The following is a 119,199-nucleotide window of genomic DNA, read 5'->3' on the forward strand; positions in this document are numbered from 1 at the left end:
ATTGATTTAGTAATGCACAACTCTTTTTAATGATCACAATACTGAATCTTCCTATTTGTAGGGATTAATGCAGCATATTAACAGCAATTTAAAGGCATTCAGTGACCAAGACCAAGATGAAGTGTTGTTCATCATTTCACCACACGGGGTCCCTGTTGTATTGGGGTGTTGCTGCATTACTGGCCTAAAGAAGAGGAAACTCACAGCCATCATTTATGTTGACAGCTGGTCTTGAAAGCACCCACTTTCAGAACTGGACTCTTATTGTTTAATCGCTTCGTTTACCAACAGCACTTTTTTTAAAAAGTCGCATTCGCTCATGATTTGAATTCTGACAAAAGTTAAGACAGTGTGTAAAATGTAAATATCACAAACAGAATGCAAGCGCCTGAAAATGCTGGATTTTACACTGTGTAGCATCCCCTCTTAACAACAGTCCATAAACATTTGGGAACTGAGGAAACCAGCTGCTGGGCTCATGGGAGAGGAATGTTGTCCCATTTTTGTCACATATATTTATTTTCTAGCTCCTCGGCTTTCTTTGTTGTATTTTTCATTTCACAATGCACCAAATGTGTTCACCCAAAAAAAGAAGCCTCATTTATTGAGATGACAACTCACACCCCCACTTCCACATACAGTGCACCACCACTGCCCACAAAAACCCCTTAAGTGCTGTCCCTTCAGCTCTGAGTGATATCACAACAGTTCCTATAACTCTTCTTTTTTGGCTCATTGTAAAATTGCAAAACGAGGAGTTTTACGGTAATGTTAAACCTAATGTTTTATTAATGCTTGCTTTAAACCACAGAACAAAGCACACATCTGTTACTGTTCTGACAGACTTGCGTTCAGAAAGAGTTTTTATGTTTTTTTGAGGCTGACTTAAGCCTAAGGTTTACTTAATTATTAATGGCTATGATGATATGATAGTAAATAAAAAGATAATGAAGCTGTAGGGCCTTTTCCCATCACCAAGAAAAAGAACATATATATAATTGCTGGATTGTATCTCTCTTTGAAGTGCGACACCCTCAGTCTCAATCTGCATCACTGTAGAAAAGATCTTGCACCTGTATGTGTAATAATTCAGAGCTTAGTTTTGTTTTCTTTGTTCTCATCAAAGTTGGCTTGAAATTTATTTTATTGTTCAAGCAGATGAATCATCTGAACAATCAAAATTTGAACAAGAAAACTTAAACCTGCCAAATCAACTGAGCTCACCTCTTTCAGTCACACATCACTGCATCCACTGTATCTGAGAGACAGAATGGATTTAATAAAAGGAACTGATGGATGTCTGGAGTTTTGATCTCCTCCACACCTGCTTCACGCCCTGGAGGACGGGGCTGTGGCCCCCCCACACCCTCTAGCAGATTATTACATGAAGGAACCTTTTAAAAAACAAAAAACAAGCGCGTCCATGCTCACAGGTGTACACACTGGTGATCACACCCACAAACTACACCCTTTTTGGCTCCTACCTCAAAGCACACTGTGTTCTGTTGATCTTATGTGCTGCACAATAATGTTTAACATTTAGTATTTACTGTCATATTCCCATATATCATTGTGATGTTGTTTATTCTATTACTCTTGTTCTCTTCTGCTTGCTTTCTTTTTTCTTTCTCAGCAGGTGATCCAGGTGATCGATATATGCATTTTTTTTTCTCTGCCCGTTCTGTTGGTTTTTGTCTTTTGCCCTTCTCCCCCGTCCCTCTTCTCAGCTGTTTCTCTTTCCCTCTTTCTTTCTCCCCTTCTTTCCCCCAGTCAAGTCTGTCCCGTATTCAGTAAGTGAAAATAAAATAAACAATAAAAGGTGAATCAAATGGACCATTACGGCAAGGCTGGGATGGTCAGTTTGGTAAAGTAAATCCGTTGGGCATCTTTCTTTGCCTTTAGACAACAATTCTGATGGCAAAAGAGCCAAACGGGACAGGCAAAAAAATAAAAAAATAAAAAATAAAAGGAACTGAACTTGCTATACTGGGAAAAGAGGAACTCACCAGTATGGTCTGACTAAAGATGTCTGATGTCTGAGTGATAAAAAAAAATGGAGTTAGTTACAGCTTGACTATCTGAGTTCAGCTAAATGTGTTTAATGTATAAAAATCCTGTCATGTTACTAATATATCATCATAAAATCCTGGTGCCAAACAAATTATATGCTTTCAGACTTGCACACACACTTGTATTCACCTTATTCTGATAACAGTGACATGTATTGCGGTTACTGTGATCACTATTATCAGCTCAAACAGTCCAGCATCGATCATCTTTGGTAATATCACCATCTCTTTTGGCTGTTCTGGGGGAGGACACGTGACAGTAAGACTTAAACTTCAGTCATTTCATGATCAATTTAAATACTAACTCACAGTGTTTTATTGCTATTTAATGACAAATTAAACTTATGTGAGTCTTGCCTCTGGAATTAAAACCCAGTGGTGGATCCACTGGTCACAAATCCAACTCTGGCTGCTCCAACCAGTGGTTGAAGCCCAGTAACTACTGTTATTCAAGCAAATCTTTTTGCAAAACCATTTCTATGGAGCCTTTGTCCTTATAAAGACATTCTTTTCTGGGACAGGAGATAGAGCAAGTTGTCCACCAGGCACCAAGCAGACAGTCGTCCAATCCCCAGCTTTCCCAGTGTACATGCGGAAGTGCTCTTGGGCAAGATTCAGAACCCCAAACTGAACTTCCTTCTATTGTCCAAAAACATTCATGTTAGGTAACTTGGTGATTCTAAATTGGCCGTGGATGTGAGGCAGATGAATTGCTTTAAGTGTAAGTATCAACTCAGTATTACATAATAACAGACATATTATATATGGGCCATCATGGTGTAGTCCTACTCCTACTAGGAGAAAAAAACCTACATATTAAATATTTTTAACGTAACTATAAAGTAACTATTCGGCAAAAAGAATTTAGCCAGGAAGGAAAAATGTAACAGAGCATAAATAAAAGTGTGTTCCACTCTGGTGTCAGTAATTGTTTCGGTCTGGCCACGCTTGTATAGATTGTCTGCCATTGAGTACAATTAATTTTGACAAGGCACTACTCAGGCAGGTTGCATATGATACTTCACTTAGCTTTAACAACCAGTTTAGTGGTTCCTTCAAATTCACCACTGGGAAAGATGACAATGCTGCAGGTGGACGACCCAGCATCTGCAATTTCCACAGTCTGCAAATTATCGATTGTCCTGCCAACTTCACCCTCTCGCTCAGTGGAGAATTGGGAATATTTACCACAAACTGGCTGTTAAAAATAATGACGAGGACCATATTTCCTTCTGTCCGCTCTGGTTGCAGGAGAGACCACTGAACCTGAGTAATTTTTGTATTGTTTGGTTCTTGGATAAATTGGCAGAGCAGGGTGACATTGTTCTCGGTGGATGCATTAACTTCAGGCAGGACTTAGAGTTGCTGTGTGTCCAGAACTGCCAAAAAAAATAAATGACAAGATGGCATACACTGCATTTTTGTTAATTTTATTATTTATTTAACATTTACTCTAGACAAATCACACACATTGAATGTTTGTTTTTTTTCTGCATTGAATGTTGTATCCTGAGCTGAGCTGTGGTTGTTTGATTTCCATTATTTCAAGCCAATTTAAACTGCATAAATCTGCTCTAATCCAGTTTTTAAAACTTTATAACCACAAGTCTTACGTGGAAGTAATGCAATGTAAATCAGTGGTAGGTAGGATGATCTGTTGTAAATTTTCGCCCTGCACAACGGGAAATGGACACAAAAAAAGAAAAGAAGATTCCTTACAACTCACACCTTGTTCTTGGTTTTGTTCAAAATTTGCAAAGAAGGTGTTTTTAGTACAATTCTGTTTAAATAAAAGATGAAAACATGAAGTTTGGCAGCATGAGACGGGACACACAAAAAGAAAAAGTGTTTGCTCGCTTCTCTTCCTCCAAACCAATCAGACCAAAAATAAAAAGTAATTTAAAAAAATAACACAACCAGGATGTATTATTTATTTTGGTAACTTTATTTGACAGCAGCAGAGACTGAGAACAGAACTGCTCGTTCACAGAGAACAAGCTTGAATTGAAAAACCTTGTTAAGCTGTTTTTAGTTTGTTTGTTTTTCAACTGAACTGGAAGTCACGATGTGCCACAACTAAAGCATGTACTCCTGTTTCCTGTTCTGCTGCCGGGTTTTGAGACTTGTACAGTGTTAGGGGTTTTGTGAGTAGAGAGGAAGGCTGGAGTGTTCCTGCATGACAGCAGCCTGATTGTGAAACCGTAAACTTGACTGGACTGTTACTCGAGGTTTTGTTCTTATGAATTAGGTGCCTGCTTATCTCCATATCATACAACATGTTCAAAAACCCAGGACTGTTTTCTGTAAGTGTGTAGGCAGGCTGTAGTAATAACAACAGTCCTCCTATATCTCTCCCAGTCATTTCTGTTGAACATTTGTGTAATGATCATGTCACAGTCCTGTCTGCAGGTGTTGCAGTATTTTGGGTTTTTTATTTTATTTTATTTTAACAGGGGAGAAAAAAAAGGGTGAAAATGTGGTTTGCAAACATACCATACTGGTCTATACCTTACGAACTGTCACCTTCTGGTTTTCAAACAGCATTTCCCCACAGTGTGAGTCTGTGGGTGTGATGTGAAAGTGTCTGCTCACTCGGTGTTGTCAGAGCTTGTATGAACAAAATCATTTTTTCTTGTTGTAAACTAGTTTGACAGCTCATTTGAATCTGTTGTGTGTGTTTTTAATACTGAAAGTCAGTTCTTGAGAAATCTGATTATCTTAACAATCTGTGCTGTGAACACAAAGCTGTTGTTTCTTTTCTTGTTGTTTTTTTCTCTGTGTAACGGTCTCTAGATTGGCTGTATAACTGAACTTTGTTGCTAAAAAAGAAAAAAAAGTTTTGACAGATCTGACAGGTGGTGATTTATTCTCTTCTTGAACTCTAGAGTTTTGTCTTGTCCGTGAGAAAGAGTGGAGGGAGTGCATTATTCAGTGCTGGACAGAAACTGCAAAGAGTACATTCATTTAAGTGTATGCGCTATTTACATTTTGCACTTGTGCTAGTACTTGAAATGTAAGTTCGTATCTCTACTGCACTATATCTGTCTGACAGTTACTGTTGGCGGTAAAAATTTTAAATAAGGTCGGTCTACAGAAGATTCAAATCTTATGCTAAAAAGCCTAAGGATGCATCAATACGATTTAAACCAGAAGCCTTGTGAAATACACACATTCCATACATTTTAAACTACTTAACTATCAAATAAAAGTATATAAAGTCCATATGTGTCCAAGTGAGCCAGTATGAATATATCCTATGTGTGTATGTATTAAGTGATGCATGTCTGATATGCGTATCTCTGCAGAACAGCTACCTTTACTATGATCCTTTGGGTAGTTTTTCTCAATAACATTGTTGTACCAGTACTATTATTTGTATTTGTAAAGTATCAAAGCACTTTGATATCAGCTTATCACTGAGCGAGGTTAAGGTTACCACCTAAAAAAAAATATGTAAAGTTTAAGTGTGGAAAACCTGAAATAAAAATCTATTATGTAGTAATTAAATTACATTTTGTAAAAAAAAAAAAATGAAAATATAAAGTACATATAAGGTCTTCAGTTTGGTCAAAATATTTAGTAAAACCAGCATCAGAAGGTGTTGTGTCACACAGGCATGTGAAAAAGAAAGTTTTCACTGGCCTCTATGCAGCGCTATGAAAAACTAACTACACCCTTAGTGTTTACATGAGAATTAACAGGGTAGGTCACAGCAAATTCACCCCAAGATCACACTCTGCAATGCTCAGAGATATTACATAAAACCAAAAACCCAAGAGCTACCTCTCAGACTCTACAGGCCTTAGTGGGCATTTTAAATGTTAAAGTTGATGACAGTACAATTAGAAAAAAGCTGAAGAAATATGGCTTGTTTTGAAGGGTTGCCAGGAGAAAGAACAGGACATAATCCCAAGCACAGCAGCAAATCTACAACAGAAGTGCTAAATAAAGAAAATAATAGAGGTGTTGCAATGGCCCGGTCAGAGTCCAGACCTCAACATGACTGATCTTAAGCTGTGCAGGGACCAATGTCTGCAAACCTCAATGAACAGAAGTAATGCTGTAAAGAATAACTTCAAAGAGAAAACAATTACTTGAGGTTCTTGCTGCTGAAAGTAGTTCTGCAAACTACTGAATCACTGGTTGTACTTTTTGTACTTTTAACAGGATATCATCCTATCAAAACTCTCTTTTTTCACGTTACTGTGTATTTATTGACGTTGAGGGCCTAAATGACTGAAAGAGTTGTTTGTTTCTAAAATCTGGCCCTTAACTAAATCACTTCATCCCTCTATTAGAATAAAAACATGACATCAGTGAGCTTTCTATTAAAAAAAGCAAAGACACGTACCACTGTGGGACTGTTTGAATATTTTTATTCCAAAAGAAGTCTGTGTGTCTATAGGTTTGAACAACAGGGCGGGCTCTGAAGAACATCATTTCACCTTCATCCCAACACCTCCCATCCTCCACCCACACACACACACACCACAGAGCCTCTCGTCTTCAATAGTAATAATAACAATTTCATCATAATAGTCATTAGTTTTAATAATCCATTTAGCACTAGTATAGAAATATGAAAAAATACCAAAGAAAACAACATAAAAGTAAACAAATGTTTGTTTCGTGGAGTGAATGTTCAGACATCCCATTGGATCTGTTTTGTGACCCTCCCTTCCCATTTAGATTAATACTAGCAATATTTTGGCTTTTTTTTTTTTTTGAATGTATTTTTTTAGAGCTTGTACCTTCCTCTCGCTTCTCCACAATAATGCACCGCAGCTTGTAAATGCTTTCAGCTGATGGTTTAAAGCTGTTTGTGGCCACTTGATGGCTGTGTGGTACTGTCACACATCAGGTTTCCGGAGCTTGTATGAACCATGGAAGTCATTAAAGAAACTCAGAAGACAACTTTGAAAACAACAAACAACCGGTGGGTTTACAGCCTTTAGACAACAAAGGAATCGGAGACGAAGGCGTAGCGGATGAGTGTGTTTTTGTTTGTGTGTGATGTAAAGATTTGTGAAAAAGGTTCGCTCCTGTCAGCATTCTGGACACAAAGGCAGAAGTAAACAGAGAGAGAGAGAGAGGCATCAAATCAAGCCTGCTTCTGCTGACAGCAATCATTCAACAAGAAACGGCATAATGTGTGCAAACAATGTTATCATTCGTTATCTGGAGCACAACAGTGTCAACAAACCTGCTTCCCCGCAAAATGCATAACATTATATAGCAATGCAGTGTTAGTCTAGACAACAATGCCTTCATTTTTCTGAGGGATTTGTAAAGGGTGAACTGGTGGCTTTGCACATTATCTTACACACTTAGCATTACTGCTGGTTATGGGATGCTGCAGTTGGGATTTGGAAGATAATAGGGGACACATCTTTACGTTGGAGAACGGCAATTCCAAACTACAGGCAAGAGGGAGACAAAAAAGAAAGATACTGATGCGGGCAGGGAGCGGGGACACTGTGTTTTCCAATAATTAGGAATCAGCTTCTAAAGCATTACATTCATAAACTCTGTCAGGAAATCAATCTGTGAAGAAACCCAATAACAAAACACAGACGCTGTCTTATACTGTAACCGTTGCATTTGCTAACTCTTACATCTTGAATGTTGGTGTTCCAGAAAGACTTTATTACAACTGTCACTGTAAGTACACTAACCACAACTAAGTGGGTGTATCGAACGCCCCTAGTCCACTAAGTAGAGAATCATTCAGCAGGGATTAATTTGGAAACTGACTGGGCAACAGGTTCAATGCACATCGAGTCAGTGACCTGTAGAAAATGCAAATGCTGCACATGATAATAATGGAACATTAACATTCTGAGTAATATGTCTGCATTAATCATGCAAACATAACATGAACTGTTCGGCAGAGGTATACATACGCTATACCGTGGCAGCGTGTAAAATTAATTACGCTTATATTTGATCTAAGGAGAACAACACGCCTGCTGCCTCTCTCGCATTCATGTAAATAATTGGATTTACTGCTGACATAAAGCTGGTCTGATTTTTTTTTTTTTCCATTAGACCACAACAGGCCGAGCACTACACTGCATCTGAGTGAATACGACGGCGGCAGTGCCCACAAACAGAGGAAGATGGAGGATTAGTAAACACGGAGTGCAGTCCCATTTTAAAAAGGCAACACAGCTGGGAACTGCAGTTTTTAGCAGATGTTGGAGAAAGAATAGTAAAGGCTATATTTACTGGGGGACTATTTTCAGGCACTGGTTGTTGCAGTCAGTATTTAACAGGGTCGATACAAAGGAACATGTCCCCTAGTTGAACTGCAATTTGTTGACAATTAAAAAATCCAGACTGATAACTGTTGTATGTAATGTATTTTGTGCCACAGTTGTTGAAGCTGGTCTAAAAAGGTCTTGTATGTTGAGCAAAAACTGAACAAGTTTTAAAGCAAAAGGGCAAAAACATGCAAACCCACCAGTATTTCTCCCTTTAGGCACACTTTGCTTGTACACTAGAGTCTGTTTTCATTGGAGTTTCACAAAACTGTAAGGCTATAACATTAACAACATAATTAAAACAGATTCGCTTCCCAGCCAGAGAGAAAAAACATTTCTTCTACATCTATTTATCAGCGCGTTTCCCTGCATTCGACCCCCTCCTGAATGGGTCCCCAGCCACTGAGGGGAGTAATTAGGTGATCAAAAGCTTGAGACGGTATTGACAAGGCTGGGTTGAGTCTATCATACTGGCAGGAGCCGCTGCTGTGGACGACCAAGATAGCCTGTCGAACAGAGAGATGGGAGGAAGCCGCATTTATAGTCTGCTGGCGCATTAACAAGCCCCTTAAAAGATGCCCAGAATTAACAGATCAGGACAGATCTATTAATGGAAGTAGTTCAGTGAGGGAATTCTTATTCAAATTCAGTAGTGTCCTTTTTTAACTCTCTGGCTCTTTCCACCTCCTCTTTTCCTGCTCGTCTCTATCTTGCCTCTCTGTCTCTGACTCGCCCAGTCTCTCTATCTTGTCTACATGGTGTGAACAGAGGTGAAAAAGAAGTAAGGGCTTGGCAAGCGTTACCCAGGATAACGAGGGACATTAATTTCACATTTCAAAGCCTCTTGCTCGCTCGCTCATTCGCTCCCTCTCTCTCCCTTTTTGTGTCTGTCTGAATATCTAACATTGGTAGAAAGAAGCTGTTGCTGGGTACACGGTTCTCCTCGTTTTGAGCAGTTACGGACAGACTTACAGGAAGCACAAATTTTACACACACACGCACACACAGTGTAAAGAAAGGCAGACCAACAGTTTTCTCTGCTACCGTTTGCATTACGTTGCCTTGAAGTTGTTTCATCCAGCTTCCCCGATCCCATCCAAAATGCAGCTATGGGGCACAGGGAGGGGCACAAAACTCTCGAACACAATTAGCTGTTGTCAAGTGTCTTGGTATGTTATAATCCACCATATTGTCACACGTAGTCTGTTATTTAACTCTGAAATTCCCACTTAGAACAATGGTAACAAAAAGACAACAGAAAAAAAACATCAGGAATAAATTCTCTGGAAGTCAGTTGCTGTTTTAAAACCACATACAGATACAGTATGTCCACCAGCAAGGCTTCATTTCAGTAAAGGGCTGGTTAGCTTCCAGTGAAGTGTCTGTGAAAGAAAACCAGGACCCTCAAATGAGAAGTGACACGAGAGGGGAGTAAGGAGACAAAAGGAGGCCAGCGGGCACTGACGCGTGGTCATGTGCATCTCCTCTCTCTTTTATCCAAACTGAACTGTTCTTCTTAGCCAAATGCAAACACTTAACCGATGACCACCTCTCTGTGTCTTCAGTTCTGAAGTGGATGAAGTCTTGGTCCCCCATGTTTCTTCTCGTTCTTGCTCCGTGTTGGCTGGCATTATCATGAGTTCAACTCCTTTTTCTTTTTTTTTCTTTTTTTTTTACTCCTTTGTTCCCTCATCTCAAACATTTCAGTTCTCGGATGAATCTGATCAGTGGAAACAGTGTTTTTTCTAAGCAGCGCAAATGTCCCTCACCCATATATCTCACCCCTCTACCTCACTCGCTTCATTCCTCAGTCCTGGTCCCCAAGAAGGTCTGAGGTGTTGCTGCTCTGCGGAGGTGGAATGGGTCGAGGGGTATGAGCTGGGGGGCTGTGATGTAGTCGCCTTGGGCTGGGCACGCCTCCACCCTCACTGTCTGTATTGGACGAGGATGGGGGTGGGGGTGGAGGTATCCGGGGCAGGGGGGCGGATGAAGGGGGTATTCTTGTTGACGCTGATCCTATACTGCTACCTGATCTCAGGCTCTGGATCCTTCGGCACTCCTGGCAGATCCTCACGTGGGTGCAGCTGCGCGCAGGCAGCATCACAGGGGTGGGGGCAGGTGGAGGTGGGGTGGTGTTGGCTCCAAGCGGATCATCTAGGATCCTTTGGGGCCCAGGGCCCAGATCTGGTTGCCCCGTTCCTCCGGCTCCCCCTCCAGCTCCACCTGTCAGGGGGCCAGCTCCGCTGTACAGCTTGCCGTTGCTGAGCCGCATCTCCCGGACCAGGCGCAGGGGCCGAGGGGCCCCCAGAGCAATGCGGGTAGGGTGACGCAAGGCTGCTGAGCTGCTCAGGGGCCGTCTGCGGCGCATTCGAGAGCTCTTTTTACAGGAGACGGCGTTTCGGAACTCTGTGATCATCTCCTGACAGACAGACACCTAAAGGACGTACGGAAGGAGGGAGGAAAGAAGAAAGACGGAAGGGAAGGAAGAGGAAAGGAGGCAAAGGCAGGGGAGGAGGTGCCATAGACACAAAGTAGGCAGGCAGCAGAACAAGACAAGTGGTAAGGCAGTACATAAATAGGAGAGCGGAGGGAGAACAAGAAAATTGAAAGGAAAAGCAAAACAAAAAGAACAAGCCGGCAACAAGGCAGAACAGACACAGTGGGCATGGTAAACAAAAAGGAGCAGGAGAAGCGAGGGCGCAGAGACCAACAAATGGAAAGATGGTTTGAAAATAAATGGAGAGGTCATAGGAAGGATGTGTGGATGGATAGAGATGGGAGAATATCCAAGAAGCAGAGAGAGTTATTACAATCGAAACACACGGAACAGCAAAATGTTTAGTTTATGGGCACTTCATTATGGCACCATGAACGGACAGGCAGGCCGGCACACTCAGGCGCACAAATACAGAAGCATTCACTCGTACAGCAACTGTGCACAGCCTCAAACACACACACACACACAAACACACACATAAACACATTCTAAACCAAACTTTCACATCCACCAATACTCATCATCATTCCAGCTGCATGACTACTGCGATACGCACACATGACTAACAAAATGCATCAACGTGTCCACTACAGGCCAACCACATTCTCAATGAAAGCATGATTTATAAAAAGTCATGTGCTCACATAAACAGAAACAGTACTCGTTATTGGAGAACACACACTGATGGTCGAATGACAGGAGGAGAGTGTGTGTGTGTGCATGGGTGTGTGTGTGTGTGTGTGGGTGTGTGCGTTTGAGAGAGAGAGAGACAGAGGGAGACGCACAATGACATGAGTGAGAAGCAATACACACAACAATGGAAACGAAGAATACCAGCGTACATGTGAGGCATGTAAAAGAAGATACATCATGACATTTAATGCCAGGGAAAAAAGTTCACACTACTTCTTTATGCAAGCAAATATTGGCATTTCTCAATATTGCTTATCCAACTATCATGTTTAGCTCACAAACACTTGCTGCCATACTGTTAAACACCGAACACTAAAAGGGCACAGTGAAATCAAAACAGGCAGAACATGCGATTAGATTCTCTAGCTGTCGTAAAATTCGAACGCTACAGCAGGTCAGAGCCACGTACTTAAACATTCCTCTCATCTCACATGCACAAAACACAGTGAACCTTGAATGTTACGGCACAAACAAACACATACAAATGGAGGCAAAAGCTGAAAAAGTAACCCATCCATTCTCTTTCTCACACACACACGAACACAACACAGGGACACACACCAAATAACATAATCAAAAGGGATGGCGGGATGCCATGGGAACCTACTGGGGTGTGTCTGTGGGGTCGGCGAGGGCAGGTATGGGGGCATACCTCATCAGTCTCTGCCGAGCGGCGTGTCGACCACACAAACTCCATAATGGCCACAAACACAGCGATAATGAGGCCACAGATCAGCACAACGAAGATGCCCCCAATGTTCTCCATGCCCAGACCTTGACAACAGGCCACAGGAGACAAAGATTAGCACATACGTGCGCAAATGCATCATAATGGGCAACTGTTTATTGTCAAAGGAGGTTTACAAGCACAGTGAAAAAAGACATAGTTGAAGGAGCACTTCTGGCAATTATGATTCATTGTCTCTTACTTAACTTATATAATTTTATTTATAAATGATTGAATAGATTTATGATTATATTCAACTATTCTGAATGTGTGCATACTGATATTCAGTTAGTGCACGTGATGAAGGATAATAGGAAAGTATTAATGTGCAGCTGCTCAAAATTGTGCATGCTAAATAGAAACGATTGTACATACGATCAAAAAACGAGACTAGGAAGGAAGATAAACCGACACCTGTTTGTCAGCTGTAGTCTGTGCTTTAATAAGCCCAGACATGAGTGAGTGTGTCAGCAAAGAGAGCTGAAATATTAAGCATGTTATGTAATACGACATTGTTTTTGATGTTTGTTACTGTTATTGTTAAAGCATCAAGGTTGTGTTTCATTTACTTTCATGTTAGATTGTTACAGCTGTGATACTCTAAGGGAAGTGAGCTGCAGGGTTGGAGTCTGAATGCTCGGAAAGCTCCCGGCCCAGACGGTGTGTCTCCTGCCACCCTCAGACACTGTGCAAACGAGCTGGCCCCAGTGTTTTCTGGCATCTTCAACTCCTCACTGCAGGCATGTCATGTGCCTGCCTGCTTCAAGTCCTCTACCATAATCCCTGTCCCCAAGAAACCTAGGATCACTGGACTAAATGACTACAGACCCGTGGCTCTGACATCTGTGGTCATGAAGTCATTTGAGCGCCTAGTTCTCTCCCATCTCAAGACCCTCACGGCCCCCCTCCTGGACCCCCTGCAGTTTGCATATAGAGCCAACAGGTCTGTAGACGACGCCATCAACATGGCCCTACACTTCATCCTGCAGCATCTGGACTCCCCAGGAACCAACGCCAGGATCCTGTTTGTGGACTTCAGCTCTGCCTTCAACACCATCCTTCCAGACCATCTCCGAGGCAAGCTTTCCCAGATGAATGTGCCTGATCCCATCTGCCGGTGGATCACTGACTTCCTGACGGACAGGAAGCAGCACGTGAGGCTGGGGAAGAATGTCTCGGACTCCCGGACCATCAGCACCGGCTCCCCTCAGGGCTGTGTTCTTTCTCCTCTGGTCTTCTCCCTGTACACCAACTGCTGCACCTCCACCCACCAGTCTGTCAAGCTAATCAAGTTCGCAGATGACACCACCGTCATTGGGCTCATCTCTGACGGGGATGAGTCTGCCTACAGGAGGGAGGTTGAACATCTGGTGTCCTGGTGCAGCCACAACAACCTGGTGCTGAATGCCCAGAAGACAGTGGAGATTATTGTGGACTTCAGGAAGCACACAGCTCCACTCCCCCCCATCATCCTGACTGACACCCCCATCACCTCTGTGGACTCATTCCGCTTCCTGGGTACCACCATCACCCAGGACCTGAAGTGGGAGCCCACCATCACCTCCGTCATCAAGAAAGCCCAGCAGAGGATGTACTTCCTGAGGCAGCTGAAGAAATTCAACCTGCCAACACGGACGATGATGCAATTCTACACTGCAATCATCGAGTCCATCCTCACCTCCTCCATCACCGTGTGGTACGCTGGAGCCACTATCAGGGACAAACAGAGACTGCAGCGTGTTGTGCGCTCTGCTGAGAAGGTGATTGGCTGCAGACTCCCATCTCTTCAGGACCTGTACACCTCCAGGACACTGCGGCGTGCAGCCCGGATCTCAGCTGACCCTTCTCACCCTGGACACAGTCTGTTTGACCTGCTCCCCTCAGGCAGGAGGCTCCGGTCCATTCGCACCAGAACCTCTCGCCACAAGAACAGTTTCTTCCTCTCTGCTGTTGGACACATGAACAATAACCATATGACTGTCCCCGCCACTAACTCATGACCCTACGCTGTGTCACTGCATCATTTCATGTCTGGCACTGATCACCACCTGCACTCATGTATATATCTTTCTACGTAGCACTCATAATTCTTATTCTCATGTATATATCTCATGTATATCTCATGCACATATCTTTCTTTCTACATAGCACTTTAATTCTTATTGTTTGCACTGAAGCACCGCAGCAATTTCCTAATGTTGTAAACCTCAACATCTGGCAATAAACCCATTCTGATTCTGATTCTGATGACCTGCCGTGTTGGTGAGAATGAAGTTTGGCTCAGTTTAAAAGTACAATGCTGTGAATTAAACTTTGAATTAAAAAAATTACAATTTTGAGCAAAAATGCAGATCATGATGCCATGGGCCTTTGCGCAAAAGGGACTAAAACATATCAAGGTTAGGTTACTTATCCATAATGGTATTGTACATGTACATCGCCAATAAAGGGCTATTCTATTCTATAATTGTTTTTTAGGTTAACTTAATAACATGAGGTTAGTAAAACATAACTCATTAACTGAAAACAATTAAGTTAATTTATAATAAAACACGGTGAAAAAGCTTGACTTTTAAAATCATTAACCTAAAAAAATGAGGCCAAAATTGCCTTGTTTTGCTATCAGTGCACTAATTGTTCATTTGCCTCAAGAGGCTTTGCCATCTGTACCACATACAGCACCAACTATTACAACTATCATTAGGCTCACTTTAGATAATGATGAAAAATAACTAAAGAAAACAGGAACAAAATAACAAAAAGACGTGCAATTTAAGTTGAATGTAGAGAAGAGAACAGTGTACGGCAAGGTTCAAGTACAAACACTGAGGGCAATAATGGGCAAAGACACAATTTTTCTACCTTTGCATTTGTACACCACCGCATTATTATTTCCCTCATTATTTCATGTTAAAAGAAGCCAACATAATATCTGACTTTGGCTCAAAGTGTTGAATTCGCATTAGATAGCTTTTCAATGTCATTTTAAATAGAGCCTGAAGAGCTGTCAGTGCAAGTAATGGAGGCCATCACTGGGCTGAACAAAGAAAAATAAACCTAGATAAAGAGCAAAAAGTTTAGGCGTGGCCGAATCAAAAATCTGATACATTCTTAAGAAGAATTAAGTCTGTCTTTTGGTGTTGGAGTGATCAGCTCTGCAACACCAGAGGGCCTGAAAACCCACAGAAGACAAATAAGATGGATAATGACAGATTTTTTTCCATGGTTAAGAAAAACATCTTCACAACATCTAACAAAGCCAAGAACACTCGCGAGGACGTAAGTGTATCTTTGTCAAAGTCTGCAATTACGAGGCGCCTTCATGAATGCAAATACAGAGCTTTTACAATAAGCTACAAACCAGTAGTTACACTCAAGAACAAGAAGGCCAGATTAGTATTTTCCACAGAACAAATAAAGAGTCTGTAGATATCTGGAAAAAAAATGTTTAAACGGGAAAACTTAGATTCACTTGTGCCAGAGTGAAAGGAAGAAAAATGTAGAGCAAAAAGAAAGAAAGAAAGATTCTGACAAATGCTGCAAAATTGATCGGGCAGTGCTTCACAAGTTAATGCTGAAAATACAACCCAAGAAATTCTCAAGGCAAAGAAATGGGTTTATTCTTCACTGGTCAAGTTGGTCACCTAATCTAAACCAAACAGAGCATTCTTTTATTAAATATAAAACACCCAAAGATAAGCAGCAAGTGAAAGTGACTGCCGCAGAGGCCTGGGAGAGTCCTTTAAAGGAGGAAATGCAGAATTTGATGACATCCATGGATTTCTGACAGTCAATGGCTTGAAGGATTTTCATCCAAGTATTAAAAACAGTCCCTGTATTTCAAATTATGTTAGTCCAATTAATTTTGAGGCTCTGAAAATGAGTGACTTTATATAAAATGTTGCTGTAATCTCTAAACTCATTAAATGTCTTGTTAAACCACATGAATTGAAGTTTAAAGTACGCACTTCAATCACATCTTGACAGTTTTATTTAAAATCCACTGTGGTGGTGTACAGAGGTTAAATAACACAAATCGACCTAACTATGTGATGGGAGAACTAATGGTGTGCACTTTAAACCTGCTGATAGTCGCAGGCTGCTTATTTTTATCTTCTATTTTTTTGCGCTATGCTAAACTAAGCTAAGCTAACCAGACTCTAGCTTGATGCTACTGTTCTTGTACAGATTTCTATTTCAGCTGTTGATTAAGTATCAGAAAACACCTTAATTGTCATAATATTCATAATGTAAGTTTTGCACAATTCATATTTTCTAATTGATAATCTGCTGGAAGTAAGTGGTCTAACAAAGATGCTACCATGCTGCGTTGTGGAAAGTACTAGACTTTCCATCTTCTACAGCTTGACCCACAGTAATAACCAAAAACTTAATGTGAGTGTAATCCTAAATCACTACTCAGTACTCTTTCATCTGAGTTTCAAATTTAAATTGCCTGGAATGAAGTGCTTGAGTGACAAACAGAATTATAGGGCCCTGAAGGGTTTGAGATAAACTGCACTGATAAAGTGTAACAATACTGAAATGCCTGAACTGAAGCTTTTTGTTAGCAAAATAATTTTTAAAAGAGATTTTCATCTGACATCAGTGGCATAAACGCAGAGATGTTTTCATCATCTCTGTCATTCATGCAGAAGCTTTGCCCACACATATACACACTCTTAATACACACATGTAAACAGATACACTGTCTCCAATAAAATTCACATTATGCACCACCTGAGACAAACAGAAGACATCTGGGAAAGTAGATTGTGCTAAGTACCCTTCGCAAGGACATTAGGTTAGGCATTAGCCATTAGCTGGACGGTAGCAGAGAGTGAGGAGACTATTACTGGGGACATTAGAGAGAAGGAGGCAACGGAGGCAGACAGCTGCGGTCGACTCACCCTTGGCACGGTGGTCCTCCTCTTTGGGACATTGGCCTCCCTCCCACCACCTCCTCTTTAGTATCTCCAGCCTGTTATTCTCCTGCAGCTGGAGGATGGCCAGTGTGATCTCATCTCTGAATGGAGATCCTGGAAAAAAACAAGAAGGCAGGATAAGAGCAAGTGGTGGGTAAGGTGCAGCATAAGAGACCAGACAGGGGAGAGATTTTTTTTTCAGAAAAAGGGGAAAAACATGAAATGATTAAGTGTTAAAGAGACTAAGCAGAAAAAGAGAATTGCCGCTGCAGCTTGGAGATGGCTAGAAGTGATCTTATGGTGAGAATAAAGAGAGGATTAGTGAGAGATAGACAGCAAGATAACAACTAGACGGACACAGTGGTTCAGCAGCTGGTTGAATAGCATACAAAGTATGTAGCAAACCAGATATGCTGGACCAGATTTAGAGGGTTTAAAGGTTCCGTCTGTGCAAATGACAAATATGTTTTCTTTAGCATACTGGTATTTAGCTGTGAAGATAATCAACAGGCAGCTTTTATTAGACAGGCCTTCTGCACATAAACAGTCTCTATAGAAAGTGTTGACAGTTGTTCAGTGATTATCATGCCTCCTTCGCTAAGTCACTGCTGGAGAACACCAACCTCCCGCCAGAAAAAAAACGATTTCAATCAGGACAACTAATGACTGCAGCAATATAAATTTGGCATCACCTCCCACCACTTTCCCATGCTTCTATGTGGATACACAGAAAGCTGGAGGCTGGGAGAGATGCAGCAAGACAACCCAGTAAAGCAGGTACAAGTTATAACGCACAGGACACGAAAAGGTAGAACAGAGGTTATGGTGGGTTGCCAAGCAGCTTGCTGATGAACAGCAACTGTAGACACCCTAATGAGATTTTAATAGCATATCCTTAAGGAGATCTGTCATCTAATTCCCAGCAAGAAATTATTCAAGTGTAAAAATATCTGCCTATTTCTTTAAATTTAAACAGCCTCTTACCTGGAGGTGAGTGGGATAATATGTTTGGTTTTTTTCCTCTTATGTCCCTTATTTCACGTCTGTGGTCTTTCCTTCTTTATTCTGTGTCTGCTTTTTCTCTCCATTCCTCCACAGCCTTGGTCAATAATAGACAGTGAGATATGGCTGACCTCTTCATAGGAACAGATTACTGTGATTCAGTGACAATCTCATCTAAGTGCTAAAAAGTGGCATCACGAGCGCTGGGCGTGAGTGGAAAAGCAATTAACTGTGTGCACGTTACTTCCATTTGAAATAGCTGCTAATCCCACAGATAAAAAATAAACCGACCACGTACAAGACAATTTTCAGGTCTAATCTCACAAATCACAGACAACTACATGTGTCTATTTAGCATAATTGATCTCATGCTTCTCACGCTGTCATTTAATGAGGTTTTTTTTTTCTTTTTGTCAAATAATTGTATAATTTTAGAAACGAGATAGCTCCTTGTCACTTATGATTAAGCAGCCTGGTCTCTGTTGTAGATGCTCAGTCACAGTATTTCGCTTTATGTGGTACACCTGTTCAACTGCTCATTAATGCAAACATCAAATTAGCTGATGACATGGATGCAACTCAAGTCACATGTCAGGTACATTAAAGGGGATTTGAAATGTTAACCTGTTGCTTTTTATCAGTTATATTTTAACTTGAACCACTCAGAATAATTAAAACTAAAAATCTGCATGCATAATTTTTTTAAATACTACATCATGTTATTCTTTTAGTTCACAAGCTGTGAAACAGCACTTTTAAAATGCGTCAGCAATGTCTGTAATTATCAAAAAGGGAACAGTGTTACATCTCTACTAGCTTCCCAGTTGCTTTTTCATAACTTTATAGATATATTTGGAGTCTTGGAGCAATTAAAAAAGTTATGAGATACATTTTTAAGACATTTCTCTGCGTACAGAAATATTTAAAGTAGGTAATACATTATCAGGTGCTGCATGACCTTTTTGTGATGCAGTATTTTTACCTAGTGGCATGCCAATGCCGTAACCCTTGGTGTCCAGCAGGCCTCCGATCTGTGTGAGATTACAGTTCAGGCCACGGTGATATTCGTTCATAGTGCTCTCCATCAGGAAAGCATACTTGGAGTTGACCACACGGGCGATGCCTTCCTCCGTGCTTTTCACAAATACGCTAGGCTGCTTGGAGTTCATGTAGTTCCACATCCGCTGGTAGGTCTGGTACCTTGAGTTCTGCAGAGGAAACAGGAACACAACAACGGCAATTCAGCAGTAATTACAGGTGAATATACAAGTTTCCCCGACAAGAAGGAATATGAAAGAGATGCATTAAAGATAAACGGGAAGGGAAGTACACACAGGAGAGAAAATCAGGTGTGAACAATGGCAAGCAGAGTAAAAATATCAATAGCAAACAGAGGGAAAAAGCAGCGCGGAGAGTGGAGGGAGAAAAAAGGAAAGTGAAGCAAAGCAACAGATTATTTGCTCACAGCGTAGCTGATGCATCATCTTTCATACAGATGGAAGTAAATCAGCACACAGGAGGTGGTTCAGCACTTAACAAAAAATGGCAAGGTCCAAAACAGGATTAAATGTACAATTACATGTAGTATCTCTTTGTATGGGAGAAGAAAGGAAAAGGGTATAGATGGTAGCATCTGTGTACAACAATGAGATTGTGTATGCGTGTGTGGATTAGGTATTGAGTGGGGTAATGTACTGTGGCAATGAAACTGGCTTATGTAGGCAAACACACTCCATTCTTTCTTATATCCGCCATTTGGACGAACACTAGTGACTGAAAAATAAACTCTAACTGGCATTTTGCCATTTACCAACATATAAACATACATTTTTTAAACACTCACCTACACACACTCCTCTATACTAACACACCCACACACAAATACAAGACCTACACACACACACACATGCGCACACCCACACTATGACAAACACAGATGTCAACACAGATGCCGGTAGCATTCTCATAAGCAAACACAGGCAGTCAGCCACTTAACACAAACACAAACAGCCATAAAGAAAACAAGAGAGAAACTCAGAGACAGAGTGGCAAATATGAGGATAATCGTTCACTCTGTTCTCAGCAATGAAGAGAGAAGCACTGCGGTCCATTACATGTAACACATAGAAAACTTTATGAACAACTATTTCCTGAATTGCTATCAGAGCGATTTAGGGAGTTAGTCAATCCAAACAGCTACACAAACAAATATTTAACACGGATAAAAGCACACATATAATTATTCCCAAATTCCGAACCCAAGCACAACCGGAGCCGCACCATAAAGAAGGTCATGGTGCTCCCGCCGTGGATCGTGCCATACTCGATGTTCGTCTGGTCGGCCAAATCGTCTGGAGACTCAATGGGAACCTCCATCCGCTGGACAGTCAGGAAGGCCGCCAAGTTGGCCGTGTAGGAGGAAATGATGATCAGGGTGAAAGCCCACCTGCAAGGTGGAAAAAGGCGAGGAAAAAGAGAGATGAAGGGAGAGATAAAGCACCACTGGAGTGGCAACAGTGATCCATCATGGTATTGATAAGCTGCAAAATTCATACATAATACACCAGTTATTTTGGCGAATATCAGTAGAGACACTTTGCTGGGTTTGAGTTAACCCAGCAAAGGAAACACCTGACACATCAGGACGTTTATCAAATTGAACATCTTAAAAAGTGTCACAGTAAAATAGCCCCACTTAATCATTTTCAAATGATAATACACTTCAGTGCAATGATTGTAGCTTCACATCTATTTTCCCATCACTTTAGATACTCCGCACTAATAACATTGAAAATGGGACTTCTTGCATGTCTACAAACTTTATTCAAAGAGAACATCATGTACTGACTATGCTTAACATCTTGCTCACCTCCCTGTAATCTAGCTGTTCCTGTCTTCCTTTATCTCCTCAGCTCTTAGTGGTTATTATTTCGTTCTCTTGTGCCTCTTCTCACATTCACTCTCACTATTGGAGTGCCGTCAGGCTAGTATTTCTGTGAGCTTAGTGAGCTTTTGTCAACCGTTTCCATAAAACTACGGGACTCAAACAGTTTTTTAATGACACATCCAGTAAAATGTTTTAAATGACATTAAAAAATGAACTATTCTCTTGCAGACATGGGCCTTAAAATTGTATTTACCATATTTTTTTTTTAAATATATACCGTATACTCAAAATAGTTAACAAGGAAAATCATGTATTGTTTGGAACCTGATTATCTGGTGATTATAAAGTATTAACATGTGTTTTTACTTTATAAAAATGGTTAGTAATGGATAAAATACTGATTTATTTTGCCTCACAGGAACCTTACTAAGGCATAATTTATTAGTTTAAACAACTCAACACCCCAAAGTCACATCAAGCATCAGACTCCTTGAAGCACAGGCTGAGGAGGAGGAGTGGCAGCAATCTGTCACTCTAGGTTATCAATCAACTAAAAATTAATTCAAAAGCTTTACTCCTAACCTTGCACACCTTAATTGGAAAATACAAGAAAACTGTTTTATTTGTAGTCATCCATCGTCCACTTGGCCCTCTTTATAGCATTCAGTTCTCATTTCTGTTAAAATAATTATAATGGGTGATCATTCATGTAGATGCTGAAAATGACAGCCTCAACATTGAATTTAATTTATTATTAGATTCAATTTTCTTCTCTCAAAATGTAAATGAGCTCACTCACTGTTTTAATCACACTCTGGCTTTTGTCCTGACTTATAGCATAGAAACTGAACATTGAGCAGTATCCCCTGAAAACCCTCCTTTTGTTTTAATAACACTTAATAACACTTAGTGCGTTAAATAATAATGGACTACAGAGCACTGGAAAACAAATTCAGTGCACTGCATGTCTTTTGGAAAGTGCTGTAACAAAATATAAAGAAGTGCTTTCTTCTTTGTTATCTTCTTTAATGCTTTGTAACAACACAATGCAGAACAGCTACCCAAAATTTACTCCCAGAGCTTAATTATCTTGTTAATATCCTCACTGTGTATGGCCCTGATTACTGTGGCTCCTCTGTAAAGAAACCAACAAATCAGAGATGCTTGACTCCCTGCTATAACCCACAAACATACGCTTTAAAACAGATAACTCAGCTAAAGAGCTCACTAATCTAGAAATTCTTCACTTTGCATGGAAACACAGTGTGTTGCTCTATAAAAAGCCCTCTGTAAAGCTATTTGTCACAGATTGAGTAAAACAGGAAAATTCCAACCCTTCTTTTAAGCACTGTAGCCAATACTATGGATATTTATTTAGACTTTTTCTCTTGTAACAATCCTTCTAAACAAACTTCAGTCATTTCGTCCTTTAAACCATCAACATCTCTGTCAGTCTTCATTCTTACAAGACTTTCAAAGAGGTCTTACCATTAATTAAAGCTACAATTCTAAATATGATTAATTTAGCTCTATCAATAGGCTACGTACTACAGTAATAGTAATTAAACCTCTACTTAAAAGCCACCACTTGATCCACCTGTCTTAGATAATTATAGACCAATCTTCAACGTTCCTCTTTTCAAAATCCTTGAAAGAATAGTTGTAAAACAGTTAACTGATCATCTGCAGAGGAATGGTTTATTTGAAGAGTTTCAGTCAAGATTCAGAATTCATCACAGCACAGAAACAGCATTAGTGAAAGTTACAAATGATATTCTTATAACAGTGGACTCATCTCTGTGCTCGTCAGTGCAGCATTTTATACTGTTGACCGCAAACTTTTATTACAGAGATCTGAGCCCACCTTTGCTATTATATACTCTTAGACATTGCTATTAGAAGATATAGCATATATTTGCATTGCTATTTAGATTAAGTCAGATAATACAAATCAAGTAGTTAAACTATAGGCATGTCTTAAAGACACAAAGGCGTGAATGATCTCCTAATTCCTGCATCTAAATTGCACTTAGCCCAAAAAATATTAGAAACATGTCTAACCAGATACTCAGGATGGCATTATCTTGGCTTCCAGTAACACTCATTTTTGACCATTTCTTTCCTTCAGGGCACATATTAAACAAACATGTAGGTCTTATCTGTTCATCTCTAAAATTAAAATATCCTGGCTAAGTGATGCTGAAGAATTATTCATCATTGTCATGTTTCTCAAGAAGTTCTCTAAAAATCCCCAGTTAATGCAAACCCCTTCAGTATGAGCACTAAGAGAGATCCGAAAAAAGTTTATAATTCTCCAATATCACCTTCTGTTCACTGGCTCCCTATTTAATTCAGAATTTAATTTAAAATCTCCCATCATAAAAGGCCCCATTATATCTTAAAGACCACATAATTTCATATTGTAACAGAGCACTTCGCTCTCAGACAGCTGGCTTTCTTGTGGTTCCTGGTTTTTAAAAGTAGAATGGGAGGCAAACCCTTCAGCTTTCAGGCCTCTCCTCTTTGGGACCAGTTCCCAGTTTGGATTCAGGAGACAGACACCCTCTCTAATTTGAAGATTAGACTTAAAATTTGCCTTTTGGCTAAAGGTTATAGTTAAGGCTGGATCAGGGCGCCCTGATCCATCCCTTGGTTATGGTGCAATAGGGTCAGACTGCTGCAGGACTTTCTGTGATGCACTGAGTATTTCTTCTCCATTTTCCATTTCTTTTCACTTCCCGTGTGTATTCAGCAATTCAAATTTGGTTTGCAATCTCTCCTAGTCTGTGTTTTTTCCTGTCTCCCTGTGTTCTCTTTCCCCTCAACCCCGAGCCATCGCGGCAGCCTTCCTGGGCCCAACTCTGCTAAAGGTTCCCTTCCCAATATCACAAAGTTCATGCTCACAGGGAGTCATTTGATTACTATGATCTTCTCCAAAGTACTGTATGGATTTTAACTTACAGTATAAAACCCCTTGAGATGTCTGATGTAGCGATTTGGTGATATACAAATTAACTTTAAATGATTTAAATATTGAACTTTACTAATATTGTATTATTTTCCTATTATCTTCACTGCTTCTACTGTTCAGTAGTTACTGTTTTGTGGTGGGGGTTTGTGTTTAGCAAAAACCCATGCAAGCATCAGCTATTCTGCTCGCTTAGTCTCTGTGGGTAACAACCCATTTTTATGCAGCCTTCTGGTGCAGCCAGTGTTCTAGGTTTTGGTGCTTGTCAGTGTTTTATAAATCAGATACGTTTTAAAAAGCTAAATCATCATCATAGCTATGATTGCTAATGGTTTCTAGATCGAATGATGGGAAAGGTAAATCCTGTTTTGTTCTCCACACAAACTACTGACCTATGCGCAACCAAATCCTATTCAAATATAATTGATAGCTTGCATTTGGCAACATGTAAAATATATTAGAACATCATACAGTACCTTTTACACAATTTCTCAAAAGTCTGATAAAAAAAGGCCAAAATCCCCTCAAGAAAAATACTCTTTGAATGCTGCTTTGAATAATAATCTGTGCCTGTGTTATAAAAAGAGAAAATCAATAAAGTAGCTGACTCCTTCTTCCTCACTCACTTCCACATCCAGCCGCGTCTTAAATTTATATTGTAGAAACGTTTCCCTTCAGCGGAGGAATCTGTAATCAGCCTACTAATGTCAACTCAGTATAAACAGCTTTCTAAACAGTGAAGGACAAACTTACGAGTGAAGAGACAATGAATGCAAGACATATTTCTGAGTAGGCGTGGACTTTATACTGGTTGACAAACACAAACAAATGCATTGTAATCATATTATAACTTACCACACTCCACTAACACATCTGGTGGATAAAGCTCTGGGCATTATTTCTGATCCCTGCTGCATGAAGCCTCCAACAGGGAACCACAAGCTGTTTCCCAGAGTGTACTGGTTTTCCAGCATGTCTCTGCGCTCACGAAGACATGGGTGAGGATTGTACCACTCGTAGGGGCTTAACCTGATGCGAAAAATAAAGGTAAAGTAAGGTGACCTCGAGGACAAGCTGCAACACAGTAATGTACCTCTGTCACATCACTCAAGTCATCTCCAATCAGTCACTCGACCTTTGTCAAAACTGTCTGCAGTAGGTTGCATAAGGTAAGAAATTTCAATATGTGACAGGTGACTTGTGTTCAACAAGATAAAAAATGATGGAGCTCTGATGTGAACTGCAGACAATCAGTACAGTGTGTGATGTAATGCACTGACCTTGCAGCCAGGAACAGCACACAGCTGACAGCCAGGTAGGCGAGCAACATGAAGAGCCAGACGGCTGGAGAGAAGGGATCGAGAAAGGAGAAATAACCGGGCTTCCGACCCTGGTGCATAGAAGAGAAGAAAGAAAAGTAGAAAGCTGTAGAAGCAGAGACAGATGGTGACTAATGGACATACAGGAAGCTACAATCTGTTAGAAAACAAGGTCTCAATGTCTCAGTTGTCAGGGAGAGTCCCCTTTGCACCACAGGAGGGCAGTGTCCTTCACTGCACTTTGATACTAAAGTCTGCAGTGCTAATGCTACAATCCATAAACACTCTGTTTCACAATGCCTGGTGCTGAAGCATACTTGGCTTAGATCCAAAGCCTCATTAGCAATGTAAAGCTGTTGCCCAGTTACAGCACACTGACTTATTGAGCAATATGAATTATACCTATAAATTTCAGTGTGGACTTAGTGGATGCAGCCTGCAGGATACTGCAGACATACAATCATCAGCTTCGAAGATAAGATTCCTTAAGCTTCATTTTAACAAGTGCAAGTTGTCGTTCTCTGTATGACCCAGTTGGCAATAAAGCAGTGAAGGTAAAAGAAATAAAATCCAGCACAAGATCTGTAGCGAGTATCAGCCAGTGTGTGCACAGGCCTAGATAACACCCTCACCAGTTGAACTCTGTACAAGATGCTGATCCCCAGGGTCATGAACGGCTTAGAAAAGTCGATAACTTTCTCTCTTTCTGATGTGATGGTGAAACCTGCCACGGCCAGGTCTGCTTTCTGGAAGATTTGTGAAGATAGATTTGTGGAAAGAGAGCGAGAGAGAGAGAAAGTGAATGAGAGGCAAGAAAAAAACAACAACAAATGGTCAGGTAGGAGTGCAAAATAGACGGACTAATGTAGCACTCTTCTTGTTCAAAATGTTTATTTGAATGATGAAAAATTAAAAGTTTGACTATGCACTTGAAAATACATTTGCAGAAACATACAGAAGTGCACTCTGCCTCACACCCATTACCCACCATAAAAATGAGGCTAATTGCGAGTAAGCACTGGGTGACTGGTCTTTCCACCTGTATAAAACCTTGCAGGTCTCTGGTTGCACTGCCTCCTCTCCATCTCTTCCATTAAAAGCTAATTGATGAACATGGACCGCTAATTAGAGCTGAGTGATCAGGCAGTGGGGAGGGCAGGGAGAGAGGAAGCGTGGAGAGCTGGGGGAGCACCAGTGTGGCATGCCCCACATGGGGACCACAGCCTGGTAATTGAAGTATACCGTATGGTAATTAAGCAGAGAGGGGCTCTCATTAGCCTGCCTCAACCAGAGTGTCTATCAGAGGCACACTAGGCCTGGACAGAAAGAAATGGGGGGGGGGGGGGGGGGGGGGGGGGGTATTACAGAGAGGAAAGATGGTGCAGACGATTTTTAGGCTATGTTACCACTCTCTTTTGGGGAATTATCAAGTCAGCTTTTGTCCTAGATAAGAGTCTTACTCCCCTCTGAGGGCAATTTGAAACATGGGAAGTTACAGCAGAGTTGTGGTTTGGGGCTACAGAGCAAGTGTGAGTGTGTGTGTCTGGTGTGGCAGTGTGTGCATACATAGTTGTCTGTTCATTATACGCCTCCTTTTGTAGGGAAACTGCTTAGAATATTAGTGCATGTGTCTGTGTTTGTGTGTGTGTAACACTTGGAGAGGGAGTGAGAGTACTCACCCTGTTGATTAGCTCTCCAACCATGCCAGTCCAAGAGCCGTTGGGCTCTGGGGCCCCATACAGGCCATCATCCACCAGCTTGATCTTGAAGGAGAATTTCAAGATGTCTGCCAGTTCCCTCAGCATGTCAACACAGAAGCCCTCATACTGGTCATTTCCCTGGAAGTCTTGGTAGTTGTCTTTACGCATCACATATGGGTTCTCCTGAACATGAGGGACACATGATGAGGTCTCAGTCCAAAACTATAAATATCTGCTTGATCAGAGATTATTTGCTAGATTAAAGCAATGGCTTGAAAGTTTGGGGGAATATGCTTATTTGCTCTCTGGCATGAAGACACACAAGAAAGGAAAAAAGTTAGAGTGTTAAGTCAGGATCACTACAGCCAAAGGGAGATTTATATTTCTATCTGCAGGATTTTATGTTTGATGACATAGCTCTGTTGTGGGCCATCCTTCATACACATATGTGGAACGTCAGAGGCCCGCAGAACAGCAGCAAGAACCTCAGCACAAAACAAAGCAGGCATCAAAGAAGAAAGATACAGCGCTGATTATGTCAGATATAGCATGAAAGAAAGAGAGGATTTGCTGAGGATTGGTCTGCAGGCTATAGTAGCTTCAATGGCGTGCCCTGAATGAAATAGCCAATTGGATGTGTAGGAGGGTGTCAGGTGAACAGTAGAGCCAAAGAGGGCCAGCACTGAGATCAGCTGATCTGCCTGGATCAGAGCTGAGTTCACTAAAATAAAAGACAGCTAAGCAAAAGGCCGGAAACACGATGAAACTCGCAATGAGTTTCACCTACAACTCATTCAAAGTTCACTTATATTGAGGTTTATGCAGAAAGATGACCACTGACAACATAATGTTAACTTATCTGCTATTTTGGTGTGACAATAATGGTGACAATGAAGGATCAAGTGAGTAAGCCCACAGTCACTTGGGCCTAGACCATATGGCAACCACCAGATGAGGGAAAATGAGTATTCCCTGATTCTCTTTGGCTCTCGGAGGAGGCGGACGCATCTTTCCCCCTCTCCCTCTCTTATCTTCCCAGCTGCTGATTCTATGTGTTTGTCTAATCTCGTCTAACTCTAACCTTCAAAGAGTTTCCCAGTCTTGTTCTCTAAAACCTAAAGAATTATGGATTTGATCAACTGGTCCCGTAACGGAATTGACACCCTGCTGGGCTTGGAAGAGCCCGATTGTCCTGCGGAGACATTTGCTGCCGGATACTCGATGGTCGGTTGCGTCGTGTGTCTGGCGACACTCTCGATGGAGGACAATGAACGACATCTACCAATTTGGAACCACAATAACAGAGTTCGGGCTGATTGAAGCTGGCTTGGATCTGCTTGGTCTTGCTTATCAAAGAACAGGAAGCGGCTACAGCTGTTCAAAATCCCATAAGGCTGGCCGACATGATAGACGATTGGCAGGGGTGTGAGTACTCAGACTGAGTTTTGAACGCAATATGGATAAGATCTTGGAGAAGAACAACGGGAATTGAGATAATTGGTGACCAGTAACGGACATTAGACCAACTGTAAAAATTGGATGCAGTTGTTCGCACTAAACTCAAACATTCACCATCTCCACTCATGCAGCCCCCCTGGCGCCAGCTGAAGGCCTGCCAAGGTTGAAGCTGACTGGAACAACAAATTCTTCCCATGATAAAAGGATTGTTGTCAGAACTCTTTGTACCTCCTTCAAGGCCACCTGGGTCCACTGGACACTGTTGACCTTGCTTAGCCGGACGTGGTGACACTTCCTCTCAGCTGAACACGGACAAAACATGTACACTGATACTGATACACCCACACTATCACCCTCCCTCCCCCGAATCCAACGCCTCCTCCCATGCTTACCCCCCATCCGATGTGGACACCGGATCAGCTGGAGGCGCAATAGAAGATTGCAGCGGTCCCAGATCAGCTGTACACACTGGAATACTCTTCCATGTTGCTTGTCTGTGTTTTATTGTGTTATGGTGTGTTGATACCTGTGGATTCCTGTATTATCCTTTTGTGTTACACATTTCGAGGTTTTTTTTCCCTTGCTACCTAGCCTGACCTGTCTCCCCAATGTGATGTTTGTGTATTGTATGTACGGTCGGCAAGGTCTGTCATCTCGGTTGTGGCAACTGCAACTGACAAATAAAGGCTATCTCATCATCTCATCTCATGTCATTTTCAAGTGGTTGCTAGAAGTTGCCAAATCACCAAACCCAGCTCTGGGGGGAAAAACAACTTGCATTCTGCTGCAGTTGTAGTTCGCATGGAAGTGACGGACGTCCTACAAACACAGTACAGCTACTCTCCAAGCTGTAGTGAAACTGAAAAGTGGATGCAAGCTGGAAATGGAGTAAAAGTTGTGCCCTTTGAAACACGCTAACTGCAGTGCTGAGGCAAAACTTATTACTTTGAAGGCAAGCCATCTCTATTTCTGGTTTGTGTCAGGCTTTATCAAGCTGTACTACCGCTTGGTGAGTACAGTACTAGCAAGTATGTGAAAAGCTACAGGCATCCATGGCAACCTGTTAAGAAACAAAGTAATCACTAGAAAGTTTTTGGTGCACCATCTTCTTTGCAACCAATTTCATCCAGCAAAAGCCAGAAACCTACAGGAACTACAGTACAGGCAACCAGTCTGGTAATACAGGTTTCCCTAGCAACCAGTAGTTTTCTCACATCCAGTATGGTGGCGTAATGTGTCCATGATGTCATGTGAGAAACCTCAATACTTATGCTATGCTATTCTGCGCTAACTGGCTTTATATTTACTCCACAGTCACGTATGGTATTGTGTTCTTCGCAACAAGCCAAATAACCATTTTTCCAGCGACATGGGAATGCCAGCACTTTTCTATTAGGGAATCACAGACAATTTTGTAAAAGCCTGAATTTGTGTCTTCAAAGATAACTCTGGCAGTCATTTCAAATTAAAGGCACTTAAAAGAGAAGACATTTAACATTGTAATCATTTTACTTATCAAAAGGTGCATTAATTAGTTTTTCCTAACTGAAAAGGCTAGAAAGCTTTTTTTAAAGAACAATACACAGATGCATCTTGGGAATTTTAGAGTTGTTGTTCTTGGAGCTTGCCCAGTGCTAAAAGTCAAGATATCTCAGCTTGAGCAGAATCAATTTAGACCATTTTTATCTCCCTCTTGTGAGTCCCCTACAGTTATGGAAGTCCAATACTAAATTGGTTTAAAAGACATAAATTGGATTGTGGAAGATAGCTACAGACATAGGTAAGGGTAGAAAAAACCATTCAGTAACCACTGTCTAGCCACGAAATGGATCGACGCAGAAAAACCAGGGTATCAAGGGAAGGCAGGCGGTGTTCTTGCAGATCTGAGCAGTGCGCCAAATGTATTGACATAAAAAAAAACAACAACAATTGTTTCATAAAGCTTGCATCATGTGTCTAAACCAGCCCAAACCCTCTAACACACAAACAACAGTGAATTTGTCTACATCTTGGGAGAATACAGCAAAATGACTTTTTCTTTACTGCTAAACATCTTCATATCTGACACAACCCAAGAAACAGAAACAAGATGTTTTCTTTCCCTTTCCTTTCCTTTTTTTGTTCTTTCTTGTTTTGTCCTAAAGCTCGAGCTGCTTCAGATGTTTTCCATGTTTATTTTTAATTTCCCCCATAAACGGCGTAATGTTCGCTGTTATGAAATTTGGCTTCAACAGTTACGCATCATCAACAATCAACAGACTGATTTAGAAAAGGCTAATTAGCTAACACAGTGTGCTATCACAGGATGTTAACAGTATTTTAGGATTCAGTGAATTTGAATCTATCTTTCTGGGTGTTTCTTTCACATCTCTACACCAACCTGTAGATATCAATCATATGTCCAAACCCTACAAGGAGACAGCTTATTGGGTTTGGACATAATCAGTAGACCAGGACTGTAGCAGTCTGGTTTTTAGTTACACATCTCCCTCGGTGATCTGTCAGTTTCTATGACAGTTACAGCGGCGACAGCAAAATTATCAGAAACAGACCACAACACAGCACGAGCTCCGGCACAGCCTGGGAAGCAACAAAAAAACAACTCTGATCTCACTAATGTGGAGCGTCAGAGAGCAGCCGTGACCTTACCAGTATGGTGGTGACAATGAGGGTCTTGTTTGCCAGCGTCTCTGAGACATTAATATCCAGACTGGTGGAGTTCATTGCCAGGGTGTTGTTTGAGTACCAGATACCGATCTAACATGAAGAAGAAGCGTGACAAAAAATAAGCTGTTATTGTTAGATAAATAATATACAGCAGCTGTTTTATTGTTAAAAACACCTTTTGCACGTTTCATGTTTTGGGACTTGGGCTCCGCACTGTTAGATTCTGCATATGCATAACGAGTTAATTGTTCCCCACGGAGCCGTATATGTACTCGCAGTACTATGCACCACTTTGGGAAAAAAAGCTCCTGTTTATAAGCAGAGCAATGAGCTGGGACAAGATGGCAAAGGCGGTAATGAAAGGCATTCATGATCAGAAGTTCCACTGTAATTTTTTTTTTCCCTTACGCACACCTTTTTTAAATTGCATAAATACTGTTCCCATATTTCCATTTTATGGAGACTGTAAAGTCACTTAGGTACATAAGTGTGTGATTATGACCTAACCAATCCGCTGGGTGGAAAAGCAGCTCGCAGAGGCATTTCTTCAGGAGATATTACTGTACATCTTTCAATAGGTCAAAGAAGAGGTAATGACTCCACAGACAGAATCACAGCTTTCCTGTGACACTCTTTATCCTGCCCTGACATTTAAGAGGAGTTTTTTTATCTGTGATCCACCGCTGCCTGCCTGGAGTGTGGGTGCCGCTGTGCAGAGAGAGGGGAGGAGCAGAGTTAAAATGTTCATTACCTCGAGTTAACACTCAACTAAGTAAAAGTCTACCTCTAAGTATATGTAGCAGGTGGCATTTTGTGTTAACATGGAAAACAGCTGGCCAAGTGCAGAGCCCAGGAAGACATTAAGAGGAGGTGAAAAAGAAGTGTTTCCTCCAGCCAATGAACTGCAGCGTAATTCCCCCTCAGTCGGAGGCTGCAGTGGTGTGTATACTTCATTTAGTGAATGCAGGTGGAATGCACTTAGATTTCCACCTGCCCTCACCTTTCCTTCTAGCTTACTCATGTGGACTGCATTGTCACAATAATGTACCAAAATGCTCCTGAACACCTCATTTGCTGCTGGGCCTGCCAACAGTTTGGTAGCATTGTCCAACTAGCCTAAACTAATCTGCTGTGGCCTGTGCTTGACTAGTTCAAGAGATCAAACTCGAAGCATGAGACTTTAAAAAGTTATTTTTATTATTATTACAAATTCAGCAATTAAAAAAAACACTATTGCTCAATTATATTCATTGTCAAGTAAACACAGTGTTTTTCCTGCTACACATTGCTGTGTATCATCCACAATACTCAGTGTTTGCTTTCCAATAACTATATCTACATACTGCCAGTCAAATAAAGTTAAAGCAGGGGCACATTAAATATATGTTTTCACTTTTAGCATTAATTAGTTTGTTCCCATATTCTGGCTTTAAATGCTGATTAGAGTGTGCTGCTAAATGGTGCCTTCACTTGTTCCTGTGATTTAGAGCCACCGTGCCGCCCCTTTGAGCGTGTCTCTGTTCGAGAGGACGGTTGTAGTTTGGTGCACACTGCTTGTCAGTGAATTCTAGTCTCTTTGAAGTTTTGTAATCTGTTGCTGCACCCTGGAGACCATGCCAATGGTGAACCTGTTTTCTCTGCTCATTGATATTCCTTCTACCACAGTTAAGGCTGCACTTTGTTTAGAAAAACTATTCTGTACTCTTGGTTTGTTTAGAGTAGGAAAGGGAGCACAGAATTCATTTTTTCTTCATTTTAACAAGACAAGTTAGGTAGGTTTGTTAAGAGTGTGCTTTTTGTTTTAATTGTTTTAATTGAGTGTCCCCCGAGTTCTCCACATGAGCTGTGCTTTATTTGCATTTCACTGTGAAAACTTAGCTCATTAAAATTGCTAACTTCGGTTCTACTCCTGTCCAACATGGCCGTACTGTGAAGGTACATTTCTGTTGAAAGGGAATGGGAGATGATATTGATTCATGGCCCAGCCTTTAATGTACTCAAACCTATCTGATTGTTAGACTACACCTACACCTCTGATCCATTTCTGTGAAAAAAGATGAGCACAAGATTTTCAAGGAACCATCATTGATCACATTAGTGTAGCTTATTGCAAGCTACAATCCAGCTCAGAGTTCAATTAAGGACAGAGTCCAAATCAAATACGGATTAAAACTAAGCCTAAAGCAAATCCAGTTCTATACGAGACAAAAACAAACACCAGAGCAGAGCTGCACACCTGTCTGCTGTGCACTGAGCTTAAGGCAAATATCAAACACAGATTTTTGCAAACCAATGTCAAGCTATTGTTTGTAAACATAAAAAGAAAATAAATGTGTCGTTTATGACACAGAGGTTTTATATTTTTAGATCAGAAAACAAATAATCGAGCAAATCTTTAGGAAAATAGCTCCCGTGCTTTAACACTCCACATTTGTAATCAGTGAAATGTAGATTTAATTCAAACTGAAACCACTGTTCAAACATGAGCCGCATCTCAGATAAAACGTATATCACAGAGTAAAGATATGGTTGCTATCAGTGGAGTTTGTGATGAAGCTGACCTCGTGTTAAACGCCGCTGCAGGCTTTCTGAAATGAGACAAGTGACCTGTAACTAACCCAGAACCTGAGGGCAATGTGACCTGGCTGCTGCATGATAGCAAGTGACTTCTGACCTCTTTGTGGCCTCCTCTGTGTTTCTCCAGGATCCGCAGGGTGTAGTTGGTCCTCTGACCTTTGCTGTTAAACTCCACTCGCCCTGTCAAACCATCGTACTCCACCTGGCAGGTAGACAGAGAGTGAGGTGAGGAAGTATGACAGAAGCATGAAGGAGAGAAGGAAAGGTAAGAAAAACAGAGAGTGGAGAACACAGAAAACATGAAAAGATGTGGAGAAATAAACTAAGCCAGCATTCTGCATAAAGCAAACATATTTCTTCTCACTAGCGGTCATGGTTAGACAGAAAGTATCACCAGTGATCAGGAGGAAAGAGAGGGAAAAAGACTAAGACAGGCAGAGAAAGCATCTGAGGCTGGACTAGACAAGGATGATCAGTTTTGGATCAACTAGGAGAAACTGACTGACGAGAGGCTCAGGCAGAGCAGCAGAGAGGGTCAAGAGCTCTCTAATAAGACTCAGACCTGCAGCTCACAGCTCAGCTCCCTCTCTTCAAAAGCCAGGTGCTGGCACAGTAAGCGAGAACTATGATGAATGGCGCAGCGCTGAAGATGGAGCACACCATGATGTTGACTAACAAAGACAGATGTCGGGCCGGTGGGGCGGGGGCAGTGAGAGATGAGACTCGAGCTGCCTTGACAACAGGTCGTCGATGAGAGAAACAGACGACCAGAGATGGGAGATGACAAAGAACAACAAAACACAGAGGTTACATGCAACATGAGATGAGGATGATACACATTTCAGCTGTACTCTTCTCATTTATCAATATTTCAGTTAAAAGAAAACTAAACAAAATGACGAGTCATGAATAATTATGAGTCTTTTCTGAACACATGCTGCTAATGCAATCCCTTCTCAAGTGGTAGCATCTTTGCTTTTCTCTGCTTTTAATCACTATGAAGAGGAGAAGCCATCATTTTTATCTGTCTGTTTCTTTTGTGTGTCTTTATGGTAAAATGTGATCTTGACGGTGTAGAAACTGCTGTGGCGTGTCTTTATACTACACCTATGTTTGGAGATTGAATAAGTCTATTTATTGGATTTTTCATTCAGTTTTTTTATATGCTACAAAGTACCAAGTTTTTGTAGCGAGTTTTTGGAGAATTTACATCTAATGTGTGTATGGAAGTGTGTTTGTATTAATGAATGCAAGACCGAGTGTTTGACTACGTGTCTGTATGCTACAACATTCATATTTATCTTTAATTCATGGTTTTTATTCGAACTGTGAAACACTTTGCAATGGTAAAAAGTGCTATAAAATAGCTATTATTGTCATTATTGTTTTTATTACTATCATCATTATTAATAATAGGCCTGAAAGACAGATAAAGTAGATGAGCATATTTTTTCCTTGGTTAAGAAAAGCAACTTCACAACATCAAACCAATCAAGACAACTCTTGAGGAAATAGCCGTGTCATTATCAAAGACAGAATCAAGAGAGACCTTTGTGAGGGTTTACAACAAGCTGCAAACTACTGGTTACACTCAAGAACAACAAGGCAAGATTGGAGAGAAAACATCTGAAAGAGTTTGGTTTGAAAACCATTCTACAGACTGATGAAACATGAAGAACTTGTTTCATCAGTATTGAAGAGAGAAACAGCTCATCATCTGAAGCATACGACATGAGCATGCATGGCTGCCATGGGAACCACATTATTGGTGTTTATCGATAATGTTACTGCAGATAGAAGTAGCAGGATGAATTCTGAAGTGTACAGGGCTACGCTCTCTGCTCAGATTCAGCCTAATGCTGCAAAACTGATCGAACGGTCCTTCACTGCGCAAATGGATAATGACCCGAAGCAAACTGCAAAAGCATCCCAAGAGTTTCCAAGGCAAAGAAATAGGATATTTGTGAGTAGCCAAGTCTCCAAATCTCGTGATCACAGGTCATCAGAGCAGTGTTTCAGTCACTGAAGGTAAAACCAAGTGCAGGGAGCCCCACAAACAAGCAGCAAGTGTAGGTGGCTCCAGATAAACCATGGCAGAGCATCCCGGGAGGGGAAACACAGCATTTGGTGATGTCCATGGGTTCCAGATATCTGGGAGTCAAAGGATTTTCAGCCATGTATTAAAAGCAATTCTCAAATTTGAAATTGTGTTATTTGATCCAATTATTTTTAAGCCTCTGAACAAGGGGAACTGTGTTTGACAGTGTCTGTAATTCCTAAACAATTAATGTGACATTTGTGTTAAGCCCTGTGAATTAAAGCTTAAAGTCTATACTTCAATCACATTTTAATTGTTTGAATTAAAATCCACTGTGGCGGTGTACAAAGACACAATCACAAGAATTGTGTTATTGTCCAAATACTTATCAAACTAACGGTTTGTTGTTGTTTTTCCCCGGGGAGTCTGTTTTTCTCTGTGTGTGTTCTCCAAATGTAGTCTTGGAGAACTCAGCTCTAGCAGAAAACATCATAAAGGAGGTTTTGAATAATTTGTCCAACACTGTAACCTAGTTACAGGCACAAAATGTGACAGGTGTGTGTCTGAGATCAAAATCCACATCGTGAGCAGCGAGTGGGGTGGATCATTAACGCGCTGATGGGAGCGGCAGATGGTCACAAAATGATATTTCGTTTTTGCTAACCAACATTCCCAAACATTAAGAGTCAGTTTAATTTCACATAAGGAAAATCCTCAATTTTTTATGGCTGGAAACAGCTCATAGTCTTTCCAATAATTAACTGGCTATAAAAATTATGGTAGGTTTATTTCCATCGACTCAGTACTCCAAGTGCGGTAACTGTTTCAAGCTCTAATTGAAGATGTCACCTGAGGCTTTGTAGAATAGCAATTTTAAAACAGTATTTTCTGTGTTTTCTCAAGTTTAACCTACTCTAAAAATAAATGCTAATTGCAGCAACACTAATCTTACTAGCGTTAATAAATAGGAGTCGCAGTTTACTCAAGGATGTTAAGAAAAGCGTGAATGTAAAAAGAAGATTAAACTGATGTTACATCTTGTTTCCTGCTTTGGACATATAGTAAATATGGAGCTTTACCATGCGCAGATAGTTCATAAGACTGGTCCCGTGTTGCCAGATCTGAGGTGAGGTGCAGCTGAGTGGCTTCACTCCAATTTCCTGACTGCGGTTCAGTTCCCTCACTGCCCCCACTACCACGTGCACAGCGTCAAACATCAACGCTGAAGAAAGCTGTGGAAGGTGGAGAGGGGAGGCGGGGGAAAAGTGAGATGGATAGAAACAAGAAGAGAGAAAGAGAAAAAAAGAGTTAACGGGAATTAGAGGTGCAGAGAGGATTGAAAGATTAACAAGGAATGGGGGGGGGGGAGAAGGCAGGAAAATAAGAAGAGGAGGGAAAAGATGTAGAGGTTCGAGTAAACCAATGGGGAGGAAACAAAGATGGATACATCAATACCCATTAAATACAAGCAAAAGACTAGCTGGAGTCGTTTAAGTGCTCCATGAATCAGTGTGAGGAATAAAGTAGCTGTTGTGTGGCATATAAACAAAGCATTAAAAATTAGCTCTAATAGCGTGCACGCATGAGTACTCATGGGCTCGAGATACTGACCGCAGGGCCGGGGTACGTTAGGTCACAGCCCTCCCTCCAAGACAGATTGAGGCTCCTGATGAACTCCAAATAGAAGGGATGGGTGGTGTTAAACATGGAGAAGCCGACAATGTTGGACTGCTCATCGACTATGTCATCCAGTCTCAGCAGGGGGAAGTCCTACAGAGGAAGAGGAGGAGGAGGAGTGGGGAGGGTGTTTGCAGGAAAAAGAGAAAATTGAGGTGTGTGACAGGGTGATGTTGACAGGCTATCAAATCTTAGCACAGAAGAAAAATACTGTGCAATAGAAGAGGGTGGTAAAGAAAAAAAGAGGCTACGGGGAGTGACAGCATCTAATCTCTGATGGAGAGCTAGAAGAAAAGCGGAGACTGAGATACAAGGAAAATAGAGGTTAATGGAACAGAGTTTTCTTTTCTTTTTTTCAAAGTAATATGCATACAAGTACATCTAAAAGCACAGGACCACATCCCGCACAGAGGGCAGAGAGAGGAAAGTGAAAAAATAAAAATCAGACGCGCAACATAAAATGGTACATTTATTCAAACGCTTGAAAAGGAGGGGAGCATATCAAGGAGAAGGATGAAAACACCGCAAGCTTCGGGAAGGTGGCGGGTGGCAGAAGAAAAAGGGCACATCACATCTGTCATCACCTCCACCCCAGACCCCCACTTTATTTTCTCTTTTCCTCCCACCATCCTCCTCTGCACATCCACATCTTCATACAGTAATTCGTTTTTCAAATGTCTCCCTCTTCTTTCTTCTTCGCCTCTCTCTTTTTTTCCCTCACCTCTCTGTACTTCCACCTATTGAGTACTTTCTTCCTGTTAACACCTTTGCTGGCTCATAAAGGGACAGAAAGAGGAGGAAAAGCAGGAGAGAGGAAGGAGGAAAAATGAAGGAAGAGAGGACAGAAGAAGGGAAGGGGAACAATTTGCGTACTCTTACCATTGTGGTGAGGATGTACTTATAAAATGCTGATGTCATCCCAAGCTCTGACGCCTGCGAGACAAAAAGAGAGAGGGAGAGGAAATAAGATCAAACAAGTGGAGAATGCGGAAACGGTAGAATAATGGAGGATATGGACGGATTGATAAAGGCAAAGAGGGGGCAAAGGAGGAGAGCTACTGGACAGGCAGAGAGGAAAGGAAGCAGTCGGGGTACAAAAGGGGAGAGGGTGTGAGGGAGAAAAGTGGGGAGGGGGTGGAGAGAGCATACGTTAATCACAGTTTTACATCATCAGGCTAACACTAGGACATTTCGCTGAGGGCGGGCAGCGGCTCAAATATACCCAGTAAAAACATCCCATACACATTCAAGCCATGACTCACTGTGCTGGCTATCGGCGTTACAAGCCGTACCATGAATCAGAACAAGCTTGGGTAACATCTGCACCACATCCCAGCAAAAGATGTTCTTTTGTCAAATACTTTCATAAGAATGTAAGTGATCGTTGCTGGCAGACACGCATAAATATTGTTCCCTATGCAGCTCTGGAGGGCAGAGAAGGTAAAAATAGATGTTAATTCAGTAACAACAACAAATGTGTAGCCTGTGGAGCTCCGAGCGAGTTGTTTTATTATTTTACAGATGGTGAGCTCCGCATGCCCTTCATGTGGGTACATAAAAGAGAGATATACGCGAACCCCCTTGAGACATACTGCTTGCACTGTATGCAAGAGTAGCTTCGACTCCTGAAAATGTGTAGGTGGCTCTGGGGAACGTATTGACGTTTGCGAACTCACCTTCTTGAGGATGAGATAGGAGACGGAAGCGTTGGCGTCAATGATGATCGTGGCCACTTTGTCGTCACGGATCTCCTTCAGCAGAGGCGTAGGGTCCAGGTTGTCATCTAGCATCCTGACTGACAGGGTCTCCCGGGAGATGAGAAAGCGGCGAACCAGTTCCTCCAATCTCAGCAGGCCTGAGGGAGAACGAAAACAGGGACGAGGCGCGCATCAGTGTCTGTATCAGTAGATACGACTCGTGTTTTTCAAAACGTAACCAATGCAGGACATTTGAAAATCTGATTTATCCTGGAATGGTCATATATTAGTGTCTCGTTGCAAAGCATGATTGATGGGTTGTCTAAATCCCCAGGAAATGAAATATCATTTAATATGAAGTCTGCCGCGTGTTCCCATTAACCATATCTCTCACTAGGACTTTTTTTTTTTAATCTATTGTAATTCCGACAAAAAAGATTTTTCTTATCAGCTCTGCCTTGTTTGTTTGTTTCCCTCTTAGTTAACAACCTACTTGACATACGGCATTTTACAGAAATATGGAGAAGAATTATGCGGCAAACAAGTGATTTGTTTTCGATGCTGATAAGTGCCACCGTGCTCTCGCGACACCTCAACTGTGACTCAAAGGTTGCATTTATTTTCCAATAAATCTATGACTCCAGATGAATCTGTCAGCTCAGGGTACGTCTGTTTACACCCAGGGATGTTCGGGACAATTGTTATGCAGAGGTTATTCCATCAATCCGGACGTGCATAAAAGATGCAGATATGCATTTTAACAAGTTATGGGGATTTGTGTTATTTTTCACCTCTATCTTCACTACATGTAGTTAGATTTTATATTTACGGTGTTGTGAAAAAAAATCTTTGCTTCCAAGGAGATAGACTATCTTGTAATCTGCTAACATGGTTTTCTTCAATAATTCTCCTGAAAGTCCTTTGAAGTTTTTCTTTGGACATTGGCTGCTTTGTCACTCGTTTTCAGTCTAGTCCTTGTATCTGGGAGCTTTCACATGAATGTTTTTTGTTACTTAACACACACCTATGAACCATTCAAACCATTCAAAAGACTTCTAACTCATGTCCAGATTAACAGACTCAACTTTTTGGGATTAGCAAAAACTAATCTTAAATTGTATCTTTAGGCACTTTGTTGGCAGCCTGACACAACAGCACAGAAAATCGTTCCCATTTGTCAGGTAAACCTATGAAACATGGCAAAGATAACATAGTTTGACAGGCATAAAATTGTATTTTTGTACCAACAGTTTGATTCTTAATGTCAGCATGGTGTGCAGTGTGTCCTCAAGAAAGATAAAGGAAGTGGAGGACTAAAAAAACATCTCAAGCTGATGAACAGTACCAGAGAGTCATATTGTTAAGAAATTTAAAAAAAAAATCCATCAAAGATCTGAACCAAGACCTGAGAGATGAAGCTGATCCATCCACTGTTCACTGAAGCCTCGTCAGAAATGCCGTCAGTGGACGGGTGGCTGTCAAGAAGCCATACTTAAAAAGGTTAAACAAGGCTGAGGTACAACAAATTACTCAGGAATGGACTGAATATCAGTGATAACAGGTCTTGTGGAGTGATTAATCCAAATTTGAATTTTTACCCAGACAGAAAAACACACAATGGCACGCTATCAGTCATGGACTGGCCTCCCCAGAGCCCACACCTCAACATTACTGAAGCAGTGTGAGGTCAGCTTGGAAGAGAGAAGAATAAAAGGTAGCCAACATCCAAAGAAGAACTTTGCATGTCCTCCAAGAAGCCTGCAGAATTATTCCTGAAGACTACTGAAAGAAATCATAAGCTTGAAAGTGGTCACACTAAATATTAACTTTAAGCTCTCTAGAATTGCACAAACTCAATTTTGCCTCATAGACTTTACGTTATCATGTACTTGCAAAGATATATGTGCAACATACATATGCATATACTCCTGAGAACAGAGGGAAAACAAACCTTCCCATTGAACCTTTAGGTGACTTAGGGGTAGGGTAGCTCAATAAGGTCAAAAGATACAACCCAAAGAGGACATAAATGAATAGGCTGGTTCTCGGGATGTATATGAGCAACATATGAATACATATGTTTGAGCAAATCTCTGCACCTATTTCCCATTTTCCTAGCAACATTAAGTAATGAGGGGTGACTCAAGACTTCTGCACAGTACTGTATGTTTTCCTCGATAATATTTTAACAAAACTGATAAATATTGATAAAGACCATAAATGGATTGATGCATTTAAATGCATCATACTACTGCAACCAGAAAAGAAATGCAGTTATCTGTATATAAATCTATATCGAAAGGATGCAAAACCGAAAGCCATTTGTGCAGTCTATGTTTCTGCAGCAGGAGGACATAACATAACTCATATACACACACACACACACACACACACACACACACACACACACACACACACACACACACACACACACACACACACACACACACACACACACACACACAACTTGGTTCTTGTGAGTCTGCCTCAATAGAAATTTATTTCTGTTCAAAGCCCTAATATTCCCAGACAGGTTTTAGGTATCCTCCAAAATTGATGGACGCCATCAACCAATCAACATGACAAATTTCCGAACATTTTATTAATAGAATAATAAATTCAGAAGGTCGTGCAGCCTCAGCAGAGTTATGTGCTCTTTGAGTGCTTTGTAATGCACTTTGCCTGCGTTGTCTCATCCTTCAGTTAATGCTTTTCGGATCTCTGCGTAATGTACACTATGCACTTTGAGTACAACAGCATGTGCTCGAAAAATGGAAAATCTTACACTCCAATAGCAAAACTGGACCTGCAATAATCATGAAAACCTATGGCAAAAAAAATTAAAGAAGATGGGCAGAAAGAGAAGCTGAAAGACTGGAATAAAGTACTTAAAACACTTCAAGCAAATTCCTCTTGAATATGAGTCCAACCAATGTCAAGACTCACTTGACAACATGGGTGGAATAAGCCTTTACTAGAAACTCAGCTCTGATGCCTCCTAATTGTAATTCCATAGTAAAGAACCCCTAGCTATGTAAATAAATGGTGGGGCAGGCATCTGTGGGACAAAGGGAAGGGAAGAGAAAGGAGCAGAGGAGGGAAGAGGTAGCACACAGAGCCCTTCAGCAGGAGAAAGCCTCTGTAAGCAGTGGGGTAATCACTGAACCAGGCCAAAACTTTAATTAGTTTGAGGAAGGAGGGGGAAGAAGAAAAAAAAATCAATGCACTTTACAGCTTCCTCTACTCCCCTCTCTCACTTTCCCTCGTTCACATATTCTCTCGCACAGAGAAGCTCTAACCTCTCTATCTCTCCTGTCTTAGCCCTGTGCTCTAGTTACTTCTCTCTGTCTTTATCCATCTTGCTCCAACACTGCCACCGTCTTCTGCTCCTTGTGCTCAGTCTCTCCCTCTCGCTGTCCTTAACCTCATCCATCTCATGAAAACTGCATAATGGAATTAGGCTCAGATAGCAAGTACTGACCCAGGCACAGCGAGAGAAGGATTCATCGGAAATGACCCAAAAATCTCTGACTCATTTAACAGAATATCTGGCTAAAAGACGGATAAATTAGATTAAAGCCATTAGGACGCTGTTGCAAAACTGACCCGATTCTAAATACACGCCTTAATTAGGATCTGCATCTATGGTGGGTGTAAGCAAAATGTGTGACTTTGCGCATTACTTACTTTGCTGCCAAAAAAATAAATAAAAAATAAAAGACAGAATTCACTTTACACTGGTGTAAACATGATGAATAAAACAAGTGGGCTGAGCAGTAAACATTGTCTGATGTTTAACCTCTGCAGCGCCACAGCAGAGCCGCCGCACACAAAAGCACACGCTGACATTCATACAAGTAACCCAAAAGTGTGTGTGTGTGCAGACACACACACACACACACACACAGTCCTGCGCTGCCACACATGTACAGACAAAGTGAACCAAACACTCAGAAAAATGACATCAAACACACACAAACAGTGTCACATACACACCCACACAGTTGTTCAGAGTGTGGAACAAGCCTGTTGAGTGGCAGTTAGCACCTATTCGGCAGCCATGGCAACCAGCTCCACGGCGATAGATAGCGCAGCCAAGTGGGTCAGAGTCTGTGAGTGCGATAACCTTGTAAAGATCACCTTCAAGCCATATATGTTACACAAAAATGCACTCTTCAGTTCCTCCACCAATAAAAGCTGTGCATTTTGACCCACACGGTAACTATCAGGCGATCTGCCGCCTCTAATTATTATGAGAGAAAAAGCCCGGTAAAAGACAAGGCTCTTATCTACCCATTCAACAGATGATCAAAACTGAAAAAGGTGTCTGATGCCATTTCAAAGCTCTCTTGGTTCAATGAAATGACAAGTCCACAAGGAATTCAGCTTACTTTCAGGAAACCAGGGGACCGCTGGCTAACTGCTGGAAAGATAATGAAAGCATCTCAGTGATTGAATCAATTTTTCATAATGTCAGAGCTTTTTGTTTGTCAAAACTACCCTTTTAACACTGCCGAGGGATGTGTTCAGACTTCAGTGGTCCCACTAATTCTTTATGTAAGTGCCCTTCTGTTCTTGGACGGTTTCGCGTGGCTGGTGTGAGGAGTCAAAAGCTGCAAAACAAATTATACCAACTCGTTTTTGCAGAGAAGTGGACAAAAAGTTTGGTGGAAAAATTAGGATTTGCAGAGAACGTAGGCATATTCTGTCATGTATTTAATAGGGGTGGAATGATTCAATTTATACACTGATCTCTGAGCCACATTTTTGCATCATATCCATAGACTGCATATAAAAGAAGGACAAAGACACAGTGATGACAACCATCCCGTTAGTGAAGTCTCGAGTATTTCTGCTGTCACCTGTTTTGGAAGCAGACACGACAAGCAGGGTGTGGATCTCTCGTGCAGTAGTGACTTGTCACTCACAATGTAAGCCCGCCCCAAAGCATTTTCTGAATCACCCTCCTTTGTGACTCTAATGAAGACCATAATTTATAACCTGATCATTGTGCTGTAATAAATGAGATTAGAAACTGGAGAAAGATCTCATTGAATTGTATCAAGTTGGGCTCCCGTTTGCCTTCAGAGCTGCCTTCATTCTTCATGGCACAGATTCAACAAGGTGCTGGAAACATTTCTCAGAGATTTTTATCCATATTAACATCATGACATCACACAGTTGCTGCTGATTTGTCAGCTGCACATCCATGATGTGAATCTCCCGTTCCACTACATGCCAGTAGGTGCTCTATCGGACTGAAGTCTCATGACTGTGGAGGCCATTTGACTGCAGTCATGCTGAAGAAACCAGTTGTTTCCAGTTTTGGTGAGCCCATGCAAAGTTTCCTGTTCTTACCTGATAGGAGTGACATCCAATGTGGTCTTCTGCTGCTGGAGCTTCAATGTTTCATGTCTTTCAGAGATGCTCTTCTGCATACCTTCCTCTCCGTGACCTCTGACATCAACAGGCATCTTCGCCCAGTACTGCTGTTCACTGGATATTTTCTCTTTTTTCAGATCATTCTCTGTAAACGCTGGAGATGACTGTGTAAGAAGACTCAAGTAGATTCTGATGCTCAGTTTGATCTCCAGCAGGACATCTTGACCATCTTTACATGTCTAAATGCACTGAGGTGCTCCCATGTGATTGGCTGAATAGATAATTACACTAACAATCGTTTAACAGGTGTAGTTAATAAAGTGCCTGCTAAGTTTATAGTATACAGCTCATATCCAGGAGGAGGACATTTTATCATGTTTGTATGAGTTATATATTAACAAAACTAACAGACTGAGTTTATGTTCTTATGATCTTTAAACATTTAGGCTTCTACCAGACTGCCACAGAACCTCCACACGGCTAACTAGCACAAACAACATAAGAACAGGACACGTGAGCCTTTTCTCAACCACTATTACCCATCATATATTTACAAACATGCTGTTTATACCAACAAGAAAACAACAGCTTCCTAAACCTTCAGTTTACTATAATGATGAAGCGATTCCTCCTCTTCTCTGCCACAACTGTCACTTATTCCTCCCGAGGTGTCTCTGTCACATAATCCTTCTGTTTTGTCTGCGTTTACATTCTTGCACTGAGCTGCTGCACTTAACTTTTTATGTCTACAGCAACGGGAAGGTTATCAGAAAAAGGGAAAACAGAAAAGCAAGAGACCGCGGGGGTTTCTTTTGTTATTTTTTTTAACCATTACACCTCTACTATTTAAAAAAAAAGTGTTTGTATCACAAAGTGTTTGAATACCACAATACTATTATTAATACTAGTCATCATCCTGCCAAGCGCTTTAATTCCTTAGGCTCTGGTTTGGGGAGTGCATTATAAATCAATAACACACTCTTTCAAAATGAAAATAAATAGGGCGAGTGGCTAAGCCCTGAATCCCCTGTGATGTTAAAGCTCTCTGAGTGCCAGGCAAAGTTAAATCAAATGTCCCCTAAGTTCCTCCAATACTGGAAAGCATTTTAAACAAGAATATTTATTATACTGGTTTGGCCTAACAACCCTCTGAGGTGGATAAGAGACAGTGTGCAAGAGCATGAGTAATAATTGGGAGGGCTGCAGCATGAGCCATGTTCTGAACTCTGACAACAGACAGAACTTCATGACCAGACTGTCAAAAATGAATGTCCAGCAGCGCCAAACAGTCATATCCGCCCAAACAGTGTAACAGTGAATCTGCCAACACTCCCACAGAGCAATTTGCACATACACACAAACATACACATACAGTACGTGAGGTAATCGGGCACGCAGCAACACTGCCGATGTATTTACACCCACCTAAATACAAACACAGCCACGCAGTCACACATAATAAACTGTTTAACTATACAACACGCAGCATGTACTTACACTCAGCCTTGGCGCAGACCAGGCTGGCTGAGGGGTAGCTGAATGAGCGCAAGATGGCTCCAATGGCCAGGCTCAGGTCCTCGTTGCTAGGGTACAGAGTAACAGACGCAAAGCGCAGGTACGGCAGGCGAGGAGTTTCCTCGGGTCCAATTTTTACATGAGGAATCTGATGAGAGGAGAGGAAACTAATAAGAAAGGCAAGAAAACACAGATCTGTGGTGATTAAGGATGATTCATTTGAGTAGCTAGAGGCTGAGAACGGAGATGAGAAAGGTGGGAAGGGCAGAAAACGGAGGGACCTACGCCAAAAAATGCATTTAATAAAAAGAAGTAAGAAAGCAGCACGAAGTAGTGGGTGAAGCTTAATTATATCAGAAGGAACAGAACAAGCAAGTCAACATTCATCAGACCTACATGAGCAGCAATGGTAGCAAACAGGACGGGAAAAGCTATGAGACATGTTTATCTTCCACGCTCACCTCCTTCTCCCCACATATGTGACTGACAGTAGAGCCAGAGGCGGGGCTGGAGGCGGGACCTATCACAGAGACAACGCCTTTGGGTAGAATCTGACACACTGAAAGGGAACAAAACAAAAAAGGAGATAAACAGTGAATAAGCAGACATACACCTTTTCTTCTGGTTTGTTTTGAAGGCAGTGCTGCGTTAGCATACTGAAGGGGCTGCAGTCAGGGGGAAAAGCGTGGAAATTTAAATGCAACCAAGAACTCAGAGGACGCATTACCGTTTCAGTTTAACCACTCGTTGTATTGTTGCAGCACAATCTGCCTCATTATAATCTGATTTATTTTTGAGGGAAATCCTCCAAGGACTACAACAGGGCAGCCCACAGGATGCCTGCTGCTATTATTCACTTGTTTAGATAGTCATTTTTAACGGCTTTAATGATTTTCAAGACAACTCTAGTGTACCCCTGGAATCAGAACAATACTAACAGACTGGTGGTCGGCTTCGATGAACAAACGCCAGTCTGCATTTTAATCCTGTTTGGAGGAGGACATTAGTGTGGGAGAAACAGCTTTACACATTTGTCTATTACATTAAGTATTCATGAAATTATCTGACGATTAACTCAAAGAGTTCTATGCTCAGGAATGGCTCAAGCAAACACTATTTCTGCAGTACAATCAAGCATACTGCTGGTTTCACTACTTCAAACCCCAACAGATGTCTTCACTATAACTGTGTATTTAGTGTATAATTCACATTCCTTTGACATATTGAATTTCAGTATCCATGTTTACATTTATATTGTCTATCGTGTGTGTGTTTCCTGTTACAGTTTTCTATCTACAATACACTAACTAGGTTCATATACATAAAACGTAAAGGGAAAAAAACAGTTTCACTTATGGACAGACCTGGAAGTATTACTGATCATAATTATCATCTGAATTCCCACCTAACAAAGACAAAAATAACTGAACTGGTTTAAAATCTGTTGAAATGTAAGGAAAATTTCCACTCTAGCTTCTCTACAGCTCACACAATCGATAAAGAATATGAACATACACAATCTGAAGCGTTCTGGCTTTTATTGTTTACCAATCATGTCTGAGTAAGCGTAGAGGACAAAAGATTGCCGCAAAGCAATCTTAAAGCCATCAACTATCATTTGGGGATTCTTTAACGTTCTTTAACGTTCCATTAAAAGCCACTTTCTGCTGCTTCCTTATTCACACATGGGGTCATCACAGCAGGTAGCTGCGCATCCTTGATTTGGCAGATTTTTACACCAGATGACTCTCCTGATACAACTCCCAAGGGATTTTTCTCTCCTCCCAAGATGAAACCATGGACCTTTCACCGTAAACCACTACACTATGGGATACAGCATTAGGAAAAAAATGACCACCACATATAAAAAGGAAGTCTCAAACTATCCGCTATCCTCACAGCGGGAATGGCAATCATTCCCTGAGACTACATAGGCAGACTAGCTGATGAGTTCCCAGAATGAGCCCAGATATCAAAGCAAAAGTGTAAAAAAAAGTTGCTATTTTATGCCTGCACATAAACCCCATAAAACATTAAAGTGGCGAGTGACCCACAAGAACAGTTGGCACAGCCATAAATAAAAACATGGCAGAAGAGAGTAAATGTGTTGCGGACACTAAAAAAAAGAAACGAATTTAATAAATATCAACTTTCTCGCTAACATTTAATTTCTAGTGTGGTATACACTTGTAACATTTACTTTGCATCCATACAAAGTTACCATGGTTAGTTGGAAGAGTTATTTATTAGCCGTAACCTTGACAACACCTCAGCCAAGGTAGTTATTTTCTTGGAATCGTGTATTTAAAATATTGTTTTTATAAAAATGACTGCATCTTATTTTAGCTTCTATTTGGTTTTCACATGCTGAGTTAAAAGCACATGAAGTCAAAGAACAGCTTGAGAATGGTTGTGTAATATATATAATTTCCTGGGAGCACATAAATGCAGGGTTCGCTAATCTGTTCGAGGTTTAAATGTCATTTTGAACATATAGCTCAATATATGGGAAACAAAGCCGAGATTTAGACTTATTTCCTAAACATTCCCTTTATAATCAAAACTTTGTGCTGAGCAGTGACCGTGACAGACAATGGTTAACGCCACAGGACATTTGGAGCTCTGCAGTTATTAAGTCAGCAAAGCTTTTTGACTTTTATGCACTCAACGATCCCGCCCTGTAACTTTACGTGGTGTGCTGCTTTGTGGCTCAGTTGCTGTGGTTCCTAAACATTTCCACTTTGCAACAGCTGATCCTGGAATATTTAGTGGGAAGAAATTTCCTAAATTGACTATTTGCAAAGGTAGCATCTTTACAATACCACATTTAGAACAATGCATTCTTTCACAAATGTTTGTAAAGGCAGAATACATGGTTAGGGCTTGATTTTATACACCTGTGGCAAAAAAAAACCCCACCTAAATTCAAAGATTAACAGGTTTAGCCCAATGCTTGTGTCCATATTGTGTAAGCAACACTGGGAATGCTATCCACTGAGAGGCTAAAAAATACCTACTGACAGATTTTTGTACTCTCTCTCTTAATCCCTGCTAAGCTCTTTTTTAATGACAATGTTTTTGTGAATCCATCTAAAAATTATTCACAGACACATCAAAAATGCCTGACTAAACTGTGATTATTTTCCTTTACTGTGTATTAGCTTGTTGTATTAATTGATTCCAATGTGCGAGCTTACAGTATATGCTCATATTGTGCCTGTGTGTGAATGTGCATAAGCGTCTGCAGAGAGGGTTTGTGTGTGCATGCATGTGTAAAGGCCTGTGTGGGTTGAGTGTGTGCATGCGCGCCTCAGTTGTAGCCGTAAGATGACGAGCTCTCTGATCCAGAGACCAAAAAATGCTTTGAGCAAACAAGCCTGTCAGAGTCTCCTGCCCATTGGTCAAGGACACACACATACACACACCCCTGCAACTCAAGCATGCACATATGTACACAACCCTTCTCAAGCACACACAGACATTTTGCCAGTAGCTTGTGGCAGGGTCGCTGACCGATTAGAATAGGAGCAGGGTTTCTATCTCTTCAGTGGTTGGATTCAGCAGTGCTTCCTTCTGTCTTTGCACACTCTCTATATCAATACAATTTTCATGAAGCAGCCTCTCTGCTGCGTTCTGTTTGCCTGTACTGCTGATCTGTATTAGTATTTGATGATTTGTTTTCATCATGGTCTGCACAGCACACAGCGCCAGCTGTTACTGGAGGGCACAGGTCCACTGTTTTTAATGAGACAGTCTTAGTGGCCCATTACTGGTCTCCAATGACATGTAAACTAATCAGCAAAATCCCTTACTGGCTCCTAATCGCATGAAAGTGCTGGTGTTTTATCACCCTATGTATCATTTGAGGTTATTGTTTTTAAAGAGGCAGCTTTTGAGAAAATGCAATCTTATGTATTTATAACTCTATAACAGCACATTTCTGAAGTGTTTTAGAATTAAAGTACTGCAATATTGCTGCTCCTGGTTCTTCTCTCTATTTGTCACTATTACTGTTAATATTAAAGACTACCAATAAAACCTTCTTGTATCCCCAGTTTTCACTCTCTGTGGGGCATTATGTCCCAGTGGACAATAGTGTTTGCTGGAATGTGATTCTGCCACAGTGGTCATTCTCACACCACTCACTGGTGTCTGTAGTGTCGTACTGGGAGTCTTTTTGCAGCTCATATATGTCCACCTCCACGCGGGCTCGAGCTGGACCCTCCATCACGCTGTTGATGTTCTCCCTGGCCAGGGCCAGCGCCAGCCGCTCCCCACGCCCACACACAGACTGGTCATCCAGGATTGCAGCTAGAGAGGGAGAGATAGGAGAAGTAGAGGAGAGGATGGATGAAGATGGAGGGCAGTGGAGAGTGGGAGAGTGAGTAGTGAGGAGGTGAGGAGAAAGCTAAAAACATAACAAGGCGTAAAGCTGGAAGACGAGTTAACAATATTATCCATCCTCATGTAAATGTGGGAATGTGTAGTGGGTGGACAAGTGGGGCTGATAAAGGGATCACAGCCACCGACTGCCAAAGGAATGAGGTACTCGTCCTCGTTCAGATTAGTATGTGTGCCAGATGCAAACAACATCATAAATCAAACATTTTGGGAAATGTGCTTATTTGATTTGCTTCTGAGCGCTACATGAGAGGACACATATTATCATCATTTGGGTTTTTTCACTGAATATGATGCTGTTTTATTAACGATAAATCTAAGTGGCTCAAGGTGGTGCCTGGTTTGAGACTGGAGGGAGACACAAAGCCAGCCTCAGAGGGTCACAGGTTAGTGGACTCCTAATGCTGGTCCCAAGCCCATGTGGATCCATCTGCTGTGGGAAATAAGGAAGCAACCAAGTGTACCTTTACTAACTATGAACCTGGATCAAGGCCTCAGCACACATTTGTACATGGATGATAACATTACTTTACACATTTACCATATGCTGGCACACCTTTAGCCCCAGTAATAGACTGGGAACTTCTCTAGGCTGTATACCTCCTCTTGCATTATGGAAGTAGGTACTAAAGAAGATGGATGGATGGATGGATGATTGGATGGATCTCTCGTTATGTGTTTACACACCATTCTGCATTTAATCATTAGTATTATTAATCATTGGCTCCCTTCCATGGTGTGGTTTTTTTGTCCCTTCTCTCGTCCCTCAACTCTACACAGATGGCTGCCCTGCCTGTGCCTGGTTCTAGCGGATGTCTCTTCCTGTTAGGTTTTCCTTTCCACTGTTGCCAAGTGTTTGCTTAAAGGGGTGTTTTTTGATTGTCTTTTTTTCCCCTGTATTATTGTGGCGTCTTTACATTACAATATAAAAAAAATGGCTTGAAGTGACTACTGTTGCGATTTGGCACTTCATGAATTGAACTGAATGGAAGTCAACTGAACTGAACCGGATGGATGAATACATGGATGCATAGATAGATGGAACACTCTTCAAGAAGTTTCCTTTTGCCATGATATTAATTTTGGGCACGGATGAGTTGTGGTGTGGTGCCGATTGACAGCATCCTTCGAATAGCTCAGAAATACTGAGAAAACAATAGAATTTGTGTAATTTCCACATATAGAGAACAACAATATAGAACAACAAAAAAGAAGAAGAAGAAGAAGAAGTAGTGTGTCTTTGATGAGAGTTGTTTGACCCCTTTATGTGGATATGGCAGGACAGGTGGCCACTCACCCATGCGGACAGAGGAGAGCAGAGGGGCCTGACTGAGGGAGCGTGGCGGCATGGTCACTAGCAGGAAGGAGAGGAAGTGTATTGACAGCAGCAGTGCTGGCAGAGCCGGCATCTTCTACTGCTCCTCATGGAGAATGGTCTGCTGGCTGCCTGTACCGCCACCTGCAGGAGCGGAGGAATACACGACATGTTACTTCACAAAAAAAAAAATCACTGTCCTGGCTTTAAAGAGGTCTCTCTTCAAATTGTCATGATTTAGCTCATCTTCAATTTGCACTGTCAGATTCCCACGGAGTGGAAGCACCTGTAATTCGACAGCACATACAATAAAAAATCAGCTATGAAGATGTTCACTGTCACTTCACAAGGCAGCCCAGTCCTATGCATACAGCCTGTCTAATCATAAAATACAGTACACACAGCTCTATTCACGTCTCCTGTGGAAAGGCTGCCGTTTAGAAGTGACAGGATGCATCCTTGAAGGGATCTCCAGAGGCAGTTCAAAGAAAACATCACAGCTGACACGCAAGATGTCACGCAGTCAGTCATGCACATCCTTATTGTACATACACACATATATACACAAGCGCAAACAAATGCAAACACACAGATATGTCAATACGCTAGAAACACAGAGTTCATGACAAAGACAACTGCCTTGAACAGTGTATGTATATTCCTTACACCCCCACTACACAAGATACGCATTTACGTGTTTTTTTTGTAACCTAACCTCCATCACAACCTTCAAACAGACACACAAACACAAAGAAAGAAACGGAGCTCAGCTGAGCTCCAGTGGTGCTAAGCAGCTCTCTCCAGGAGTGACACATCCTTGCTCTGACTGACAACATGACAAGGCGGTGTGAAAGAATGGAGAGATGAAGGGAGGGATGAAGACAGAGGAGAGGGGAAGGAGTGCTGTGTGACAGCCAGGCTAGGGGGAGGGGGAGGGGGGTGTTGGTGAGGAGGTTATGGTGGTAGAGGGTGTTGACTTGGGATTGTTTCAAGCATCTCGTTCACTGGTCTGAGGTCTTGACAGACAGCAGGGACACTCAGGTTCAGGACCTTGAATTGACCCTTGCAGCTGAGAACGGGGGCTGATGGATTCATAGGGGCTGACCTGAGACCCTGACGAATGCATGCAGGGGTGAGCTGGTATTATTGGAGCATACACTGTGTCTGCATCAAAGACACAGATCACGAGGATTGTCTTTGTTGAATAAAAACGCCTCCACCCTCTGTCCTTTTTTTTAATAGCCATATTCACTTTGAGATGTCCATGTTATCTTTGTTTTTTTACCTCACTCACCTTTCCAACACTCGTTTGACTTTGATGTTTAAAGAACATCAAAAAAATCTGCAACCCTCTGCTTTGAATCTATCTTCACAGTCTTCTGAACCAGCCACACTTCCCCTTTCCTCTGCCTTTTCTTTGCTCTTTATGCAATAACCGACCTCCCATTCATCCTGCCTGACTTTACATGTCTCGCAATCGAAGGGTGGGCAAATGTGCGCGTCAACATGTTTGTAATACTAATAACATACACCATACCGTGCAGATGGCTGTGCCGCTCTCATTATGGTCGCTGTAGTTCAAAGTGAACAGAGGCAGAGCTTATGCGAGGCCATCTGTATGTGTGACACAACATAGAATAAGAGGCACAATATGGGAGCAATTTTCCATCTCATTGTTTTCCATAAATCATTCCTGTTCAACACAGTTTGTCACGGCAAAGATGGAAACTAGTAAGTAGTTCACCAACAGTTTAAAGTTCCTCCTTGTCATCATGTTTGTGTGCACGAATTCAAAGTTGAGCGCACAACGAGCTCAGCGTGGCACACTGCTGTAACGCAACTGTGTGTGGTGCTGCAAGTACTCCATTTTGCTGGCTTTTACTATTGTATTCTGTTTGCTTGCCGTACCAGTGGTTTCCTTCTCAATTTACTCTTCACCAAATTGTGTGTGTGCACGTGTGCGTGTCCCTGTGTTTATTCCAGTGCAAGTATGAGCGTGCGCTTTCCTCGTGTGCGTGATGGGGTATTGATCGAGGCCAGCCGAAGTGGCGGGCCCTCAGGTGCAGTCAATCAAAACAATGGGGAACCTATCATGGGAGCGCTGCATTTCACAGGAGCCATTTGATTGGCTATTACCAAGAAGCAGATTGCCCTGATGACGAATAAGATCCGAACTGAGGCTATGCCTTCATCAGTGATGGGGAGGAACTGGTGCTATTTCATTGTTATTGAGAGCTATTGACAGCATTGGACAGAGAAGATTATAGTTTCTGTACTCCAAGGAGAGGAATAGTGGGAGTGAGGAAGAAGATGGAAATCTGCGATAGAAGTAGAATAAGAGGAGAATAAGAGAAAAAAATCAAACCGAGGGAATAGGCTTGTGACGATGAGGGAATAAAAGAGCAAAATTGAATACAGAGAGAAGAGATTGGAAAGTGTCTCTGCAGGAGGAGACGCAGAGGAGTATAGAGACAGAAAGGCAGCGGTGAAAAAGTATATTTCCTCAAGGACTGTACTCAGGTATCAATCTGAAGTACTTCCAATTTTCTCAAGTATTTTTTAATCTAAGTTACTTCATACTTGCACTATATTTAAAGGGAAATGTGTGTTTTTCCTTTCACTACATGTGTTTGACATCAAATAGTTTGTTTTTAAGGAATATAATTATCAAACAAAATGTGTAACACACTGTAAAACAAATATGACTCATTGCTGTAGAATAAGCTCCCAACATTAAAGTGGGTATTTTTAATTATCTCACCTAACCGCACCATTAAAATTCTACTCACACTGTATGTCAAAAACTAGTCTCTAATGTGGTGCATATAATAAAATATATTCTATCATACATAAAAGGTCATTTTTGCATATGGTTACTATTTCCCAAAGACAAAAGAAGTAGAAAAAAACGACAAAGAGTCATATGTCTCATGTACCACTAATGCAGCCTCTTTTTTGCTAGTTTTTTATACAGCAAAATGTTTATTTTTAGAATTACAGTTGTGTAAAAAAGACAGAAAGATAACAAGAAAAGATTTACTGGATGGTAATGCTAAACCACCAAGAAGATTCATGGATGTAATGAAGAAGGACATTCAGAGGGTTGATGTGACAGAAGAGCATGCTAGTGATAGGGTGAGATGAAGGCACCCTACTGTGGGGACCTCTAAAGGGAGTGACTGAAAGATAAAAAAGACGAAGAGGCCAGTCGTGAAAAATAAAAAATTTCATAGCTGCAGTTCTGTAGCAAACTAAGTACACTCTTATTGAGTCTACAGGAATTAGGATAGTAAGCAGCAGCCCTTTGTCACCGATCAAAGCATTCAGGTGAGTGTTAACACAGAGCCACAATCTTAAAGAGAGTGGACATCACAGAAAATTCACTCCAAGGTCATAATGTGCAATCTTCAGAGAAACAGCAAAAAAGCCCAAAAGCTACAGCTCAGACTCTACAGGCCTCAGTGAGCATGTTAACAGTTAGAGCTGACAGTACAATAAGACCAAGACTGAACAAGTGTGGTTGTTTGGAAGGGTTACCTGATAAAGCTTCTTCTTTCTGAAAAGGACATGGCAGCACGGCACAGATTTGCAAAGTTGGATCTGAACAAACCACAAAATTTCTGGAACAATTGGACAGCCAAGACCAAAGTGGAAGATGTTTAACCGTAATCCACAGCACCACCACCGTCGGCAGAAACAAAACACAGCACCTTAACAAAAACACTTCATACCAATTAGCAGGCACAGTTGTGTAGGGCTGATGATTTTGGCTTGTTTTGCAGCCACGGGACCTCTGTGCCTTACCGTCATTGATTCAACCACGAACTCCTCTGAATGCCAAAATGTTCTAAAGTCATATGAGCGACCGTAACAGCTAAAACTCAGCCGAATTTAAGTCTTGGCTCACACAAACAGATACCGTCAAATCACACAGACCTGAATTAATGTAAAAATAGTTACAATGAATTCAAGCTATTGCTGCTATAAGTGATTCTAAGAGCTACAGAAGGATGTACTTAGATTTTCAAAGACCTGCACAGAGTCCAGTGAAAACTTACATGATTGTATATTAAATGTTAAAAATGCCAAAGGTTTTCTTACATTTCTTTTCCATATTAGAATTTTGGTTTTTTACTGACAATATATGAGTGATATTACAATAGTCAATAATCAGCAGTGAAACACTGTCACATTACCAACAAGTCTGATTACTGTCTGACATTATAAACAGCTTTATGTTTAATAATCCAGAGGAGAAAAACAGTGATCAAAACTAAGGTCACCAGTTCTAGTTACTGTGGATGTAGCTTATACAGCGCTATTTTATAGGTGTGCAGCAGTAACATTTATACAAACAATTCAATACATTTAAACTTATAAACACCTAATTCAAACACATAAATTCATGTTTTAAATCCCTCTTTTTGTTTCTATTGTTTCAAGTGCATTTTATGTTAGTAATGTTAGGTGCAACATACAATTCACTGCCGGGCGATAGAAATCCAGAGAAAACAGTATAAACCTGTATTTTAGCACTCATGGTTTTCTAGGAAATTCTGATTATCATTGCAACAATACATTTTACCTATGATGGTTTTTGCCGCAATAACTGTGGCATGAAATTCTGGGTCTGAGCACCTCTTCCATCACTGCAGGTGAACGAAAGAAAATAAGCGGCTGCAACGCAGCAGAATAGGATGAGGGGAATTTGGTGAGACACACAGTCAGAAAGAAATAGAGAGCAAATGTTGAGAGACTATTGCCGTGTTTAATTTGCGAGGGCTGTGTTTCTGGCGGCCGTACCAGCTCCACTGCTACAGTAGTACATGGATGAGTCCCTGTAGTAGTCGGGTGTCAGTCTGCAGGGAGCTGAAGCAGCAAGAGGGCCGAGCAGAGCCAGACTAGTCTGAGCTGTAGAGAAAACACTGCTTCAAGCTCCCCTAGCTCGCTTTCATTCTGCACCCTGCTGTAAGTCACCCCACATGCTGGCACCGCTGACAAATACACAAAAGCTAAAATATATAAATATCCTGACTTTCTGTGTGCATGTGTGTGTTTGTGCATGTGTGCAGGACAGTGTATAAAAGAGAGAGAGAGGGGGAAAATGGAGAGTTTGAGTGGAGCACATTCATTCCAGTTGGAGATTTAGTTGTTTGGTGCATGCATTCATCTTACTGTGTGTGTGTGTCTGTCTGAAAACATATGCATATTTGTGTGTGCTTCTTTTTGTTTGTGTGTAAATGCTGCAGACTTGGCGGCTCGCTTATAGTGTCTGCAGAGCCTATTATGAAAGAGAAAACCGTAAAATCAGAGATCTTAATTATCTAGAGAGAGCACGAGGGAGAAGGGGTGGGTGGGTTGTATGGCAGAGTAGGAGAGAGGGGAGGGACGGGTGGGGGGGTGTATGGAGAGAATCAGAAAACGAGGGAATGCTATCTCGCCTCGCACCCCCAGGCAGATGAAGAGAAGATGAACAGAGACTAAGGCAAAGAAAGCGGGATGAGCGATAGCAGGGGAGGAGTTGGGGGGGAAAATAGAGGAATGCAAAGAAAGAGAAAAAGAAATCAGACGGAGAAATACAGCTTGAGGGGGGGGAGAGGAGAAGGGTTTCAGCAGGGGGTGGGCTGGCGAATGATTTGTTTTTCCCCTTCTGCCTCTTTGTATGACACAAGAAAATCTGACAGTTATCATAATGGAAGGATGAATCATTCCTATAATTGAATTTGCAAGTGGAACGGCTTCAGTGACTGTGGATTTAAGGAGACTGTACCGCCAGCCATTATGGGACACAAGTGCTATTTTGCTCATTTTTCTCACAATTAACAGTCACTGCTGACTAGAGCCGGCCGGTTTGCAGACAGCTGGGCTAGCGTGCCTGAATGAGCGCGGTCAGGCCATTTCAGAGCATTCGTTAACCCCAGGACAGCAAAAATGAGCCGAGTGGTCGGTCTAGTTAATGTGTGTGTGTTTTTGTGCATGTGTGTGTGTGAGTAGTTTGTGTACAGTGGGGGTGGAAAAGTACTAGGGACCCTTCACTTTGGCCCTCTTGGCAGAATTATGTCTTGAGCTCTTTGTGTCGCATCTAATATCAAAGCAGAAGCACATGTTCTTGGTCGCATTGACTCAGCATTTTGGCTTTGGACCCCTTCACTTTACCTTGGATGCACCTCTCTAATCTCCCCATTTCTGACTTTCTCTTCTAGCTTAGCTTTGTCCTTCTCTCTCTTCCTCTTTTCAGAAATGCACTTTTCTTTCTAAGGATTTTAACATCATCGTTGCCATTCCTTTCAAACTTAGGCTGAAGATTTCAAGGTGAAGTTGAACATTTTGAGAAACCATGATTTATTCATGTGACGCTGCCTACCAGTGAGCCGTCTATCTGAAGTTTGATTTTTGAAAATGTTTACTTGATTGGAGAATGGTGGATAAAAGGTTATATTAGTTTGGCCACAGAATAACAAAGAGTGAGCCTTCCACTCATATTTTAAAACTACTCCAAATGCAAAGTAAACCTTACAAAGGCAGTGGGCACAATAACATGAACAGCTATAGTAAATCATTCAAATTTGAAATAGTGCAGAAATAAAAGTGACGGTGCTAAATATTTGTTTTATGCTAAGAGTTTCTCTCATTTGAGATCAACATTGCAAACTGCAATCTGAAAAAAATGTGTTAAATCAACCCTATCATTAGAGCTTCTGCAAAAACATCAACTTCTGCTAACATCTTTAAAACCCTTTTTTTACAAGGCAACTGAAACCCCACAGTCTGAGGCGAAGGATCGACCGGGCTTACAGGTTTTAAAAAGCAAACACTTATTTCGTCATTGCATTGATGAAATCTCTGAACTCCTGCAGCTTCCTGTAAGAAAGCCATTCATGATGCTGCAATTGAAAGGGCACGGTTCATCCTGCACCGTTAACACATGACTGTCCAAATTTGTGACAGGCAATTCTGTGCTGACAGTCTCTGAGAAAGGCAACTTCATTTTCTGCAGATCTTTAATCAATCTTGATAATCCCTTCTGAGAATAAATGCCAAACCACTGCAGGATCCAGCAAATCGAGTGTTGATTTTTCGCAATTTCCTTTGACTGTAAATGGATTTTGGGCTGTCGATCAGAAAAAACGAAAAAGTTGAAGATGTTACCCCAGCTTCTGTTAAATGTGAAGGCAACAAATAATCAAGCAGATTGGCAAAAAGAAAGCAAAACAAGCCCTCATCATCATCATCATCATCATCACTATTCCACTAGCAGGATTTACTGCATGGCTTTCTTGACTGCATCAGGTATTTCCACTATTGTGGCCAACGCAAGTCACTCAGATACTTCCATATATTTCGTATGTCTCCACCTTGTCCTCTTTCAGCAGTGCTGCAGACACTTTGAGCTCTCATTTTCACCTTCTCCTCTCTCTCTGCTTTCTCCCACATCCCTGTATCTCCTCTCCCTCAGCCTCGATCTGTTTTGTCTCATCTTCAGGAACACTCTATACCCCTGTCTCTTTACTGACCCCTCTCTTCTCGTTCCCCATCTTAGCTCTCAGCGGTCTCTTCAATCTCGACAGTGCACTTTCTCTGTTACAGCCTCTCCTTTCCCCCTCACCCATCTCCCCCCTCTCTCTCCCTCTCTGTTCATTGAACATGGATAAATTCTTCCCAGTGTTCTCCTTGACAAAGAGGCCCTCAGTCGGTGACACCGCCTGCTTGGGGAACCACCGTGCTCCTGTGACACTGTCACATCTGAGTATGTCACGCACAAACGTACACACAGGCACCCGAAAGCTGCACGCACATGCCCAAACTCTCAAACAAAACTCTGTGTGTGTGTGTGTGTGTGTGTGTGTGTGTGTGTGTGTGTGTGTGTTTGCTTGCTCACGCGTAAGTGCGTCATTTGATTTGTTTTTTCTTTGTCCGAGTTCCGATGCGTGTCTTCGTTTTATTTGTTTGCATGCGCCAGCAGCAAGTTTACATTTCAGCCCTCCTGCATGCATATGTACCACCTGCTGTTCAGATCAGAGCCAAGGCATGTGTGCACGCGTGAGTTTGTGTGTGTGTGACATTCAGTTCACTGCTTTCACCACAAACGATGCAAAAAGATGCGCGGCTCACTGTATCCAGCTGTCGGTGCAGTTCCCACTTGTTGCAACTGTGGCTTATGTAAGCACAGCACTTTAATCACAATTAGGGAGCTCTCCTTGAACTCACTCGCCCCCTGGCTTGTTTGGAGAGCTAAAATTTGCGTTCAGAGCAAAGCCTTGGAATGTATAAGAGTGATATTATTGCGCAGGGCACTGCGAAGAGAACAATGTCTGAGTAAGAATAGAGCGCTGTCAGTTTAAATCAGTGGAGGCTATTGGGTGGACGTCAGAGTGGATATAAAATCTTTTCGCTTTCATCATAAACTGATTTTACGTGTTTAGTTATAGGAATTTATGTAAGTGTGTCCCCATCATTGAGGTAGAAATGTCTTGAGCGTTGAATTTTTATTAACTGTTATAATTTTGTGCTATTTTTATAGTAGTTGCCTTTTCCACAACTGCTGCTCCTTACTGCACAGCCGGCCATCCACGGAGGAGGGATGTCTTTTTTGGATTGCTTCTCCTGAGGATTCTTTTCATTGTTCTTTTTGCTCATGTGCTAAAGGATTTTTTTTTCCCTCTATATGCGTGTGTGTGTGTGTGTCAGTAGTATTTTTTTCTTAGAGAGCTGTGCGAGCACCACAGTCAGCATGTAAACCCATTGAGATATTTGTACGTCATGACAGTTTAATACAAATAAAGCTGATTTAGCATAAGTTGAGCTGATGCAGTGTCGCGAAGACGTCGTATTAACACGGAGATGTTGATGCATGTAACATTATGTACAGCCAGCGAAAGTGTGTTGCATCACAAAAGCATATCAGAGTTATAAATGTTGTGTGTCTGACTGAGAGGATATTACTTTAAAATTACAACGTGCGGCGAACATGAAATAGAAATCGGAAATGGCCCGGCTACGTGCGGTGAGACAGACAAAGGTGGTGCGTTTGCCCATCGCACTGCCACAGCTCTGCGATGAACCGCTGAACCGACTCCACGCAGCTCTCCCACTTAGACACCCACGCACCGCGCTCACTCTCTCGCTAACTCATGCACAAACACACACAACACACAAGATTTACAAAAACACATCCAACACATTCACCTTCACGCACACACACACACACATCCAACACAGGTTGAGGATAAAATGACTCAGATGGCATTCAGTCTCTGTCTCTCTCTCTCTCCGTTTCTCGCTCTCTCATTGTCAGGTTTTGCTACCGTGGCAACAGAGTCGAGGATGAGAGGAGGAGGAGGGGGGGAGTGCGAAGGAGAGGAAAAGAGAGAAGCGAGGAAAAGTGATGGAACAAGTAAATGAGAGATCGGGGAGTCAGAGACCACTGGTCGTGTGAAGCGGGGCTTTGCTTTGCTGCTGCAGTGTGTGTGTGTGGTTGTGTGTGTGCGCATGTGTGTGAGAGAGAGAGAGAGAGAGAGAGTGTGAGAGAGAGAAAGAGAGTAATTACGCTCTAGTAGTGAGAGGCAGAAACAGAAAGAATGTGTTTCTAGTACGTGACCAGGAACAAGAGTGCACATTGTGTTCGACTCAGGTGTGTGTAGTATATATATGACCGGGACTTGCTGCATGTCCACTCAGATGCTTGTGTAATTTTGTCTCACACAGCTAAATCTAAAATTGGTCGTGTGAGATCAGGACAAGCCGTCGTACTCTCATCGCCGACAGAAAGCAACCAGGAGGAGAGGAGAAAGCTAAAACAGAAAAAGAAGAGGGAAAAGTCAAAGGGGAAACCAAGTGCTGCAAAAGTGCTCTTGTGATTCAAGTTTACATGTGGGGCTTCTGGTTTGTGTTTTCGTCTGTACTAATTTGCTCTGCAGAAAGCAGCATGCTCAAATTTGGTTTGTTTTTCAGCTGCCCCGGGCAAGAGACAAATTCTCTCTGACTGCACTTCGCAGACTCGGTTCAGGATCTGAAAAGGATTCACTTGCATCTATGCAAAGTAACTATGCAAATACCCACATATGTAGGGCAAGCCAGTGTTCCCATTCAGGACAGGAATGATCGTGCTCTCTTACAAGGTCCAAGTATCGATGTGGAACGCCAGGGTTAAAATCCTGTAAGAAAGCAAACTCTTACATCATGCTTTTTCAGCCACCTCTTTCATTTAAAGCATTTTACAAAGAAATCTGTGAGAATTTTATTTCTTTGCCCAGGAAAAAAGAAGCATGTGCCTGGACTTGTAATAAATGAACAAGACTTGAATCATCTCAAAGTTAGATGAAGGGCATTTTTTTAATCACTGCTGGTATTATGAAAGACTTTCAAACAGCCTGTAAGGCAATGTAAAAACATCTTCGGTTTCCATGAAATGTCTTCCTGTGACATTTAACATTTTACAGCCTTTGACTTGATCGTTTAAACGATCACAGAAGGGGAAGACTTTCAATTTAGCAAGAGCGCAAGAACGGCAATTAATCAGAAACTTCCATTTGTCCTAGTACTTCCCAACCAGCTCCACATCCTTGTAGAATCAAAGCTTTTTTTGTTTCGCCACATATTTACTTGTTTAGCTCATTATTTTAATATATTTAGAAGCAGGCACTGCGCTATGAATAAAAAATAATCAGATTTAACAAAGACAAATGCAGTAATTATCTGTCGTCTTATCTTCATGATTTTCTTTTCTGTCCGACATTGTTTTCGAGTTGCGTTGAGAGTTTGTGCCTGAGGATAAGTGAATGAAAAATACATTTTTTACTTTTGAAGCTGCTGCTAAAATAGCTGAGAACTTTGCATTAGCGCCAGATGGTGAATATAAGCCGTGAATAATGCCATGCGACTCGAGACATCGCCAATCTGTGTTGACTCAACGACAATCTGAAGTCTGCGCCTTAAAAGATAATACTGACTGTGGCCTTAGTGTTACCAAAGTGGGAAAAATCTCGCTGTCGCCAAAACCTGAGTCTAAAAATACCACCTCTGAAATAAAGGCAAAAATGAAATGACTCAACTTTTTATCCCCAAATGTGCTTAGATAACTGAAAAAAAGCTGGTGGCTGTATTGGATTACATAATTGATCAAGTTCTTTATGAGCCATTTCATTTAAAAGAAAAAAAACTGCACCATCCATTTTAAAAAGGTCACAGAAGCGATTGGATAACACAATGAAGCCCTGAGGGACTTTTTTTCATCGTGTCTCCTGCTGGAAAACACATGGGTATGGATAGAGCTCCTGACCTTGAGTGATGTTATTCCTTCTCTCCCATGTTGTCTTTCTTTCTGCAGCCAGAACAGTGGAAATGCCAGGAAAATACTTTTTAATAATAATGTCCTTTGTCAGATTGTGGCATAGAAAATGCTATGTAGCTGGAGGAGGCAACACAAAAAATAATGACTTTTCAGTATTCAGTTTGCGCCATAAATTATCCTTTTAATCAAGTGATTTTACCCTTTTTTTTGTTATTTTATTCTACAAGCCTAACAGCCCATAAATACATTAATATGTGTACTTACTGACCATAAAAACTGCTTTCATCTGACCATATTTTATTATGCTAATCCTGAGGCTGTGTATGTACTATGACTACTTGCTCCAGATTCTAATTGTTCAATATGAATTGAAACTTGGTATTATGTGAATTGCTCGGATTGATATTGCTGAGCTGGTTAATCATCTGCAATACATAATAATCGCATTGAATTAGGCATGTAATTACGTTTTCAAATTTGTGGTCTAACCGGGGGCTAATGGTCGATATTTATAAAAATTTGATTCTCCTAATAATAATCTTTTTGCCTGAATGTATTGTGAGTGTCCTGAACATGTTGTACGATTCTAACACCCATGACTGAGTCTAAAATTGGTCATCTCCATTCAAGACGAGACATCACACTATTAGGTCTGACAGGAACTGACTGGGGAGGGGGAGAGGGGGGGAGAGGGGGGAGGCGGCGAGATTCAGCAAAATACTGAAATATGGAGTGACTGGACACTTTCAAAACATTGGTGTGCATCCGTTTTGCATAAACAGCTCTTTATTTGTGTATCCATCTGTGCTAAATGCATTACCGACTGCAGCATTCTGCACTTTGTTTTCAGATGCCCCAAGCAGGAGGCATTTTCAGTACCTCTCAGACCCAGCTGGGAAACAAAAAAGGACGCCACACTCAGAGCAAAAGTGAAGATATTTTGAGGATTCATCCACTTATGTTGTGTGCTACGGTGCGTTGGAAACAGCTTTTTAGGCATCAGGTTTCAGCAGTGTTACATAATAAATGTGCAAAGTATTTGAGGCAATGCAAGGTTTTTAGTTAAACAAATATAATATGTTCTATATATTAATTATATGATGAAATAAATATTAGCAGTAGGAAAAAGTAATTTCCACCAAGGCTAAAAATGCCTCCACAGCATGCACAAATTGAGTCTCTAGATCTGCAAGGAAACAGTACGTAGAGCTGAATTAGCTTGTGATGTTTTCTTGAGAGCATCAGGGCCATGGTTCCCAGTTTTTCTTCTTCTTAATGTAATTTGCAAAGATAGGATGCAAAATGTCTCATTCTGTTTCCTATTTTATCTTGTAATATTCTCTGAACCAGCAACTCCCACCTGACCCTGTCCACAGGGAGGTACACCAGAGCTAAGACAGACCAATCACACTTGTATTCACAACTACAACTAATTTACAGTCACCATTTAAACTAACAGGGATTTCTTTGGACTATCGGGGTAAGCCAGAGCACTCAAAAAGAACCCACATAGACATGCAAACTCCAGAAAGACTCATAGAAAGGCCCCAGCCAGCTGGTGGATACGGACCATAGACCTTCTTGCTATGAGGCAACATTGCAACCAACAGTAATAAAGAAGTAAGTGAATAATCGTTCTAAAAGTCCTGGTTGCTAATAGACAACCAGGACTTCACGTCTAAATTTTCACTAGATTGCAGATTGCATTCAACTGTTCTGTTTTCTTAGCCTTAATTCAAGAGTTCAATCCTATATACTGGTGACTGCTATAGGACAAACAACTCTGGCTGCCATTTGTTTTATTGTCTTAAGTGTCATTTTAGGACACTTAAGACTAACATCAGCTGGCATAATGTTAGCTTATAACCAGGCGTTGCTGTTGTTCAGCAACAACTGAGGGGAGGGTCATGTCTAATCTGTTGTCAATAAGTAACAACATTGGAAATTAGTGTGCATAAATAGTGTTTACCCATATGGAAAAGAAATAGTAAAACCATATATGATTTACTCATGAAAGTGGCCACTTTCTCATTACTTTCATATATTTTTTTAGTAAGTATCCAAAACATACAAGTTTCATTATATAATTTTTCAAGGGATCTTATATGTGTTTTCACTCTCGTATGCTTTTCATACAAGACAGATACAAACTTATATATTTATATATATATCTTTTCCATATGGGTATGCTCATTTTCATGTGTTAGAGCCCTGATGCCAAGTCAGGAGAGGCTTGAGGTGAGGTGGAAGAGGATGACATTTTAATACGATGTCAGTAGCGTTGTCTCTTTCCTTCGTGTTTTCACCTCATTGGTAATGGCGGCCCCTTTTCTGAAAATAAAATATACAGGGAGTGCAGAATTATTAGGCAAATGAGTATTTTGTCCACATCATCCTCTTCATGCATGTTGTCTTACTCCAAGCTGTATAGGCTCGAAAGCCTACTACCAATTAAGCATATTAGGTGATGTGCATCTCTGTAATGAGAAGGGGTGTGGTCTAATGACATCAACACCCTATATCAGGTGTGCATAATTATTAGGCAACGTCCTTTCCTTTGGCAAAATGGGTCAAAAGAAGGACTTGACAGGCTCAGAAAAGTCAAAAATAGTGAGATATCTTGCAGAGGGATGCAGCAGTCTCAAAATTGCAAAGCTTCTGAAGCGTGATCATCGAACAATCAAGCGTTTCATTCAAAATAGTCAACAGGGTCACAAGAAGCGTGTGGAAAAACCAAGGCGCAAAATAACTGCCCATGAACTGAGAAAAGTCAAGCGTGCAGCTGCCAACATGCCACTTGCCACCAGTTTGGCCATATTTCAGAGCTGCAACATCACTGGAGTGCCCAAAAGCACAAGGTGTGCAATACTCAGAGACATGGCCAAGGTAAGAAAGGCTGAAAGACGAGCACCACTGAACAAGACACACAAGCTGAAACGTCAAGACTGGGCCAAGAAATATCTCAAGACTGGTTTTTCTAAGGTTTTATGGACTGATGAAATGAGAGTGAGTCTTGATGGGCCAGATGGATGGGCCCGTGGCTGGATTGGTAAAGGGCAGAGAGCTCCAGTCCGACTCAGACGCCAGCAAGGTGGAGGTGGAGTACTGGTTTGGGCTGGTATCATCAAAGATGAGCTTGTGGGGCCTTTTCGGGTTGAGGATGGAGTCAAGCTCAACTCCCAGTCCTACTGCCAGTTTCTGGAAGACACCTTCTTCAAGCAGTGGTACAGGAAGAAGTCTGCATCCTTCAAGAAAAACATGATTTTCATGCAGGACAATGCTCCATCACACGCGTCCAAGTACTCCACAGCGTGGCTGGCAAGAAAGAGTATAAAAGAAGAAAAACTAATGACATGGCCTCCTTGTTCACCTGATCTGAACCCCATTGAGAACCTGTGGTCCATCATCAAATGTGAGATTTACAAGGAGGGAAAACAGTACACCTCTCTGAACAGTGTCTGGGAGGCTGTGGTTGCTGCTGCACGCAATGTTGATGGTGAACAGATCAAAACACTGACAGAATCCATGGATGGCAGGCTTTTGAGTGTCCTTGCAAAGAAAGGTGGCTATATTGGTCGCTGATTTGTTTTTGTTTTGTTTTTGAATGTCAGAAATGTATATTTGTGAATGTGGAGATGTTATATTGGTTTCACTGGTAAAAATAAATAATTGAAATGGGTATATATTGGTTTTTTGTTAAGTTGCCTAATAATTATGCACAGTAATAGTCCTGCACACACAGATATCCCCCTAAAATAGCTAAAACTAAAAACAAACTAAAAACTACTTCCAAAAACATTCAGCTTTGATATTAATGAGTTTTTTGGGTTCATTGAGAACATGGTTGTTGTTCAATAATAAAATTATTCCTCAAAAATACAACTTGCCTAATAATTCTGCACTCCCTGTAGGTATGATCATTCATATCTTAGGTCTGAAGATGCAGGCATGAATTTTAATGTCCCTCCACAGCACACTAACACCTTTGAGTTCTCTTATCTCTGGACGTCTGCTGCAGCTTTGGTGTACTATGTATATGGCTGGTCTCTAGCAACACACGTAAAACACGATTAGGCGAGATGTCGATATCCATCTCAGCCACTGTATTCAAGGTGGCGCCGCAATATGGCAACGTGGCAGCTTTCACAATTTCACAATCCCCAATTATGGAGATTTTTTTATGGATTAATGGATTCATTCTAAGTTGATAGAATGCATCAATTTGTTGGTAGATGTCATTGCACGCTAGTCCATGTCTGTTTATGAATACATTATTCTTTTATTCTCTCAAATAACATCACAAAACAAACGACTGTACCTTTAAGTAATCCTGTCAACAAACAGACAAACAGCACCAATCACATAACCTCTTCACCGGAAAAAGTGAAGTCTATGATCAACAGCAGAAAAAAAAAAATTCTATTTAGAAATCAAAAACATAACACTGCTGTAAAAAGGCTTTTTTTATTTATGTGCCTCGTGGTCAGATAGAATGCCAGATGAATCTGTTATCGATGTTTTTGGCTGCTGAGAATGTGTTTTGGAGAAGCAAACTGCTAACTTCAATGCATATTTCATCTAAACATGGGTATAATGGGATTCTAATCAAGGTCAGATGGAAAGCACAAGAGGCCAGAGGTCTGACGCAGAACAACAGCTCACATGATCAAAAACATATCTTACAAATGATGAATAATTTCTCAATATTTGGACATGGGTTCTGTCTTTAAGTTAATATTTAATGTGCCTCACCAGCGGGACGAATTTGCTCTTCAAACCATCTCCACAGCAGAGTGGCTGCCTCTGAATCCAGCCAGAGAATACACAAAGAAAAGAAAGCGCCTCTGTGCTTATCTGCAGCAGAAATGCAGGTCACATTCAGACTGTGTGTTTGTGCAAGTGTCTCCATGACCAGAGTGTAACCTTCACAAGGTTAATTAAGTGATTCATTTTGTCATTCAGTGGTCAAACAGCGCTGCACTACATTCTGCTCAGCTTTCTCATGCTAAATTGTTGGTTATCCCTCTATGCTAATAGATCATAGCATATGCTAAAAGCAATGTCGGTTAGGATATTTATGCAAGAGCACCATATTTAATGCGGGATTAGCATTTGTTTGCTCCATTGTTCAGTAAATCAGTACCAGGCACTGGTGAGTGGATGCATAATACATTAAGTTAGCCCATGGTACATTAGCATTAGAAGTTCCACAGCTTACTACAGAATTATGAATGTCCACATTCATTGTTTATAAGGTTTACAACTGGCAACTCAAATTAGAATCACTCATTCATGTTACTTGATCTAGGTCAGGTTAAACTTAATTATGCATGAGAAATGTGTTTACTCAATTGCTTATTTATCTGAATTACTACTCGTGGTGTACTATCACCGCTGTCACGCCTAACAGCTGTATCTTCCCACGTTTGAATACAAATTAAATGACATGAATTAAAAGCATGAGGTATGAGGATGAAAGTGATGTAATATGTGCTCTAACGCACAGTCCCACAATATAATTTAATTGACAGTATTTATGCATCGTACGTGCTCCACGCTATGCCAGCGGCAATTATGATAACACGTACATGCGGTTTGTTAGTAATGATGCATGCATTTTGCTAGTATGTAAAGAAATCATATAATTACGCTGCTTGCATGCAGGGCTCATAGCACAGTTAGAGTTATGCATGTGCAGTATTCGTGTCTGTGCAGAACACAAATGTCACAGTCTCTCTCTCTATTAGATCAGCACCATATATCAAAAGCTTTTCTACTGTCAAAGCAGCTGCTGCTGCATTAGGCTCTGCAATCATCATGGCCATGTCCAAAAACTGCCAGAGAGAAAATAAACCCACTCTCTGTTTCCATAATAATCCATAAAAGAGTGGACACAAAACACCACCGAACACTGTTATAGGCGATGGAAAAGAGATACTTTTAATTGAATTGCCCATAGTAGCATTTTAACTGCATTGTACGTCTTACACTTTGTTGCTGTCCATGCTGCAGTGGTGATTATAGCGGAGCATGGCTCAGAATCTGGCAAAAACAAACTGCACTGTGCTTTTGAAAACGGCACTTTTGATATCCTGCATGTCTGAGATAAATGTAAAACAATATAAAATGACACCAGGGAAGACGGGTTGCTGCAGTTCCTGAATTTACTCGTCTGTTTTATTGCCAGTGTGTTCACGTTGGCGCGTCTGGTCAAAAACAAATTCCCCCCGAAGAAGAAGAACTAGGGTGTGATTTGAAAGTTGCCCTACATTTGGCTCACTTGCTTTCAAATGCAGCCTGTCAAGCCACACCGTGTGCTGCGGCACTGCTCAGTCCACCTGCCTGCCCGATGGCCATTCGCTTGGTCAGGTGAGTTATTGCCAAGACTGCTGTTTAAACACCCCCTCTAAACTACACACACACACACACACACACACACACACACACACACACACACACACACACACACACTAAGTTGTCCATTAGTGTGACTGTCAGCCAAGCGTGCAATCAATATACTCCCCCTCTGACAGCGTGCACATATGTGATGGAAGGCAAAAAAGGAGGGGAAGAGGAGGACGGGAAGGGTAGAGAGGAGATGTTGGAAGGTGACTAGGGAGAAACGGGGCAGAAAGGGTGGGTAGTGGGAGGGGCGTTAGCAGTGGGGTGTGCGTGGGGCTCAGGGGCAGCGGTTGAGGGAACGGGAGGAAAAGAGAGATGACAAGAAAAATGTCCTGAGCCCGGAGACACACAACACAGAGCAGCAAAACATAACAAAACACAGAGATAGAGAGAGTGTGGGAGTAGGAGATGGAGGACAGAGATGAGGAGTGGCAGAGCAGAGGAGAGATGGAAAATAGAGGGAAAAAAAGACAAAATTAGTGTGTGTATGAGAGAGAGAGAGAGAAAAATGTAGAGGGTTTGTGGGTGGATAAGGAGAATGCTATATATAATGGCAGAGGTTCAGGAATAGATCAGAATGATTGTGTTTTGTGATTACCTAACACTGCAAACAGCAGCAGCCACCAGCTGACATCAAAGACCACACACACACACACACACACAAATAACCTAAATATGCACACACACAGTCAGTGACACACATACACACGGGAAAAGTAACACTGGCACACACAAGCCTCCAAACCTCATCTTCATGCTAAACTGAACTAACTCTCCACTAAAGGGCTTCTGTCGTCTGGTCTGGATTGATAACACTACGCGCTCACAAACACAAACACTCGGGCACAAACACATTCCCACCGTACTACGAGCACATCTCATATACATAAAAAGATTCATAATCGCATATAAACACACAGACATGGCTGCATTGTAAACACCCCATCCAAGTGGCCATGCTACTCTCCTGCCACACATTCAGAAATAAGAACGAAGAAAAAAAGGCTTGGAGGAATACTTGTGGGATATTTTCACAAAGTGTGCTAGTTTTGTTTAGTTGACAGCAATCAGCTGCAATATTAAACCCACTGACAGGTGGAGATAACAGTGTCGCTCTTCTTGAGACAATCTACTGTTCCCTTAGGAAGCTTCGGGTCTTTGAATGTATGCAGACGTTACTCAGACTCATAGGACTACACCTTATTGCGCATGTCAGTGACTATGGCGCTCCCCAATGGCAGCAGCCTCAAAAAGTCAAAGATATCAGTCCCATTTCCAAAATTTCAAGATCATAATTCAACTGAGCATCAAAATCCACCAACAGTGGCATCCCACCTAGGGTTAAGGGCAGAGGTAGCCTACCCTCAAACCAATGTCCTTGGAGTACTCACATGTAAGAGTGTTCCAGCCACTTGCTCTCTCCACTCCCCCAGCCACTTGTTATTTGATTCGTTCGCTTCGGCCTGGTTATTTTTGATTTTACAGACCGCCACACACCAAACATCCAAACACTCTGACTGACACTCTGTGACTTACACACCTCATGAAGTCAATTATGTTTTTTTCCTTCATTTGGTAAATTAGAAAGATTTAGTTAAAGCTGTGTCTCTTCCATTATTTACCATGCCCCATGAGTCATAACATGTTTCATTAACATTCACCTGTTTTTAAAGAATTAATTTGGATAAAACACAAAAATGAAAACATTTTCCTCTGGGGATACCTTGGGTCTTTCATTTCGCAGGGACTATTTTGACTCGTACCACTACAACTTGTTGAAGACCACCTACATGTCCCCAATGGCAGCAGTCTCAAAGAGCCCAGTACGTCGGCTTCGCTTCCAAACTTTCAAGATCAGAATTCAACTGAGCATCTGCTGGATACACCAGAACAAGCCTGAACCAAAGGACCCAAAGGACAGATGCTCTCTCCAAAGACCTCCTAACCTCCTAAAATCCACCAACACACTGGCAGACCATCCAGGGCTCAAGGTAGAGGTAGTCTACCCCTAACCCAGTCTCCTTGGAGCACTTAAGAGGTGGATGTTTCACCTCGCTCTATCCATTCGCCCAGCGCCTTGTTATTTTTCTGGGTAGCTTTAGCCTGATTAACACCACACACCTAACATTCAAACACCATCTACTGACACACCAATAACACTGTAAATAACACACATCATGAAGTCAGTGATGCTGTTTCCTCCCTTATGTTAAGAAATGTAAAAGTTTTCTGTTTACTCTGCCTCATGAGCCAGGCTTTAACAGGTTTGACTAACATTCATCTGTTTTTTAAATTTATTTGCATAAAAAACTGAAATTTAACGGCTTTGTACTGAAATGTAACATCTGCGAATTTAGTAATCTGTATATTCGGCACATGGCTAAAATAAAAAACAATCCTTACCCTACACGGGATGCTGGTTGCTTGGTGGATATTAAGACTTAAAGTTAGTCTGCTAATGTAGTCCAGACCTAAGAAAAAGTTGATAAGCTACAACTGCCTCATTTTTTTGTGATTTTCAAGTTGTGTGGAAAGGTATTTTTAGTGTAAGTGTGGAGGAAACAGAACAAAATGTGTTTCTCAAACATGCAGGACTCTATGATCAAATCAGTTCAAAGCAGAGTTATGATTGTGTTAAGGTGCTGTGTTTGTGTATGTTTGAGTAGGTGTTTGCCTCCTCTAAGGGGTATACAAGGAATGCAAACATGCCAGAGTGCAGTCCTCCAAGGATCCAGCAGCACGTAACTCGATGTAGATGACGCTATGCGTAGGTCGAATACTGACTGGTCGAAAAGTGGGTTGGAGCGGGAAAAGGAGCAACAGTGGAGTTCCACACGAGCAGCAGAACCATGAAAAGATACCGAACATCAAGATTAGCCCACAGACCGCTTGTTTGTGTCACTGGCCCCTGATGACATTAAACTGCTACAACACGTAGGCGAGGTCTGCGAAGCTGATCAAAGGCTGTGTGTTGGACCTCCGTACATCCAGATTTCACCCATTGATCAGGTGGAGCATTTAGTGAAGAGGAAGTGAAAATGGTACAAAAGAGAAGAGACGAGCACACGTATTCAAACTGGTAAATACGCTGTACTGAAAATCATGAATAAAGTGATATTGCAAAGTTGAAATTGGGTTTTACAATTATAAGAACAGAAGAAAGGTAAAACTCAATCATTCTAAAATGTGACTGGCATACTCCTGAAAACAAATTGAGGGAAATACTACACTCCAGAGCCAAGCAATATGCACATGAGTGAATATGTGTCTGGATCTCCATCAGCTTCAGGAAAACCTGCTCCCAGTTGGCCCACTCCTCTGCTAGCTACTGCCTTTGACTCCTGTGACTGGGGAAATTAAACAGTTCTGCATATGTATGTGTGTGTGGTCGTGTGCTTGCTTACACGCACGGGACACTAAATTATATGCGGGTGTTTGTGCGTGTGTACAGTGTGTTTTTAAAGATTCTGCACAGCAAAGCCTGATGTGTTTCCTTCCCGTCTGAGGCACTAAAAGGAAAAGCTGACAGCTCAAAGGGAATACCACAGCCAGGGCATATGATGAGCCTTTATCCTCTCTACTTACTGGAAAATTACTAACAAAAGCAAAAATCTCTTTGTGTCTCCTTACCAAGCTGTGAGGTCCAAGAATATCCTGAGTGGAGAGACAGGTATGGAGGTGCTCCAGTTTCATGCCTGTATAGAGCAGGAGGTGAGCTGCACACAGCCAAGGTGATCCCTGCCAGCCATTTTGCCCTGCATTTAGTATTCATTTTCCAGGCGATCAAACCCACTGCCAGGAGGTGGAGTGTGTGTGTGTGTGTGTGTGTGTGCTAACGTGCCCACACAAATCGGGAGTGTGTGAAAGTGCGCATGCATTAACAAACACATGGATGTGGGTGTGTGCAGATGTAGGCTTAACACCCTCAAAAACTCATCCATCACCAAAGTGTCCGTGCTTACGTGTGAGAATGTGTGCACGTTAATGAATCTGCAAACACGTGTGCCTCACGCAGCGGGGCTGATTAGGAACACAGGGATAGAGCCAGAACAGGCCAGGGGCCAGCAGACCCAGCTCTCTGTGCACAGCCGGCGGAGTAAACCTGGATGCCACTGCTTCCTGCTGGGAAAGGATAAGAGAGAAAAGGGGGAACACAGGAAGCAATGAAAAGGGAAAGAACAAAGGAAGCAGTAAAGAGGGGTGAAGCGGGGAGAAGGTGGATGAGCGGAAGAAGCTGGTTTGGGGAGAAAAGACAAACCAGAGCAGTAACAGGATGAGTCGGAGAGAGGAGGGGGAAAGGAGTGATAAGAGGGAGAAGAAAGAGAAAGGGGGACGAAGAGGGTTGTGTTCTGGCGGTGGAAAATAAGACGGAGAGGAAAAGAGAAGAAAATGGGATCTGCAACGATAAGGAAGGAACTGAGCAGCAGTGCCCTGGCACAATGCGGTGGAGGCAGGCAAGATGGCTGCAGGGGACAGAGCACCCGGCCAAATATGGTCATCAGGACCCTGCTCTGTCCTACTTTCTCTAATGGGCTAAACCAGTGCCTGGATGATGAAGGAAGAACCATATATGGTCAGTGTACAGCGGCATTGGCTCCCGTCTCTTTGATGTGTTGTGCTGAAATGAGTGATGCAGGACTCGGGCCTAATATACAAACAAGGCCTAGAGCATGCTAACAAAAAATGTAACTACACACACTCACAATGTCCCTAATTCCCCCTTTTTTTCCAGGGTGAGCTAGTTGACACGCTGACCCCATCTAGAAAAGAGCGATGAGGGATGCTTCTGGGCTGCGTGAGGGTGACTGAACAGGTTGCGATCACATTGTACCTGTCCATCTGTGTTTGTGTATGAATGCGTCCCCTTCCCCGACCGCATAAGCGTGCCCGTTAGCTGTACGCATCTGTGCCACCCTCACCCCCAGGCTCAACCACACTCTGTGAACTCTCATCAATCTGTGAAGAATGCCCTCAGGTTTTAATTTCAGGCTGCGGTGTAAAAGACCCGAGGTGCGGACCATGAGCACGCCATGTGGCCAGGTCAACAACCTTCAGCTGGAACATCTGTACACATGGCGGGCAATCAGGAATGTACAAATACAGACTGACCAGGGGCAAAGCTGCTAGTGGCCCTCCTTCTGTTGTTGTTTGTGTCCGTTCTAGCTCGTATCCAGCTTTAGACGTGAAGGCAGTGCTCTCAGTTAAATGCAGCACCATATCTATGTTGTAAACACTGTTTTCGCTTTTGGATTATACCAACATGTAATTGGGTTCTTTTGTTCATACTGTTATTTTTCTTGGCAATGTGGTCCATCCCAGAATGAGGGGAAAAACTGACAAGCACTGATCACAAAGGCGCTGCTATGGCCAGGATACAGCATGCCAACAGTAAAGCACTGCTACTGATTCATCTCATCTATTTCAGTTGCCCTACGCAGGTCTTGTTGCTATGTGAGTTGCTATGATTGACCAGCAGGTCTCACAACCGTACGCACAGAAAATTCCATTCCTGCCTCAATTAGGCTATTATACCAGGAGCAGCGTCTAAAAGAAAAAGTCAGTGCTCTCTTTCAGTATCAGAAGAAGAAAAAAAAAATCACATTCTTGTACTTTTGGAAACAATCTTAACTCCTACACTGTACTGTAAAGCCTTTTTATGTGGCGGTGCATGCCTTCAAGACGGGGGCTGCAAGGTGAGATGGCTATAAATGTGACAAAGCTTTACACAGCTTCATACATGGACACATAATGGGAGGTGTCACTCTCGCTATCACTGATGCGAGTAAGTCTTAAATGATCCTATCACAGGAGCCTGCAGGCTTAAATAACAACAGCTGACAGACTATAGGCACAGGGGAAGCCAGGAAGGCAGCATATGGATGTACCGAATCGGGACTTTGTTATTACGATTCAGAGGAGCGAACATACATTTCATGTGGAAACTGACACGTACCCCCACAGTGTGTTTGCAAACGTACTGTAAACACTGGCTCACCAAAGAGATGCTGAATACAGTACATTTGTGACTGCCTACACATAAATGTACCCATTATCATCAAACTAAAGATGTAGCAACAGAACATTTTCAAATCCTTTCCTTCTGCCCAGAAAATATTTTCAACTAGAAAAACAGCTTTGGGAATTGTTTGAATGCCACTTGCGTTCTTTTCTATCAGCCCATCGTCTGGTGTGCATTTGAAACAGGGGCTGAGGTCCTGTTCCTGACAGCGCACTCACAGTGAGGACTGTTGGCTCGGCGGTATTGGTTAACAATCAGGCAAAATAGTGCTTAACAACTCCACTGTGGCTGCTAAGCCCAGCGTTAAAGTATAGATAGGAATTGAGGCTGGCTCTCCCAATCAATGAGAGCTGCGCAGTAAAGAAACCCCAGAGAAAACTTATTAAAGTATAGACAGGAAGCCAACATTTCTCCCATTGTACTCCAACTTCCTCCCACATTTAAAGACACGCGTGTTTGGTTATTCTGCGATTTGAAACTGGCCGTGTGTGGACATGAGAGCGTGTGGTTGTTTGTTTCTCTGCGTTAACCCTCTGACAGCCTGTCCAGAGTGTACTCCGCCTCTCGCTCCATATCTGTCGGGATAGGCGGTGTGTCCGTGTAATTGTTTAAGAATTAAAAAAAACATGAGGCCAAATAAAAATCACGACAGGTCAGGAGAAAACAAGGAAACAAAGCAGAAACAAGAAAAAGTGTCCATATTAATCAAGGCTCGAGACTGCTATGAAATAAGATGTGTCAACAGCAACTAAATGTTTTCATCGGTCGGACAGGCTCGCTTATTAAACAGAATATTAAACAGGTCGGCCTAAATGTATGGATAGTTATGTTTTCTCACAGATTGCCTGCTCTGAGAGTTGGTGTGGTTGAGTCCTTCGTTCCTCTCTGCTCTGCTTCACCAACCTCTGGGCTTTGACTCACAGGTGTTTCTATAGTTTGTGATTGGCCTCTAAGATTGACTCACTTTCCTTTGGTTTCTATTTTAGCTTCATACTTCATGTACAAGTGCAGTACTGCATGCATCAGTGACATTTGTTCATGTCGGTTTAGCTGTACTTTCTGTACTTTTCCCTACTGTACATACAGTACAACCCCAGCACCTTTAACATGTCATGTGTTGTTCCGATACCATGTTCGCAAAGACTGGACGGAGCCATAGTGACATTGGTTTGTCAAGTCAGGTTTTGAAGCCTGAAGCATTTTGAAGCGTTTTAGCAGTTGTCATCTTGATGTTTTGAAACTAGACACGTTTTTGTTCTTCATTGTTTCTTTATAGGCTCCTTTTTGCTGTCTTTTCTTTTTAAATTTATGGACCTGGTTCTGACACGTGCCAGAGGTCTCTTCCTATTAAAAGGGGTTTCTTCCTCCCTACCTACTAATATTTAAGGGTGTTTACAATATGGAGTGGGTTTAGAAGACTGATTGAATTGACCAAGAAACCAAGAGCAGTGCATGCTCACATGTTAGTGACTTGTCAATCACAAGGTCGGCATTACCTTAAGTATATCCTGGTTTAGCATTTATCTTATTTTACAAGTTTACAAAATGATGGTAAAACTGAGACCATAAACTAATCTTGGAAGCATCTACTGAGGTCGTAGATCAAAAGAGAAGTCTTGTTTGGTCTGGTTTTGCTAACGATGACAAAAATAAATAAATAAATATATATATATATATATATATATAGACTCTAAAGTCTGAGGGGTGTGAAATCAGTTCTGAGCAGGGTCATAAGGTTGTTTCATTTGTAAGCGATATGACAACAACCCCCAAGTAAATATGAACACACCATTGACAGGTAATAAACCAACAACTAGTGCCTGCTGCTAGCTCCGCACCCATTGTCCATGCACATTCGCAGCTCTTTTGTACTATCCTCCTGTGGTAGAGAAGCCGGAGTGGGCAGCTTATTAGAGTGTTTTTCCTTTATCATTTGTTATCGTCAAACAGAGATCAGCTCAGAGATCACAGTGTTACCACAGCATCCTCTTCATGACAACACAACGCAGAATAACAATGCAGTGCCAGAAAGCAGGGTTGAAATTTCTGGGTGCAGATAAAGAAACATTTTTTAGGTGCTCTAGCACAACCCAAATAAAATTTTAGTCGGCAGCCCTCTTAAGTGGGTGTATGTCACCTTGAGTTGAATTTCAAGAGCCATGGTAAAGAGCGTGTCTCAGGATGGATGCAGCTGGACAGAGTGAAAATGGGATGGAAGATGGCCCGCTGTTCCTGTCAGGTGAGCTGACATACACTCACAGTTTTTGACAGTGTTTTGTTATGAGTTTGCATAACATGGACACTCACTAACAGCCAGTGGGAGAAGCGACAGAGCAGGAAGCATGTATGCACGTGGGAGCATGCACATGTCCTCTATTTGTTTGTGCTTGCAGAATATGCCTAATAAAGAGAACATTTGATATGCAGTTGCATACATATTGTATATATGTGTATTTGTGAAGGTGTGTCCATCTTTGTCAGTGTTCCAAATCCAGCCAGCAGTGTGTTGATGGCTGAGCTGCGTGGATGACACCTCCTGTTGACAGTGGGCTTGGGGCGAGGATGCTAGTCATAACATAACAGCAAGAAGGTGGGAGGACATCACCTCCAAGCACACACACACATACACAGTAACAAACTATGACACAGTGTTAAAGTCATATCAAGGTCCTTATTTAGATTGGCTATCATCTCTGACCTCTCTCTCCATCCTCATTAGTTGAACTAGACAGCCTCTGCAGGCCTGAAGCTGCCACGGGCCCACACACAAGATGTCACATTGCTTCATCAGTGGTACAGTAACTAATGCACACAGCCTGCAGGTTCCATCATGCTCTTGGACGTCTTGTTGCGCCATAATTGACTGTTTCATTGGCATTCATCTAGTTCTTTTGATGTCCCTTTTGCTAGTCTGGAACTTGCTGCAAATAACTAATCAACATCTAATCGCTGAGAATCAGTTTATCAGCACTTGCTGATGAGCTGGATCTTGCGGGAAGTCTTGGGTTGGGTTTCAAACAGATAACAGCGAGAGGAACACAACACCAGGACTGACTTCTGTTGTCACTGGAGGAAAAGATAGAGGTGTAGTGTGACTGGAGAGGACGGCATTGCATTATGAAGTCTGGCACTACTCCAGCGCTGACACGAGAGGCAGGACTGGGTTCAAATCAGGCCCAGAGTCATATTTTTCCCTCGTCACATTCTAGCTTTAATGTAATACTACCCTCTCCTAAAAAATAATATAAAATGCCAAAGAGAAGTCTAACACCCACTCTTTTTAAATGTCAGCGTGTCAAGATGTCAAGCGCCCCTCAAGTACAACCTTCAAAATCAAAAAGAAGGTTGAAACGAGCATTATCTGCGGACATCACGCGCCCTTATCTCGGGACCCAATCCGAGCCTTTAATCATTAATGCTAGCACAGATGACAGAAAAAAAAATGGCAAATTTCAGAAACTTCGAACTTGGCTGGTCTTCATCTGGAGGGCAAAACCTTTCATTAGCTTTTTCTTTCTTTGAGTCTTTGTTCCTAATTCCTTTTCTTTTTTCTGTTTTTCTTCTTCTCCACCCCCTTTTCTTGCATGTTTCAAGTAAATTCGGTTCAGTTCAAAGGGTCTATACTAGCGTGACCGTCCCTGTGGCGCAGTGCCAGCTCACTGCGAGGGAACGGTATGATGGAACATCAGCAAACCACAGGAATCTCAGCACTGCTACATAAACACGCTCATCAGGTGTAGAGCAAAGAGAGAAATCGGATGTGCATGTCATGTTTATGTGTGCATTCTAAGGTTTATGCATTCAATCCTTTATCATATGTCATAATCCAAGCTAGCATATATTTAGCAGATGCAATAATTAAGCGTGCACAAAAGGGTAAATGAGAGAACACGCTCACCCACGCACGTCTAGCTCGCTTTGACTGACAGATGCATTGTGTGCGCCATACAGTAGTCATGTCTGCAAGGACGACACATTCACTGCAAGCCAAGCAGCTACTGCTAAAGCGAGAGAAAAAAGGTATTGATTGGCTGAACGCATTAATTCACTGTAGAAAACTAGGGGGGGATTAGCATCTTTAACATCATAAAAAGGTGTAAGATGGCAGTTTAAACCCTGTAGTCGGATTAATGCTGCCTGTCAACAGACACCAAAGGCAAAAATCGCACATTTGAATAGAGTTTAGTAGCTTGAGAGTCCTGCTGTAATATTTCATTAATTTAATAATTTGTAAGCACAATTAATGCGTAATTATACTTACAAATTTAAGTGACCGAACTTGGGAAGAGGCGGCTCCTAAATAGAAGAAAAAAGTGCGCCGAGTCTGGCATCAGCATGCGCGGCGGTGGCACGGGTGTGAACACAGCTAAGATGCACTGTGATCCAATTACTAATCACATCTGAAGGTGATCTGGGGTGCCTACTCAACTGATGTGGATCCAGGTGGTGAAAAACAATAGCGCATTTGGTGTTCAGCACCAGGTCAGCTACCTGCAGCCATTACTCTTTAAAAAAAAAAAAAAAAGCCTGCTGGCTTCTTGTAAAGCCTGAGTCTAATTCTCCAAAGATTTCCCAGAGTTAATGTGCGAAAACAGCTAAATTTAGAGGTGTCCACTTATAATCAGATCACACAAGAAGCATGTTAATAAGAGCCATGAGAGGTCCTGATGTTTGGGTTTTAGCTTCAGTAAATAAGTACAACTTCCCAGTGACATTTTCATTAATCCATCTTTCTGAATAAGTGAACCACGGTCTTTGTGTTTTCTGTGCATACGCTCCGATAAATGAGAATCTGTTACAGCGCTATTAGGATTTGAACTTTCCATGATAAAGTCTTATGATTTACTTGACACAAACAGAAAGCCACACAACACTTTTTCTGCTTTATAAATCCATCATCCTAGCATGTTCCTTCATCATGTTTCCATATCTTCATCTTTGCCTCTTTTTATGCCTCTACGATGCCATTGTTACAATCGTACATTGACAAGCCCATTAGCACACTGCTCAACCAGCCGCAATCTGTCAAGCTGCTAACCTTTAAAGGAACAGTGTGATGTTTGGCTCTGTACCCACATTATGTTGCCCAGGAACCAGTATGCAGCGGCCATTTCTGCACTGGCCTCACAGGCAGTTGCAGCTTGATGTAAGGCCGTTTGATCTCGACATGTATTTTGATTCTTTCTTTTTTCTTGCTTTCTACTGTGACTCTATGTTGGAAAGTATGGTATCTTTTGTGAAGCGTCAGTACGTAATGAGCACATACCATCCTCATAATGGCCTAATGAGCACAGCCAAGGGTGAGTGCAACAACACACTCTCTCATGTACACACACTGCTGTCAAACAAGCCATGAAACACGTGTGCGCACAGACACCCAGGTGGTCCCATAACCTGGATGTGTCTCAAGCCAACTTACCTATTAGAAAACCAATCATGTTGTGCACCTGGGCCTCTCACTGATAAAAAATTGGAGTAATGCTGAAAATCGGACTTGTTTTCCTACAATATGCTTATTTCATGTCCTACTGGTGTTCCATATCGCGCAGAAGGATCATGAATGCAGCTGAGAAATTGCACTGCATTTGGCTGATTGTTTAAATATTGGAATAAATGGTTTGTGTCATGCAGGTGCAATTTTGTCTGTTTGTCTGTTTGTGTGTGTGTGTGTGTGTGTGTGTGTGTGTGTGTGTGTGTGTGTGTGTGTGTGTGTGTGTGTGTGTGAGGAGAGAATAAGACCTAACAGGGAAATAGGGAATGCACCGTTTATGTGCTTACAGAGTATAAATACTGATAAATATAAATACTGATTCAGGATGACTTTAAAGTCATAACCGATAACAGCAGAAAGGAGAAGGTCAAAGTGGTCAGAGTGCTCTCTGTTAATACATTTTTATAGCAAAAGAGAGGCGAGGTGAAGTGTCGGTATATGACTGACTTAAACTTATATTATGACAAACAAAGGGGTCAATGCAATAATATATGGGGTAATACAGTCTAACATAGTGCTACACCAGCTGCAGACAAACAAACACACACTTTGTTTAAAGAAGATTATTTTAAGGGGCTATGGCTCTGTCTCAGGACCCCCATCCCCTTTTGTGTGCAAACATACAACAACTACAAATAACACTTACTAAGACCTCCGTCACACAGGCCTAGAGACAGATCATTTTATCATCGTAGGCCTTTTGCACAGAAGATGTCTGCATACACTTCTTGCCGAGTAGCAGTGAAACCTAAAAAAAACGACAGCTTGTTGGCCTTGAAAGGAAACGTTGAGCTTTATCTGCAACCAATTTGATTCAAAAAGTTCAGTTCTTACTTTGAAAGCGAAAGGTCTTCTTTTTTCTGGTTTACATCACATTTTCTACAGAGCCAGTACTGCTCAGCGAGCAGCTGGCGAGTGGTTGCAGATAAGTCGGTGCCTTCCATGGAAACTAAATGGCAACTATTGAAACCTGTGAGTGACAAAAGCAAACACAGGGAGGTTTTTAGAGTAACAGTGTATAGATATTTATGACAAATATCACCTAGAGACCTCGCCTCTGTCAGTGCGCCCCAGGGTGGCTGTGGCTACAATGTAGCTTGCCATCACCAGTGTGTGAATGTGTGTGTGAATGGGTGGATGACTGGATATGTAAAGCGCTTTGGGGTCCTTAGGGACTAGTAAAGCGCTATATAAATACAGGCCATTTACCAGGCCATTTAGAGACTGCCAGCAACTCCTAGGAGCCTCTTGTCAACTGGTCAGGGAATATTTTTCCCTAGCAACAGGTGGTTGCCAGGATGTCGCCGACTGGTCTCTAGTGTGACTGGGTTCACATGCACACAAAGCATGAAAAAGTAGGAGTCTGACTGAAAGTAGGTTGCAAAGCAGCTTACAAAAGCAGCAGCATGGTTCTTATTTGCAAACTCATAGACAAGTGTCAGCTGAGTCATATATAGTTGATAACAGTAGTTGAGGCTTAGGCAGATAATTTAGCTATGCAGAGATGTGCAGATTTGATGTGTCGCAATAATCATCCATCCAGTAATTTTCCAAGCTGCTTATCTAAAAAGGGTCAAGGAGGGACTGAAGCCCATCCTCACTGGGCCAGAAGGAAATCAGACAAGTTCCCGGTACATCAGACAGAGCGAGAAAGACAACCATCCACACCTACAGTCAATTAACCTCGCATCTGTGTCACTGTCACATGCACAAGCAGGAAGAACATGCAAACTCACCACAGAAAGTCAACCAGCCAGTCGGTGGCTTTAAACCACCGGGCTTATACTAAACACCCCCACCCCAAAGAGGAAGCCACTGAACAGAAAGTAATTTGTATACAAATCTAACACCTCTTTCGGAGCATTATAATTCCACATTAAATAACAAAAACTTTTATATTAGAAATTCTAATAAGCATTCAAATGTGGGAAGAATAAAAACCGCAGTGATTTCAATTGTTTCAATTTGGAAATTTAGTGAATGAGTGCGACGGGGGTTCACTTTGTACTTCAGCAGAAATCGTTCCTAAAAAAAAAAAAGCCGTTACAGTAGCATTAGCACGTCACTCAAGTGAACCAGTCACACAATGCATGGGTTCAAGCAAATTACATGGCAGCTCCACACATACAAATGTATTCTCATTAAAATAGTTTGTGCAGCTGAAATATAAAAAAAATCTATTTGTACTGATATATGATATGATGCAATATGTGAGCAACTCCGCCTTTTCTTTGTGAACTGCATTGTGGGAATAGTGATTCATCAAGAGCACAAACACCGAGTGTACAGTCTGCATTTGGATTACTTTGAGTATTCTTCATTCTCCAAGTCTTTGAAACGACGCGTTATATGGAAATTCGACACAGCTTTATGCACATAAATCCTTCTTAAAGTCCGTCAGCATCCAAATACGTGACATGTAATTAATATTTCCCATGTCCTCGGTGACACCGTGATAGCTGACTGCAGCCCTGTAATTATCCCAGGCTGTAAATATTGTACACTTTCATATTGAGCCACAGATCACAGTGAGTTAACGCATCCGCTACTAAATACTGCTGATAGGCGCTGACACACTGACGCCTCCGTCTGCAGCCAGGCCCCTTTCCTCACCTTTCACCTGTCTCTCAACATGCCATCATCACCCCACCCACACACATAAAGCGCCACAAACCACCTAATGCCCCATCCACCATAATCACTTTCGCACCAAACAGCTACAGAGAGAGAGGGAGACAGTGGAAGAGTGATTAGCTTGACGTCGCAAAAAAGAAATAAATAAATAAGAGCGTGATGGAAGAGGGGGCGGGAGAGCGTAAGAGAAAATGAAGAACAGGTAAGAGGCAGGGAATGAGAACAAAGCTAATAAGATGGTGAGATACAGACAGTCGCAAAACAGAAGCATAGAAATGAGCGAGAGAAAAGAGATGGGCAGTATGTGCTAAAATAGAGATGGGACGCAGAGACGTGGCGGAGGCAGACAATGGAAATCAACAGTGCTTCAATTTTATTTAAAAGAGAGGGGCGCAAGACAGAGAGGCATTCCTTCACGGCCACAGAGAAACGAGCGATAGATAGCACATGCCTAGAGGTCATCACTATATTTATACTCTTCTATGCCATTATTTATTTATTTCTCTCCCCCTGCTCTCTTGCTCCCTTTGACAGGCCTGATTTTTAATAACAGGCAGATCTTTGTTCTTCGTGATTAAGAGATGGAGATTGGGATGATAGTGCCGCAGGGGCCACTGAGGCCCACACTCCTACTCGGCAGAGGACAAATCCCACCTCCAATTCTTCCTTCAAACAACCTCTTTGTCCTCTTCCTCATCCTTCCCGCTGCCCTCTTCATCCGAGCATCAGCTATCCCCTCAGCCTTGCGTACTCCTCATCCTTCTGCCTCCCCCTTACGCCGTAGCTCCCCCTCTTCTTCTCATCAACTACTCTGTTCATTCATTCTGTGGGAATAAATCATGACCCAAAGCTCACTGTGGAGGAGAAGTGCTGGGAAATACCGCTGAAATCAATGTCACGATTCCAGTAAGAATATTTCCAAGATATCGATAAAGGTTACGATACGAATTGTGATTTTGTTTGTTATAGTGAATAATAAAATCCTCTGCACACAAACAAAACCCTTCTCAGGGAAGATTGGGTTACATTTAGTATTTATTTTAAGTTAGAGCCTCATTCACAGATAAAAGATGTTAACTGACCACAACAAGGGACAAACGAACACTCAGTCCAGTTAGTAAGACGAGCCCATTTCTTTATTCTAGCCTAATCGCTGTTTGGAAACAGAAACAAAAGAAACACATGCTTGGTTTTATCATGTACTGTTTAAATCTCCACTTTAACAAGAAAACAGACTTTGAGGATGAAGACTAACCCGTGAGTTTGGCAAGCGTAATGCTATCTTGGGTATTATGGTTGGCTGAGGTTGCTGGAGTGCACACTTTCCAAAATCAAATTTAAAAAGAAAGAAAGAAAAAAGACAGAAAAGCAGGACCGCACTCCTGCTAATGTTACTTTAAACCTCAATACTGTCGCATAGTAGAGTACTGTGGCGTGCTACACAATAGATGTAATGTAACACAGTCCTTGGCCTTGGAAATAATACTGTTTTAGCATCAGTGCTGTGGGAAGGTAGTGCATTGTGCAAAACAACCCTGTTTTCAGTGAGTGTACAATGCTTGTGCTCGACTGACATACTTATAAGGCACCAGATCATTGCTCAGGAGAAGATGTCACTTTTGTCAAGAAAGAAAGAAGAAGAAAAACGTGGATAAATGATTTAGGAATGAAAGTCTTCCTCCTCCCTCTGCTCTACTCCTCTAACTCATCCTGCTGGTAACAACCCAATCCTCCAGCCTCTCTGGCATATTAACATGACAGCCGTCAGCACCTCTGTGCAGCATGGCCTTTGCACTGTGAGTCTGTAAGGATGAGTAGACGGGTGTGTATCTGTCAAGATGTGTCACGGCATGTGTGGTTCAGCCAAGTGTGCGGAAGATGCGAGTGCAAGCATACAGTATATGCATCGATACTTTTCATATGCGCTTGTGCCGATTGTTAATTTGTTTTTTTTACTTGCAGAAGTTCAGATTTCAGATTTCAGTGACAGCTCAACTCAATCTTAAGCTACAGCTATCTACCACCATGCAATGTTCAGTCTCATAGATACAGCTAGAAATAAGCGAGTGTAATAAGTACATTTCTCTGTTTTTTGGATGGGAGCAGTCAAAAATAATTGGAACATTATTTCTGACAGTTTACAACTTCATATTTAAATGTAATATTTCACAAAAATCAAAATCCAGCTCCTTCACTAGCTTCAGTGCTATTCACACGGGGCTAGTATTACCTAAGCAGCTAAGGTAATTTCTAACAGCAAAGATCATCTGTGAGTTTAATCCCATGTAAATCTGCAGTGTCCATTGTTACACCACGGCCTAGGCAACCGGCGTGCAACACAGAAAAAATAAAAAATAAGGGAAAAAAACAAAACAAAAAAAACTACTACGGGTCTCCACAAAAAAATCCAGTCCAATCGTAACACCATTATTTGTAAAGTAGGAATTAGCCTTTAATACTTCTCAATACCTCAAAGCGCTCTTTAATTTTAATCTCAAGCAAATCAGCCTCTTAGTGATTTGGCCTGTTGTTGTTGTCTTGTTGTTTTTTCTTCTTCTGTCCCACTCCTGCTCAGGAAATATGAAGACTATATTTGCAATTACAAATGAAACTTTGGACAGCAACGGCTCATGTTGCTACACAGCATGGAGACCCATTTACACAAAGAGCTAGATCAAATGTGTCAAAGGATAATGAGGTACATGCTTTAAGGAACAGTTTGCTGTCTTTCAACAGGCTCTGCAGTTTTTATGTGACAGTCTATTAACAGTAGGTGGAAAAAAGGCTCAGAACTAGTGATTACACACGTTCTAATCTATTTTTATCATCATATCTGAGGATAATGTCAGTAAACACAGACTCTGTTTATCCCTGCAAATGTGGTTCCCTGGTGTAGTCCTGTGCAGATACAATTTTAGACATGGACATTTTAAAACACGCATTTGACGGCCACTTTATTATGTACACCTGTTCAACTGCTCATTACTGCACCTATCTTTAACCAAGCAATCACATGGCAGTAACTCAGTGTATTTAGGCATTAACACATGGTCAATATGAGCTGCCGAATGGGGAAGAAAGGTGATTTAAGACACTGAATGTGGCATTGTTGTTGACACCAGACAGGCTGGTCTACTGGTGTTTTCCCACACATCCATCTGTAAGGTGTACAGAGAATAAAGAGAGGTGCCACTCCTGTCAGCCACAAATAGGAAATTGAAGCTACAACTCACCAAAACTGGACAACAGAATATTGGGGGGGAAAGGGTGGTTTGATGAGCCTCGGTGTCTGCTGTAACATTCAGATGGTAGGGTCATAATTTGGAGTAAACAACACATGGAAAACATGGATTCATCCTGCCTTATATCAACAGTTCAGTCTGCTGCTGCTGCTGGTTTTATGATGTGGAGGATATTTCTGTTGCACATTTTGGGGCCAAATGAGCATCATCTAAAAGCTTCACCCTACCAGAGTACTGCTATTGACCATGTCCATCTCTTTATGACCATAATGTACTCCTCTGATTCATAGTACTCAAATAGCTTCCACAGTCACCTTTTCTCAGTCCAACAGAGCAACTTTGGGATTTGTTGGGATTGGGAGATGTGCGTCATGGGTGTGCATCCATCACATCTGCAGCAGCTGTATGATGAAGGCACAAGGTGGTTCAACCCAGTACTATCAACATGTACCCAGTAAAGTGGCCAGTGAGTGGATCTATATGCTAGACACCACCATCAAAAAGCAGGGAAAAAATGTATTTCATCCTCATGTAAGTTGCTGCACATTTTATTTTACTGACTGTATTTCTTATTCGCTGAGACCTTCATTAACGGTTTCAGCCGTGCACTCTGACAAGCACCGCCACAGTAACCAAAACCAGACAGGCCTCTGTCTGATGCCGGCTTTTATGGGCGCAATAAAACCTGAACAATGCAGCACTGCCTGCAGTTAGCCGCTATAACTAAATGTGTGTCTGCATGGATGTGCCCATTTTCTGTCAACTAGGATATAGTTCGTCTGTCTGCGACACCTACATCTGTGCATCACGGCACATTTAATGCACTGCTCCACTCACTGGTTGTGAATGTGTTTTTACCATCATGCACCCTACTTCTATCTATCTCGGTTTCTATTTGGGGGCATTTTGTACTGTGTCACTGTGACGTGTTTTTCTCTCTGCTCCCCAAGCCTGTAATTCATGTGTGGCCATACACACACAAAGGATTGAGGATGTGCTGACACAAGGATATTCTTTCTTCTGCATGAGCCTTCTCCTCTAAGCTTCAGGTCAGGACAGAGAACACGCGATGCACGCACCAATAGCAACTTGAAGAATAGATCTCAATACGTGTAATCGATAAATATGCACACATATGCTGTAACACGTGCCGTTTCTGTTTGTCATTACACCTCAGTTTCTCTGGAAGCACCCACCCCCCACCCTCAGTGCTTGGTAATAACCGACTTTCCCTCCCTGGTTGCCTCCTGGAACAAAGGTGAAGGGCACAGAAAACAGCAGACGAGGGAGGGAAAGAGGCTCTAATGGTGATGTTTTTCAATTGGCTTGATTTATGGCTGGCTGTTACCATTTATCTATTTATTTATTTATTGCCATTTACTCCCAACAGGCTGAAGGAACCAGACTGGACAATCAAAGCTGGAGGATGGAGGACGGCTGCAGCGAGTAAAAGGTGAACACTAGACCCATGAGAAACGCGCAGAAGGATGTAACCAGGCTCTCAGGATGAAGACAAGGGGAGCAGAGAAAGACAGGAGCAAATGAAGGAATACAAGAGTGAGTGGGAGGAAGATAAAGAGAGAGCAGAGGGGGCTTAATGAATGTAAAGGCTATAACAATGAGGTGAGGTAAATTGTCCATTAACTCAAGAGTTTCTCATGCGTGTGTGTTGCTTCACCATAACATTCCAATTTAGCAGGTTACACACCGATGCTTCCTGGCCAGAGACATGCAAAGTGTCTTTAGGATACCAAGTTAGCATGAAGAGAGACAGAGGAGAGTGATTGAGGAAGACAGATAAGGGGCAAAGGAGAGTAGTGACCAAAAAAGAGAAAGGGAGGAGAGTAAAAACAGAAGGAGCAACATGGTGGAAATGTAGTGGTGAAGGAGAGATAAAGGAGTTGGAGGGGGGGGGCAGGAAAGCGAGAGAGGAAATATTGAAAGCTGAGGAGGAGAGCAATGGGGGAGAGGCTAGATAATTCAGCTGGAGAGGAGGAAATTCACAGGGGGAGGGAGATAGCATCAGTTCTTCAGATACAGAGGGAGATAGCCACTACAGAGGGACAGGATCGAGATTTCAATACACACCCGAAAGGAACACAGAGCGCCGCATTATCACACAGCAAGAAACACAATTATTACCTTCGACAGCCCCTGAGAGAGTGGAACAAAAAAAACAAAGAGTGAGCCGGGGCAGCTGTAATGCTTTATAAATGACACAACAATTTGGCGGCAGAAGGCTGAACTGGATGGGAGGTTAATTCGTTTTAATTGGTCTGTGCAATCACAGGATGCAACGAGGAAGATAATGACGGGAAAGGAGAAAAATGACTTCTTCCACTCGCGTCACCTAACTGGCTAAATCGAGTCTGTCACATCAATGTCATTGAAGTGATTCCACAATGGATATCAAATGTCAGATATGAATTAATTTTTAATGACTTGAACGAGCGCCCAAGCAATAGACGAAGCGCCTCGTCCAACGGAATATTTTGTCTGACGCTTGCGAGAGCAGGCATCTCAAAAGTATTTTCATACTATAAACCAAACGTGAAGGGACACCTGTCATTAGCAGTTACAGTGAGTTAATTTGGGGTCTAACTAGCTCACAGTGTTGTGCCAAGAACGGCCATATGCCTTACCATAGCACCTCAGCCTTGGAATAAGGCTCCCCGGTCGTTAGCTGCAGAGGCTCGAGCAGTTCTGACAGACGCCAAATCAGGAAATGATCACAGTTCAAATGTCATTCATCGGTTTAGGCCTGAATGCCAATGGATCTGTGTTTCTGTATTGTTTATATGCGCATGCAGGCTTGCTGTAAATCTTTATGTGTGTTAGGATGTTGCCAGTTTGTGCAAAGGAAGACAGACAAACACACGCTGCATAAAACGGATTAGCTCACTATTATAGAGGAGCTGTCAGATGCTTATAAGACCAAAACACATTTCCCCTCCCGTCTCCCTTTAACCAATGTTGCTTAATCTCCACCCCGATCCGCCTCAGAAAGACTTAAGGGCTGTTACTGATTCCTCTAATGCTTTCAGATGAACTCTATGCTTTGACATGTATTCAGCAGGCTAGAAGAAGAAGAAAAAAAGCAGCTTAAAGAGCACAGCCTGAAACAGTGATGGAAAAGGCAGTGCATTTCACCCTCAGTGATATGGGGGAGGGCCGGTTATGCGTAGGGTTATTCATAACCAGCAGCCTGCCATACTGCAGGCTATCAAACTCTGGTGAGTGTATTAGCAGTTCACCAGGCAGGGTTTCTAATCACACCACCGCTGCACTGAGCTGCACGGGCTTATAAGGTGCTGGTTCATATTTTGAGCCTTGGGGAAGCACCGGGTTAATATTCCAAGTGCCTATAGATGAGTAATGATTTGGAATGGAAGTGCTGGGAGAGTTATGTAATTTGCGCTAACGTTATCAGGAGTAATAGACGCTATCATCAGTTTGTTTCCAGCTACTGAAAAAAGTTATCCCTGCAAAAAGGCGTTACAGCAAAAAAACCTCAAAATTATAATTTTGTTATAAATGCGCAGGCAAAACAGTATCATCGGGTAGTTGACAATATAATTGGTGGGTAATCTTGAAATCCTGAGCAAAGAACAGATAATACAGCAGATTATCTACATCTTCTTTTTAATTAGTGTCTGCAGTTTTTCTCGGCAGTGCATGCATGGTTAGAAGAACACGAGGGTTAAAGTGATAAATACTACCGCATGAACTTGCGGGGCTTTTCGATGCAGTAAGTGATCATGGCAACAGTTCTTTTTATCAACAAGGCCTCTTGGTCTCTAATGAGCTTCACACCTTCAGCCTCGCTTTTGCTCGACAGCAAACATCGCTCATGATTATTCATGCTATGCCAATATGGGCCACTTCAAAAGACTGTCCGGTTGGCACTTTCAAAAGAGCTGCTCTCTTCCTCTTCGCTCTCTCTTCCTGACTTACAGTAGCTCTCCGTTGGCCCGGCCCGCCGCACCTGTCTCCGAGCCGTGCGCGCACGCTCACACCGAAAGCGCCCACGCGCGCAAGCACTTGCACCACGAGCATACTCCCAGATTTTGGCTCGCGATCAGAGCAAAACAAAACATGGCTGTTCTTGGCTCGCCTGTTTGTTTGATTCCCATCTTTCTTTTTGTCGATTGTTCTCGCTCGACACACCTCCCTCCTTTTCATTCCACTTCATTCTTACTGTAACCGCCTCCCCTGTCCATCCTCAATCTTCTCTCCGCCGTACCCGTGAGAAAGCAGTGGCCCGAGCTGGAGGAGGAGGTCAAAGGAGGCAGAGGAGAGGACAGGCAGAGAGTGAAGAGACCCCCAACCCTCCCACCCACGCCCCACTCGAACCCCCTTTGTGACGGCTAATCGATGTGTTTGGGTTTCCTTCTTGGCTTTGTCCCAAATGGCTTGAAAGGTGAACCCCAATAGAGCTTCTGCTTTAACTCCATGAGGGCATGGAGAAAAGCAGCAGACCTAAGCCTGGCAGATTAGTTAGCCACCAGAGGGCTTTACACCTTTTTGCTGAGCTAGCACTTCCTATCGCCTCTCCCCCACAACTCCTTCCCTCCTCTCCAACAATCCCATCACTGAATGAGCCTTGGAGCGCATGGTTATACACACACACTTCCCTATATTAACATATTTTTGAATTTGGGGTTTCCTTTTAGCATAGATTATTGTACACCAGTGTTTTGATATCAAAGCCACTGAGGAAGAGTAAATCAGGTTGCTATTGTAATGGCGTGGTCCTCCTTAAAAAGAGCCCCTGTTTCCTCTGTTTTCAAGGCAATACACTAAGTGAGACAGATACACAGAGGCAGCAAAGATGATGGCCCACAGGTATGCATTTAGATGAATTTTATACACACACACACACACACACACACACACACACACACACACACACACACACACATTACAATCATCCAAATGCTACATTGATCTCTGCAGCAGCATTGCCCGACAGGCCTGATTGCCAAATGAAAACAAAGGCTGCATGTACAGTCCTGACACACACCATCAGTCACACATAGCCTGCAGTCACAACGATTACCTGCTGTATGTAAATCCAGTGAGCAATAAGGCAGGTTATCCCCCTTATGAGACACCGCTATTATTATCAGAGACAGAATATCACTGGCAAGTGCCACTGGCCAACTGCTAGCAAACTGATTATGTCCCATCGAGTCTAGGTGGCAAAATTGGAAAATGGTGATATCAGGAGGTGAGCTTACACAGTTCTACAGGCAGTACAAATGAAGGATGCGTGTCTTCTCCATATTTTTCAGAGGGCAAAGATCCAACAGTATCAGGATCCCTCAGCAGGCATAAAATAATTGCGTTAGCTACCTAGTACACAGATGTAGCGCTATAAACAAATATATACAGTATATACACATGAGTTATTTTATTCTGTATGTGTGTCTTTTGACCTCCTCCCCTCATCCTCAACCGGTCACAGCAGATGGATGCCCCTCCCTGAGCTGCTTTTAAAAGATGTTTCTTCCTGTTAAAAAGAGTTTTTCCTTCCCACTGTCACCAACTATGTAAATAAAACTGAACTGAATTGAATATATAAACTACTTAGCTTTAGTTGTCAGTTCATATGCACTACTTGACTAAAGTTAATTGATTACAGTGCTTATTAAATGTTTTCATGAATTACCAGGTTGTTATGGCAGTGTAATAATGTTTTAAACATTTTATGACTTTAGGCAAGCATGAGTACTGTAACTATAACTTAAACATGCTGCAATTGCTGATAATTAAATGACACCATTGATCATTATGTTGGAGCTTTTAAGGGGGGGGGGGGGGGTGATTAGCCATTTCAGAACAGAAAGACTCATTTAAATTTACCTCGAAGCTCTTCTTCTTTACAGAACATTACTCTGCACATTCCTGCTAACAATGTGAGCATTAACCCACTGTCGCCACGGCGAAATGTGGGAAAACAGGAAAACAGAAATATTTTACGAATCTATCATTGTCGATTAGTCAAATAGCAAACAGAATTCATGTTTTTTATGAACGTGATAATTAGGATTTAGGTCCACTCGGTACGAGCAAAGTGTACTTAATAAGCAGTGAGTTTTAGAAAGACAGCTCCACATGCAGATTCAGACAATTATCCCGTGACTCTGCTGGTCACTTCAGCCCTAAGGAGCATTTAAGCATCTTTCAGTTCATTGCTTCAGCTTCATCACTTTCGTTTACCATCACCGTTTTCATCAGCATTACTTCCAGACACAGCGGGCAGCTGTTTACAGCACAAACCTGGATGCTACCTGCTCAGCACCAAGAAACTGATGGCACATTGTTAGTGACTAGCTAGTGAGCATAACGGATCATTTGGCAGCTAAAGAGCCACACAGCTCCCTCAGGAGTTTGTGAAGGCCAAAAACATGAGTGAAAAAAGAGAGAATACCGGATTTACAGTCCAACTGAAAAATATATCACTGCTTAATATGATTGTTTTCATTTTTTTATTTTCTATTTAACCTTTATCTAATCAGGTTAGTACCACTGAGATCAAATCTCTCTTTTACAAGGGATACGTAGCCAAGAGGGCAGCAACACAGACACACAGAAACAAACAACAGATTAAATAAACAATATTAAAACTTACTCGCATAAAACACTTGTGCATAGACTAAGGTAAAGTGTAATGATTGAACCAGAACTTTAAACTCCTTCAATGTAATCTGAGTGATCATCTGCGATTGTGACTTTCATGATGTACGCCAGGGTTTCAAGCTTGTTTCTGTTGCTCCTAAGTCTCAACAATCAGTAACTGGAAAATAAGATATCACTAAATAAAAAAAGTCAGTGAGCATCTGGCATTTAATTCCTACAGTCTATTCCTAATCCCTAATTTTCTCATTAATACCTACTGTTCAGCAGTTTGAACCTGGAAATGTTTAAAGTAAAACACACAACATTTTGTATTCTAAGCTTTCTTACTGACTTTCCACGACGGACCCGCCAGCAGCAGAACTGAGGCTGACTGCAGGTGCTAATATGCTGGTATCGCCTGTGCGGATCAGCAGGGTACAGTATGTGCTCTCTCAGCCTGTTTTACTTTGGATCAAAGACTGTCTCATGAGCAGTCTGAAGCTCTTTGTGCTTCTCAGCATGACCACATCTCTGCTTGCGTGAAATACATTGATTCTGGCATCCACCACACACCAACGCGAACCATGACACTGGCAGAATGCATAAAACACACGCGCCCCTCCCGTCCCCCGGCTTTCATCGTGTTTTCAATCCAACATCAAGAACATCGTAAACACGCACGGGTAGCACAACGCGGCTCTCATCTCGACACAGACGGAGAAAACACCTACACAACATTCACGCCGCACGTATAGTACAAACACGGTATGTATACACAAGCTGCACTCGCACTCGAGCGGGCAAATGTTCATGTATAATGAGAAATACTATACGCTTACTATAACTTTTCCTGGCTTGGGTTAAAAGTCACTCCAGCAGTGAGAAAATGACAAATTACTGGAGCTTCAATCTCTGATTCCTGCACGAGTGATGATTTGGAAGAGAACTGGTGAAACACCACAGCAGATTACATCAAGTACCACTGAACCAGAGAGACACAATTTGTTTTTCGCTTTTTTACCGAGCCTCTCGGATAATGTGCCGCGATTGTTTAGCTTAAGCGAAGTAGAAAACTGCTGCTTCGAGGAAGGTGTCAAATTGTTTAAAGAGTTTCTTTTCTATAGCAAAGCATCTTCACTGCTTGTCACGCACACCTCCATATGAGCTTAATTATAGTCAACACTTCCTTCCCTGGGTGTATGAAATTACACTATTCACAGGCTACCACTTTACATCCAAGCTCATCTGAAAGTTATGCCTCAAAAAGGCGATGATGCAGATAATATTGTACTGTTTAATGACACTTTGCTGTATTTGGTTGCAGCAGGGGCCAACAGCTCCGGGTCGTCATCACAGCCAATTATTTGACTCAGCAGAAAAGTGAGTGCCAAAATGTTCCAGACCCACCGCACGTTTGCAGAAAACTAAAGTCCATAAAAAAAACAGGACTTAAATGACCACATATGCTGTATGTTTTTAAATTCCATTATGATTACATGATATGAGCCCATTTGGAGTATTTAAGTTTCGCCGGGACAATTAAATCTGCAGCAGTTTAAATTCAGGCAATAGCCCACAATCAACTGCTGCATCACCATTTGGACAGAGGCAGCTGGAACTGACTGGCATGTTAATACTCCTGATTGGTGGAGCTGATTACAGGCTCTTGACTCACAATCCCAAAATACCAGTGTTGAGGGAAAAAACGACACAAAGCAAATATAGAAGTAGTGATGAAATTTGGCCTTTCCCTACATTTCAGGAATGAGAAGAAGAGTCGACTTCTTGTCTTTCTAATGTGTGTTTCACAACATGTAAATGGTGGGGAAATCAGGGGGCTTGGGAAAGTAAAGGTGGTCTAGCAGAGGAGATAAAAGTAGAGTATCTGCAAATGTCCCATATGATTATAGTATGAGTTTATCTGAATGCGGAAACGCCCAAGATATGACTGACAGTTGTGATAATGTTTATAAAAGGACAGATATACACTCATGGGCCACAGGTACATCTGTTTGGCTGCTTGTTAATACAAAAATAATACAAATCAGCCAATCACAGGAAAGCAGCTCAATGCATTTAGGCATGTAGACATGATCAAGATGACCTGCTGAAGTTCAAACAGAGCATTAGAATGGGGGGGGGGGGGTGATTTTAATAACTAAGAACGTGACGTGGTAGTTGATGACAGAGAGAGAACAAGAGAGAAAATAGAGAAAATATCCAGTTCTCTGGCTGAGGAGTCAAATAACCACTCGTTAAAACCAAGGTATGCAGAAGAGCATCTCTGAATGGACAACACATTGAGTCTTGCAGAAGAAGGGCTGCAGCAGCAGAAGAGCACTCCAGGTGCTGCTTTTTCTGTCAGCTATGAGCAGGAAGCTGAGGCTAGAAGTCACACGAGTTCACCAACTTTGGGCAACAGAAGATAAGAAAAACACTGCATGCTCTAATGAGTCTCAATTTCTGCTGCAACATTTAGCTGGTGGGGTCAGAATTGGGTGTAAACAACATGAAAGCGTGGATTCATCCTGTCTTATATCAACAGCTCAGGCTGGGGATGGTGGTGTAATGACATGGGGGATTATTTTTCTTGGCAAATTTTGAGCTCCGAGTACCAGCTGAGCATCGTTTACACGCCACAGCCTATCTGAATACTGCTGCTGATCATTTATGACCGCAGTGTACCCACCTCCTGCTGCTTCCAGCAGGATAACACACCATGTCACAAAGCTCAAATCATCTCAAACTGGTTTCTTGAACATGACAATGAGTTCACTGTGCTCAAATGGCCTCCACAGTCACCACATCTCAATCCTACAGAGCACTTTTAGGAAACGCTGGAACGAGAGACTCACATCATGGATGTGCAGCCAGCAAATCAGCAGCAACTGTGTGATGCTATCAAGTTCATACAGGCCAAAATCTCTGAGGAAAGTTTGCAGCATCTCGTTAAATTGATGCCACTAAAGGGCGGTCCTACCCAGCATAGCTGAGGTGTACCCATGGAGTGTAGTAAATCTATCAAACTTGAAAATACTACATATTCTCTCTTCAAAAACACCAGTGTTATCTTTTCTGTTCAAGCAAGTTTGAATATTATAAGATCTAAGCGAGCTATACTACACGTGTAGATATGACGTTGATGATCAGTGCCATTAATGCAGCGTCAGGCGAGCGTCTTCTCAACAGCAGCAGCAGTGAAACATTAAACTGTAAAACAGACTTACCAGACCGAGGATGACACCGCTATTACCTGAATGACTTTTCAACAATCTTACACTCAAAAGCAGTTATGTGGAAATGTGTCAGAGCAGATGAACGGAAGAATTCAAGAATGCTTTTAGAGGGTTCAGCTCATACTGGATTAAAAGACACTGCTCTTCTGTAGTCACACTGACAAACAAAAACAGATACACGTATCAGTCCACCTGTTTGTACTTTTGTCTGTCATCCGAATGATAATTGCTAAAGTATGCTCTTATAAGCCGATCCCTAAATAAAATTAAATCAGCTTTATGCATTCTGAAGCATGACCCCCTCAGGCCTCCTTAGGGGTATTCAGACAGGTTTGATCGGTGATTGCAGGATGATATTCTCTGCCGAGACTCCATTTTCCAGCTGCGGGCTTTGCCTGCTTACCAGCTGATTAGATTAAAAGGTGAGCTCCTTCACCCTGAAATTTATTTTCTGATCTCCTGATAGATAGACTGACACCATCAGACAGATAAATATGGGTAATTCCCCCGAGGCTGGCAACAACTTGTTAGTGTTGGATATTTATAAGCTGTGCGGTGAAACATACACCTGAATTTTAGGTAAAAAAAAAAAAAAATACCCAAAAAAAACAGGATGTCATTCTGAAATTTATCGAGTGAAGCTACTCATGCCTACCTTATTAGATAAAGTTCTCTGCTTCACTTTAATTCATTTATACTGACACTTATGGTGACCTTATGGTGAAACATTCCCAGCCTTCATTTAATTGAATGCAAACAGCGCACGAGGCAAGCTGGAACATCTACAGCTGAAGCCTTTTTAGCCTTGACGGCACGGTGACACAAGCTTTCCCTCTGGTTAAAATCAAGAAACTGACATAATGAGCAGCCGCGCCACCATGAAAACTGCACGCAACTCTACCCAAAATGCCTTTCTCCATCGTTGCACATTCTCCTTGAACGACTTTAAATTAGATTTATCCCCCTTTTGTCACTCAGACGCTCACGCAAGGCAGCAGCAATCGTCAGTAAAACATCACAGTTGTGACTCACTGAGCCTCCACCAGCCTGCTGATTAGGACAGGTCGGGTCAAGACTGATCACCTGAGCCCCTCAGACCGTATTACAATTACGCTAATAGAATACTGACCTTTTCTACTAATGCTAATGCAGCAGAGAGTAAGTGCCATCTTACTGTCATTGTGCACGCAGGTACTAAAGCACCAAATAACCAGAAATGCACAAAACGCTTACAGTAGCAGCACACATATACAAATGATCACACTTCTATCCCAGTTCAAGCACATTACACACATTGCTTTTATCTTCTCGCAATCCCGTCTTAATGACTCCATTAACTGAAAGGCCATTAGCAGCATTCACTTTATGGCCAGCCAAACAGCCCAGCTGGGAGCACATTATGGAAAAGGCATGCGTGTCCCGATGTCCATTTCTTGTCACCCTCTTCGCACATACACATTCATTCACTTCCTCAATTCATCCCTCGAGGCCAGCTAGCCTGAAGCAAGCAGGCCTGGACAAACTGCTAGGTAAACACTGCACTGCAGAAGAAACTGGAGGGCTCCTCAGTATTTGAAGAGATCTCATATCCCAAATTAACCCAGTTCACCTTAGAGCGGCAGCTGCGTGAGGCCCTTTAGGAGTGAACGGCCATCCAAGAGACAGCCACAGTCCCAAAATATTGATTCAGCAATGATAACAGTCTGATAATGATCTGTTCTTGCTCCACCACCAGAAATGAATCTCATTCCCTGCTACAATCCAGCTAAGCTAAAGAGAGAACAGCTGTTCCCACTGAAGAACTGAAAAATGAATGATGATGCGAACAATGTGAAAATGTGTTTTGGCCTGAACAGCACAACACAAGTGAAAGATATTCTCAAACGCTATCGAAAGTGGAATCACAAAATAAAAATGTGCGCCAGCAATTAGAAAAATGTAACCCAGAGAGATGAATGGATCAGTGATCTGAAAGGGCCCGACTGGTACAAAGCAGGGCAACGGGAAATTCGCTGTAAAAGGCTGTCTCGTGAACCATGCACACTTCTGCCACAATTTAGACCAAGCCGAGTGAAATGATTGGGGAGCGTCGCAGCAACACCGAACGCTGCTGCTGTGAGAAGCACTTAAAAAGATTAAATGTCACAAACACGTAGCTAATAATTTGGCACATCATCTCCATATTGCTTTTCTGTTTCTGCAAGTCTGGACTCGACGAGCAGAGTGCACATAATCCAGCACGGATGCTCTTTGACTGGTTCTACAGAGTGAGTCACCCAGTTACTTTGTGACCATGGAGCAGAGCTGCGGAGGGCCTGGGGGTCAGAGTTCATTTAATGTCAGTGAAGCAAAAACACAAGACACGCACATGAAACCTCAGCTAGATGACAAACGTGCCACGCGGGAACAGAAACTGAACTGAACGCTTGCCAAGTTGGTTTAGGGACGTTTTTGAGCCGCGTGTTTGTGCTGTGTGTCATATTTCATTGATCTCGTTTTGTGCCTTCAGCTCTGGTTTGTTATTTGTTACTCCTGTGATACACTATCACATGCTAAATGTGTCTTTTCTTTTTCCTGCTCCGAGCTAATCTTCAGCTCTGCAGGCAAATGGTTGCCCCCGCTGAGAGGACAGTGGAAATACTTCATATCTCATAGGAGGGGGGTCGCGTCCAGCCCAGCCCTGATATTAGCTCACCACTCTGGGAGCTGTGGGTTTCAGACAGTTGTACTTTACTTCCGCTGAGCAGGAGTGGACAGAGGTTTCTGCTGCCTGCTTGTTTCCCTCCCTCCCCCCTTTCCCATGGGGTAGCAGGCCATTTATCAGCTACTAGAAGAACATGTATCGATGCCCCGGAATTCAGCGTTTATTACACTTCAAAGTGCAAGGTCAACTTGGCAGGGATCTGTGTCAAAGCTGTCAAGCACAGAAACATAAAACAAATAGCCCACGCAGAGGATGCGGCGTAAAACACCAAGATAAGGGGCACATGTCTCACCGTGAGATTCTTGGCTTCTACGTACACATTTGCCAGGAGGTTGTAAACACAGAGGTTTCCCCGTTCATGTTTTGTTTTTTTAATACATTTGAATCTAAAAGAGCATCATTAACAAACAGAGGAGAGATAAGGAAAAGATGTAATGGCAGCATCCATATATTTAAAGAGAAAACACCTGGACTGAGGTTAGTTTTTTCCCCTCTGTATGACCACATGCCGCATAAAAGTCACACCAACTCTTCCCAATTTGCCTCAGCGGCGAGCCATATTGAGAAGCCAGAGCTCTTGTGACTCTCTAATGTAGTCAGTACTTTCATGCCTTTGATGCCATCACATGCCACTCCTCCCCTCTTCTCTGGGTTTTCTGACAGTGACAAAGGGGATCGGCAGCGGCGTGTTATCACTGTGCAGCTGCAGTAATCGTATTATTTAGTAATCTTAATTCTGAGAGGCTGACCAACACTGTGAACAAAGCGAGGGCCTTGCTAAGCCCATCAGAGCGCTCCCATGGAGCAGAGGTCTTTTCCTGCTCTGCGGCCCCTCCAGACCCACACACTCCCTCATCCCTCCCCGTTTCTCACCCTCCCTTCCCCGTGTCCTCCTCTCTGTTGCTTTCTGTCTCACACTCTCTGTCTCCCTCCTCATTTTCCTTCTGCTCTTGCTCTTCTATTTCCAGAAAGCTTTTTTATTCTCTGTCTCCCTCTCTGTCTCTCTCTGTTTTTTTCACCCTCCCAATCTTTCTGTCTCTGTAACGCTCTGAGCTGGGAGTTTGTGTAATGGCGTTATTCACAGTTCATTGGTCTGTTTGAAGGGACTATCTTGATTGAGCGTCTCCTGGTGCGAGGCCTGGTGACTGTGGGAGTGTATAAAGATGTGGATGTGTCCGTGGAGATAGATGGGCTTAGTAATATGCAGGACATTGCAGAGTCTGGGTTTCGGTATGGGGTTTCATCCAAGCAACACATAGGGAGATAAAAGGAGGCTGAAATGATATGCAGCCGGAGTGCAACGCTCAGGGCATTAGACGTGAAATGAAGGCAACAAAGAACTAGTCAGGGAATCAGAGTCATTCTCATTAGCTGGTTCACCCTCTTCAGTTTTAGCCCCCCATCCCTTTTCCGTCTCACCCTAATGAATATAAGTACACTGACATAGAACCAAAACGTGCTCCAAGAAGCAAAAAAAACCCAAAAAACTCACCATTAATTAGTTCAAATTAACCTCAGGACTAAAATCTAGGAGTATACATACACACATACACACACGCACGCACGCACAGGGAAAGACACCCTGTTCGCCTCATTCTGACACCACTCTGATGCTGTTGTAAGCTTGGCTGTAAGATCAAAATCTCTTTCTTTGGCAGACACACACAAACACACACATACACACACACACAAACCGCCTGGGGCAGAGGAAGCACAGGAAAGCAAATCCGCTGTGAAGACACCATAAAACCAACACTGCAGAGAGACACGCCACTTCTGCGCTTCTGCATGCATAAGCTAAAAAACATGCTAATGACATGCGCCACACATGTGGAGACGTACACGCGTAGAAAGAGAGGGTCCTACTTACAGAATGAATCAGACGGTATCAGAAGCGCCGTGCCATATTATCACTGTAGTAGTGAGTCAACACAGGCACTGAGATCTGAGACCACAGAGTTTTAGCGCTTCAGCCAAGGGGGTGAAGGGTGGGGGGGGCGTGGGGGGAGTCAGAGGAGTTCACACTGTGTCAGTGGGTGTGAGGACATTCAGGAGGAATCTGGAGCAATCCCGTGTTTATACTGAGAAGAGAAAATAATCCCGATAGGCAAGGCAAGAAATCAACAATTGGTGGAAAAAGAAGTTTGTTTCTTGTGTACAAAGAGGATGTACGGGGGATCGATTGGGCAGGTGTGTTTTTCTTCTTTCTATCTCTGACTTTTAAAAAAAGCAAACACAAAAATAACAAGAGCCCACCTCGACAAATAACAAAAGGAACGGGTGAAAATGAGTCAATCAGAAAAGGCTCCACCTTTTCCTTTTTTTTTGCTGTCTTATTCTGGTTTCCTCTGTCTGCCCACCTCTCGTTTTCCTCGGGATTGCAGTGGGCCCGTAAGCAGAGGAACGGCGGTAACAGAAAACCAATCACCTCGGCAGACGACGAGAGAGCATAAAGGAGTAAATGACAAGCAGATGAAGGGGAGGATTTCCGACACCTGCTCTCTCCCTCTGTTTCTTTACCTCCGTCCTTCTCGCTCTCCCTCTCCCCAACCTGTATTTCCCTTCTAGTAACAGCCCCCCCTCCCTCCCTCACTGCTTGTTTGGGTTTTTTTAGTGCATGAGCTTGCCACAGCACTGACTGAGATTCTCCAGAAGCTAAAACCACCAGGATGCTCTTCTGCTTTCTTTCCTGCTGTCTGCCTTCCTCTCACGCTCTGCACAGAATGACAATGATTTGCGCGCCGTCTACTGTGCCGGCACTGGATGTCTGCCTGGCTCTCTGCCCGACACTTGGGCTGTGTACCCGTCTTCCTGTCTGTCTGTCTATCTCACCAGACTCAGAGCTTGTCTGTCATTCAATACAGCTGTCTGTTTACCAGGCCATCTTTCAGCCTGTCTTCCTCCCAAACACTGAGATACAGACCAGGCAGGTGCAGGCGGGACATCATTCTAGTCTCCTGCTCAAGTCCCCCCCCCCTCCCCAGTGTAAATCCTAAACCCCTCCCCTATCCATTGCGCTAACTAGCCTCAACACGAATTACAAAGAGTCCAAAAAAGATTCTGTGCAATCCTAGTTAATTCTGTCCTTTATTTTCTCGCTGTCCCTGCCTTTTTTCTCCCCCCTCTGTCGGCTTCCTTCTCTTTCTTTTTCCACCTGTTTCCCCGTTTTCTGCTTCTTCTCCTTCTTCCTTTTTTTTGTTCTCCTTCTCCTCTCCTCGGTGCCAGTCTCCTTGCTCGTTATCTATTCTGGACAGTCTGTCCCTCCTCTCTCTCCGTCACTGAGGGAGGATGAAGAAGAATGGTACTGCTTCATAATGTGCTTCTCCACAATGTGAGAGAAACTGGGGGAAATTTGTGGGATAAAAGCCGGGTGTTTTGGAAATTGTTCCTCAAAAAAAAAAAAAAAAGAAGAAGAAAAAAAACAATAATGATAGGCCCTCCTCCCCCGCAACAAATCAAAACAGAGCGCCTCTCGAGGGGGGATTTTCAATTACTCGCTTTTGCCCACAAGCCAATCTGGAAAAAGTGGCTGAGCTCTGAGGTGTGCACCAAAGTGTCGTAATCTCAAAAATATATCCGGTTGATAAATCCGGACATATCCAAAAGCTCTGTACCATTGCTCAAGCATCACTGCAGCCTATTTCATTTTAGATGAAGTCCAAGAAGCTCAATTGTGCGCTCAACACGCCGACTGGCTTGTTGCGCGTTGACTCCTCCGAGGCCTGTCGCCCTCTGCTTATCTCTGCTTTCGGTAGACGGCTGGTCCAGGCTCAACTCTGCAGACTCAGCCCTCGCTCGGATGGTTCGAGCTGATGGCAGGAGATGGTGGAGGCAGTTAGCTGTGGAAAGCTGGTCGCTGGAGGGTGGATGTTGGCTTCCATGCTGTCCATTTGGTGGCCATCTCTGCAAGGCTTCAGATCTAGAAGGAGAGAAAGAAAGGAGGAAAAAGCAGAAGAGAGGAGAGAGGGAGAGTGCATGAAAGGTTAGCATGGTGACATTTGTGTCACTCTTCCTTATCGCGTATGTCATTCTCCTCCTCGCCACTCTCCACCCTGCCTGTCGTCCTGCTGTCTATTCCGTCCTTGTCACTCTTCCACGGCTTTGCTGCTTGTTTGTGCCGACCTCCTCTCCACTCACTCTATGATTTGAGGCTTTCACTCTCTCCAACAAGCTCATCTTCAAACGCTCTCGTCATCCCCATCTCACTTTTATTCCCTCTATCCAATTTCAGATCTTCACCTCTAACTTCTTTCATGCAATCATTTTTTACTCTTTCTCTTCAGAATCCAAGGTGTCTGTTCACCACAGGCTCCACAGGCTGCATCAGGTGCAACAAAGCCACAAGACATAACTAGTTGGTCCAGACTAGATGTCACATTTTAATAAAAAGTGTTGTTTTTTAACTTTTCTTCTATTATTGCACTAAATTATAACACAAAGTCATGTGAGATGTAATGATAAGATGGATTATCTGTTTGACACAATGGATGAAAACAATACCTTGAGGTGATATTTACACAAAACCGATTCAAATATTAAAATAAGACGCATTCAAATGAACAAGACAGAGTAGAGACAAATATCTTGGATATTTTAAAAATAACTTTATGCTCATTTTTATTTAACTTTTTAAAACCTGAACCATTAAATAAATTGCCAGAAAATTCAATTTTTTTGAAAATAGAGTAGTTATTGAACCTTCTGACGAAATAAATATATATTAATTTGCATATGAGTTTTAATATGTATCATATTTGCTAAATCTGTCATTTTTTGCAGTTTGAGCTTAAAAATGTATCATGCAATTTTCCCAGGGGGGAAAAGAAGTCTTGACACATCACAAAAACTCACGTATCGAGTGTGATACTCTTGACGTTACAGTGTTAAAGACGCATAAAACTGTTTATTCCTCTGCAGCTGAAACAACATTAATACTTTTCAGTTGTGTTTTGGTGCAAAAGAAATGAAGAGAACCTCTTCAGTTAAAGATAAATGTAAAAATATTTTGTTCTCGTCTATAACATACTGAGATTTGGATTGAAATGTCATGCAGAGAGCTGCGTCGTATTCGGTACCGTCTCTTTAGACCTCCTGACAGGTCACGCTATTTGCATTTCATTGTGCTCTCTTGCATTTAATGTAATGCAAACAAAACAATGAACCTTTTGTGAGTCATACTTTGGTACAGTTTCCAAATAGCAAAACGCATTCATAAATCCCTCTAAATTAACCCCGCTCCAGGTAGACAGGTATGCATGCAGATGACAGATGGCCCGAGCTTAGACAGACTTGGATGCCTGCTGAGTTTCTATTTTTCATTTCCTAATAAATCACACTACCTTTTGTCAAACAGATGACCCAATTCTAAAAATAGAGGCGCAATGTCAAATCTTACCCAACAGGTAGTCTCGACTCTGTTACTATGCAACAGTTTGCACCTGTTGAATATGATAAAGTCCTTTCTGAATCCTAATCAAAAAAAGCTTGCCGCTCTGAGTCGAGTGATGGATCTCTTCTTAAGTCAGAAAAGTACAGAGGAAAAAGGAAAAAAGGTCATTTCAGAGCCCTGCAGTAATATCATCTCTTTTAACAGAGTAAAATCGTTAAATAAGTTTAGTGACTCCAGTGAGGTGGGTGATGGCCGATTTACAGTGAAACATTCGAGGCCATTCAGCTTATCAGCTCCAATCAATACTTCTGTTGGATATATACGACCCTCCCGTGACACCGATATTCTCCAAGGACCATTTAAGATGAGACTAAGCACGGTGAGGTTAGTGCTCAGTGTCTTCTATTGTGTGTGTATGTGTGTGTAGGTCCAGCCTTTGTTGGCACCTTAAGCATGCTAAGGTGTCGCAGGTGTGAAAAGACGTAGGTGAGTGCGAATTGGTGTGCAGAAGGTATGTCAGCGAGGAGTGCAAAGACAGAGGTGCGTGTAAAAAGAGTGACATTGTGTGTCTGTGCATGTACATATGTGTCACAGCTGTCATGCCAGAAGCTATTATATACACCGATCTACTTCATAACCTTCTGTTCCTCCAGTCCTTCACACTGAGGCTGAGCACAAACCTCTGCTCCCTCTGAGTGGGAAAAAAAAAAAAGATTGACACGGACACAGAAATAGCAGCCCTTCCACACACACATAAACACATCCACAGCATCTTTATTCATTTCCTTTGTCAGGAAAGAGTCTCAGAGTGTCCTCGGTGTGTCTAAAATCAAACAGAATGTAGTGAGGAGCCCGAAGAGACCGAGAGAGGGATGGAAGTAAGAGGGGGGGGGGGATGGGTGACACAGCCAAAGAGGGGAAGATGGAAAAGGAGGCAAAGAGAGGGGGGAGACAGGCAGCAAAATGGATTGAGCCATTCAGAGTTTGTCTATATCCATTAAAACTGGATAGGACGGCTTATGCCCTGAGGCGTTTGGGGGGAGGTAAAAGAAAAGGAGGATGGAAGGAGTGATGGAGGGAAACAGGTGGGGCTGGACAGGGTGAGTGGGTGAGACACAAGGAAACGAGGGGGGCCCATCAGGAATGAAAATGCTCTGTATATAACTGCAGACTAAAGCCATACACATATATACATATTTATATATATTTAGGAAACAATCAACTAAGAGGTGAAAGAGAATGAAAAGAGGAGGGGGAAAAAAGGAGCGGGATGGACACTCACCCATTTCAGCGGGCTCTCCACAGGCAAGCACAATCCCTGCTCTGTGATCCCATCCTGGGGAAAGGCGCAGCGAGATCCTGGAGCTCCCTCCGCTGAATACCAATGGAGCTGCTATTATCAGCTCTCTCTCACACACACACACACACACACACACACACTCACACACCGGCAACTGAGGAGGAAAAGGCACAAACAGCACACAGAGTCAAGTCTGGGGTAGTTGTTTAAATTAGAAAAGAAAAGCAGCTCAGTGACGCCAACAACATGTGACAATAAAGGGAAACACTGCAGCGGCACAACTGGATTTAAATTCCCTCCCAGCGCTCCTTATATTCGCCTTTTTCTTATGAGGAAAAAACATCAGAGGCAGCGCACAAAGCTGAGGCATCAGTCCACACACACACATATACACACACTCATACAGTGCCTTTACACAGCCTATACAAATACTTACTGAGCTTATATTCAGAAATCCCAGCGAGTCCCACAGCTCACTCTATTCACAGCTCCTCTGCTTCACAGACGTGTTAGAGGAAAAATGAGTTGTCCGCTGTTTTTCTTTCCCTCCCTGTGGGTTCCTCACAGTAGTATTAGATGCAAAGATAAAATGATATGAAGGCAGACTCTATATCCTCCCTTGGTTTCTCCTCACATGCAGTATACATCCAGTTTTTCTGTCTCCATTTGTTGATTCGGGTCCGATCCGTCTGCCTGCCAGTGGACTTCGCTGTGATACGGCGACACGCGACGGCAAACTGCATTCACTTAGTCACCCTCCCCTCTGCCTCTCCCCTTGCTCAATAGTATACCCGTACCTCCTTGGCTTTCTCCAATCTAATCAGCTAGCTCTCTCTCCGTCCCTCTCTGCACCCTCCTACTCTCTCCTCACCCTCCCTCCTCCTTCCCAACACCCACTCCTCTACACGCTCTCTCTCCCTCCTAGGTATTTTTCTCAAAGATGAATATCAAAAATAAAAAACCCATCACCCCTCCATTCTCTCTCTTTGCTCTCACTGTCAGTTTGTCCGATAAGCATTTGAAATGTGGGGGGGCAAAAGAAAAAGCTGGTCATGAAGAAAACGCACACTATCTGAATGAGACGCACACTCACACACACGGCAACAGAAAGACAGAGAGAGTAATCAGAGGGATGTGTTTCACCCACGGCCGGGGAAAACTACCCTGACAGAGTTTGACGTGGCTGCTCGCTCGGGGTGACAAACACTATCACACGACCGCACCACTCGCCTCGTCTCGTACCCCGTGACACACACTCACACACACACAAACGTGCAGACACCAGCGCGCCACAATGTAAACACGCCCGTCGGCTCACACGCAAAGGCGCATATTGACATAATGTCGCTAATGTGCACACACAGACACATGAAGGCGTAGATCCAATCAGAGAGGGGAACCACTAATTGTGAAATTGTGATGCTGGCGCCGCGTTTAACTAAGAATATATGAAACAACAACCGATGCCGGTGTATTTTTTTCTTTGTTTTGTTGTTGTCGTTATGGATTCCCTCGGTGTCGTCAGACAAATCTGCAATAAAGTTTTTTAACTTTGCGATGAAGGTTGTAATAAAAGGAGAGAGCCCTGAGAGCTAGTTTGGTCAGAAACCTGAGCAGCGCTGCATCATTCACGCCACCATGAATCGTTCTCCTCACGTCGTGAATTAATAAATTATTGAACACGCTTTTTTATTTCTTATTGACAGTGTCAATTTTTCATGAATTCTTTTCATATTTAAATGAAATCCACTTTACTGGACGCCACCGCCTCTATCACATGTTCTTTATATAAGGACAAATTAAGTCGTGCAAATGTATGAAAATGTATTGCTGATAAGGCCAACACAGTGGTGTAGCGGTTAGCAATAACGCTCCTGGTCGGCTTGGATCTTTTTTGAGGCATTAGCACCAATTACCCTCGCAAGCGGCCCAAAGACGTGCTTGCGAGGTTAACTGGTGATTCTAAATTGGCTGGAGGTGCGGATGCATGAGTGCGCGGTCAACAAGACAAATATTGGCAGATGCAATCTTCAGTCGATAAACCAGTGCATAACACACTATCACAGCATGCTGTTAGCTCATTTCCATCTCCATATTTTTATTCTTGGACTCTACTAGAGCAGTTTTGCAGAATTCAGATTTACATATGACCCTTATTTATCTTTTACCGAGCCTTGGTGAAGTCATGGTCTAAAATAAGTCATTTTGATGGATCCACATTTATTCTGACAGGCTACCACCGGCAAACAGAAGGTCTGAACGCAGGAAGGGTGAACTACAAAGTGAGATTAATGGGTTATCGAGTTATGTTGAGTGTAAAGTGTTCTGCAGTAACTCATGGTTTGGTTTAAACTCCAGAAGCATCATCATTTCACTGATTCTTTCTGTTTACAGCGTCTCATGAGCGTGATAAAGATTCTCTCTTGAAGAAATACCATTTATGCTTTTCGTACTTTTTTTGTGGAACTTCTGAAGCAGCGCCTTACTAAAACAACCGAGTGAAGCCCAGCTGTAAACTTGCAGCAGTTCATATTATGTGAGCTGCACTGGTACTGAAATTTGCATGCATTAATCTGGTGATTCATAAAGTGTGTAAATGTTTTTATGCTTGCTTCAAATGCTGTTAAGTCTCTTTTGCACTGCTCCAATTGCAGCTAATAATGCACAGATCAGAAAATTCATCTGTTACATTTGTAGTTTATTTGCAGTAACAGCATCTCATTTTACTGTTACATTTTATGTTTAATCTTTATTACCCATTTTTTTGCTCTCTGTCTGGAGTAGGCGGTGCCATTATGTGAGCGTGCAAAGATCTTTAAGCAGAAACTCTGAGTCGCCAGAGAAACCACCATTGTGATACCTGCTATCTGGTGTTTTAGGTTTTGTCTAGCCAGCTAGATATCCCACTTGTGGGAGGGGCTTCTGTGCTTGAAGACAGAGCCGAGTCTGAGAAATCAGCTGGGTGTTTAGAGCGTCTGAAGCTCTGAACTATAACAACACAGTGACAGAAAATATGGAAAAGCATGATATGAGCCCTTTAAACATGAGCGATACAAGGTTGCGGATCGATTCCCTGCCTACTTCAGTCTGCATGTCGAAGGATCAAGGATCTTGATACTGAACCCCCGAGTCTCCCCCCACCAAGGATGCATCCATCCAGTGTGAGTGTTTGAGTAAATGTTTAATAAATATATAATAGTCTTCAATAGCAAGTTAATTAGATAAGCATTTTAATTATAATCATGCTTCTGTAAGCGACTTTGGAAACCCACCTCCACCCCAGCTCCTTCATTTCATACCATTTTTAACCGAATCAATGTGATGTCGGTTGTCATTGATCCCAAGCCCCACCCCCAGCTCCCCAGGTGGTCCAGCAGCAGACAGAAATGACCACAGATGGAAAAGAAAAATCCAGTTTTGACTAAAGTGGTCCTGACAGAAATGAACTAATGCAATACTTAATAAAATAAAATTGAGTTGAATTGATTTCAAGTGGTAAATGGCATTTCAGCATAGTGAGTCCTTTGTCTTATTAAGAAGAATGGGCTGCCTATACTTTTTACTAATGAATCAAACTTTCAGTAGAACACTTTTACTTGTAATCAGGTATATGTAACTCACAGAAAGGTGGGGACTACTTCCTCTCCCACACACCCAAGCCATTGCTGAAAAACATTCCTCCTCTCACTGGAGCACCCCAACTCTTCATGCACAACTCCCTTGAATGGAGCTGACACCCTTCTCACTATTTATAATGTTCAGTCATACAAGGCACAACTCAGCAACAGCACGAGCCCATTGCAAGCAGACAGCAGTCTCCAGAGGAGCAGCTCACAGCCTATGATGTCACTGTCTAACTCCCATATCCCCACTTTCGATCAGGCTATGCTGTCTCATCCCCCCCTAACTAGACTGGGACACTGGCCTTATGATACCACTGCTCCTCTCTGGTGGGTCCAAGTAGCCTTTGCAATATAGATCTTTTTCTTAACCTTACAGCCCCAGCGCTCTCTTAGCATTTTGTGTCCTCCAAGGCTTTTAAACTCACCACGGTGTGTTGAATCATTGATTTTGTCACTCTGTGCATGAGGTGGCGCTTTAATTGCTAGTGACAACACTGTGTTGCCTAACAGTGATGTTTGTACACTATGCTTTAAAAGATTTGTCCAGATGTAATCTATTGAATTTAATTTAATAAAGTGGCAGCAAAAATAAATAAATATGCTTGTGTGTCGATCACTAATTAATCCGCACTGCTCCAGTCCAACCTATGACTTATTTCATTCATAACCTGAATGCTAAGTGCTGTACGTTATGTTAAAACCTATTTGCGTCTCATATATTAAATGATAGCCTCTGGGTATATCAACTCTGGCTTGTCCGCTAACCTGTCCCCTAATTAAACCAGGAAGCAAATATAGCATGTGACAATGCTGAGCTGTCTCCTCCGCTTTGGTTTCAAACAGCCCCCTCCACTCACCGCCCACCCAATGCATCATCATGTTTTCACCTATTCACTTTGCATCTCATAAAATAATGTGCATCTCAAGATGTCTTTGTCCAGTGGGCGGACAGTGCTGGAACACCTATTACTCACTCATGCTTGAGCCTATTAGACTGCAACCATGTCACGCTAGAGGTTCCCTTAGGCCACGGCTGGGGTTTTTTCTATGCATGTGTGTGTGTGTTTATGTGGACATTTGGATATGACTGTTTGTGCGTCTGTCCAACTTGCAAATTTAAAGTTCCTTTGTAGTCTGTGTGCATGTGGTGTGTTTGTGTGTGTGTGTTTTTCAGGGGAAGATTTGGAGGGCTGCGTACACACAGCGTTACCCCTAGCTGTGACCCACAGCTGCAGTTTTCAAGAAGTCAGGAGGAGTCTCCGTGTGCTGTCTCTCCCATTTCATCAGACACGCTGACGTGCACCCCGCAGTCCAAGCGCGTGCACGCAGTCTAATTTACCTCTAGTTTAATTTACCCCGCTCTCATTTGTGTTTTCCTTCGCTGCTGAGTGACACCGAGACTGCTGCATGCGCACGACTATCTCCGTATCATACCTCCATCTTTTTAAGTGTTTACAATATAATGCGAATAATCCTACGTGGTTATTTACCTTAATATTAGTGGTGATTTAGGCCTCCACAGAAAGTCTGCTGTCACTCTCTGTTTCAGTCTCCCTCCTCTCTCTAAATATGCATTCAACAGCTGTCTCTCATCTCCATCCCACACCACTTTGCTCTTGACAAATTGATGTGGAGTGCTTTTACATAACAACTATGTAACACGCGCGCACACTCCAAATACCATCCGCAGCACAAATGTAAACCTCGCCGAACCATTACACATTGCACTTAAGTGCAGGTGTTAAAAGCCCAGTGTTTGCAAGCGCCGGGCGTTACGTGTGAGAGTGTTTCCTTAATTTTCACTGTGTAGAGCGCAAATGTGGCTTCCATGTTAACTACTGCTTGGAAAGCGTGGACGAGAGGGAAGGGAAAGGCAGAGGAAGACAGAGAGAGGAGGGAGAATTGACATTCTGCCCGAGCACTGCGCTGTGCTCATGGCATAATGATTAGCTCCTCAGTATTCCAGTCACATATGCTTCACTATCAATGAGAGAGAGAGAGGAAGGAGCAAACATGAGGGAGGGGACTAGCAGAGGGAGGTGGGGGGGGGGGGGGGGGTATCACATAGGCAGAAACAAGGTGAACAAGAGGGCAAGTGATGAAAAAAGTGAGAGGGTAACGGAGATAAGCAGCAGCAGCGGCAGACGTAAGTGCGAGCACGCTGCAGTAAGCTGACACACACAGATGGACGCTGCGTGCGCAACAGTCGGACACATTTGCAAACTAAAAAAAAAGAAACACACACACACCCTGCATCCACACGTACGCTGAAATACACGTGGAGAATACTTTGTCAAAGTCACAGCAGTTACAGCCACCTCAGCAAAGAGAGAGGTGGGGGGTTGGTGAGGGACGAGAGAGACAGAGAGGAGGGTGAGGATGCAAAAAAGAAAAAAAGGAGCGAAAAAGGAGAAAAAGAAAAGGACAGAGGGCGGAGAGGAAGCATGTGCCATCAATAAATATATAATCACAAGACATAGAGAATGATAAATGTATACCATTACTTAAATAGGTCAGTCATACATTAATAACATCGATGTGATAATAAAGTTGGGAAGTCAGCTGTAGCCGGCTGAATAAGTTTGCATAAGTGCGCTCATTTAGTCAAACACAAAGAAGTACATCATGTTTCTGCATGCCCCGTAACTCAGACTTTATTTGTTAAGACAGATCGCCGTGGAAGAAGTGAAACGTTTTTCAGCTGGGATGAATAATCTTAAAACACAGCAGAGATGTAAAGGTGCGTACTGCATGCATGCAACTTAATAAAACATGTCTGTCTCCCTACGTAACGGTATCATTTTTCTTGCATTGTGTAGTGCAGCACATACTGTACGCTGACCTTAATGTGATTTATGATATTTTCCTTCGCCTGTAGAATTACTAGTATATATGATTTTGCCTGGTAAATTGTTTGACCTTTAATAGCCACATACCAGTGTTGCTCTGATGTTGATATTGCATCCATCACAAATACACTGCAGTAGTACTTTTAGGTATCCGTTTAGGGCTGGGTGAAATTAGCCGTCTTCACATTTAGCCAAGATATTATTTGCATGAAATGCTTAAAGGCAAAATTATGAGTGTAGTACACAAATATAGAAATTAATCCCCTTTGAATGCTCATAACGTACTTGAAGACACGTGTCATGCGTGTCACTGGAAAGATGACAGATGAAAACACCAATTGCCATATATAAATTAGACGGCTCCCATGCTAAATTAAATGTTCCTTTTTTATTAAAACACAAGGGCTAATCTATGTCAGCTACGAGATTTTTCTGTCATGTTACCTTGGAAACAAAGCTTTTCCCGGCATCCACAACTTGCCAAGATGTCAATAAAAATGCCATTTAAAAAAACAAACAAAAAAAAAAAAAAAACACGACATTAACGCTTCTCTAGAGACTCAGTATTAAGTGGGTTTAGTGGAACTCACTGTAGGTCTGTGTTGTTATTTTTTAATACCGTTGGTGTGTAACATATGCTATATTTACTATAATTCGCTTCAGGAAAGCACATGCTAATTTTACCCAGATCATTGTAAGATATACCTACAAGAACCTCAGTTTCACTCTGCTTTTAGAGCATAACTCCAGGCCATGTGCTGTAAGAGCACACTGCCTGAGTAATTTGTGGGTTTTATTTACACTGCATTTACTGGTGTTTCACCACTAAATCCAAACTAAAAATACAGAGTAATTCTATTTCAAGTAGTTTAAAAAAGAAAAATGCCATGATTATATTTCAGGATAGTCGGTTCAACTACCCGTGGTTAGGGCAGCTAAGTGTTAACTTCCTCAATTGGTCTCTTGTGCTTACTTAAAGTTCATATTATGCAATGCTGGGCAGCACAGTGGTGCGGTGGTTAGCACTGTCATCCCACAGTCAGAAAGTCCTGGTTTGAACCCACTCACACACACACACGGAGTTTACCAGTGCCTGTGTGGGTTCCCTTCCTCTCACAGTACAAAGACAAACATGTCAGATCATCTGGTGTTTTTAAATTAGCCATAGGTCTAAATGTTTGGGATTCATACTTAATTGGAAAATCTACAGAGTAACCTGACGTGCGCCGCGGTGTAACTACATGTCGAGTCGACATAGCCCACAACGACTGTGACTGGCCTGTTCGGCACCCTCGATTCTTCCTTGTCATTTCCAGCTATTTTTTGCCACAGTTTCTAAATTTATCAGTGAGAATGTATCAATCATCGTCTCAGCATCAACATAAGGACTCACAAATGTCAGAAAAAGAGAAATTTGAGAGACAAATATATTTGCCCCTAAAAAAATGATCACAACAAAGGACGAGGAGGTAAAAGTACCAGCATTTTATTTGTTGGCTGGCACCACATATAAAACACCGGGACACGACCTCACGGTAATTATTATGTACTGTGTAATGTGAGTGTGTATTAACATAAACTCCGACGATGTCGGCCACTTATGTAGGTTACGTCATAGGCTCTACAAAGTCTAAATCTGGCATTAGCCCTGCAAAAGACCTGTCCAGGGCGTCTGCCCCTCACTCTTATTATAACAAAAGCTTCTCACAACAATGATACAAATGATAGCACGATGTTTCATTTGATAACTTGATGTAAAAACACTTCCCTGACTTGGATCTACAACCATAGTAACAACGCTTCTTTCTGCTGCTCTCTTACCCACAGAGGGTCGTTGCAGCAGATGGCTCTGGATATTTGATTTGTGTAGATTTTTTCACTGGATGGGAAACCCCCAAAGGAATTTGTGCATCTTCCTGGTCTCTGATCAGATGTAATGTCATAGTAACGTTTGTAAAATACATTTTATTCATGTTGTTTTATCACGTTAGTGTAGCGTTTGAGAAAAATCTTTTTTCTTCTTTTGAAGGGCTGTGTACACACAGAGCAATGTTGCCACAAGTTGGCAAATCATGGCCAAATGCCTTTGGATTTTTAGGGCTGTCATCACATCCTGCTTATTGTTTCTACCCTCTCTGTTTTTCTTTTATGCCTTTACTGTCCCCACAAACCGAGACAGCAGTGCCAGACAGCTGCACCTCCCTGAGCCTGATTTGAGGCTTCTTCCTAGTAAGAGGGAGCTTTTTTTCCTCCCCACCATCGCCATGTGGTGCTCACAGGTAGGGTGGCCAGATCAAACTAAATGTGAGGCAACCGCTGTGTTTTTGTGAGACAAAGTGGGACACATCAATAATGCTGAAAGGTAGTCTGAATGTTTCCATGCTGTTATTTCAGTTGCTCTTCAGGTTTTGGATCTATCCATAGTTGTTTTTTTTATTCTATTTTTTTAGCCATATCTGACAAGTGTCACTATTATTATAAAATTATGACATACATGTATTCTGTCACTTTACGCCATACCCCCTCCTGTCTCTCAGAATATACTGCTGCTTTATTTTCTTCATGGCAGCTTCCATCATAGTCACCCAAATCTGCAAAGCCTGTGACTTTTTGGTGTCTTTCCCTGATGAGTGTGGCATTAGACAGGCTGAAGTTCTGAATATAGTAAAAAGCCTTCCCTTCATATACTTTGGGTAAAAGCCAGACTTTTTGAGAAAGCAATCAAAATGTGGGAGACTATCTCAAAATGTGAGAAGGGGACAAAGAAAAAAATGCTGAGTTAAGGATGACAGCTGGTCATCCTGCTCATAGGTGATCATCTGATTGCTGGAGAGCTCTCCTTAATATTATAATTATTTATAAACTCCAGTAAAATTCTATTTAAACAGAAAAAAAAGTGGCTGAACGAGCAACACAATAAGATGGCTAAAAGTAATAGTTACATTTGTGTAAATGTTGATGGAAAACTTAAATCTTAGGCTAAACTAATAAATACATATTTAAATTGCTCGAGTCATTTCCAAACAAAAAATTAAACATTAAATGACTCTGTTAAAGTATAAACAAATGATCGAAGTTGCAGTGGCGTGTCTAGAAAATTTTTGTTGGGGGGGCCAGGTAGGGGCACAGATTTGGAGAAGGGTGGCAGATGTAATTGGCAGATAAAGTTTAAAAAATTCTACCAACCGTTAATCAAAGGAGCTTGCAAGCTCCTTTGACTACGATGACCTGGATGACTGAGAACCTTCACAGACCTACCAACCGTTAACCATAATTCAATAACCCTATAAACCTAATAACCGAATGCGCTTTTAACTCTTATTCGAATGAGATTTTAACCACTATGGTGCAAAGTTTTTAGATACTGTGTTGATAAAGTACAAGAGATACAATCAGTGCTTTGTCAGTGTTTACTCAGCAGTCAAGGACAGCAATATTTGCATAGTATTTTTACTGACATATAGTGCACATATGTTTTGGGCAAAAACATTTTTGAAAATTAAAATACGAACATTTGTAACAAACAATTGACAAATTAGCCAATTCCAATGTAAAACTTTATCTGCCTGTTAAAAAAAGAAGATAATCTTCTCACAAACTGGTGATTTTGAAACAGGAAAAAAGTGGGGAAACAACTGAAAAGACTAACATTTGAATGAAACCTGAAAGCAAGTAAATACTTTCTATGCTGCCTTATGGTAAACTTTGGTAATATTGATCAAGAACAACACTGGCTGATGATGAAATACAGTCAGCTGGCATGGTGACACTGCCAGTATTAACCTGCAGGGCTGGACTGGGACAGAAAATCGGGCATTTTGACTACAGACCGGCCCCCCAGGTATTAAAGCCATAAAGCCTTTGAATGAAAACAAATGCTGTTGTGACAGTCCCATATGGAAAAGAAATAGTAAAAACTTACATGATTTACTCATGAAAGTGGCCACTTTCTTATTACTTTCATATGTTGTTTTAGTATCCAAAACATACAAGATTCATTATATAATCTTTCAAGGGATCTTATATCTGTTTTTACTCTTGTATGCTTTTCATACAAGTTTCACACAAGACAGATACAAACTTTATAAAATTTATATATATCTTTTCCATATGTACACCGTCTTGTTGGTATATGTATGATTTCTATACATTTTACATCAGATAAAAACTTTGGTTGTAAGATTTAGATAATTATTTAATAAAAGCTAGACATTTTAAATGAGAATAAGAAAGAAAGGTATTTCTTTGTGCCCCCCTTTTGCCTGTTAATGCCCTACCTGCCCCCCTGGCAAAACTTTCCTAGACCCGCCCCTGCACAGTTACCAGCTGTCAGCTACATAAAAAAGGATCCTGGTGTTATTTGTCTCTCAGAAACAGTTCATAACTTCCCTTCAACTCATCCATGTCACCTAAAAGGTAAACCTGTTTCTCCATCATCTGTTCAGCTCTGATGATTCAGTAAGGACATCTCCTGGTTTCATCTTCATGTTTCCCTCTCACCAGATAACCAAACCGACATCATGACCAGCAGGTTTACAGCTGTGGCTCCAGCAAACATCAGCTGATACTAGAAATTAATATTAAATAAATTCTAACAAAAGCTGATCAAGCTTAAACGTGCTGCTGTTGTTTAGCGCGACATCTGCTGGTTTCCTTTCTGGCGCAAAGTGGGCGATAAATAAACAAGAGAAAAAAGCCGATCAGCTGATCATTGATCAGTTTCATGATTGAAGTAGCAACAGGAGAGGGAGGGGGGAGAATGAGAGAAGTTCACTATCAGTAACATCATAGCACCCACCCAGCTGTATAAAAACTCCGTCAAGCTGGCTAGAACGCAGTACGAGTTATTGTAACTGACAGTAAAAAGTCAGCACAACAAAAATAAACTCCACCTAAACTTGGTTTATATCTGACCCAGATAGACTGCAGGTCATAACTTCTTACCTGAAGTTCAGTTCACCTGACACTCGGACTGGTGGCCGCCTCGGGGCTCTCCTCCTGCCTCCCCTTCCCTCATCCACCTGCTGGCCTCTGTGGAAGCCCCGCCATAGCCACCACCAAACAACTGAGTTATTTTTACACATCGACCTGCATCTGGCCAATCCACCACCTCTCATTGTTCATGCCATTACAAAAAAAAATAAAAAATAAGTCACCGGGCATATGCCCGGTATGCCCGATGGCCAGTCCAGCTATGTTAACCTGCAACCAAATCTGCAGCTCCATACAGCAATGTTACGACTTAGATTATATCTTATAACGCATAACTCTTATGTTAGCTGCCCTCAGTAGCATACTGTCTGAAATATTCGACGGCTGCAATAATTCTTTAAGTGTAATTTTTTCCTTGGTATTCTAATTTCACCGAAGTTTACTAAACTCAACAAACTTAATATTATTACCGGGACATTTATTCTGTCCTCATTTTCTTTCACCGAAAAATTGTTTCGTGCAGTGCCGTCTTTCGTGCTTGGCTCTCCTACCTTTGCTAACTTGATGCACATAGCGCAGAAGCCAATGCTGCATTCACTTACACTCTTATATCTGAGCTTCACCGTGAAAACATAATCGTACATTTGATATTTGATTGAATTTTATTGTTTTGCCTTTGGGGTGGCACCTGGGGTGGCCAGTCTGGTTGGGGGGGTGGCCTGTGCCCCCCCAGGCCACCCCGCTGGACACGCCACTGCGAAGTTGATTAAAATAAGTGGCTGGAACAGCAGCTAGCTAAAAGGTTAGCTGGAAAAGTGAGACACGGTTAAAACACCTGGCAGGAGTTACCTGCACACGTCATGCTAAAATGTTTAAAGGTAACACATATAAAGCTCACTCACTTGCCTCTAATGAAAAAGTACTCCAAATATTGCTGACTGCTTTTACTTTTTAGGCCACACTTAAAAACTCCATATTGACTCGGTAGCTGCAGTGCTGCGCATACCTGGAGATGAAAGCCAGAAACAGCGCTCGTGGCGTCCTCCACCTGCTCGGGACACTGTGATGTCAGCGAGTTTGCTGCTCCGAGCTAAAAGCTGAACATGCACATCCTCTCCAGAGGGTCACTTAGGTATTTTTAGTGTTTATGATACAAGCAGAAGTGGGAATCAAAGGGATGCCCACGGTGAGAGAAGCTACTGCGTGTGCTCGTTTCGGGCTGTTTTGTTTGCAATGAGGACACTCGTGAATATGTCGGTTATGTGGCTGCATAGTTGCAGCATTTCATTTGCTTGTATTAAAATTAAGAAAAGGCCCTTATCTCTCCCTGCTTTAATAGCTTATACAAGCCATGATTAATTTTAAAACATAATTGCAAAAATCACCACAGCACTTGCAAGAATATTAACATAATATTACTACTCTAGTGTACACAAAAATCAGTTACTGTGCTGCCTGAGACAGACAGACAGCTAGATAGATGGATGGATAAACTCAACTCGGTTTTATAAATGTTATATCTCCTCCGATCGATGCTATAATGACTGAACATCTCACCATTTTAATGAGCGGTTATTTTTTTTAAACGCTAGATCTATTTCTGTATGCCGATTATTTTAAACGCTCCATTTTCATAAACACTGTAATCTACTTGACAATGGAAGATCTGATCACTCTCCTATTATAGTAA

The 119,199-nt window shown here is 42.1% G+C and overlaps 1 protein-coding gene and 1 long non-coding RNA gene across 7 annotated transcripts; both read right to left on the minus strand.

Moving 5' to 3' along the window:
• Positions 1-6,425: 6,425 nt before the first annotated feature.
• On the minus strand, positions 6,426-101,975 carry grik5 (glutamate receptor, ionotropic, kainate 5). Of its 6 annotated transcripts, XM_085291624.1 has the most exons (22): positions 101,287-101,975; positions 81,814-81,949; positions 81,626-81,727; positions 51,760-51,921; positions 50,208-50,372; positions 46,523-46,620; positions 46,044-46,209; positions 39,144-39,322; positions 38,347-38,400; positions 37,402-37,560; positions 36,870-37,022; positions 33,850-33,954; positions 31,158-31,265; positions 27,030-27,233; positions 25,983-26,096; positions 25,312-25,421; positions 24,887-25,060; positions 20,457-20,622; positions 19,159-19,384; positions 17,160-17,288; positions 12,130-12,296; positions 6,426-10,766 (listed from the first exon to the last, which is right to left on the minus strand). In XM_085291624.1, exons 4-22 carry the CDS (start codon positions 51,869-51,871, stop codon positions 10,140-10,142), a joined length of 3,216 nt encoding a protein of 1,071 aa, XP_085147750.1. In that variant the 5' UTR covers positions 51,872-51,921; positions 81,626-81,727; positions 81,814-81,949; positions 101,287-101,975; the 3' UTR covers positions 6,426-10,139. The 6 variants fall into 6 exon arrangements, with proteins under 6 accessions (XP_085147750.1, XP_085147751.1, XP_085147749.1 ...); XM_085291627.1 differs by lacking the exons at positions 81,626-81,727; positions 81,814-81,949 and adding an exon at positions 11,474-11,510 and having other exon boundaries at positions 10,571-10,766; positions 12,175-12,296; XM_085291626.1 differs by lacking the exons at positions 81,626-81,727; positions 81,814-81,949 and adding an exon at positions 11,474-11,510 and having other exon boundaries at positions 10,571-10,766.
• Positions 101,976-102,541: 566 nt separating this feature from the next.
• LOC146564123 (uncharacterized) lies at positions 102,542-106,868 on the minus strand. The gene is made up of 3 exons (XR_014894291.1): positions 106,542-106,868; positions 106,088-106,259; positions 102,542-103,335 (listed from the first exon to the last, which is right to left on the minus strand). It is a non-coding gene; the product is annotated as an uncharacterized LOC146564123 (long non-coding RNA).
• Between the last annotated feature and the right edge of the window lie 12,331 nt (positions 106,869-119,199).

Source organism: Mchenga conophoros, linkage group LG11 (genome assembly GCF_057382185.1).
Source record: "Mchenga conophoros isolate Kocher_MC1m ecotype Shallow Benthic linkage group LG11, M_conophoros_male_GT1.1, whole genome shotgun sequence".
Lineage (NCBI taxonomy): Eukaryota > Metazoa > Chordata > Actinopteri > Cichliformes > Cichlidae > Mchenga > Mchenga conophoros.

What these genes read in the sequence shown, in the direction of transcription:
- grik5 (XM_085291623.1), bottom strand. Translation starts at nt 51,871, where the DNA reads ATGCCGGCTCTGCCAGCACTGCTGCTGTCAATACACTTCCTCTCCTTC. An exon ending in TTATGAACTATCTGCGCATG is followed by an intron (nt 33,955 to 36,869) that starts GTAAAGCTCCAT and finishes TCTACCTGCCAG; the next exon opens with GTGGAGTACGATGGTTTGAC. An exon ending in TCATTGTCACCACCATACTG is followed by an intron (nt 27,234 to 31,157) that starts GTAAGGTCACGG and finishes CCTCATGTTCAG; the next exon opens with GAGAACCCATATGTGATGCG.